This window comes from Ursus arctos, unplaced genomic scaffold, assembly GCF_023065955.2.
Source record: "Ursus arctos isolate Adak ecotype North America unplaced genomic scaffold, UrsArc2.0 scaffold_2, whole genome shotgun sequence".
NCBI lineage: Eukaryota > Metazoa > Chordata > Mammalia > Carnivora > Ursidae > Ursus > Ursus arctos.
Genome location: NW_026622874.1, coordinates 63,001,149 through 63,143,571, shown reverse-complemented (window position 1 = coordinate 63,143,571; position 142,423 = coordinate 63,001,149). Strand labels below are relative to the sequence as shown.

Genomic DNA, 142,423 nt, shown 5'->3' with positions numbered 1-142,423 from the left:
AGGAAACTCCACAATTTCCCATATGTCTCCAGTTCAATGAATTTCCCAAGAAGAGAAAGCCCACATTTGTTTTCAGAAAGTTACCTTCTTAAAGGTTTTCAAAGCCTTGCAATGCTCATTTTCTAATGAGTAATCTCCCTGTTTACAAATGCCCTGTTTTCTAGAAATTTCCTGGAATCCCTGCAGCTCATGGAGGGGCTGGTGCGTTCACACCATACATTTCAGACAATAAAAGCTTTCCAAGCTGTTCCCAGAATTCACAATTCTGAAGATCTTAGTGTTTTCTCCTTTGTTCTTATTTAACTTACACATAAACAGATGGTCTAAGATGAATTAAGACCTGGAAACTGGGCTCTTGTTAAAACAGTCTTTCAGTTCCCTTTTTGTGGCCCCCTCTGCTTCCCTCCTGCCCCCCCCGGGTCACCCCCACATATAGCCCAGGTCAGCAGTCTCCTATTCCGGGCTCACCCTTACACACAGCAGGTGCGCCCAGACCCTTGAATTCTGGGGGCTCCTTTCCTTCCTTTGCACACAATCTTCATTGGACTCTGGGCCCTCATCCTGCCCAAGGAGCCGGACTAGAGTGGCTTCCTCCAGCTCAGACAGGGGCTCTGGGCTGGCCCCTCCTGCACACAGCAGCTGCAGGGCTGCTGGGTCTGCTGGGCATCGCAGGTGGGGTGCCCATCTGCACCCCTGGGTCCCCCAGCCGCTCCCTTATCTCCTCCATCCCTCTCCCCAGGAGGCTCCGGGCTCTCCTGCCCTCCCCCCTGGTAGGGGTTCCCTTCATGCAGCCAGGCAGCCAGGGCTCAGGGTTCCCAGTCCGGCCTCAGCCACCAGCTCCCTTTGTTCCCTCCGCTCACCCCGGGCTCTGAACCAAATGCACGGCGTGTGCTTGGTCATCACAGAGCTGGTTCTCTGGTTCTTCAGTAAAGACCTGAGAGGGCCCAGGGGCTCCTGCCTCCTGCCCACCCAGCGGCCCTCCCTCCCAGGGAGACCGGGCCACTCACTGAGGAGAAGGCTGGTGAATCCCAGGAGCCAGGAGGCTCTGCCCAGGTGGGGGTCTTCTGAGCAGGTGTCCATGGCCGGCGGCCTCTCTGCTGGCTCGGTCTGGGCCTATGAGCTTGCATAGGAAACATCCAGAATGCAGATGTAAGAAGGGAGGAAGGATTCTTTAACCGGAAGAGCCCTAGGCTCCTCCACGCCCCAAGGGTGGGGCTGACTGTTAGTTCCTGGACTCACTGTCCGGTCTAGAGCAAGCCATTCCCATCTCTCCTGTTACCTCGCTCCTGCAGTGAGAACTCGGGAGATAATTGCAGAATAAATGTAGGAACAGCCCCCCTCTAGGAGGCCCAGAGCTGGAGAGACCCCGTCCCCGTGCTCACAACCAGCTGGGTGGTCTCCCCTCCCCAGCCTGCACCCCTAGGACCCCTGACCTGCGTCCCTGGGTCCCACTCAGCCCAGGCCGCCCTGCTCGCCAGCGCCAGCCGATGGACAGCACAGAGTCACGTCCTAGAGCCAAGGATGCAGGGCCTCTCCTGCTTTGGGCCTGTCCTCTGTCTTTACACCATTTCACAAGTCACGTTTCCTTTCTGATTTTCTAGGAACTTCCCTGTCAGTGTCTAAGTGAGAAGCTAGGAGCAGGAGAACACAGCACTCCTGGGAAGTGTCTCCCCCACACCCCAATGCACATGAGGCCATGTCCCTAGTGCTGTTGCCCCAGGGCTCTGTCTGTGGCCTAGGCCGGTCCTGCCCCCACACACAACACCGAGCCCACCCCCACCGGACCAGCGCCACAGCCCCCTTACCGTATGAGGCTCTGCCAGCCCAGGGCCCGCGCTCACACACGGGCAGGGGCTGAGAGGGTCATGAGCCTCTGGCCTCAGGCTCAGCGGCCTCAGACTCACGGCCGCCTACAGAGGCTCAGGCCTGGCCTCTTCTTTCAGGATGGGTTCCCACAACCTCTGAGAACCCTGTCCTCCCGGGGACCCGAGGGGAGCAGCTCCATCACTCACCCCTGGCCGGTGCCCCATTCCCTGCCCCCTGGGCTCCCCCTCAGCTGCTCAGACCCTCAGATGCCAAGGCTGGACCCCAGGACTGGCCCCGCACTCAAGGAGGTCAGCCTGGTGGCTGTTAAACCCACTTTCTGGGTGTGAGACCCGAGTCCTGAGGGTTTGGACCACCCGCAGAGGTCACACAGCAGAGCCAGAGTCAGGGTCTGGACTCCTAACAAGGAGCTCTGAGAAATCCCGCCTCACTGCCGCTGTCCTGTCCCACTGTGCGGCCTCCAGCAAGTCCTCGCGTCCCGTCTGGGCTCCCCCGACCTGCTCTGTGCCCTTCAGATCAGAGAGCACTCAGCACTGCCCTGTTCCCCCGCTCCCAGCCAGTGATGGGAGATCCCTTCCACGGGCCGTCCCGGAGCCTGTGGGTACAAAGTCCTTGGACAGAGTCCTGATCTGGGCACCTCTCCCCTGGTCCCTTCAGGGTGATGGGGACTAAGTCAGCTGTGCCCCTGTCCCTGTCCCTACAGCCCTGGGCGAGTCCTCTCAGGGTGAGGACTGTGCTTGTGGAAACCACAGCTTGGGGTGGGGCGCAGGGCCCAGGAGGGAGCCCCCAGCAGCTGCCGGCCGGGGACCCCGTAGGGTCACTCAGCATACGTTCCATGTTGGGGCAGCCCCTGGGACTCGTTACAGCTCTAGGGCTCCGGTAAAACCAGACCCGAGTCCCTCCCACTTGGAGAAGCCACACTGATGGGAGGGAGGCCAGGCCTGACCCCGGGCAGCCTCTCTCCTTTCTCACACCCCAGGCAGAGGAAACAAGCCTGTGGTTGCAACATTGTAACCTCTGAGGTTCACAGCAGCTCTCTGCTGACCACAGCCTCCCCCCTGCACTGGGTGAGTCACACCCCGGCCAGCTCCTCCAGCCCAGCTCAGGGTAGGGGTGCCTTCTCCCACACTCAGGCTCTTCCTGAGACCTCCATCCTGTCTGCACACAGCTTCCTCGTGGGCAGAGAGCTCATGACCCTGAGCCTGGGGACCCGCGCTGGGCAGCGTGGCTTCTGTGCGGACAGCGGGCTTCGGGCTGGAAACCCTCCTGGAGGTGCAGGCACTCAGTCCGTGGCCGGGGGAGCTGGGCTCTCGGACCAGACACCGTGAGGCTGACTCTCCTCTTCCCCCCCCTTCCCTGCGTGTCCCTGGACACAGGCCCAGACGTCCCCGCGCCCGAGCTCTCAGCACAGCGGGGATGTGGAGCTGCTGCAGGAGTCGCTGGGGGAGTCCCTGGGCCTGTGCGGGGCCGGTGAGGTCACCCATCCCCAGGAGACTCCTGTTGGCTCCAGAACGCCCTTGTCCGAGAGACCTCGTGCACGAGAATGTGCTGGCTCTCCTGCTGGACCAGGTTCCCAGGAGCAGCCCCTCCTGCCTCTCCATTGCCCTCATGTCCTTTCGGAGGAACAGGACTGACTTGGGGACAGGCAGCCCCTGAGGGTAGACGCTCCGTCCCTGAGCCAGCGCCTGTCTGCATTTCCACACAGGAGCCCAAAGCCCCCGTCCAGTGAGGATGCATCAGTGGGAATCAGAACGTCCTTCCCGATATGGACACTGGATTCCTTGCCCCCCAGAGAGCAACGCCGTGAGCCCCGGGAGTCAGTGGGAAGGGAGGCCTCTGTGAGGAAGGGACAGTGGATGGAGGCCTGTAGACTCTGGGGTCCCCGGGAGTTCACTCAGGAGCTGCCACTGGTCCCCACCAGACTGGACCCTCCACATTCTGTGGCACACTTCAGGGGACACTGGTCCCCAGCTCCCTGGGCACCAGCATCTCCTGACCCTCCTGCCCCACTGGCCGCTCCTCCTTGGGCTCCCCACCCTGACTCTGACCATGCCTGTGCCGGGGTTTCTTCCTGGACCCCTTCTCTGTCTACACTGCCTTCCCCTGAACTCTAGACCCGTCTCTGCAATTGCCTGGTGACAGGTCTGCGTGCAGACGCCGTGTGTCTCCTGCCGGATCTCAGCCCGGATCCGACTCCGCTCCTCCCCCGGGAACTCCCCTTCTCAGGAGGGCACCACCACCCTCCACGGTGCCCAGGCCCAATCCTAGAGGCCACCTCGACCTCCCCTCTTCGTGTACCCACATCTGACCCATTAGCAAGGTCTGTTGACTCCGAAATATTTCACGATCCCCCCGTCCCACCCCCTCCTCCGTGTCTCCATTCTACCCATCGAGAACCTGGAGCCCCTCTGGCTACACTGTCCAGGCCCGTGAGGCAGGAGGGGGCAGGGCCGCATTCGAAGCCCAGCGCTTTGGCTCCAGATTGCCCGCTTCTGAGTCGAGGCCGAGCCACCAGCAGCCCCTCCGCCGGGTCCTCTTCAAGGCTGCACCCTCCCCACCCAGCCCTGCCCTGTGTCCTCCACACACGGCCACCTGGGGCTCTCCGCCAGTCTCACGCGCTGCCCCTGCCCCGCTCAGCAACTCTGCGGACCCCCCATCCCTCCTAGATGAACCTGGTGCTCCCGGGGGCTCAGGCCGCCTCCCCCACCCTTCTCCCTGCTGCTCTGCTCACTGCCCTGCAGCCCTGAGCCCGGGGCAGCTCCCCCAGCACTGTGGGCAGGCTCCCAGCTTGGGGCCTTGGTTCACATCACCTCTGCCTGCAACGTCCTTTGACGGACCTGCACGGTACCCACTCACCCCTACTCAGCCTCTGCCACCTCCCCAGACAGACCCATCTAGAACAGCAGCTTCCCTGCCTGACTCTGCTTCTTGTGTTCCTCCCACTGGCCACTGACCTTCTATCTACTTAGTCACTGGCTTATTTCCAGTGTCCCCCCCAAAATACAAGATCTCAAAGGCTGGGGATTGATTTTGCTCCCGTGTGTACCCCCAGCACTGAGCACAATGGTAAGCAATCCATAAACAGGCTATGTTGGTGGGATCGCCTAGTGGCTCAAGCTCGGAGTCTAGAGGCTGACCTGCTATCGGGCCTCAAATCCCAGCTCTGCCCCTACTGGCTTCATGGTCTCACAATCTTCACAAGAGGTATTTGCCTTCATCATCCGTGAAATTGAGACAAACATAGTATCTATTGGATAAATTAGTACTTAATTCTTCCCACCCTAGAAAGGTGACTAGCTGGTAATTAGCGCTGAATAGCTGAAATATTTGTAGACTTATAGATTATAAATACTATAGCTTGAACCAAAAATATGCTTTATGTATGTTAGTTGGAAGAGGGAAGAGAGGAAGAGAGGAAAATCCTCATCTTTCATGATGGAAACTAGTATGTGCCTGAAATTGATCTGGAAATAGTGATATAAGAACATCATTTTTAAAAAAGCACATTTTTTAGAAACACGGAGGTAAATGCCATAAAACATCATTAAGTATTGAAAGTGACTTTCCTGGCACAGAACTGATGGCTCCTGCTCGGCAGGATCCCTTGGGCTCGGTGTCCTCGCTGTGGACATTTCTGAGGTCGGGACACACGTTTGCACTGACGTTGCCTAGCGGTCCATAAAGGACTGATGTATCGACGTCACCCATACAGTGTAGCTCTGAGGAAACCCAGTAGCCACTGTGAACCGCGAGAAAGTAGGACGGGCTCTCCTGGAGCAGAGGGGCCGTGGGACACACAGGTGGAAGGGAAACTTCGATTCTGGAAACTTCTGCTCCAATTTTCAATCCTACGTGTAAACGTGAGCTCCATCCTCAGGAGCTCCCTGCCCGAGAGAACACAGAGCAATTTATTTCCTCTGTGTCGTTAATTTTTTAGACTTTAAGTTAATAAACTTCAGACTACTTTTTTTTTGAAGTAGACTCTACGCCCAATGGGGTCTCGAAGTCACCACCCCCAGATCTAGAATTGCCCACTCTTCTGTCTGAGCCAGCCACGCCCTAGACTAGCTATTTAAATTAGGTATTACTGACTGAGTACATAACGCTAATCACCGATTCATTGGTTTTTCATTTAATCCTGTGAACAGCTTGCTGAGGTCAGTCCCCTCAGCATCCTCACTGAATTCAGCAGAAATCAGAGGCACAGAGAGACTGGGTAACTTGCCCAGGGTCACACAGGCTGGAGGGGGAATCAGGCAGGAGCCACAGCTGTGAGTGCTCCAGGTGGGGACCAGGCGGGAAGCGCCCTCAGGGTGCCCTGCACCCCACCCTTCCCCTCAGAGTGTCTCCACCTGCCTTACACGGTGCCGTCCACTCCCGAGAAAAGAACGCCGCCCAGAGAGGTGAGGAGGCAGTGACAGGGTGACAGACACCTCACTGGGGAGCTGGTGTGCTCTGACTTTTCTCTGTCCTTCGAGGCAGGCTCCACTTCCAGTGTCAAAACATTCTCTCGGGGCCAGGTGTGTCCCCCAGATGACCTGTCACCCCAGCAAACCCTGTCCCATCTCGGCTCCCCGGGGCAATCTGCCTTCACGTCTCAGGGTCTGTCTCAAGGGGTGGGGTGGGGTCCCTCTCTCCTCCTGAGGCTGTTTCACCCCAGACACCTGGATCACGAGCTCGGATCTCAGACTCACGACCCTCAAGGGTTTCCCCATTCCCAACGGTAACCTACCCCATTCTCAGCCCCAAAGAACGCTGACCCAGCCTAATTTCAGTAGTGCATCTCCTGGAGTCTGCACCCCTCCTACATCAGGACCTCGCCCCAGATCACTCACCTGGGCTCTTACCTTCCAGGCTGGGCTCCTAGTCCCTGACTCCTGGCTGCACCATTAGGTCTATAATCTACCCCTGTTGACCTGCCAGCCACTCCCAGGTTCTCTGGCGCTGGCCACCCCGACCTGCCCCTGTGGGGGGTCTGGGAGCAAAGGGAGAGGCTCCGTAGCCCCGCCCCGCTGGGCAGCACCTGTGCCCCCAAACCTCCCTGAGCATCCTCCCTTTCAGGGACTGAGCGCAGGCACCAGCGCCACCTGGTGGCTGAGGACCGAACTGCCGCTAGAGACTTCTGCCAAGAAGCCTTCCCACCTCAGCTCACCTGCACACACAGGTCATGAGCACCTACTGTGTGCAGCAGGGGGAAGCAGAGACAGGACGCTAAGTCGTTGTCCTAGGGAAGCCCACAAGCTGGACGGAGACAGAAGCACAGATCCTTCAGGGAAGGGGGAGGAGCCTCCACGCAGAGGCTCCTGGGCATTTTCTTTCATCCGGGGAACAAGAGCCGCACAAGGGACAGGGAAACACAGCGGGAAGGGGGCTAGGAGCAGGCATGCAGGATGGCCCATCGGGGGGCAGCTGGGGGCACACGGCCACCAGGAAGAGAAGGAGCTGCAGGCAGGCGCAGACAGGTGGCTCAGGCCCCATGGCCGGGTCTCTGCTCCTGACGGAGGCCGCGCAGCTGTAACCAGAGGACGCTGCTCCCGGTGCTGTGGCGTCCTGCCCGCAGTCTGCAGGAGCGAGCTCTGAGCGGGGTCAGCAGGTGGCCAGCAATGGCCTTGACGTTCGCTTCAGTGAGAAAACAGGCTCCTAGTGGGGCGCCTGGGTGGCACAACGGTTAAGCGTCTGCCTTCGGCTCAGGGCGTGATCCTGGCGTTATGGGATCGAGCCCCACATCAGGCTCCTCCGCTATGAGCCTGCTTCTTCCTCTCCCACTCCCCCTGCTTGTGTTCCCTCTCTCGCTGGCTGTCTCTATCTCTGTCGAATAAATAAATAAAATCTTTAAAAAAAAAAAAAAGAAAACAGGCTCCTCGTGCATGAAAGTTTACAGTAGTGACAGCCGGGGGGGAAGGACGGAAGGGGAGGGAGAGAGCCCACCGGTCCTTGTTGTGTCTAGGTCTCTCATTATAGGCCTCCAGGGGGTCAGGGAAGGGGGGGGACCTGGGCATGGGGGAGGGGTATGGACAGGGCAGAGGGGGGAGAGCCCAGTCCCTCTTGTCCCCGTCCAGCTCTCTGATTCAGGCCACAGGGTCCCTGTGCGTGGAGAGATGGCGGGTCACACGGCTAAGCCCTAAGAGGATGTCCTCTGAGGACAGGGGCCCGAAGACCCGGGTGACAGCGGGACTCAGCAGCAGCCAGGTCCTGGTCCGCCATCCACCGAGAACAAGCCCAGAGCCAGGAGGGGAGAAGCCAGCACAGCCCACATGAGGGAGGCAGAGCCGGGCCACGCTGACCGGGGTTAGGGCAGGAGAGCTCGGCCACGGGATGCCAGGAGCATGGGCAGATCCCTGTCCAGGCCACGAGAGCATCATGAACATGCAGAGCAGCCAGGACCAACACCTCGTCCTCCCGACTGTGGGCCCCAGACCGGGGGGGAGGGGGGGAGTCCGGGCCTCCCTAGGAAATCCAGGCCCCTGAGGCCAAGGACAGACCTTCCATCACGTGTCCTCAGACATCACACGGGCCCTTCAGGTAGCGGGAGCAGAACGCACGTTCGCTGGATGTGAGGACGACTCTGCTTCCAGAAGCTTTGGGGTGGAATTGGGGCAATTCTCCCCTGGACACTAAGCTCAGATGTGGGTAACTCACCGCGCCTGAAACAACGTAGGAGTCCTCCCACAGGCGTCACCAAGGACAAAGGGCCTTAGGCTCTGCCCGGACTTTTCCCTGGACGGTGTTCTAGACTCCAGCCCCAGCTCAGAGCCCTGCCTGCTTGAACTCTGTTCCTCGGCCTCCCCCCACCCAGTTCCCAGAGGTCCTGCCAGAGAAGGCTGCCTGCTCCCACCACCCCTGACCTAACCCAGTGAGCCCCTGCTTCACCCCTGCCCAAGCAGGCCCAGGTCCAGAACCCGCAGCAGGCTGGCAGGGACCCCACAGTCCTGGGAGCTGGGCTCAGAGTTCAGCTTCGTCTTCTAGGTGGACATTTCCCAGAGCAGGTGATGATTCAGACCCTAACTTAGCAGGAGCTCCAAAGAGCCTTTGCTCCAAAGAGGAAAGCAGGAGCGTGAATCGGTGGTCCTACATATTGTGACAATCAGATTACAGCATTTACGTGATGTGCCCCTGGAGCAGGGCCGTGAACATCTCAGAAGGGGTCTGGTCTGCAGCATTTCCGTATCTCCTGACCTTTGCCCCCCACCCCTTTATCGAGCAGCATCTCTCACAGCTGATGCTCCGTGGATCCCACTGAGAATGTCTGATGCAGGTAAGTCGGGTGCCAGTGTGAGGACACGGTGAGTGACAGCGGCCGAGCTGTGCTCTGTCCTCCCCACGAGCCCTCCACCGCGTCTCGCTCTCCCCGCAGGGCAGCTCATGGGCCCCGGGCTCCCTTCCCTGAACCCCTATATGGTCACAGTATCACCACCTCATCCACGCCCTGAGTGTGAGCTGCTTAGGGGGGACCCGTCAGCCCCCAACCCAGACCCTCCCCGATGGTGGACTCGCTCCTTCCACAGACAGTGCATGAGCTCCCACTGCGCGCCGGCCCTGCTCCGGGGGCTCACGCACGTGCACAAGCGCACCCAGCACACCCCCTGCCTTCCTCCTGTATTAGGAGGCGAAAGGCAGTGCGCGGGAAGCAGAGCAAACAAGGTGAGCAGGGCTCGGGGTGAAAGAGCAGGCGGGGGGCTCAGCACCTGGGAGTGTGGTTTCGGGGTTACCCCAGGAGCTCAGAGCAGGCTTCCTCAAGAAGGGGACTCCTGAGAAAAGACTGGAAGGAGGTGAGGAGTGACCATGGACATCTGGGGGAAATCCTTTCCTGCCCAGGTGACAGCCTGTGGAATGGTCCTCAGGTGGGACTCTGCCCGGCCTGTTCCAGGAGCAGGAGGTCTGTGTGGCTGGAGCGTACGTGAGCCCAGGTGGCCAGAGGTCGGACGTCATCTGGACCGTGAAGGACACACAGTTCGGGGCGTGAGCACTGCCCATGACCAGGGAAAACAACAGTCCTGTGTTACGGACAGTGTTCCAGCTTCAGAAAGGTGGAGGGTTTATCAGGTCATGAAAGCATAGCTCGGCTTTACCACTCACGTCAGACAAGGAGAATCCCGCACCCAATGCAGGACAACACCTGCTAACCCACGGGTTACAGTCAGTCACACGCAGAGACCTTAACTTCCTAAATTTAATATTAGCAAATAAAATCACAAGATACCTCATGATCGCGTTGCATTTATTATAGGAATACAAGGACCGTGTAACCAGGAAATTCATTAGTGGAATTTACTGCAGCAGCAGAGGGAAGAAGTCGTTCCCGTTTACAGAGCAGGTGCGGACTCCCAGGCACAGCTGCACGGGCTTTCCATCACCTTCTCTAATCCCCAGGAGAACCCACAGAGTCACACGATCCCCTGTGTCAGCAGCGTCGTCCGGGGCGGGATGGACAGCTTTACTGGGAAGGGTCAGACAGTAAACGTTCTTGGTGGCACTGGCCATGTAGTCTCTGTCCAACTGTCCACTTCGGCCACTACAGCGAGAAGACAGCCCAATACCACACCGCAATGACGTGACGTGTTGTGTTCCAATAAAACTTTATTTCTAAAAACACACATGGACTAGATTTGACCAATGACTGTAGTCTGCCAAGCCCTTATCAGGAGGGTATAAAAATTCACATCAGTGGCCCTTCCCCAATCTCACTGCACACGTGACCAGGGGAATTGATCTTCTTAAGCAGCTTCTTTAAAATAACTGAATAAACAGAAAATAATTCAAACATAAACGCAAACGGAATGTGTGTTAGAAAGTGCTAGAAAGCACACGCAGGCATTTAGAAAGCTTCTGCTTTTGGGAATGAATTTGCTCAGCAGTTGGTTTATATGAGTGTTTGTTATGGGCTCTTTTCCACAGGTGAAGGAATGAGTCAGGCTTGAAGAATCAAAACTAGAAAAATTAGATGTGTTTCTGTAGGTTTCCTTTATGCATTGCTGACATCTACCCAGTTGAAGGACTCCTGCTCAGTGCCTGCTGGGAGCCGTGTAGAACGGCCCGCAGGTGCCACAGAGGGCGGGGCCGGGAATGGGGCTGGCAGGTGGAGAGTAGACCACACCCATTCACTCCAGGGCAAGGCCGAGAAAGATGGTCCAGGAAAGGACTGGAAACAGGAGCATTTGTCCACGATGCAGGAGAGGGTGAGACGGGCACCCCCGGGACGCCCCAGCATCCGGGAAGGGGGGAAGAGCTGGCAGCAGGTGCAGTGAAGGGCAGCGCAGGTGGCACAGGGCACGAGGGGACAATGTTGGAAACGCGGCTGGACAGACAGCCAGGGACCAGATCCCGAGCGGGTGAGACTTCTCTCCTGAGTGCCATGGATCCTGTGGGGAGTGGGGGTGGGAGCGGGTTGGCTGTAGGCAGGGAAAGGACAGGAGGGGCCTGCATTTCTGAAAGCTCCACAGAGCAGAAGGTAGCGGGGGATTTAGAGGGGAAGAGCCCGCGCAGGGAAGCCCGTGAGGAGGCCGCCATGGTGCCCGGAACAGGGGACGGATGGGAGAGAGCTCGGGCATGTGGACACTCCAGCCTCTGCTCCTCTCCCCTTTGTCCTGCTCCCCCTGCACTGTCTGCCCGGGTGTCTGCTCCTGGGGGTGGGGGGTCCTTGCTGGCCCGAGAGCTCCAGGAGCCGGGCCTGGGTCTCCTTCTGTGTCCTCCACTTGGTCTAGGACGTGACTGAGTCCCACGGTCCTCCTGGCGGGAGTGCAGGGCAAGTGGTGGAAAGGGTTTTACCCAATGTGGAGTTCTAACCCTCGGTCTCCCTCCTGGGGTTGCTGCTCACTGCTCTGATGTCCGGTTCCTTGCTTGGTTTCTGCCAGCTTTTGGGTCCTTTGAGAGTTTTTAAACTAGTTTTTTTTTTTTTTGGTCTGGTTAAAAACATTTCTGATACAATTTTTTATTTCTAATAATCAGTTTTGTAATAATTTGCAATTAAAGATAGTTTTCTGTTACCTTTTTGGTTGGCTTCCTGCCCCTCCCCCATTTCATGTGCTTTTTATACTTTTTACAACGTTTTAGCTACTTTTTGCTAAGAGGACGTCTTTAAAAGTTTGCTTTTATGGTTAGGGCATCAAAAAAGATGGAAATACTCTTAAGGAAGATTTGGTTTTTTTGAAAACCCATTTAGCCAATTTATATTAGATAAAGCGGTTGTTGGAGTTCCTGACGGGCTCACCTCACCACACACAGAGTCTGAAGACTTCCTTCTGGGATTTTCCTGTGCGAATGTGACGTCTGCTGTATACCATCCACTCATTTCCCCAGTGAGATTCGGGATGCTGAAACCGCCGTCTCCGTCACGGAGAGGCCGCTCCTGGAGTTTTCCTCCAGCTCCTGCCAGTCAGGACCAGTGGCCTCACGCTCCCAGGACACCAGCATCTCTTCTTTCTCAGGCTCAGAACGCTGACCCCACTCCATCTCTCAGCCGTTCGGGTCCAAGGAGAGGGTCAACTACAGCGGGACGGACGCCCCACGGTCCTTTCCAGGGGGCGGGAGGCAGTGGGGTCGAGTGCAATCTGAACGCTTGGTGAGGGAATAGCTACGATGGGGAAGAGAAGGGGACAAGCATGACACTGCTGTAGGACCTGCGGTCCCATTGCATCACGGGCATGTTTGTAAGGGGAGCTGCTCCGTTTCACAGACAAGGAGGCCAAGCTGCAGAGCCTTGCCTAGAGCCCCCACCGCTGGGTCAGGCACCGGTCTGTCACCTCCCAGCCTCGGGCGCTCTTCCCCCCCCCACCCCCCCGCAGCTCACAGCCAGCGTGGACTTTGCTCTAATCCGGGAAAACACTGCAAAATAGGGAAGCTGATAAATAATCACCCGGTTTCCCTTTGTTTGTGTGTGACACGAGGAAACAATTTCAGCTCTCCCCGCTCCGGCCCGTGATCCCCAGCACCCTGTGGCAGGGCGTCTGGCCCCGCCCCTCCGAGGCTGCTTCTGACTAGGTCACTCAGAACCCGAGCGATTACAGATCCAGCGGTCACTGTCGGTGCTGGTTGCGCAGACCTTCTGCTGGCCTGTGCTGTGTGACCCTTGTGTCTTTCATGAGCTCTCCTTGTCTGGTACAGTCTGTGCCCTGTTGGGTCCTCAGCCGGCCTCCTGCCGTCGATGCTGGACGCGCTCGGCGTGGCTGAGGCTGCTGAGGACACAGTGGTGGCCGAGCAGACCGGGTTCCTGTTCTCACGGAGCTCCCAGCCTTGTCCGGGAGCCTGCGCGGGGGGACAGGGACTCCAGGTGAGTTCAGATAATTACGTGTTCCAGGAAGGTCATGGACAGGACGTGGCACAGGTTTCTTATCTGTTGCTCGGCATGTGAACTTCCTTCCCTCATTTGAGGAATTGTCTCCCTCATGAGGCACAGTCACCGTCCCCCCACAGAAGCAGGAAATGCCGGGTCCCCCCTGGCCCCCGCCTCCTTTGCAGCTGAGATAGCCCATGACCGGGGCTCCTGGGGCCAGATACCCCCACCCCAGACTTTCATCCTCGAGCTAGTGATGCGGGAGCAGGGATGACAGGGTCTGTGCCGCTGGCAGTGGCTGTCCCCTCTGGCAGTGGAGGCAGCCGTCCTGGGGCCTGGCAGGTGTCCAACTCCGTGGGACTGGGGTGGGAGCTGTGACGTCTCTGCCACGGGTGACCCCCTGTGATTGGACCAGCTCTGGTGCCATCACTCCCGGTGGAGTTCCTGCAGAGCAGGTCCCGGTCGTCTGGACCCTCACTGTCTGGCACCTCCTGGTGTCCTCTAATACAGACATTCGACTGGTTCTTTCAGTGCCTGTAACCTAACCTGAGTGATACTTGGGATAATGTGACATGATGGACAGATAGACAAGTGGCCGGGCTTCAGGAAAAGCTGGGAGGGAGGGAATTTCCAGAGACCAACCGTGTAGTGTAGACGGAGACTGGAGATCACTCAGCGGGGCAGGTGACGTGCGCACCTGTGGGTCTGCCAGCCACCCCACTCCTGTCTGTCTGTCTGTCTCATATAGAAGCAATTTAGGAAGGGATATCTCACAGACTACAGAAGAGACTCTTCACTCTGAGAAGGAGATGGAGTTCCAGTTACAGGAAGACGGAGAAAAACCACTGGAGAGACGTTGGTGCCACAATCCTTACAGGATCCGTGTTCCTGGCGTTCACGCTCCAAGTGCCCTCCTGGAACTCACAGGACACACGGAAAAGGACCGAATCCGATCCCATGAAAGGCTGGGAAGGGCTCTGCATTCTGGTGGTTTCTGCCAACAGTCCTGTGTCCCGCCTCGAGGACACGTGCAAATATACGTCCACGAGCTTTCCCCTCACAGACTTACAGAGAACTGCACTTAAATATGAGGATGTGATGCCATGTCCTTCGGTTGTTTTCAATATTATACCTTTATTTATTTACATATTTATTTCAAGTGTGCTCCCCACCGAACGTGAGGCTTGAACTCACAACCCAGGAATCCAGACCTGAGATCAAGAATCAGAAGTTTTACCAACTGAGCCCCCAGAAGCCCTAGAAATTATCCTTTGAAATAATTGACAGCAGTAGCTCCGTTAGTTCTGTCAACTTTGACTCTTGATAAAAACGAGTTCATCACGAGCCGGCCCTGCCCAAGTCTGCTGGACTCATGTCGTGTTCCCAGGAAAGAGTCTTATGTGTCAGCGTTGAAGGACAGAAAGGACATCCCTGGGAGAGCCACCTGGCCCCAGCCACGTCCCTGTCCTTCCCCAGCACGGGGGACGCCGGGCAGCCTGGCTGCAGGAGCAGGTAACGTGACGTCCCCGTGGCCGAGGCAGGGACACCTGTCACCTTCTCCGGAGCACATCTGGCCCCCGTGGTTGTGGGCAGCCCAGAGCACACACCTGGGTCTGCTGGGGGCACAGGTGGCTGCCTGGGCCGTCCTCATGCTGCCATGCTCACAGTTCTCTGAGATTGGGGACAGACGCTGTGCGGGCACAACAGGGGCAGAGCTCAGGGGACAGAGGAGCGGCCTGGATGCAGCTGCTTCTCCAAGAAGAACCCCAGCTGGGCTCCCTGCTGGCTCAATCCCCCCCCACAGGCTCTGGGACCCGGGTCAGGAGCCCCAGCATTTGTGGGTACAGCAAGGAAGGAGAGAAAATGTGTCCCTTACGAAGAGGTGACCTTACAGTATTTTTCATGGACTCAGGTGAACGGCTCCCACGTCTCTCGCAACGAAAATATGCACATTTATTTCCTGATTACATAGTTGATACTTGCTTCTGCTTTCCTTCCTGTGGGAGAGGAGCTCCTGCTCTTTCTCACCAGGTCCCGGGTACTACAGAAGGGGAAGTGGGCACTGAGACCACAGGGGGAGAGGGCGGAGGAGGACAGAGGGGCAGGGGTGAGGATGGGGGAGCCTGGCCCCACAGCCCCAAAATTCGGAAAGGAGAGCTGAGGGACATGTGGGCCGCTCTAGGGAACTCTGCCTATTTCCTGTTCAGTAAGTACCGGAAACAAGTAAAGATTCCGGATTTCTTTCTTCCCTCCGAAATTGTGAAAATGAAATCCTGTCACTGCAGCGGAGGTGCTGGGCACGGGGCCTGAGACTTTGGAGGCGCTGTAGTAGCAGCCCTGAGTGGGGAGCAAGGAGTGGGGGGGGCATTTCCTGAGACAAGGAAGCCAGAGATGGTGGAGGACGCAGGTGCTGAGCGCAGGTCAGTGCGGAGTGGGACCCCCCACTCGGGGGCCGGTGGGGCTGGAGGGCAGGGATGGGGCTGAGCAGAAGGCATGGGGCGGGGAGGCTTCCCTGGGCATCAGTGGTGTCACTGGTCACTGAGGCCCAGGGGCAGGGACCCCAGAGAGAGGAGGACACGGGAGATGGGAAGGGTCCTGCCCAAAAGCTCAGAAACCCCACCCTGTGAGCGAAGAACAGCCCTGGGAGGACAGCTGAGGAGTCTGGGAGGGCGACAGGTGGGCGGGGGATCCAGGACAGAGTCAGTCAGGGAACCCGAGGTGACAGGTGGTTGGAGCAGGGAAGGGGAGTCAATGGTGTCACCTGCAGGTCACTGCCAGATGCTCTAGAGGTCCCGGTAAAGTGAGGCCAAGGTGGCGGCTTAGGCGTGGAGCAGGGGCAGCACAGAGACCAGGTGAGGGCTGCAGGGAAGGAGCCAGCAGGGTCAGGGGGAGGAGCCAGAGAGAAGAATGCTGGAGATGACATGTCCCCGAGAAGGGACTGAAGTGTAGGGAATAGTCCTCACTGGGTCCCCGAGGAGCTCAGCGTCCTCCGAGGGCACAGGAGAGAGAGGGAGGCAGGTGTCTGTCAATGCAGTCAGTAAAGCTAACTGTCAGGAGCTAGAAACTTCTGCTTTTTCCTGAGCAATAAGAGGCTGGGCCACGTGCCAACAGGACAGGACAGAAGGGACGTTGCCAGGATGCGGGACAGCCGAGGGTTGGAGAGATAGGTCCTGGAGCTCCCTTCACTGGGCTCAGTCCCGCCTCCTGGGCTCCCAGCTGTGTAGCCTGGAGAATAGGCTTTCTGGCTCCTTCCACTGATCTGTAAAGTGGGCACAAGGATCCCCACCTCACAGAGAGTCCACGAGGACCCTGTGAGTTAGTGAGCAGAACGGTCAGGACAGTGCGAGTCACAGAGTGGCACTCGGCCAGCTCTCACGGTTACGAATTCACAGGGTCTGTAAATAGCTCTCAGCACGGGACTGACCGCTGGGTGGTGTTCAAGACGGTCCAGGCGGGATACTGGGAATTCACCAGGGCTCGTCCCAGGGGCTGCGGGTCTGAAAGGCAGTTGGATGTCGTAGAGACCAGGGGCAGAGCGGGGGCCGTCTGGGGTTGACATGTAGCTGAGGCTGAGCGGTCCTGGAACAGGTTTGTTTACTCAGTTTCCCCCCTTGATCTACCCCTGTGTGTGTCTCATGGTGACCTTGTATGGAACGATTTAGCACAGAAATAACTGATGCTGGATCCATCCATTCCCTGTTCAGAGCCTCAGAGGTGGAGGAGGCAGGACCCGAGCTGCAGGCGTCATGCTCACGAGACAGGTGTCCCCGGAGGGCAGGATTCTTCCGCTTCTTCTCATTAAATCGTAACTGTGGCCTGGCCTGGCCTGCTGACCTCACTGTAGACAGTGGTGAGAGGGTTCTCCTCTTCTAGATCAGGGGCACCCCTACCCTGGAATGCAGACAGAGGGCTCCTGGAACAGCTGAGGGAGAGAGCTGCCCAGAGGGACCCACACAGACCCAGTGCTGCTGACATGACCTCCCCCAGTGTCCAGCACTGCATGGGGCCTGAGGAGAACTTTCTTAGTGAATATCGCGTTGTCTGGAAAGGGTTACCGAGGTATCCAGGCCAGATCCTGCAGATGACTGGGATTGACAGACACACAACCAGGCACAGAGGGACTGGGGAGAACCCAGGCTGCCCCCTCCCCCAGCCTTACCCTGTCCCTCCTGTCTCCAGACTCCCGCTGGCTCAGCTCTGCATAGAGGATGTCACCATCCGGGTCCCTGTGCTCCTCCTGCGATCCTGCACCTGAGTCATGCACAGACGGAGCTGGAGTCTGAGCCTGGAGACCTGGACCCTCCCCTGCCATGACCCCACGGCCATGGCCACAGCAGCCAGCCTCCTGCGGGACATTCCCTGAGCCGCAAAATGCAGGAGAGAGCTAGCTCCAGGAAGAGTGGGGGATGGAGGGGTTTGGGCTCAGGAAGAAGTGCAACCTGCCTCTCCCAGAGTCCACGTTCTTCTTCTCCCCACGTCTCTTCCAAAGGTACAGCCCAGCTCCCAGGATCAGCAGCACGATCGCAACAGCCACCAGGATGCCTGGCAGGGGGTCAGCAGTGGTCTGTCCATGTCGATCTGTTTCTGTCGCACAGAGGGAGTGAGGAAGGTTAAGGCAAGAGAGCAGTGAAGCCGCCCGTGACCGTGCACACAGAGACGTCTGAGGAGACCTGGTCAGAAGCTGAAGAGGGAGGAGCACGGCAGGTGCTTTCCCTCAGCCAGTGAGCGAGCTCCTGCTTCGGGCCGGGGTGCTGAGAGGAACGGGACATGGTGCCCGCCCTTGAGGAGCCCCTCAGCGGGGGGAGGGCTGAGAACAGGCCAGAGGCAGCCATCCAGAGCCATCCCAGGGCACGAGAGCTTTACAGCTTGCATCCAGGTCTTCAGGGAGGGCCTCCTGGAGGAGGTGATGGAGAAACCTGGTCTTCAGGGAGGAGTAGGAAATTACCCCATTATTCAGGGTGGGTGCGGCATTCCAGGAAGGAGAGCCATGAACAGGAATGTCTGTGTCAACTCTCCAGCCCTGGGAGCTGCCAGCACCCACTGGGGCAGAAGGGAGAGGGACCAGGCAGGGGGAGCCGGGTAGGAGGATGAGAGGGAGGCAGGAGCCTCTCTCCAGAGGGTCCAGTGGGTCACTGAGCCATGAGCTTCCTCTGGGATCAGGAATGCTGAGGCACCAGGTTCCCCCGCAGCTGGTGGAGGAGGGGGTGGAGGGACGAGGGGGCAGGCGGGGACCCAGGTCATCATTCATTCAGGGACACACTGACTGTGAGCAGACTACCCGAGGCCGAGGGTGGGACAGGCATGCAAAGGAGAAGCAGACACGGCCCCTACCCTCCAGTGTTCAGGCTGCAGAGGAGACTAATCTCGGCCCAGAGCATCAGCTCTCCGTGTGGGGCCACAGACCGCTCCGTAGAGCAGACGAGGTGTGAGGGCAGGACAGTAGCAGCTCCTGCAGGGCCCTGAGCTATGGAGGCTGAGGAGCCCCTGTGCAAACACACTTAATGCTGGAACTGCACCCAGCAGCCGTCCTGTGGGACTGCAGGGGTCACAGGCCCCGGAGCAGCTGCAGTGAAGGGGTCCCTGTACGGGAATAAGTGGGGGAGTGGAGGACCCTTGACTTGGAGATGCTGAGGGCAGAAGGAGGGGCCTGAGCAGAGGCTGGAAGCTGAGGAGAGCAGGACACACCCTGGAACGCAAGCAAGCAGGTGGGTGTGAAGCATACTCCTGAGGCCAGAATTGGGCAGAGGAGCCCCAAGCCCTGTGTCCTGCAGGGAGTTCCTGGCTCAGATCCCTCCGAGGGCACAGAACGCTGATCACCCCCCAACTCACTCTTCCTGAAAACCACTCTAGACACACGGGATGATGGATGAGGGTGGGAGAGGTACCTGCTGGTGTTGCCTAGACCAGCAGGGGTGAGGGGAGGAGAGCAGCTGGGGAGGGACAAGAAAGGGCAGAAGCACATAAGATGTGCCTGCCGGCGTCTTGGACGGGGTGACCCGGTGGCAGGTGACAACTAAAACATGGTGGGACAGGAGCCGGGAACCCTCACCCACGGCCGCATGAGTTCAGGGAGAGCCCCTACCTCTGGCAGGATGCACTCACCGTGGCCACAGACGTCCCCAAGGACCCTGGTGGCAGTTTTCTGGTCCACCTGGTTGCTGACCACACAGGTGAGGCTGGCGTTGGGCTGGCTCAGGGGCAGGGTCACAGCCAGCGTCCAGGGGTTGGGGGCTGGTCCCGAGGCCGGTCTCTGTTCCTGCTCCCTGGGGAGGCCCTCGCTCTCCCAGGACACGGTCAGGTTCTCCCTGGTTCCCGTGGTGTCACACTCCACGGTGACGTTGCACCAGCCTGGTGTGAGGGACGGAACCGTGGCCCGGATCTGGGGAAGGGGCACGGGCGCTGTGGTGGGAGAGACAAGAGGACAGAGGCTCACGTGAGTGTAGAGCATCACAGCTCCTGCTTTCTCCTGCGGATTCTCCCTGACGCTCTGGCTTCCTCCCCCGAAGGATGGTGACTGCATTTTCCAGATAACTCAGAACAGACCCAAATATACAGCAGGTGCCAAAAAGGAAGGGAGACCCTGACCTGAACTCTATGTGTTTTCAGTAGACTGAACAATTCTTAAAAATCTCCCCTGAAAAAATAAATGCTAGCGCCCCATCCCAATCCCAATTAATTGTAAGAAATGGGCGTCCCCTAGAAGAAGAAGAATTTGGGACTGGATTTGTCCTTGTCCAGGCCCCAGTCCTGCTTCTCCTGCTCGGATGGTGCCTGGGACTGCGCAGCCCATGGAGCAGATGGTCATTGGCCGCTATGGGAGCCCGGATGTGGACCGTGGGCTCCCACCGGGAGAGACTCTGCTGCAGGACACATTGGTGCCCCTACGATTGGCCACCACCAGTGTGGCTGGAACGTGCACTGAACTTGGGGTCTATACAGGAACACAAGGGACAGACCGACAGTCAGTCTGGGGAATCTCGCCGACCTGAGCTGCACAGGCCACTCTCTCTGGAGCAGGATGTCTCCCTGCGCAGGGGGAGTGCGGGGAGAGAGAGCTGCTCACTGAGCTTCTGAGGAAGGGCTGACTGTGAGCGTCTCCTACGTCTGTGGAGGGTTAGAGCCGGACCCGTGAGTCTGAGTGAGCTGCCTTGGGCCGGTGCTGAGAAGGACAGGGGACGGGGTGGGGAGAACCACACGTGGGCTTCCCCATCCTGCTAGATGACAAGTGTCCCCAACCATGGCCACGTGCTGACCCTCAGAACCTGCAAGTGTCTTAGGTTCCATGACAAAGGGAAACTGAGGCTGCTAACCAGCTGACGCTAAACCAGAGAAGGTCTGGATTCCCAGATGGGCCCCATGTGATCACAGGGTCCGCACAAGTGGAGGGGGCAGGAGAGGAGGAGGGAGGGACTCAGGGCCAGAGGCACTCATCCCTCCAGTGCCGGCTGTGAAGGGGGAGGAAGGGCCACGAGCCAGGGGATGCGGGCGCCACTAGAAGGAGGGACAGGAACAGAAATGGATTCTCCCTGGAGCCTCCAGAGAGGAGCAGCCCTGCTGACACCTGGAGTTCATGGCCGAGCCTCTGGGGTCTGAGTCCTGCCCCGCAGCCCAGGAGGACACTCAGGTGGTGGTGCCGTCAGCCCCTGAAGGTCAGTCACCTGTTACAGCAGCACTAGACAGCTGACAGTCACACTGAGCACCCTGAGTCCTATGGGGACAGTGAGTGTTATGGCCAAGTCCCCATTTCTCCCCCCTGCTCCGTGTTCCCCTCCTGAGGCACAGAAGTGATTCATCCCCGGTGAGATCCTCAGCTCTGCCTGCGTTTGTGCTGAACACATGGTATCTACTTCCAGGGGAGAAGATCGAGTCTGATGTCTGCAGTCTGGAAGGGATCCTGCCATCGGGGCGCATGGACACTCTAGGGACAGAGTTAGGTGGTCAGCTATGGGGCTGGGGGAGGGGCCGCCACGTACCATAGACTGTCAGGGGAAAATCCTGGTCAGTTTGTGTTTCCTTACTGTAGCAGACTCGAGCCCGGTACAGCCCGCTGTCCTCAAGGGTCAGGTTGTCAATCCTCAGGGTCGTTGTGTTGAACACATGGACCCTCTTCTCAAACTTGTCCTGGAAGTTGAACCATTTTGGAACATCTGACTCTGGAATGACCTGCAGTATGGCTGTCCAGTTGGACCCTAATGCAATGCCCCAAGACATCTTCTCCAGCTCGACTCCTGGGGGTAATTCCGGACTTGTGATCACATGAAACAACACAGAATCTCCTTGCGTCCTCTTCAGAGAATCAGGGATTCCAGAATCCTCCACTCCGGAACCACGGACTCCAGAGCTCTGGGTCATAGCGCCGCAGACGCCTAGGGCAGAGGACACAGGAAATGTGAGAGGTTTTCATTAGGAATAAAGGAGGAACCCCTAGAACCATCTGCTTCATGAGATCCATCCGTGTGCACCCCGGACTCTTGGAAGGCGGGAGAGAGCTGTGAATGGGAGGCGAGGCTGGGATCCCTCCTGGTCCCAGGGTAGCGTCCCCTTGAACAGGTCCTGCTAACTTGCTCACCTTCGGTGCCCTGACCCCTGACAGCGCGAGCAGAAGTTCAGGAGAGGTCGGAGCAAAAGCACAAGCATGTTTTCGGTCCATACCGAGTGCATTAGTGCAGGAGGCAGCTTCTGACGGGGCTGCAGAGACCCTCCAGCCCACAGGCCGGGCATGCTCTGCCCCTGGAGTGGGGGCCGCCCCCGGGACTGGCCTCTAAGGAGCAGAGTGCTGCTCACATGATGGACGGCCCTCAGGGACAGCAGGTCCTACACGAGGGTGACACCATCTTGCTGTCACCCTGTGTCCTGCTCGCTGTGACGATGCCATCGGCCGTGTTGTGGGTGGCCCTGTGGAGAGGCCCCTATGGGGAGGGATGGATGGCAGGCTCTGGCCAACAGCCCGGGAGGGATGAGGCCCCAACCGGGCCCACACAAGCTGTACAGGGCCGGGCTGGACAACACTGTTACCAGGTCCCTCCTAGCACATCGGGACACAAATGCCATGGGTCCCCCTGGCACGGCGATCCATGCCTCTCATCAGAAATTAAATTGGCCAAAACCTTGATTTTGGTCTCTCAGCCTCCAAAACCGTGAGACAGTGATTCTGTTGTTTAAGGTGCCAGGTACACTGTCTTGTTTCGGCCCCAGGAAACTGAGGCAGGAGGCCAGGGAGTGCAACCCCACCCCTCGTGGACCCGGTGAGGGGTCCTGAGGACCCAGTCCTGGGCTCTTGGCCAGCATGTCCACGAGGCGTGAGCTCTGGGTGACACAGACCCAGGTTCAAGGTCCAGATCCACCCTTTACTGGCTGAACGGCCTTGGGCGACTTCCTAAACTGCCTAAGCCTGGAGCTCCCATGTGGGAACCCCGGGGACGAAGGGTGAGCGTGTCCATGGGGCTCTTGCCAGGATTCAGTGTGACGACACATGAGAAAGCGCCCACAGGAAGTGTCTCCTTCTCGTCATCCTCACTGTGTCAGGGCCTGCGGTGGGCTTTACAGGTAGCGGGACCCACCTGCCGCTCGCTCATCTGAGACCACACGTTCTCATGAACGGGATCCCCACTCCCCACGTGTCAGTGGCTCTGTCAGATTCTGAGCAGGACAACCCACCGAAGCCGGCAGGTGGCAGAGCGTTGTCCCCGTTCCAAGGATGAGAAGCTCTCATTTCAGCCACACTCAGCAGCTTTTAAACTCTCGAATTTTAAGCAGATCGTGCTTTCCAGTAACGGCGGGATGCTGGAGGTGGAAACGCAGCCTCTCCCCAACCTCTGAGCCCTGCTGCCCAGTTGCCCTTCCCACAGGCAGGGGCTCTTCCAGGTTCCTGTGTGTCCCTCCAGAGGGGGTCTCTGCACTGACAAGGGCCCATGTGTGTCTCCTCGTGCACGACCCCACACCGCCCGCTGCTCTGCTCTGCCCTCATCTCTGTGCGGCTCGGGTAGGGCTGCACCTGTGACTGCTCGCGGGGCAGAGCCTCATGGACAGCTGCCCACGGCCCCACGTGGCTCTGGTCCCTCCACGTGTGACGGGCAGTCACGTTGCTCTTGTCGCTGCAAACATGGTCCCGCTTAGCAGCCTGGGGTTGGACGCTCTGAATACACGGATGGACGTCAGTCACACGCGGGGCACATATGTCACACTCGTGCACGGAAGTCACAAGGTGCACATGCATCACACGTGGGGGCACACATGTTATAGGCGGGGACACATAGTCACACGTGGGGCACACACATCACACTCGGGTGTATATCGGTCACATGTGAGTGTGTGTGCATCACACACATGGGTGTAGATGTCGCACACGGGAATATATACAACACAGACAGGTGCATAGGTACCAGGAGTGCGTGTACATGTGTCACACACGGTTCTGTGGACAGCACACATGGTGACTGAAGGTTTCAATCTTTGCAAAAGAATAAGGGAAAATTATATCACGTCATCTTCTAAAGAGCATTTCTCCTGTACATGAGCCCGGTCATCATGTCCTAGGACTGTTGATCCCCTTTTCTGGCCGCTGTGAGCTGTCTGCTCATGTCCTCTCCCCATGATTCTGTTTTTCTTTTTAACATTCAGGAGCTAGACCTATTTTAAGAAAATTAGCCTGTTTTCTATCGCAGTTTATATAAAGAGTTTCCAGTTTGCGTTTCACCATTGTCTTGGACTGATGGCCCTGCTACTGTCCTCATGAAGCTAAACGTACGGATCGTTTAAGGCTTACTGGTTTATCTCTGGCATGAAAAGATCAACCCCCAACATCAAAGTGTGCTCCTAATTCTCTCTCGTTTCCTTCTAGAACCTTCTTGACTTCAGCGTCCTGTGTGAGTCTGACGCACAGGGAACGTGCTTGGGTCTCAGACCGGGAGGTCTAGTGCAGCAGGGCGGTCGGCACCCTGGACGGGAGGGTCCGGGAGGCATGAGACCAGGTCCTCTGTTCCCTTGAGCCCGTGGATGGGAGCAGTGACCTCCCTGCCTCCAGCCTTCCTCTGGGACGGGGACACAGTAGCCGTGCAGCCCTCCCAGAATGCGTGCTAGGATGTCAGGAGAGGAAGGCGTTCCCATCCGTGTGAGCTGCCCTCATGACCACGATGGTGATTCTTGACCGAGCACACCTGGGACCAGCTGGCCTTCCCAGGTGCCAGGATGGAGTCCACATCTCTCCCCAGCTGCCCCTGTCGGGGGCTCCCCCTGGGATCAGGGATGGGCCCCCGGGACACAGACACCCATGGCGCGATCCCATAGGTGGCCACGGGAGTAAAGTCCAGCCGGGGCCTTCCTGAACGAGAGGACACTCCTGGCCGTGTCCACAGCAGCTGGCTTCCGTGGTCCCTGTCACGTCCCCCGTCACCAGGTGGCTGAGACCCCCGAGCTGCTGGGCAGAGTGGTGTCTATCGTGCCCGGGACTCGGTGTGGGCATGTCCGCTCCCCTCGGCGGGTCGTCTCTGGATTGTGAAGTGTTTGTGTCATCCAAAGCTATCCTACGGATTCTGGGGTTGATTCCAGCAGAAGTTCGAGGGGTGCCCCCTCCCAAAATTCAGCACCATGAAGATGTGCATCCTCTCTGTGCGGCCGCAGACACGCTAGACCCGTGCACACACAGGACATCCGCGTAAGTCGATCGGGGTTCCTGGTGGCCTGTGAAGGGTGGACTCTTCCTGCGACTGGGCTTCCTCATGAATTAATGCACAGAACCACAGTGTCCCATCACACCCGCGTCCCCACCACAGTCCTCACAGCCAGGGCTTGTCTCGTGTGGAAATACGCAGAGTCTGGTGCCCACAGGACGCAAACCCGAGTCACAAAAGTGGCCCTTGTTCCAACAGGGGGGACTGTGCCTGGGGCTCCCGAGGGACAGCAGATCCGGCCCCAGGGTGGCCCCTGCCTGCGGGCTGCTCCCCAGGAATTCCGAGCCCACGTTGTCCTTCCTAGTGCCCCCCGCGTGGGTCAGAGGCGTCTGCCCCAGGGAACAGGGTGACAGGAGAGGGCGTTTCTGCGGAGCTCGGGCAGCAGCTGCATGGCCCCGGCCAGGCTGCTCGCCAGCGGCTTCTCGGCAGCTCCCCGCTGCAGCTCGCGGTCCTGAGCGGCCCAGGCAGACCGGGGTCTACACACCGGGGCAGGAGCCGGGGTCCTGCAGCAGGGGCTCTGCAGTCCCAGCTTGGCAGCAGAGACGGAGACCGCAGAGGGCCAGGGCATTGCAGGGGAGCCTTGGAGAGAGCATCTCCTCCTTCCTTGGGGGCCATGGACGTGACAACAGAGAGGCCAGAGCTCTGGGTTCTGAAAGGTCTCCAAACAGGCTCCCCACTGTCCGTCCCTGTCAGGATGCAGGACGAGGACAGGACAGGAGGGAGACACAGAGCAGAGGCCTCGGAGAAGCCATAGGTCTGTCCCATCCAGAAGGAGACCCCCAATATCAGATGTCACAGTTGGAGGGCTTCGAGTGACCTTTCACAGAGAACGGACTCACTCAGGGGGGAACTTGTCATGGGTCACACAGTGCAGAGCCAGACCTGGAGCCAGCTTCCTTCTCCCCCAACCCCGTGCCTCCCCTGCAGGGAGCTGCCCTACAGCTCTCCCCCTACCCTCCCTCTGCCCTGCCCTGCCCTGCCCTGCACAGAGGTCCTCCCTCCCAGTATTGCTGTCTGCTCAGAGGGGTCCAAGCAGTGCTGGGTCTCACGCCCCAGCTCTTGTCCCTGGAGAGGGGACTCAAGTACTCCGCGGGCTTTGGCAGGGACGTGAGGCGAGCTGAGTGTCAACCAGCAACTGCTGGGAAGGGGGGAACCTGGGAGAGAGGAGGCTCAGCCCTCAGGCTGCAGGGGAGGAGCTGCCCAGAAGCTGGATGGTGAGCCTCAGCCTGAGCAAGTGGGAAGCCCACTCAAGATGGGGGAAGGCAGGAGAGCGCTCAGGTCTGCAGAAGGTGCTGAACCCAGAGAAGGACAGAAGAGCAGGGGCGGGGCGGCTGTGAGCAAGAGTCATTGTTTATTTAAATAAGATGAAAGTTAACCTCAACCATCAACATAAATTTTTTTTCCATTTCTCTATCCCTTTCGTCCTCCGCCCTTTCCTCCTCCCTCCCTCCCTCCCTTCCTTCCTTCCTTCCTTCCTTCCTTCCTTCCTTCCTTCCTTCCTTCCTTCCTTCCTTCATCTTCCAACCTAGAGTTGTATGGAGGAAAATGTATGTAATTTCACATATGTCTCCAGTTCAGTAAAATTGAGAAGAGGAGAAGGCCCACATGTTGTTGACAGAAAGTTACCTTGTTAAAAAGTTCTTGCAAAGCTCATTTCTGTTGCGTTATCTCCCTGTTCACAAGTGTCCTGTGATTCCAGAAATTTCCTAGTCCCTGCAGCTCATGGAGGGGCTGGTGCGCTCACACCAAGGATTATAAACAATAAAACCTTTCCAAGCTGTCCCCAGAATTCACAGTTGGAGATCTCACTGTTTTCTCATTTGTTCTTACTTAATTGTAACACATATGCAGATAGTCTCAGATGAAGTAAGAACAAGGAAATCCGACTCTTGTGAAAAGAGTCTTTGAGTTCCCTTTTTGGTGCCCCCTCTGCTTCCCTCCTGCCCCCACCCCACGGGGCACCCCCACATATAGCCCAGGTCAGCAGTCTCCTGTTCGGAGCTCGCCCCTACACACAGCAGGTGGGGCCAGACCCTTGAATTCTGGGGGTTCCTTTCCTTCCTTTGCACACAGATTGTCATTGGACTCCGGGCCCTCATCCTGCCCAAGGAGCCGGACTAGAGTGGCTTCCTCCAGCTCAGACAGGGGTCTGGGCCGGCGCCTCCTGCACACAGCAGCTGCAGATGCTGCCGGGTCCCCTGGGCATTGCAGGCGGGGTGCCTATCCCCACCCCTGGGTCCCCCAGCCGCTCCCTTATCTCCTCCATCCCTCTCCCCAGGAGGCTCTGTGCTCTCCTGGCCTCCCCCCTGGTAGGGGTTCCCTTCATGCAGCCTGGCAGGCAGGGCTCAGGGTTCCCAGCCTGGCCTCAGCCACCAGCTCCCTTTGTTCCCTCCGCTCACCCCGGGCTCTGAACCAAATGCACGGCGTGTGCTCGGTCATCACAGAGCTGGTTCTCTGGTTCTTCAGCAAAGACCTGAGAGGGCCCAGGGGCTCCTGCCTCCCGCCCACCCAGGGGCCCTCCCTCCCAGGGAGCCCGGACCACTCACTGAGGAGAATGCTGGTGAATCCCAGGAGCCAGGAGGCTCTGCCCAGGTGGGGGTCTTCTGAGCAGGTGCCCATGGCTGGCGGCCTCTCTGCTGGCTCAGCCTGAGGTTGCACAGGAAACATCCAGAATACAGATGTAAGAAGGGAGGAAGGATTCTTTAACCGGAAGAGCCCTTAGCTCCTCCATACCCCAAGGGCGGGGCTGTTAGTTCCTGGACTCACTGTCCAGTCTAGAGCAAGCCATTCCCATCTCTCCTGTTACCTCTGCACCTGCTCTGAGGCCTCAGGAAATAATTGCAGAATAAATGTAGGAACAGCCCCCCTCTAGGAGGCCCGGAGCTGGAGAGGCCCCGTCCCTGTGCTCACAACCAGCTGGGTGGTCTCCCCTCCCCAGCCTGCACCCCTAGGAACCCTGACCTGCGTCCCTGGGTCCCACTCAGACCAGGCCGCCCTGCTCGCCAGCGCCAGCCGATGGACAGGCACAGAGTCACATCCTAGAGCCAAGGACACAGGGCCTCTCCTGCTTTGGGCCTGTCCTCTGTCCCTACACCATTTCACGAGTCACGTTTCCTTTCTGATTTTCTAGGAACTTCCCTGTCAGTGTCTAAGTGAGAAGCTAGGAACTCGAGAACACAGCACTCCTGGGAAGTGTCCCCCCCACACCCCAATGCACATGAGGCCATGTCCCTAGTGCTGTTGCCCCAGGGCTCTGTCTGTGGCCTAGGCCGGCCCTGCCCCCACACACAACACCGAGCCCACCCCCACCGGACCAGCGCCACAGCCCCCCTTCCCTGTGAGGCTCTGCCAGCCCTGGACCCGCGCTCACACACAGGCAGGGGTGGAGAGGGACGCGTATCTCTGGCCCCAGGCTCAGTGGCCTCAGACTCATGGCCACCTATGGAGGCTCAGGCCCGGCCTCTTCTTCCCAGATGGGTTCCCACAACCTCTGAGAACCCTGTCCTCCTGGGGACCCGAGGGGAGCAGCTCCATCACTCATCCCCGGCCGGTGCCCCGTTCCCCGCCCCCCTGGGCTCCCCCTCAGCTGCTCAGACCCTCAGATGACAAGGCTGGACCCCAGGACTGGCCCAGGGGCCCCGCACTCAAGGTGGTCAGCCTGGTGGCCATTAAACCCACTTTCTGGATGTGAGACCCAAGTCCTGAGGGTTTGGACCACCCACAGAGGTCACACAGCAGAGCCAGAGTCAGGGTCTGGACTCCTAACAAGGAGCTCTGAGAAATCCCGCCTCACTGCTGCTGTCCCATCCCATTGTGTGGCCTGCAGCAAGTCACCATGTCCCGTCTGGGCTTCCCCGACCTGCTCTGCGCCCCTCAGACCAGAGAGCACTCAGCAGTGCCTTGTTCCCCTGCTCCTAGCCAGTGATGGGAGATCCCTTCCATGGGCCGTCCCTGAGCCTGTGGGTACGAAGTCCTCGGACAGAGTCCTGATCTGGGCAGCTTCTCCCTTGGTCCCTTCAGGGTGATGGGGACCAAGTCAGCTGTGCCCCTGTCCCTGTCCCTACAGCCCTGGGTGAGTCCTCTCAGGGTGAGGACTGTTTGATTGTGGAAACCACAGCTTGGGGTGGGGCTCGGGGCCCAGGAGGGAGCCCCCAGCAGTTGCTGGCCAGGGAACCCGTAGGGTCACCCAGCTCACGTTCCATGCTGGGGCAGCCCCTGGGACTTGTTACACCTGCTGATACTACTCTCTGTCCCCTCCCGCCGTCCTGTGCAGCAAGAGAGCTAAGGTCACCGGGCCTCCGTGTGTCTAGTTCTCTGTGGGTCACAAGCTCTGTCCCTGTGAGGGGCAGCGGGGGCTCAGCATTACCATCAGTTTTCCAGATGAATAAATTCAAGACCATTTAGGTGATTTGATGAGTCCCCGGTCTGGACGCCGGGATGGGGCAGAGCCAGGCCCAGGTCTCAGGCCTCCTAGGTCACTGAGCTTTCCAGATCCAAGTCCCTCCCAGACCTTGAGAAGCCACACTGAGGGGGAGGGAGGCCAGGCCTGACCCCGGGCAGCCTCTCCCCTTTCTCACACCCCAGGCAGAGGAAACAAGCTTGTGGTTGCAATACTGTGACCTCTGAGGTTCACGGCGGCCCTCTGCTGACCACAGTTGCCCCCCTGCACTGGCTGAGTCACACTCGGGCCAGTGCCTTCAGCCCAGCGCAGGGTGGGGGTGGCTTCTCCCACACTCAGGCTCTTCCAGAGACTTCCATCCCGTCTGGGTACAGCTCTGTAGTGGGCAGAGAGCTCATGACCCTGAGCCCGGGGACTCGCGCTGGGCAGCGTGGCTTCTGTGCGGACAGCGGGCTTCAGGCTGGAAACCCTCCTGGAGGTGCAGGGACTCAGTCCGCGGCCGGGGGAGCACGGGCTCTCGGACCAGACACCGTGAGGCTGACTCTCCTCTTCCCCCCCCTTCCCTGCGTGTCCCTGGACACAGGACCAAATGTCCCCGCGCCCGAGCTCTCAGCACAGCGGGATGTGGAGCTGCTGCAGGAGTCGCTGGGGGAGTCCCTGGGCCTGTGCGGGGCCGGTGAGGTCACCCCGCCCCAGGAGACTCCTGTTGGCTCCAGAACGCCCTTGTCCGAGAGACCTTGTGCACGAGAATGTGCTGGCTCTCCTGCTGGACCAGGTTCCCAGGAGCAGCCCCTCCTGCCTCTCCATTGCCCTCATGTCCTTTCGGAGGAACAGGACTGACTTGGGGACAGGCAGCCCCTGAGGGTAGAAGCTCCGTCCGTGAGCCAGCGCCTGTCTGCATTTCCACACAGGAGCCCAAAGCCCCCATCCAGTGAGGACGCGTCAGTGGGAATCAGAACGTCCTTCCCGACGTGGACACTGGATTCCTCATCCCCCCGAAGAGCAACGCCGTGAGCCCCGGGAGTCAGTGATCCTGGCTTGGCCGTCGAATGGGAAGGGACAGGTGAGGAACAAGACATGCACCACTTCCCACGGGCGCTGGAACAAACAGGGGACGACTGGGGGACGTGTGCCCCGAGCTTGCAGCTGCTGGGTAGGGGGATCAGAGGGCCTGTGGGCTCCCCACTGCCTGGCGTCGGACACAGCAAGCCGAGAGCAACCGGAGAAGGAAGGAGACGTCCCACTTGGGGTTGGTGTGGGAGCTGAGCCCTGCCCTTCCCACCATCAGCATTTGGGACAGCAGCTCCGTCCCGGCCCAGGGGCCTCCTCCCTGTGACCCTCAGAGCCCTGGGACCCCACAAGGGATGCTGCCATCTGTGCCCAAACCCTCAAGCCCTCCTTCATGGGGGTGGAAGCCCTCCCTCCCTGAGATGCCGTCCCAGGGGCAGAACCCGTCCTTGAGCTCAGAACTGCCCCTGATTCTCCAGACCTCGGAGAGCTGCTTGGCCCATCCCAGAGCGGTATGGATCCCACTGCTCAGCCCCCCTTTCTCTTTCTGGGCCCGCTGCCTAGGATCCTGTGAGGAGGGGAGGCAGCTCACTGTCCCCATTCTCTGCAGGATGGGTAGATCTCGGGGGACCTGCTTACCAGCATCTGAGTCACAGAGCAGCGCCCCCACCCCGACCTGGGGGAACATGGACCGCTGACGGCTGTGCGGGTGTTGCTGAATGGGGACCTTGCAATAGTACCTTTTCCTTTTCTCACACACCCATCCTTTCACACACCAAATGGCGTTTCCTTTAGTAACGAATATTTTAGCCACTCTCTTTCCTTATGAAGATGATTGTGATGAATTCCCTACCCTCTGTATCCTCCAGATCTACTCAAAACAGTCCCACAAACTGGAGAATAATCTGGCCTGAAGGGCTCAGGTGGCATCTATGCGTGTGGAGAAGAAATCCCTTCCCGATTCCCTGTGCTTGAAACGACCGCCCCACCCGGCACCAAGGAGCACAGCGCGTGTGCAGACCGAACCCGGTCCTGGGCAGATCTAGAACTCCCCGCAGGAATGGCTGCTTCGCGGCCTGAAGCAGGAGTGTCTGAGATGCGCCGGGAGCATCGGGCACCTCGGAGGAGGAGCCCGCGAAAGAGCACCCAGGGGCGACTCTAGGACTCCGCGAGCAGCAGCCTAAGAGAGCTGATTCTGAAGAGTTTTCCTCAGGAAAGAATGCTGTACTTTGTCAAGTGCTTTTCCTGCAACAATCGAGAGGATCACATGGTTCTTGTCTCTTCTCTTAAGATGATCTATTACGTTGATTGATTTCCAAGTGTTGAACCACCCTTGCAGCCCAGGAATAAATCCCACCGGGTTGTGGTGAACCATCCTTTCAATAAATTGGTGGGTCCTGTTGGCTAGGATCTTGGTGAGTGTTTTGGCATCCGTGTTCCTCAGGGATGTTGGTCTGTAATTCTCCTTTTGGTCTTTGTCTGGTTTTGGGATCAGGGTAATCCTGGCCTCAAAGAATGAGTTTGGAAGTTTTCCTTCTATTTTTATTTTTTGAAACAGCTTCAGTAGAACAGGTATTATTTCTTCTTTAAATGTTGGTGGAATTCCCCAGGGAAGCCATCTGGCCCTGGACTCTTGTTTTTTGGGAGGTTTTTGATTCCTGCTTCAATTTCCTTGCTGGTTATTGGTCTGTTCAGATTGTCCATTTCTTCCTGTTTCAGTCTTGGTAGTTTGTAAGTTTCTAGGAACTCATCCTTTTCTTCTAGATTGCTTATTTTGTTGGCATATAGTTGCTGGTAATAATTTCTGATAATTGTTTCTATTTCCTTGGTGTTAGCCATGATCTCTCCCCTTTCATTCATGATTTTATTAATTTGGGTCCTTTTCCTTTTCTTTTGGATAAGTCTGGCCAGAAGTTTATTAACCTTATTAATTCTGTCAAAGAACTATCTTCATCTTTCATTGATCTGTTCTGCTGTTTTTCTGGTTTCTATTTTATTGATTTCTGCTGTAATCTTTATTGTTTCTCTTCTCCTGCTTGGTTCAGGCTTTATTCGTTGTTCTTTCTTTAGGTCCTTTAGGTCTAAGGTTCGCTTGTGCATTTGGGATTTTTCTAATTTTTTGAGAGAGGCTTGGATGGCTATGTATTTCCCTCTTAGGACCACCTTCGCAATATCCCATAGGTTTTGGACCGATGCGTTTTCGTTCTCATTAGTTTCCATGAATTGTGAGGAGGTTTCCTGGTTGACCCAATCAATCTTTAGCAGGATGCTCTTTAACTTCCATGTGTTTGAGTTCCTTCCAAATTTCTTCTTGTAGTTGAGTTCCAGTTTCACAGCATTGTGGTCTGTAAATATGCATGGGATAATCTCAACACTGAAAAAACAAATAATCCAGTCAAGAAATGGACAGAAGACATGAACAGACACTTCTCCAATGAAGACATACAAATGGCCAACAGACACATGAAAAAATGTTCAACATCACTAGCCATCAGGAAAATACAAATCAAAACCACAATGAGATACCACCTTATACCAGTTAACATGGCAAAAATGAATAAGACAGGAAACAACAAGTGTTGGAGAGGATGTGGATAAAGGGGAAGCCTCTTACACTGTTGGTGGGGATGCAAGCTGGTACGGCCACTCTGGAAAACAGTATGGAGGTTCCTCAAGACGTTAAAAATAGATATACCCTACGACCCAGCAATTACACTACAGAGTATTTACCCCAAAGATACAGATGTAGTGAAAAGAAGGGGCACATGCACCCCAATGTTCATAGCAGGAATGTCCACAATAGCGAAACTGTGGAAGGAGCCGAGATGCCCTTCAACAGATGACTGGATAAAGAAGATGTGGTCCATATATACTATGGAATATTACTCAGCCATCAGAAAGGATGAATACTCACGATTTGCATCAACATGGTTGGAACTGGAGGGGATTATGCTAAATGAAATAAGTCAAACAGAGAAAGACAATTATCATATGGTTTCACTCATATGTGGGACATAAGGAATAGCATGGAAGATCACAGGGGAAGGGAGGGAAAGCCGAACGCGAAGAAATCAGAGAGGGAGACAAACCATGAGAGACTCTTGACTCCAGGAAACAAACTGAGGGTTACAGAAGAGAGGGGGTGGGGGGATGGGGCAGCCGGATGATTGGTGTTAAGGAGGGCATGTGTTGTGATGACCCTGGGTTTATACGCAACTAATGAATCATTGATCGCTACATCAAAAACTAATGATGGACTATATGCTGCCTAACTGAACATAAAAAAAAAAAAAGAAAGAAAAGAAACGTGATTGTGGATTGTGACCCAAAGCACAGTATGTATCAATGAGTTCATCCTGGTCCAGATGAATGTGTAAATGCATAAATAGACATGAGACGGTCTCCCAGCGGAGGAATTTGTGACAATGTGTGTAGACAATCCATTGTCAGGAGGCGAAGCATTTGTCCCCACTCCCGAGGTGAGGCTGCACCCAGAGCCTCCCTTCTGCGAGGACAGTGAGGACAGGGAAGGAGTGACTTCACAGTGACAAACACTCCCTTTGGCAGGGGACGGCGGTCAACATCTCCAGGGTCAGTCTTGCGGATGGTGCCGATCACTGATGTGATAAAATGGCTCTGGGGTCTTCTTACCAAAGTCTCCAAACCCCTCTATCCTCAGAGAAACATCAGATAAGTCCCAACTGAGGGACCTCCTACCGAGCACCTGCCGGTCCTCCTCAAAACTGCCATCAAAACAAGGAAGGTCGGAGAGACTGTCCCAGGCGCGGAAAGCCCAAGGAGACACGGCGGCTCCACGGAAGGTGGGGTCCTGCCCGGAGTCCGGAACAGAACGAGGACACCGGGTCAAGCTAAGGACCACAGAATAAGGTGTAGACTATCCTTACGTCATATTAGAACATTGACTGTGACAAATATTGAGTTAACTTGTTAATTAAAGGGTAACTCTGTGAGGACTGGATGGAACTCACTCCACTATCTTCCCAGTATTTTGGAACTCTAAAACTGTTATAAAAATAAAGTGGTGTTTTCTTTTTTATCAAGTGCTACCCTTGTGAGCTCATGTCCCTTCTGGTTATTGGATCGAAAGCAAGACACTCACACGTGTCCAGGCACCATTTCCACAAAGAGCAGCAAGATCTGTGTGTGCCCCTCCCCCACACACCCAGGAACACTTGGTCCCAAATAAAACCCTCTTGCACCTCCGACCCATGACAGAGGATCTGAAATAGTTCCGACTCTGTCCCCAAGCCTGCTTCACAGATGTTCCCCGGGCATTCCCCCAGCAGGTGTTTCCTGGGCCCCTCCCAGTGCCAGGCACAAACCCCGGCCCACGACCCGGGGCCACACATAATCTGTGTCCCAGCCACGTGGAGTCCACGCTAAGCAGGGCGCACACGCTGAACCAGGAAATGCCCGCTCTCCTGCCTGAGACCCCGGGACAGTTACAGAGAAGGGACAGTGCAGGATGCTGGGGGTGCGGCCCTGGGGTCCAGGGAGGCCTCTGTGAGGAAGGGACAGTGGGTGGAGGCCTGCAGACTCTGGGGTCCCCAGGAGGTCACTCAGGAGCTGCCCCTGGTCCCCACCTGACTGGACCCTCCACATTCTGTGGCACACTTTAGGGGACACAGGTCCCCAGCTCCTTGGGCACCAGCATCTCCTGACCCTCCTGCCCCACTGGCCGCTCCTCCTCAGACCCTCCATCCTGACTCTGACCATTCTTGTGCTGGGCTTTCTTCCTGGACCCCTTCTCTGTCTACACCGCCTTCCCCTGAACTCCAGACCTGTCTATGCAATTGCCTGATGACAGTTCTGCATGCAGACGCCATGTGTCTCCTGCCAGATCTCAGCCCGGATCCGACTCCGCTCCTCCCCCAGGGCTCCCCTTCTCAGGAGGGCACCACCACCCTCCACGGTGCCCAGGCCCAATCCTAGAGGCCACCTCGACCTCCCCTCCTCGCATACCCACGTCTCACCCATCAGCAAGGCCTGTCGACTCTAAAGTATTTCACAAATCCCCCCCGTCCCACCCCCTCCTCCATGTCTCCATTCTACCCATCGAGAACCTGAAGCCCCTCTGGCTACACTGCCCAGGCCTGTGAGGCAGGAGGGGGCAGGGCCGCATTTGAAGCCTAAGTTAGGCTCCAGATTCCCCGCTTCTGAGTCGAGGCCAAGCCACCAGCAGCCCCTCCGCGGGTCCTCTTCCAGGCTGCACCCTCCCCCTCCAGCCCTGCCCTGTGTCCTCCACACACGGCCACCTGGGCCTCTCTGCCAGCCTCACGCCCTGCCCCTGCCCCACTCAGCAACTCTGCGGACCCCCCATCCCTCCTAGATGAACCCGGTGCTCCCGGGGGCTCAGGCCGCCTCCCCCACCCCTCTCCCTGCTGCTCCGCTCACTGCCCTGCAGCCCGGAGGCCAGGGCAGCTCCTCCAGCACTGTGGGCAGGCTCCCAGCTCGGGGCCTTGGCTCACTTCACCTCTGCTTGCAATGTCCTTCCATGGACCTGCACGGTTCCCACTCACCCCTACTCAGCCTCTGCCGCCTCCCCAGAGTGACCCATCTGGAACAGCAGCTCCCCTGCCTGACTCTGCTTCTTGTGTTCCTCCCATTGGCCACACCCAACCTTATATCTACTTGGTCACTGGCTTATTTCCAGTGTCCTCCCCAAAATACAAGATCTCGAAGCCAGGGGATTAATTTTGTTCACTGTGTACCCAGCACCGAGCACAACAGTAAGCACTGCCCCTTACTGTCTTTGCAGAGGACTGATGGCTCCTGCTTGGCAGGATCCCTTGGGCTCGGGTGTCCTCACTGTGGACATTTCTGAGGTCAGGACACACATTTGCACTGACATTGCCTAGCGGTCCATAAAGGACTGATGTATCGACGTCACCCATACAGTGTAGCTCTGAGGACACCCAGTAGCCACTGTGAACCGCGAGAAAGTAGGACGGGCTCCCCTGGAGCAGAGGGGCCGTGGGACACACAGGTGGAAGGGGGACTTTGAATCTGGAAACATCTGCTCCAATTTTCAATCCTACATGTACAACATGAGCTCCGTCATCGGGAGCTCCCTGCCAGAGAGAACACAGAGCAATTTATTTCCTCTGTGTGGTTAATTTTTAAAAATGTAAGCCAACAAACTTCTGACTGCTTTTTCTTGAAGTAGACTCTATGCCCAATGGGGGCTCGAACTCACCACCCCCAGATCTAGAATCGCGGTTCCACCGACTGAGTGAGCCAGGTGCCCCAGACTACCTTTGAAATTAGGTATTACTGGTTGAATACGTAACACTAGGATGTTTCGTAATAGGGCAGCAGTGACCTGTCCATGTAGATCTGTTTCTGTCGCAAAGAAGGAGTGAGGAAGGTTAAGGCAAGAGAGCAGTGAAGACACCTGTGGCCGTGCACACGGAGACGTCTGAAGGGACCTGGTCAGAAGCTGAAGAGGGAGGAGCACGGCAGGTGCTTTCCCTCAGCCAGTGCTCGAGCTCCTGCTTGGGGCCAGGGTGCTGAGAGGAACGGGACTTGGTGCCTGCCCTTGAGGAGACCCTCAGTGGGGGGAGGGCTGAGAACATGCCAGAGGCAGCCAGCCAGGGCCATCCCAGGGCACGAGAGTTTTACAGCTTCCACCCAGGTCTTCAGGGAGGGCCGCCTGGAGGAGGTGATGGGGAAACCTGGTCTTGAGGGAGGAGTAGGAGATTACCCATTATTCAGGGTGGGTGCGGCATTCCAGGAAGGAGAGCCATGAACAGGAATGTCTGTGTCAACTCTCCAGCCCTGGGAGCTGCCAGCACCCACTGGGGCAGAAGGGAGAGGAACAAGGCAGGGGGAGCCAGGTAGGAGGATGAGAGGGAGGCAGGAGCCTCTCTCCAGAGGGTCCAGTGGGTCACTGAGCCTTGAGCTTCCTCTGAGATCAGAGATGCTGAGGCACCAGGTTCCCCCTGCAACTGGTGGAGGAGGGGGTGGAGGGACGAGGGGGCACGTGGGGACCCAGGTCATCATTCATCCAGGGACACACTGACTGGAGCAGACTGCCCGAGGCCGAGGGTGGGACAGGCATGCAAAGGAGAAGCAGACACGGCCCCTACCCTCCAGTGTTCAGGCTGCATAGGAGACTAATTCTGGCCCAGAGCATCACTCTCCGTGTGGGGCCACTGACCACTCCATAGAGGAGAAGAGGTGTGAGGGCAGGACAGCGGCAGCTCCTGCAGGGCCCTGAGCCATCAAGGCTGAGGAGCCCCTATGTAAACTCTCTTAATGCTGGAACTGCACCCAACATGCTGCCCTGTGGGACTGCAGGGGTCACAGGCCCCGGAGCAGCTGCAGTGAAGGGGTCCCTGGACGGGAATAAGTGGGGGAGTGGAGGACCCCTGACTTGGAAGTGCTGAGGGCAGAGGGAGGGGCCTGAGCAGAGGCTGGAAACTGAGGAGACCAGGACACATCTGGGAACGCAGGCAAGCGGGTGGGTGTGAAGCGTGTTCGTGAGGCCAGAATTGGGCAGAGGAGCCCCGAGCCCTGCGTCCTGCAGGGAGTAGCTGGCTCAGACCCATCAGAGGGAACAGACTGCTGACACCTCCCAACTCGCTCTTCCTGAAAACCACCCTAGACACACACGGGATGATGGATGAGGGTGGGAGAGGTACCTGCTGGTATTGCCTTGACTTGCAGGGGTGAGGGGAGGAGAGCAGCAGGGGTGGGACACCGAAGAGCAGAAGCAGGTTGGATGTGCCTCCCAGAGTCCTGGACGGGGTGACCAGGTGGCAGATGGTGACATAAACATGGGTGACAAGAGCCGGGATCCCTCACCCAGGGCTGCCTGAGCTCCGGGAGAGCCCCTACTTCTGGCAGGATGCACTCACCGTGGCCACAGACGTCCCCAAGGACCCTGGTGGCAGTTTTCTGGTCCACCTGGTTGCTGACCACACAGGTGAGGCTGGCATTGGGCTGGCTAAGGGGCAGGGTCACAGCCAGCGTCCAGGGGTTGGGGGCTGGTCCCACGGACGGTCTCTATTCCAGCTCCCTGGGGAGGCCCTCGCTCTCCCAGGACACGGTCAGGTTCTCCCTGGTTCCCGTGGTGTCACAATCCACGGTGACATTGCACCAACCTGGTGTGAGGGACGGAACTGTGGCCCGGATCTGGGGAAGGGGCACGGGCTCTGTGGTGGGAGAGACAAGAGGACAGAGGCTCCCGTGAGTGGAGAGCATCACAGCTCCTGCTTTCTCCTGCGGATTCTCCCTGACGCTCTGGCTTCCTCCCCCGAAGGATGATGCCTGCAGTTTACAGATAACTCAGAACAGACCCAAATATACAGCAGGTGCCAAAAAGGCGTGGGAGACGCTGAGTTCAGCTCTATGTGATTTCACTAGACGGAGTAATTCTTAAAAATCTCCCCTGAAAAAATAAATGCCAGCGCCCCATCTCAAACCCAATTAATTGTATGAAATGGGCGTCCCCTAGAAAAAGAAGAATTTGGGACTGGATTTGTCCTTGTCCAGGCCCCAGTCCTGATTCTCCTGCTCGGATGGTGCCTGGGACTGCGCAGCCCATGGAGCAGATGGTCACTGGGCAGCTCTGGGAGCCCGGATGTGGACCGTGGGCTCCCATCGGGAGAGACTCTGCTGCAGGACACTTTGGTGCCCCTACGATTGGCCACCACCAGTGTGGCTGGAACGTGCACTGAACTTGGGGTCTACACAGGAACACAAGGGACAGACCGACAGTCAGTCTGGGGAATCTCGCAGACCTAAGTGGCACAGGCCACTCTCTCTGGAGCAGGACGTCTCCCTGCGCAGGGGGGAGTGCAGGGAGAGAGAGCTGCTCTGCTCACTGAGCTTCTGAGGAAGGGCTGACCTGTGAACGTCTCCTACGTCTGTGGAGGTTTAGAGCCGGACCCGTGAGTCTGAGTGAGCTGCCTCAGGCCGGTGCTGAGAAGGACAGGGGACGGGGTGGGGAGAACCACACGTGGGCTTCCCCATCCTGCTAGGGGACGAGTGTCCCCAACCATGGCCACGTGCTGACCCTCAGAACCTGCAAGTGTCTTAGGTTCCATGACAAAGGGAAACTGAGGCTGCTAACCAGCTGACGCTAAACCAGAGAAGGTCTGGATTCCCAGATGGGCCCCATGTGATCACAGGTCCTCGCAAGTGGAGGGAGGGAGGAGAGGAGGAGGGAGGGACGCAGGGTCAGAGGGACTCATCCCTCCAGTGCCGGCTGTGAAGGGGGAGGAAGGGCCACGAGCCAGGGGACGGACAGGAGCAGAAATGGATTCTCCCCAGAGCCTCCAGAGAGGAGCACCCCTGCCGACACCTGGAGCTCATGGCTGAGCCTCTGGGGTCTGAGTCCTGCCCCGCAGCCCAGGAGGACACTCAGGTGGTGGTGCGGTCCGCCCCTGAGGGTCAGTCACCTGTTACAGCAGCACTAGACAGCTGACAGTCACAATAACACCATGAGTGCTATGGGGACAGTGAGTGTTATGGCCAAGCCCCCATTTCCCCCCGCTCCGTGTTCCCCTCCTGAGGCACAGAAGTGATTCATCCGCGGTGAGAACCTCAGCTCTGCCTGCGTTTGTGCTGAACACACGGCATCTAGTTCCAGGGGAGAAGATCGAGTCTGAAGGCTGCGGTCTGGAAGGGATCCTGCCATTGGGGTGCGTGGACACTCCGGGGACAGAGGAAGGAGGTCAGCTATGGGGCTGGGGAAGGGGCCGCCACGTACCATTGACCGTCAGGTGGAAATCCTCGTCACGTTCTGTTCCAGTACTGTAGAAGATTCGAACCCGGTACAGCCCACTATCCTCAAGGGTCAGGTTGTCTATTGTAAGGGTCATTATATTGGGTACATGGACCCTCGTCTTGAAGTTGTCTTGGAAGTTGACCCATTCTGGAACATTTCTCCCTGGAAGGACATTCAGCATGACTCTGTAGTTTGACCCGGATACAATGCCCCATGAAATCTTCTCCAGCTCGCCTTCTGGGGGTAATTCTGGTTTTCTGATCACATGAAACAAAACAGAACTTCCTCTCATCTTCAGAGAAACAGGGATTCCAGAATCCTCCACTCCAGAACCACGGACTCCAGAGCTCTGGGTCAGAGCGCCGCAGAGGCCTAGGGCACAGGACATAGGAAATGTGAGAGGTTTTCGTTAGGAAAAAAGGAGGAACCCCTAGAACCCATCTGCTTCATGAGATCTGTCCAGTGTGCTCCGCGGACTCTTGGAAGGCAGGGGAGAGCCATGAATGCGAGGCGAGGTTGGGATCCCATGAGCTTCTGCCTCCTGCCCACCCAGCGGCCCTCCCTCCCAGGGAGCCCGGACCACTCACTGAGGAGAAGGCTGGTGAATCCCAGGAGCCAGTAGGCCCTGCCCAGGTGGGGGTCTTCTGAGCATGTGCCCATGGCCGGCCGCCTCTCTGTTGGCTTGGCAGGTTGCACAGGAAACATTCAGAATACAGATGTAAGAATGGAGGAAAGATTCTTTAACCAGAAGAGCCCTTAGCTCCTCCGTACCCCAAGGGCGGGGCTGACTGTTAGTTCCTGGACTCACTGTCCAGTCTAGAGCAAGCCATTCCCATCTCTCCAGTTACCTCTGTACCTGCAGTGAGGCCTCAGGAGATAATTGCAGAATAAATGTAGGAACAGCTCCCCTCTAGGAGGCCCGGAGCTGGAGAGGCCCCGTCCCCGTGCTCACAACCGGCTGAGTGGTCTCCCCTCCCTGGCCTGCACCCCTAGGACCCCTGACCTGGGTCCCTGGGTCCCACTCAGCTCAGGCCGCCCTGCTCACCAGCGCCAGCCAATGGACAGCACAGAGTCACATCCTAGAGCCAAGGACACAGGGCCTCTCCTGCTTTGGGCCTGTCCTCTGTCTTTACACCATTTCACAAGTCATATTTCCTTTCTGATTTTCTAGGAACTTCCCTGTCAGTGTCTAACTGAGAAGCTAGGAGCAGGAGAACAAAGCACTCCTGGGAAGTGTCTCCCCATACCCACCCCACTGCACACGAGGCCATGTCCCTACTGCTCTTGCCCCAGGGCTCTGTCTGTGGCCTAGGCCGGCCCTGCCCCCACACACAGCACTGAGCCCACCCCCACCAGACCAGCACCATAGCCCCCCTTCCTTGTGAGGCTCTGCCAGCCCTGGGCCCGTGCTCACACAGAGGCAGGGGTGGAGAGGGTCACGCGCCTCTGGCCCCAGGCTCAGCGGCCTCAGACTCACGGCCGCCTACGGAGGCTCAGGCCCAGCCTCTTCTTCCAGGATGGGTTCCCACAACCTCTGAGAACCCTGTCCTCCGGGGACCCGAGGGGAGCAGCTCCATCACTCACCCCTGGCCGGTGCCCCGTTCCCTGCCCCCTGGGCTCCCCCTCAGCTGCTCAGACCCTCAAATGCCAAGGCTGGACCCCAGGACTGGCCCAGGGGCCCCGCACTCAAGGAGGTCATCCTGGCTGCTGTTAAATCCACTTTCTGGATGTGAGACCCAAGTCCTGAGGTTTTGGACCACCCGCAGAGGTCACACAGCAGAGCCAGAGTCAGGGTCTGGACTCCTAACAAGGAGCTCTGAGAAATCCCGCCTCACTGCCGCTGTCCCATCCCACTGGGCGGCCTGCAGCAAGTCACCGTGTCCCGTCTGGGCTCACCCGACCTGCTCTGCATCCCTCAGACCAGAGAGCACTCAGCAGTGCCTTGTTCCCCTGCTCCCAGCCAGTGATGGGAGATCCCTTCCACCGGCCATCCCTGAGCCTGTGGGTACAAAGTCCTCGGACAGAGTCCTGATCTGGGCAGCTCCTTCCCTGGTCCCTTCAGGGTGATGAGGACCAAGTCAGCTGTGCCCCTTTCCCCGTCCCTACAGCCCTGGGCGAGTCCTCTCAGGGTGAGGACTGTTTGCTTGTGGAAACCACAGCTTGGGGTGGGGCTTGGGGCCCAGGAGGGAGCCCCCAGCAGCTGCCAGCCGGGGCCCCGGAGGGTCACTCAGCACACGTTCTATGCTGGGGCAGCCCCTGGCACTCGTGACAGCTCTAGGGCTCAGGTAATTCCAGACCCGAGTCCCTCCCACCTGAGGAAGGCATACTGAAGGGAGGGAGCAGGGCCTGACCCCGGACAGCCTCTCTCCTTTCTCACACCCCAGGCAGAGGACACAAGTCTGTGGTTGCAACACTGTAACCTCTGAGGTTCAAAGCGGCCCTCTGCTGACCACAGCCTCCCCCCTGTACTGGCTGAGTCATACTGGGGCCAGCTCCTTCAGCACAGTTCAGGGTTGGTGTGGCTTCTCCCACACTCAGGTACTTTCGGAAACTTCCATCCTGCCTGGGGAGATGGAGCTGTGGGATGCCTACAGCTCCCTGGTGGGCAGAGAGCTCATGACCCTGAGCCCGGAGACCCGAGCTGGGCAGCGTGGCTTCTGTGCGGACAACGGGGCGGGGGGGGTGGTGTGTCCGGGCCTCCCTAGGAAATCCAGGCCCCTGAGGCCAAGGACAGACCTTCCATCACGTGTCCTCAGACGTCACACGGGCCCTTCAGGTAGTGGGAGCAGAACGCATGTTCGCTGGATGTGAGGACGACTCTGATTCCAGAAGCTTTGGGGTGGAATTGGGGCAATTCTCCCCTGGACACTAAGCTCAGGTGTGGGTAACTCACCGCGCCTGAAACAACGTAGGATTCCTCCGCAGGCATCACCAAGGACAAAGGGCCTTAGGCTCTGCCCGGACTTTTCCCTGGACGGTGTTCTAGACTCCAGCCCCAGCTCAGAGCCCTGTCTGCTTGAACTCTGCTCCTCGGCCTCCCCCTGCCAGTTCCCAGAGGTCCTGCCAGAGAAGGCTGCCTGCTCCCACCGCCCCTGACCTAACCCAGTGAGCCCCTGCTTCACCCCTGCCCAAGCAGGCCCAGGCCTAGAACCCGCCGCAGGCTGGCAGGGACCCCACAGTCCTGGGAGCTGGGCTCAGAGTTCAGCTTCATATATTTTTTTTTTATCTTGGATCATATTTTATTTCTTTAAATGTATTTTTAACAACTTCCAATGGGGTAAAGAAGGAGTGTGAAATGAACCACTCTATATTAGTGTATTAGTATCAAGTGTCAAGTTTATATATAGAAATACTTAAAAATTCATTGGAAAGCTTATTCATTATATGACGTTTGGGTATTTTTTAGACCACTTCGTAATATTCCAATATCTTTGGGGTTTTTTTATTCTTTTTAAAATATGTTCAGTTAGCCAGCGTATGCTACGTCATTAGTTTCTAATGTAGTGTCCAATAATTCATTAGTTTGTGTAACACCCAGTGCTCATCACAACACGTGCCCTTCTTGATACCCATCACCTGGCTACCCCATACCCCCACCACCCCCTTCTGTAACCCTCAGTTTGTTTCCCAGAGTCCACAGTCTCTCATGGTTTGTCTCCCTCTCTGATTTCTTCCCATTCAGTTTTCCCTCCCTTCCCCTATGGTCCTCTAGGCTATTCCTTATGTTTCACATATGAGTGAAACCATATGATAATTGTCTTTCTCTGCTTGACTTATTTCACCCTAGAGTTCCATCCATGTTGATGCAAATGGTGGGTATTCATTCTTTCTGATGTCTGAGTAATATTTCATTTTATATATGGACCACATCTTCTCTATCCATTCATCTGTTGTAGGACAACTCTCTCCTTCCACAGTTTGGCTATTGTGGACATTGCTGCTATGAACATTGGGGTGCATGTGCCCCTTCTTTTCACTACATCTGTATCTTTGGGGTATATACCTAGTAGTGCAATTGCTGGGTTATAGGGTAGCTCTATTTTTAAGGTCTTGAGGAATGGCCACGCTGTTTTCCAAAGTGGCTATACCAGCTTGCATTCCCACCAACAGTGTAGGAGGGTTTCCCTTTCTCCACATCCTCACTAACATTTGTCGCTTCCTGTCTTGTTAATTTTGACCATTGTAACTGGTGTAAGGTGGTATATCATTGTGGTTTTGATTTGTATTTCCCTGATGGCTAGTGATGTTGAACATTTTTTCATGTGTCCATTAGCCATTTATATGTCTTTTTTGGAGAAGTGCCTGTTCATGTCTTTTGCCCATATCTTGATTGGATTATTTGTTTTTTTGGGTGTTGTGTTTGAAAATTCTTTATAGATCTTGGATACCAGCCCTTTATCCGTAATGTCATTTGCAAATATCTTCTCCTATTCCGTGGGTTGCCTCTTAGTTTTGTCGACTGTTTCCTTTGCTATGCAGAAGCTTTTTATCTTGATGAAGTCCCAAAAGTTCATTTTTGTTTTTGTTTCCCTTGCCTTTAGGGACATGTCTTGAAAGAAGTTGCTGTTGCCGATGTTGAAGTGGTTACTACCCATGTTTTCCTCTAGGATTTTGATGGATTCCTGTCTCCCATGTAGGTCTTTCATCCAATTTGAGTTTATCTTTGTGTATGGTGTAAGAGAATGGCCCAGTTTCATTCTTCTGAATGTGGCTGTCCTATTTTCCCAGCACCATTTACTGAAGAGAATGTCCTTTTTCCATTGGATGTTCTTTCCTGCTTTGTCAAGGATTACTTGACCATAGAGTTGAGGGTCCATTTCTGGGTTCTCTATTCTGTTCCATTGATCTATGTGTCTGTTTTTGTGCCAGTACCATGCTGTCTTGATGAGCACAGTTTTGTAATAAAGCTTGAAGTCAGGCATCGTGATGCCCCCAGCTTTGGTTTTCTTTCTCAACATTTCCCTGGGACTCAGGATCTTTTCTGGTTCCATACAAATTAAGGATTTTTTTTGTTCCAGTTCTGTGAAAAGTGTCCATGGTATTTTGATAGGAATGGTATTGCAAGTGTAGATTGCTCTGTGCAGCATAGACATTTTAACATTGTTTATTCTTCCAATCCATGAGCATGGAATGTTCCTCCATCTCTTTGTGTCTTCCTCAATTTCTTTTGTAAGTGTTCTATAGTTTTTGGAGTACAGACTCTTTACCTCTTTGGTTAGGTTTATTGCTAGGTAGCTTACAGTTTTTGGTGCTATTGTAAATGGAATTGATTCCTTAATTTCTCTTTCTTCACTTGTATTGTTACTGTATAGAAATGCAACTGATCTCTGATTTTGTAACCTTCCATGTTGCTGAATTGCTGTATGAATTCTAGTAGTTTGTGGGTGAAGTCTTTCACATAAAGTATCATTTCATCTGCAAAGAGAAAGCGTTTGACTTCTTCTTTGCCAATTTGAATGTCTTTTATTTCTTTTTGTTTTCTGATTGCTGAGGTTAGGACTTTAAGTACTGGTTGAACAATAGTGGTGGGAGTGGGCATCTCTGTCGTGTTCCTGACCTTAAGGGAAGAGCTCTCAGTTTTTCCCCACTGAGAATGATATTCACCTTTTGCTTTTCATAGATGGCTTTTATGATATTGAGGTATGTTTCCTCTATCCCTATACTTTGAAGAGTTTTAATTAGGAAAGGATGCTGTATTTTGTCAAATGCCTTTTCTGCATCAGTTGAGAGGATCAAATGGTTCTTGTCTTTTATTTTATTAATGTGCTCTCTCACATTGATTGATTTCCAAATGTTGAACCATGCTTAAAGAATATTTCTTCTTTAAATGTTTGGTAGAATTCCCCTGGAAGACATCTGGCCCTGGACTCTTGTTTTTTGGGAGGTTTTTGATTCCTGCTTCAATTTCCTTGCTGGTTATTGGTCTGTTCAGATTGTCTATTTCTTCCTGTTTCAGTCTTGGTAGTTTACAAGTTTCCAGGAACTCATCCATTTCTTCCAGACTGCCCAATTTGTTGGCATATAGTTGCTGGTAATAATTTTTAATAATTGTTTCTATTTCCTTGGTGTTAATTGTGATCTCTCCCCTGTCATTCATTATTTTATTAATTTGTGTCCTTTTCCTTTTCTTTTGGATAAGTCTGGCCAGAAGTTTATCGATCTTATTAATTCTTTCAAAGAACCAGCTTCTAGTTTCATTGATCTGTTCTACTGTTTTTTGTTTTTTTTTTGGTTTCTATTTCATTGATTTCTGCTGTAATCTTTATTATTTCTCTTCTCCTTGTTGGCTTAGGTTTTATTTGCTGTTTTTTCTCCAGCTCCTTTAGGTTTAAGGTTAGCTTGTGCATTTGGGATTTTTCTAATTTTTTGAGAGAGGCTTGGGTGGCTATGTATTTCCCTCTTAGGACCACCTTTGTAGTATCCCATAGCTTTTGGACTGATGTGTTTTCATTCTCATCAGTTTCCATGAATTGTTTAAGTTCTTCTTTAATTTTCTGGTTGACCCAATCATTCTTTAGCAGGATGCTCTTTAACTTCCATGTGTTCGAGTTCCTACCAAATTTGATCTTGTGGTTGAATTCCAGTTTCACAACATTGTGATCTGAAAAAATACAGGGGATGATCTCAATCTTTTGGTCCCAGTTGAGACCTGATTTGTGACCCAGTATGTGGTCTATTCTGGAGAAGGTTCCATGTGTACCCGAGAAGAATGAGTATTCTCTTGTTTTGGGATGTAATATTCTGTATACATCTTTGAAGTCCATCTGGTCCAATGTGTCCTTCAATGATCTTGTAACTTTGTTGATCTTCTGCTTAGATGATCTGTCCATTGCTGTGAGTGGAGTGTTGAAGTCTCCTACTATTAATGTATTATTTTCAATATGTTTCTTTATTTTGGTTATTAATTGGTTTATATAATTGGCTGCTTCTATGTTGGGGGTGTAGGTATTTACAATTGTTAGATCATCTTGTTGGGTAGACCTTTAAGTATGATATAGTGTCCCTCTACACCTCTTACTATGGTTTTTGGTTTGAAATCTAATTTGTCTGATATGAGGATTGCTACCCTAGCTTTCTTTTGTGGTCCATTAGCATGCTAAATGGTTCTCTATCCCCTCACTTTCAATCTGGAGGTGCCTTTAGGTTCAAAATGAGTCTCTGTAAACAGCATATGGATGGGTCCTGCTTTTTTATCCAGTCCTAAACCCTGTGTCTTTTCATGGGAGCATTAAACCCATTTATATTCAGAGTAACTATTGAAAGATGTGAATTTAGTGGCATTGTATTGCTTGTAAAGTCCCTACTTCTACAGATTTTCTTGGTTTCTTTCTGATCTATGCAACTCTTGGGGTCTCTCTTTGCTTACAGAATCCCCTTTAATATTTCTTTCAGGGCTGGCGTGGTGGTCACATATTCTTTCAGTTTCTGCCTACCCTGAAAGTTCTTCCTCTCTCCATCCATTCTGAATGACACCCTTGCTGGATAAAGTATTCTTGGTTGCACGTTCTTTTTATTTAGTACCCTAAATATGTCTTGCTGGCCCTTTCTGGCTTGCCAGGTTTCTGTCGACAGGTCTGATGTGATTCTGATGTTCCTCCCTCCATATAGAAGGAGCCTCCTCCCCTTGGCTAATCTCAGGATATTCTCTAGCTGTAAAATTTGTAAGCTTCACTATTATATGAAAGGGCGTTGATCTATTTTTATTAATTTTGGGAAGGTTCCTCTCTGCATCTTGGACTTGAATGCTTGTTTTCTTCCTCAGATTAGGGAAATTCTTTGCTATGATTTGCTGAAATATACCTTCTAGCCCTCTCTCTTTCCAGCCCTTCGGGGATCCCAATAATTCTGATATTGGAATGTTTCACGGATCATTAATCTCTCCAAGCCTTTTCTCAAGTGTTACTAACAGGCTATCTCTGTTTTCCTCATCTTCCTTCCTTTCCATCAGCTTGTCTTCTAGATCACTAATTCTATGTTCTGCCTCACTTACCCTGGCTTTTAGAGTATCCAATTTAGACTGCATCTCATTCATAGAATTTTTTAGTTTGGCCTGATTAGATCTAATTTCTTCCCTTAGATATTCTATATTGTAATTAATGTTTTTTTTTTCAAGCTTAGCTATTGGCTTTATGATTACTATCCTGAATTCTGTCTCTGACATCTTGCTTATATCCATACCATTAGTTCTGTGGCAGAGGACATTGTTTCTTTTCTTTGTTGAGGGTTCCTCTTCCTAGTTATTCTGTTGAGGGATTGTTGAGCTGCTGTGATCCCTGATGGCAGGGCAGAGGGGTTGGGGGCAGAGGGTGCTGCTGAGGTGTACTGGGGAGGAGGAGGGATGGGAGGTTGGAGAGCACCCTGGGAGATACCTGGGGACAGGCCAGGGCCAGCAGCCTAGGAGGGAGAGAGAGGTGGCCTCATCCAGGCCTTCACTTCATGGACATCAGGGTGATATGGCTCTCAGCCAGCTGAGAGGAGAGGGTCAGAGCTGGGATTGTGGGAGGAGGTGGAGGCCAGGACAGAGACAGGGATGCCTGACTTGTCTGTCAGGACCAGAGCTGGTGCTCCCAGCCCTGGAGGAAGAGAGAGGAGGAAGGGATGGTGATGGGCTAAGGAGAGGGCACAGACAGCTGGCCCAGCCAAAGCTGAGCCTCCTCCTGCCCCTCCTTCTCCAGGAAGCTCTCCTAGAGGGACCCCTCTCCACCCCCCATCCAGAGCTCCTCATCCTCACAGTGACAGACTCCCTTTCCTTTTCTGGGTGTTGACAGGTGGCTGTGCAAGTGTTCTAAGTACTGGGGTTTCCTGCATGTGTCTTAGGTCTCTCCTGTAGGAAAAAGTTCAGGGCAGGGATCTTGAGACCAGGTCACAAGCCAGTCCTTGGGTTCAGGGTAGGGAGCCATCAGTGCATTTTCATAGCCCAGAATTCTAAGTAAATGGCTCTTGTCTGTCCATCACCACCTGTCTCAACCTGACCTTTGTGTGTGCCCTTCCACTACTTTCTTCTCTGACCCAAGTCAGCAGCTTCTCCCTTCTGTGCCCTGAGCCCCACCCTCCTCCTCCTGGTCCAGACTCAGTCCCGGGAGTGGAATCGTCTTTGCCTCTCTCCTCTGACAGCCAGGATGCAGGCTCACAGGAAGCCCTGACTGCTCTGGGGCTCCAACCCCGGGCACCTTGTTTCATTTCAGGTCAACTGCACCTTCCAGAGGCCGGCGGATGTCAGGCGCTGGTTCATGAAGGATGAGTAAGACAGGGGCAGTTGCCCTGGAGGGAGTCACCACAGGGCAGGTCTGACTGTATTATCCTGGAAGCACAGAGAGCTGTGAGAACGACAGCTACGTGCCCACCTGAGGCCCAAGGAAGGCAGTCTAGGCCAGCGTGTTTGCTCTTCATGGAAGTCTTGACTCACCAGTGACTGCTTGGGTGGCCTTGGACAAGTTTCTCAATTTGTAGACCTTTGTTCATCAGCAACAATATGGGATGATAAAGCCTTGCAGAGTTTTGGGAGGACTAGCCGTAACAATAGGTAACTTTTATTAGGTCTTGTTATGTACCAAAGTCGGTTTAAGTGTTTTATATGTATTGTGTCATTTTATCCTTGCACCTTCTATGAAGTAGGTGACATCATGAAGTTGTGGCAGGTTATGTAGAGTGTCCAAGTTAGCCTTGCCAACCAGGATGGCACCTGGGTTTGATGTAAGACAGCGCTTCATAGTCCAATGCATTCAACTTTATCTTCAATGTTATTGTAGCAGTAGATCATCTTTTTTTGAGCACTGCTATGTGTCAGACTATATGCTGATGCTTTTCTTCCATTTAATCTTTAACACTGTTCTAAATAGGCAGATGCTATTTTAAGATATTATGAGAAAATTGAAGGTCAGAAGATTAAGTAATGCCCAAGATCTTATAGCTTGTTCCCTACAGGTCCAAACTTAAATCTGAATCTATCCAAAATGGGGCCCACCTAGCCCAGAGCTTAATTTTCTAGAAGGCTCAAGTTTGGGAGAAAAGACAGGTTGCTCAGCAGTCACAGGTACCAGAAGTTTCTCTCCTGCCCCTACCTTAGCTCAGCTTTGAGAACGGGGCACACCAAGGGCTCCAAACTGGGGCAGGGAGAGGAGGCCACCACTTCCCAAGGTCACTCACCAGAGAGCAAGAGCATCACGTGCAGCCGCAGGAAGAAGAGCAGGGGAGTTTGCTCTTCTGTGTTGGCAGCAGATTTACCTGATTCTCTGTGTTTCTGCCTCTTCAAAGCCCCAGACCAGGATCTTTGGCTGGGCTGGTGAATGTGGAAGTTATGAAAGATTGAAAGGGAAGACTGTAGCCAATGGTGCTGTCAGGCCCTCTCCCTTGCCACCTCTTCCCCAGCTCTGGCTGTGGAACACAACATTGAGAGAAAGCACAGTCTTGCCAGCCAAAGGTACCAGAGACCAGAGTTCAGGGCTTCCAAGTTTAAAGGAAAAATCTGGATGTGTAAGAATCTAGAGGGATTGAGATCCAAATTCAGAAAGTGAAGTCTCTAAAATCCCTGGTTGGTAGCTCAAGTATACACATGAGAGGGAGACCCTAGGGACCTGGGGGAAAACCAGGTACACAGCAGAGAGAGACCTATTACAGACAGATCCATGAAGAACCCGACCTGTGAGGTGTTTTGTTTGTTTGTTTGTTTGTTTGTTTTTACTGAATTTATTCCCTAACGGTGTGCAGCTTGATGGCAAAAAGCTGAAACCAGACAGGCTTGGAATGTTAAAGAACAGAGTCCAAATCCGGCAGAGCCACTGGCAAAACTAGGGGGATACCTAGAAGCAAGGAAACCACTGAGAGGGCAAAGCCACCGCTGCTCAAATCCTGCTTGGCTGCCAATTTCTCAGACTCAAGTAAGTCCTATAGTCTAAAAAAGCAACAGTGAAAAGTCATAAGAGCAGATACTGGGCAGCTGCATACTGCATGGGAGACAACACTTCCAGTCTCAATTTAAAGCAAATTAAATGCCTACTAGAAGAGCAATCATCTTCAGAAGAACCTGAGAGAATCCAGAAATGCTATGACATATTATTTACAATGACTAGATTTTTTCCCCCAAAATACAACACATGCAAAGAAACAGTAAAGTGTGATACGCATTCAGTGAAAAAAGGTAATCTATAAAAACTGCTTTCAAAAGGGCTCAGATATTTGATTTAGCAGACAAAAATTTTAAATGAGATATTATAAATATATTCAAAGAGTGGAAGGAAGATATGCTATCAATGAATGAACACACAGTTTCTCAATGGAAAAATAGAAATTATAAAAAAAGAATTAAGGTGGAAATTCTGGAATTCAAAAGTACAATAACTGAAATTAAAAATATTTGTTTGATTTGTTTATAAGTATATTAGGTACAACAAGAGAGAGAATTCATTAACTAAAAGATAGATCAATAGAGATTGCTCATCTTAAATGAAAGTGAGAACAAACATTGAATAAAACTGAACAGAACCTCAAGGACCTATGGCACAGTATGAATAAATCCAACATATGTGTAATTGGAATACCAAAAAAAGAGGGATGAAAAGGCAGTGAATATATTTGAAGAAATAAAAAAAGACTCAAACTTGTCCAAAATTCAGTAATGTGGCGGGATACAAAATCAATGCTCAGAAATCAGTTGCATTTCTATACACGAATAATGAGACTGAAGAAAGAGAAATTAGGGAATCCATCCCATTTACAATAGCACCAAAAACCATACATTACCTTGGAATTAACTTAACCAGAGATGTAAAGGATCTATATTCTAGAAACTATAAATCACTCTTGAAAGACACTGAAGAAGACACAAAAAGATGGAAAAATATTCCATGCTCATGGATCAGAAGAATTAACATAGTTAAAATGTCCATGCTACCCAGAGCAATCTACAGTTTCAGTGCTATCCCAATCAAAATACCGATGACATTTTTCAAAGAACTGGAACAAATAGTCCTTAAATTTGTATGGAACCAGAAAAGGCTCCGACTCGCCAAGGAACTGTTGAAAAGGAAAAACAAAGCTGGGGGTATCACAATGCCAGATTTCGAGCTGTACTACAAAGCTGTGATCACAAAGACAGCATGGTACTGGCACAAAAACAGACACATAGACCAATGGAACAGAATAGAGAACCCTGAAATGGACCCTCGGCTCTTTGGGAAACTAATCTTTGATGAAGCAGGAAAAAACATCCGGTGGAAAAAAGACAGTCTCTTCAATAAATGATGCTGGGAAAATTGGACAGCTACATGCAAAAGAATGAAACTTGACCACTCTCTCACACCATACGCAAAAATAACTCCAAATGGATGAAAGACCTCGATGTGAGACAGGAATCCATCAAAATCCTAGAGGAGAACATAGGCAGCAACCTCTACGACATCGGCCAAGGCAACCTTTTTCATGACACATCTCCAAAGGCAAGAGAAACAAAAAATAAAATGAACTTGTGGGACTTCATCAAGATAAAAATCTTCTGCACAGCCAAGGAAACAGTCAAAAAAACTAAGAGGCAGCCCACGGAATGGGAGAATATATTTGCAAATCATACTACAGATAAAAGACTGGTATCCAAGATCTAAAAAGAACTTCTCAAACTCAATACGCGAGAAACAAATAAACAAATCATAAAATGGGCAGAAGATATGAATAGACACTTTTCCAATGATGACATACAAATGGCTAACAGACACATGAAAAAATGTTCAAAATCATTAGCCATCAGGGAAATTCAAATCAAAACCACACTAAGATACCACCTTACGCCAGTTAGAATGGCAAAAATTGACAGGGCAAGAAACAACAATTGCTGGAGAGGATGTGGAGAAAGGGGATCCCTCCTACATTGTTGGTGGGAATGCAAGTTGGTACAGCTACTCTGGAAAACAGTGTGGATGTCTCTTAAAAAGTTAAAAATTGAGCTACCCTATGACCCAGCCATTACACTACTGGGTATTTACCCCAAAGATACAGACATAGTGAAGAGAAGGGCCATATGCACCCCAATGTTCATAGCAGCATTGTCCACAATAGCTAAATCGTGGAAGGAACCGAGATGCCCTTCAACAGATGACTGGATTAATAAGTTGTGGTCCATATATACAATGGAATAATACTCAGCTATCAGAAAGAACGAGTTCTCAACATTTGCTGCAACAGGGACGGCACTGGAAGAGATAATGCTAAATGAAATAAGTCAAGCAGAGAAAGACAATTATCATATGATTTCTCTTATCTATGGAACATAAGAACTAGGAAGATCGGTAGGGGAAGAAAGGGATGAGAAAGGGGGGTGATTAGAAGGGGGAGTGAAGCATGGGAGACTGTGGACTCTGAGGGACAGACTGAGGGCTTCAGAGGGGAGGGGGGTGGGGGAATGGGATAGACTGGTGATGGGTAGTGAGGAGGGCATGTATTGCATGGTGCACTGGGTGTTATATGCAGCTGATGAATCATTGAACTTTGCATCAGGAACCAGGGATGTACTGTATGGTGACTAACATAATATAATAAACATTAAAATAACAAACTTGTCCAAAATTTGATGGAAAATATTAATTTTCAAATCCAGGAAGGTCCAAGAAGATGGCCCCTAGTCACATTATAGTTGAACTGCTGAAAACCAGAGTAAAGAGAAAATGTGGATAGAAGCCATGGGAAAATAACATGGTACCTACAAGGGATCTGTGATAATGGCTGACTTTTCATCAGAAATTATGCATACATGAAGACATTGGAATGATTATTTTAAGTACTGAAGGGGAAAAAAAAGCCAATTGAAATCTAATAAATTTGCTATCTAATGAAGAACTCCTTCAAAAACAAAGAGCTAAAGACATTTTCAGATAAACAAGAACAGAGAAATTTGATGCCAGCATATCTTCACAAGTAATTCCAGAGACTCCATCAGTCTGAGGGAAAATGATCCAAGAGGACAACTCAGCAGCAGGAAGAGCCAAAGACACTGGAAATGGTAAACATGTAAATAAATACAAAAGACTATACATAATTTTGGTTTTCTTCTCCTGGATTTTTAAAAAAGACACGATTATTTAAAGCAAAAACTGTAGCACTATCTTGGAGACTCTGACACATCTTTCCCAGAAATGAATAGAACAATCAGACACTATAAAATTAGTAAGAACATAGGTGATCTGATTGGCATGGCCAACTTCTTAACCTAACTGACATTTATAGAACATGATATCCAACTGCAACAGAGTACATGACCTTCCAAGGGCTCATCCAGATAGACCATATTCTCAGCCATAAAACAAACTGCAATAGTTTTTGAAATATTGAAAGATTACAGAAATGTTTTTTGACCACAACAAAATTAAGTTAGAAGTCAAAAAATACAAAACATCTTTTTAAAAGCCCCCAAATATCTGGAAATTAAACAACACACTTTACAATGACCTAGGGTCAAAGAAGAAATCACCGAGGAAGTAAAAAAATATTTTTGAAGTAAGTAACAATATAAACACAACACATTAAATTTTAATTTTAATATTAAAAATTTGGGGATGTAGCTAAAACAGTCAAGCATTACATGCTAATTTGAGGAAGTAAGAAATTTCTCAATCATCTAAGCTTCCACCTTAACAAGTTAGAAAAATAAGAGCAAACTAGATCCAAAATAAGGAGAATAAAGAAAACAATACAGAGAAGACCAGAAGTCAATGAAATAGAAAGCAGAGAAAAACAGTAGAGGAAAAAATCCACAAAATCAAATACTGATTCTTTAAAAATGTAATAAAAGCCATTCAACATCCAGCTAAACAATAAGGAAAAAACGGAGAGAGGACACAAATTATTAACATCAGATGAGAGAGAACATTACTATAGATACAACACCCATCAAAGTAACAATAAGGAACTTTCACAAACAACTTTATCAATAAGTTTGGTGATGTTGGGGATATAGGCAAGTTCCTTGAAACACACGAATTAGCAAAACTTACAGAGGAAGAAATAGATCATTTGAGTAGTCCTATACCTGTTAAAGAAGTTAAATCTATGGTTAAAAATCTTCACACAAAGAAAATATTAGGCCCATATGGCTTCTTTGGTGAAGTCCGCCCAACACGAAAAGCAGAAATAACCACCAATTCTACAAAAGTGCCTTGGGAAAATAGAAAACTCTTTCTAACTCATTGTATCAGGCTAGTATTATTCAGATACTAAACAAAGACAAAACAAGAAAATAAGGTAGCTGACCAGTATTCCTCATGAACACAGACTCAAATTTCCTTATCAAAATATCAGCAAATTTGGTCCTGCAATATATAAAAAGGATACTGCATTCTGACCAAGTGGGGTTCATGCCAGGAAGGTAGGGTTGGCTGACCACTCAAAATCGTGCAATATAGCTCATCGTATTACCCTTGATCATCTCAATAAGCCCAAAAAAGCAGCTGACAAAATTCAACGCTATGATATAACCTCCCAGGAAACTATGAATAGAACATAACTTACTCAAACCGACAAAGGACATCATGATAAGGGAAGACAGAGCCAGGGAAAATATTTTCAAAACATGTATCTGATGCATGACTTCTATTGAGAACCTACATAGAACTCTCAGAATAAGATGCAGTAGGATGAACAGCGTCTCGAAAATGAGCCAATGACGTGACCAGACACCACAGCTGAGGAGGTTAGACCAATTACAGGAAATGCAGTCTCCATGGACGGAGCCTCCCCCAGGTTCATTTGTCAGGCTGAGGCCACTTCCTATCATTGGTCTGGAGAGAACTCACTGTATTACTTAGGTTGGCAGTCCTGTGAAAACAGCTTTTCACAAAGAATAAAAATCAGAATTACTCTAGAAATACGTTGTGAAAGTCTTCTGCCTCCAAGCGGGGAGTCTGTGAGGCTCCAGAGACTGCGACACAAGTATCAAAAGGTCGACATTGCCTTCGGTAAATGGTTATTACCCCTACGTGAGAGAAACCGGCTCAGCCACGATGGGCCCCAGAGGACCCGAGCTGGCGTCCCCCCGTAGTCCTGAGGGGTGACGGCGCTGGCGGTCTCCAAGTCTGCGCCACGCGATTCGATGATTAGGTCTTGGTGCTTTGGTTTTGGTTTTTGGCTTGTCTTTTGCAAGTAGCCTGTAGCCAGAATGTGCAGAGGCGGGCAGGGTGATGAGGGGCTGGGGCGACAGGTGCTTGTGAGAGGGGCACTGCCTGTGTCCGTCGGGGGCTCAGGGACCTGGAGCTGGGCTTAGAAATGGGCAGTTTGGACTCTCAGGTATTTGCTTGGTGTGCATTTTTCTCAAGCTGCGTCTCTTTCATTTAGCACTTGTCGTGAGGAAATCCTTGCTCCGGTGCTCCATCGTGTGCTTATTACTGCTGGACCTTCTAGAAAATCTTTTTGGTGACACAGCCTGGCTCTGGGGCCCTGACGCCCTGCCTCCTGCACTGGCCATGCAGCCACCATGAGTCCTGCTGTTGGTCACGTGAGCCTTGCACCTGCTGTGTTTCGGTGTCCTGGTGTCCGTGGCCGTTGCAATCCATCCCCGTTGCAATCCGTCCCCACCGCACAGGGTTACTAGCTTTCAAGGGCCTCGTGTGAAGGACAGAAACTGGAGAGCCCTTTCCTTTTGAAGCTGGTGACCTTATGCGTGTGGCCTCCAGCCCCAGTGTGGACCGAGAGTCTGAAGAGTGTCTGGGGGTCCCACCAGCCTTCCCATGAGCAATCTCAGGCCCTCCTTTCCCTCCCACAGGATCCAGCTTACTCCCCTTTCCCGAAAGGAAGCTTTCGCCAACCACTTAAATGTGGGGTTCCTCCTCCCTTGACCCTGACCTTGGACCTAGCTCCCCTGTGCTTGCCTATTTCTGGACCTCTTTAGGGATGTTGCTGGTTTTTGATGGGGGGATACAGACTAGGAGCACAAAATAGGCAAGTGACAAAATTCAAGAACTGTAGCTATAAGCTGAGGTTACAAGCAGCTCAGGGTTTTGGCGAAAACCTCACAGGCAGCTGGCCCTGGGGGAGCTGCCTACGTGACAGAGGGAGGACAGGGTGGGGAGGTTGTGGCCAGGCCCTGGGTGTAGTTTTCCACTGCTGGCAAGAGCTGGGGATGGGGCAGTGCCTGTTCAGCATGAAAGACAGGAATTACCACGACAGAAGCCCTACGTTGGGTTTAGGTTTTCAAAAAAATTCAGAAATCCTTTAATGTCTTTGTGTTTTTGGAAGAGGACGGCGCTCTCGTTCCCTCGACACAGTGGTCTTTCCAGAAGTCTCGTGGCACCGCTGCTCAACGGTTTGCATCGACCGGAGTAACTTTCCAAATCAGCTTTCACATTGACCTGATTGTCTTCTTAGGATTTAAAGAATGTATCTCAACATTTCATCCTTGAAACTACCAACACATCAAGGTTTAATGTTTCTCCTGTGAAAACCAGTGAGCAAGCTCCCCTGATGGGGGGTCTTCTCTTCCGCCGAGCGGGAAGAGGGTGAGGACAGTAAGCTTGGTGGGAGCAAGACCCAAACCCACACCCAAATCCAAGCCCAGACAGCAACAGCAACAAAAGATTTTGGCCCTGAGACTTTTTTTTACATCTCGACAGCAAGAATGTCCCTGGTGACAAGTGGTCTTGGTCAGCAGGGCTGCTGTGTCAGCCGGGGTTCTCAGGAGGAACAGAACCAACAGGCCAGCCGGACCCAGGGACAGAGAGGAGATATGTGGTGAGGGTTGGCTCACTGGGTCAGGGCGGCTGAGGAGCCCCTGTGGGTAGGATGGGGCCACGGAAGCTGGCAGGTGGGGCGGGTCGCAGCCCGAGGACCCAAGAAGCTGGGCGCTGCTGTCCCCCCGGGAGAAGGCAGATGACCGGCTCAGGTAGGGGGTGATCTGCCTTCTCTCCACCATTTTGTTCTGTTGGGGCCTCAACTCATTGGCTGTTGCCATCCGCGGTGGTGACCGTGATTTTTACATAGTCTCCGGATCTGAGCGCTAATTTCTTCTGGAAACGCCCTCGCAGACACACCTGGGAATAATGTTTTATCAGCTGCCCGGGCCTGTCTTCGTTGACAGGTGAAGGTAACCATATGGCTGCCAGCAGGCCGGGGGCTTAAACTACACGCATGCTGTGGAGACACGGTGGAGCTCTGGCTTCATCCCAAAGTACGTGGCGGAGGTAGGGGCCTTCACCTGGCCTCGGGAGTCACAGCCATTCAGCCACCTGTATTTTTTTCATCATTTCTCAACATAGGACTTTATTTAGCCAGTTGATCTTAACATTAACCATAGACAATAAACCAGAAGAAATGTAAACAAATAGACCCTGGGAGGATTACGTGTTTCGGCCCAAAGTCTCAGAGTGTCCATGCAGGTGCACTGGGCGTCCCGAACACTGGATCCCGCCGTCTCCCATCACAGAAGCCCCCAGCCTGAGACTAAGGCTGCCTGGGGTGCAGGCTGGCAACCTTCTGGGACTAGAGCTCTGATGATCTGTCACTGACGGCGTCTCCATTGCATGCGGGGCGGGGGTGCATGGAGGCCGAGCCCCTGCGGAAAGAGCTGTGGGGTCCTGGGTTGCCGCCAGGGGGGAGAGCAAACAACCAGGAGACCTCCGGGTCCCCCGCAGTCCCGTCCCGTCGGCCGGGCTGAGCTCCCGGTGGCCAGGACAGGCCGCCCATCGCAGGGGGCTTGGCCACAGTAGCGTGCTGGCCAGCTCTGCTGAGCTGTGTCTATGCATTACCCAAGGGGGCTGTGGGGTCTCTGCGCCTTAGGGGGAGGAGAGGACGAGGAAACAGCTGCCGTGACAGGAGGTCACACAGTGATAAGGCCGTGAAGCCGCATAAAGGGACAGCGAGCCGGGGCGTGAGGACCAGCGTGCGGGGCGCGGGGCCAGAGCGAGCCTCTCTCCAGAAGCGCCTTCTGGACAGAAACTTGCATGCAGTGCAGCAATGAGCCCTGCACAGCGCTGGGGGAGGAGGACCCAGCAAGGGCACAGCGAGGGCAAAGGCTCCCTGAGAGACAGAACTCCTTCCACTTAAACATGTACACTCTTTCTAGTGCCTAGTCTGAGTCTTGGCACTCCTATGACCACCAGCAGTACCGTCAAGACAGAACATTCCATCGCTGCCCAGAACTCCCCGATCCCCCTTGTGGTGAGCCCAGCAGGCCCGTCCTCCCGATGCTCTGGCCACTGCCGGGCCAGCTGCCCCCGTGGTTCCTCCTTGTAGGAGTTTCGTAAAAGTGGACGTGCGCCGTCCGTGCTTTCTGAAGATGGGTTCTTCCACGCGGCCAGTGCAGGCGAGCTTCAGCCCTGCGGTCGCGGAGACCAGCAGCCGTCTTTCTCTTTAGTGCCCAGTGGGATTCCATTGTATGGAATTTGTCCATTTGATTGACCCGTTTACCAGTCTGGGGAGACTGGCATTGTTTCCAGTTTTTGGAGACAGTCATCGAACTGCTAAAAACACTCATGCCCAGGTTTGGTGTAAATGGTGGTTTTCACGGCCCCGGGGTCAGAGCCCGGGGGACGGCTTGCTGGCTGCTGCAGTGAGTGAGGGCGTGGCTTTATGGGAAACTACCAAACTGAGAAAACGTGTTTTTAAAGGTGTCAATCTTAGTCCTCACCGCAACCCCTTGGGTAGGTGCTGTCCTTACCCCACCCCCCAGGTGAGGGGCTGGGCTGGCGTCAGGTTAGGCAGCTGACCGGAGGGCACAGAGCTGGGACTGGCCAGGTCTCAGGAGTCTGGGCTCCACCCTCTTGCCTGATGTGATGGCTTCCTGCCTGCTGGCCTCTGCCAGGTCCCGTGCTGGCTTCCTCTGCTTTGCCCATCTCTGCCCCTCTTCACGCAGCCTGGCCAGGCACGGCCTTCCTGCGGCCCCTCGTCCATCCGTGCGTTCTCTCCCAGGGTGATGCCGTGTGGGCTCTCCAGGCAGGCTGCTCACCCCTGTGCAGCCTGGGGCTGCCGTGTCCGGAAGCAGGGTGCTGCTCCTGCTGCTGGCGCCCGGCGAAGCCCCCAGCCTCTAGCTGTGGCCCCCAGGGGGCAGGAGGCGGCTCCCCCAGCTTGTTCCTGGCTACTCTACTCCTAGGCCTGGCACCAGCCCAGGGACCCAGTAGCATCCAGCGGTCACTAGTGGTCAGCTTTACCTGGAGTTTTCGCCGTGCGGCAAAAACCCCTCTGACATCTCTCCACGCTGCAGAGACATGTTCTCCTGCAAAGGACTCATGCTCGTGCTTAAGAATTCAAACAGTAGATCAGAGCAGACAACAAAAGGGAAGTTCTCCTTCTTGTTCTTTGAGGTTGGCCCCTGCAATTCACGATTTCTGTTTTTAAACATCTGGTTATCGGCTCACATATATAAAAGTCATGATAACATATGTAAATTATTGATTTATCAACTTTAGAGAGTGTCAATTCACTCCACTGTAGGGAAGAGAAAGAATTTAGTGTTTTATGACCTTCCTTTCTTCCTGCCCCTCTACTTCCTGGTTTTGTAAACTTGTAAAATTACAAGATTTTCGCAGGGTTCGATTTATGCTAAAAAAGAGTGACTTGAACTATTTCTCGATGTATCATCTCAAGACAAAATCTGCTGGTTCTCGACTACAGGAAACGAGGAAATAGTGCGCGTAGACGGGCTCACCGCCTCTGATTTCCGTCGGGCTAGCGTGTTTATCGTATATAAAGACTGAAGCAACTGTCGTTAAGGGTTCCCTGTGTTGGGTTGATTCTGAAAACCGCACTGACACAGCGTGTAAGTCATCACGATGCCATGAACGTGGCCTGCACAGAAGCAAGCACTGGGATGAGGCCCCTGGGGAAGGAAATAAAAGGCCGTGTAGGGAAACCTTGGGCGCTCTGAGGACAAGCGTCCATGGGGGACGGTCTCTTCCTTCCATCATCTGCCCACCACCGCCCCGCGCAGAGCCTGTGTCAGGTTGGAACCACGGATCCCTTATCTGCCTGGTTTCTCCAGGGGTCCTAGTTGCAGTTATGTTTATTGCTGCTGTTCCTGGGGAATCCGAGGTCTCTACCGCATCGTCCGGGACTAAGACCAGCTTAGGATCTTTGAGTTCTAACTCGTGCATCGTCCAAGTGACCTGTTCTCTGCACACCGTCTTCGCAGAGACCCCCGCCTGTCTTCAGACTGCCTTCTACGCTCTGTGGTGGTCACGGAGCCTTTCCCTCCCCGACGGAACGTAACTGTCTTCGGAGCATCTGCGGCGTGCGGTGCCTGGGGCGCTAGCGGTGGCTGGGACTGGCGCTGGGGAGCCCGAATGACGGCCGGAGAGTGCCGATGACGTAATCTCGCGAGGGTAGCGGGTGCGGCGCGGCCTGGAGTGGCCTCTGACGCGATCACCCTTCTGACCCACGCGGGAGTGTGGACGGACCAAACCTCACTGACCGGGAGTGCTCCCAGGAGGCTGCACAGAGGCCGAGTACTGGACACACACACGCACACAGAAACACGCACTAACACACAGAGAAACACACGTATTTAAAATGTTTACTGAATAACTTCAAGGTATTTCAAATATTTTCAAAAATATTCTTGAAGTAAAAAAAATAGTCTTAAAGTAATATCAGATTATTGATTCAATAGTATCAATAATATATAGTTCATATTCTGTTTTCCCTAACTGTCTCCAAAATTTCCCCTGTGGCTTCTTGACCTGGAATCCGATCATGGTTCCCACTAGGCCGTCAGCCCTCCTCTGTCCCTGGCTCCCGCTGCCCTTCTCTGTCTTCACGACTTTCGGAGGCGGCTGTGTCAGAACGGCCCACCCTTGGAATGTGTGTCTCCTCCTGGTGACAGGTGAGAGGACGTCCCTGTGCCTGCATCAGAGGGCGCACGGGAAGGGCTGTGAACCCACTGACTTGGGCAGAGGTGTTGGCCTGTGTGCAGGGAAGAAGCTGTCCTGGTGTCGGGGGCTGACCTTAGCGTCTGAAGCAGATGGGGGCACGGAATGTAGCCCCATGGTGAGGAGGTCCGCAGCCTGCCTGCACCTGTTCGCAGGGCCACATGCTGTCCCACTCGTCCAAGTGCTTTGGTAGCCCCAGCAGGCTGATGACCACTGGGGAAAGCAGCCATGGGGGACAGGTGTCCATGGGGGGCAGGTGTCCATTGAGGGGAAGACAGCTGTCCGTGGGGAGGACATGTGTCCACAGGGGAGGCAGGTGTCTACGGGGAGGACAGGTGTCCTCAGGGGGGCAGATGTCCACAGAAGGGGGCAGGTGTCCGCAGGGAGGACAGGTGTCCGTGGGAGGGCAGGTGTCCACAGGGGACAGATGTCCGTGATGAGGTCTAGGAGCAGGCCCCACTGGGGAGAATTTGGGGTGTATGTGGGAGTGGGACTCAGAGCAGGGACTGTGGCTGAAGCCTGCTGAGGAAGCCAGGGGACAAGATGGCCCTGGGTGGGAGCCACATGTCACTGAACAAAAACCCCACAAGCTCCAGGCTGTCACTTGGGAAAGAGCGGTGTCCTGCTGGGTCCGTGCTCTGGTCACACTGACCGCAGAGGCCACAGGATGGGGCTTGGAGCCATTCAGATCTTCCCACTTCCACGTCCCCAGCCCCAGGATCAGCTTGGGGTGCAGAGGGGTGTGGACTCAGCTGCGAGGAGCCGCGGAGGCTGGGAGGGAGGCCACCTTCACCTGAGAGTAGATGACCGAGGAGCCCTGGGGTCTGGAAGGCCGCTGGCTGGCGGCCGGGCTGTGGGAGGGCAGGTAGGTCCGGAGGAGCCTTAATGCGGAGTTTGAAGCCGCTGTAGGAAGAAGAGCGGCTCTCAGCTGGCAAAGATGGCCCAGCGCTCTCGCCCGGCCCCACGTCCCCACCAGCCCCGTCCCATCCCGGGTCCTCCCCGTGCCCAGGCAGCAGCCTCCCTGTACCGCCAGCACCCTGTCCTGAGACCTCGGCCTCGGGGGGCCCAGCCCCTCCTCAGCATCATTTCCAGCTCCCCAGGTGCCCGGCAGCAGGAATCCACCTCTTCTCCTGTTAGTGCTTTGAGCTCGGACTCCTTGCATGTACTGCGGAGAGCCCGGGCCGGTCACCTGTGCGGCCGCCGGCACGTACTGCCACTTCTCCTGTGCCTGTGACCTCGTCCCTACAGTGGGAGTCGTAACATTGTCCCCCTCTACTGTTACTGTAAACTGATAGGAGTTTGTGTGCATGCGTGTGTGTTTTCCAGCATCCGTCACGTGCACAAGACGCAGTCCTGACTGCTATGAATAAATACACAAGCACACGTAGCACACTTACTTACAGCACCTGGAACTGTACTGGGCACGTAGGATCTTAGCACATGCTGATGGGATGCTAGACGTGGTGATGACTTTTATATACTGTCCTAAATCTGGAACGGGATGTGGCATCCGGCACGCGGCTCTCTCCTCTTGGCTTGGAGGGACCATCTAGGCTTTGTGACTTCAGGCCGGTCACTTAAGGTCCTCGGCCTTAGTTCCCTCATTTATCAGATCGGGGTAATAACAACACTCACCTTGAAGTGGGTTGTGAGTGTGAGCAAGTTCAGGTGTATGACGGGTGAGCCATTGACTGAACCAAGCATGGGCACAAACACAGCTCGTTCGACTTTACACAAGAGGATCAGAAAACCAGAGAGGGAAGCAGAACGGCTAAAATCACACAGCACTCCTTACAGAGCACAGGTGGAAGGGAGTCTGCCCCAAAGGCAGGTCTCCCTTGTGCAGGCAGGAGCCAGGCTGGGGCCCTTCATGGCCGAGCACCCGCCGGGGAGGACGGGCACAGCCAGCCCACCAGCAGAGTCATCCTCAAAGCTGCTGGGACGGCATCCCCAGGTCTGCTTTCTCAACCCTGTGGGTTAGAGTGGGAGGCAGAGTCGTGCCCCTGAGACTCCCGTGTCCCAAGCCCTGAAGCCTGTGAGCGTGTGACCTCACAAGAAGGGACTTTGCGGATGTGATCAAGGTTAAGCACCTTGCAATGGGAGGTTATCCGGGGTTATCCAAGTGAGATTTTAGGGAGAACTTTAAATCAGAGAACTGTCCCAGCTGTGCTCAGAGGGAGACCTGGCTTTGGATGAATGGTCAGAGGGAGGCCACACACCACTGTCCACTCTGAAGACGGAGGAAGGGGCCGTGAGCCATGGGGAGGGGTGTCCTTGAGAAGCCGGAAAGGGCAAGGAAGTACTTTCTCCCTCGGAGCCTCCAGAAAGGAGCGCAGCCCAGGCAACAGCTCGACATGAGCCCGGGAGGCATGTGTCTGGCCTCTGACCTCCAGCACGGTAAGCTAATGCATCGGTGACCTGATGGAAGGAGGACGGGAATGCTGACCCCGTGTCCCATGACAACGGGGAAAGCCGAAGCCCTGACAGGGCACGTGCCCCTCAGGCTCTCCCGAGGCTGTCGGTGAGGGATGGAGAGCGAGGCCTGGACGGTGGGGTGAGGGACCCCAGCAGGGCAGGTGGGCACAAATGAAGAAAGCCAGTGACCCTCGCATGGGTGGCTCTGTGTCTGGTCTGCTCAGACCTGCAGAAGGGGTGGAGGCCGCCGGCACGTCCGAAATCAAGTCCACGGGTCTTACCTGCACGTCTGTTCCCCTGCTGAATCGTCCGAACTTCCGAGTACACCACGTCTCCTCCTTTAGGGTTGACTTGGAAAGAAGGTGCAGCTTAAGAGAACTATAAGGTCCTCGCCTCTCGTCCGAGCTATTTCCCCCTCCCCCAGCCGGACCTTGTTCTCTGCAGGGACAGGGGGCTTGGGGCCTCTGCACAGCCCTGTGGTCTCCTGCCCCACCCCTGCCCGGACCAACCCTGGGGTCCCTGGCCAAGTGTGGGGCCCTTGGTCCTCACCATTGCTGTATACTGGTTGGAGCTCCACCCAGCCTGGCACATTGTAGTAGGTGGGCTCTTGGGGGTCCGCGTCTGAAGGGCTCCTGTGAGACAGAGACAGCCATGTCTCCCAGCGAGCCTGCCGAAGCAGCTGCAATCATCACGCGCTGCCGGCAGGTCTAGCCCAGCGGGTGGCTGCCGAGCCTGGACGCGTAGATGAGCGCATACCCAAGGGTCTGCGGTTAGGAACTGTCACGTTACAGATGACAGTGTTTCCAGACTCATGGGCACCTGCTACATACCAGCACTGCGCTGGACAATACGAGGCTGAGTCTATCATCATCCCTCTTCTATAGATGGAGAAGGTGATGATTCCGAGAGGCAAAGTGACTTGCTCAAGACCACGTGACTACAAAGGGCCAGAGCCAGGATTCGAACTCGTCGAGAGATCAGGATCTCAGAGAAGCCAGTCATGATGAGGGCTCAGGGGAACTCTGCATGCTTTGGACGCTGCTGCCATGGGCTTGCCCAGAGATGGTTTGTGAGCCATGGTGGGGCTCCCAAGCTTAGCCTCTGGGATCCAAGATGGCAGCCCCTTCTTCACAGACACCACCTCCGGTTGGCAGAGTGATCTCTCTGGGCGGCCAGTCGTGTGACTCCATCTTTTTGGCTGTCCCCACAGCAGGTATGACGTTGGTCATGTCCAGAGCTTTGCAGGCTACCAAGTTGAGACTGGCTTAAGACATGGGTGGATTCAGTCTGATAGTGGTCAGTCAGACAACCAAGGCAACAGTGGTCGAGGTTGTAAGTTATGAACGAAGAAGCAGTGAACACCCGAGGCAAGAAGGCGTAGGCAGCTAGGATGGCGGTGAGAAGGTCCTGGCAATTGCCTTGACGTTTGCCAAGGCAAACAGCGACATGAAGATGGCACAACCTATCTGTTCCCAGCAGTGACCAGACCCTGTTCATTTTTATCCCCTGAGGGCATCCCGTTAACCACACGCAACACAGCCCAGGTCTTACCTAGAGGGGTCAGAGGTCATTCTTCCTCCTGCAAAGGAAAGCAGAGGGTCACTGGAGCCAGGAGAAGGAGGCCTTCACAAGGGGCACAGCTGCCAGGGGCTCAGGAGGACCTGCGGGGGGTCACCGGCACTACATGGATCCGACTCTGCGACGCCCAAGGGAGGTGGCCGATGGGGCAAAAACTGGTGACCCTGGCTTGCGGTGGGGCTTAGCGACACCACGAGAGAGCGTTTTGCCAGGCACAATCGTCTAGCTGCCGACGGGAAGCAGACCTGATCGGCTGTGGAAATACTGCACGTTAAACCACCAGTAAGTCATCAGATCCCCTTGGGTTTCTGTCCTCGCTCCCATTCCTTGGAGGCTTGTAAGGGTGGAGAGGGAGACACGCTGAGGTTTATGATGCTGGATAAACTCTGTCTCATCGAGGCATTTTCTGTGCATGAGGGCTGTTTCGGGAACCCTGTGTTTGCAAAGATGAATTCTGGGGGAGCAGACGGAGAAGGTGGGGACTGGGACTGGGCAGGGCGGAGCTGTTGAGAGCTTGGCGGTGCTTACAAAGGCAGCAGGAGCCTGGCGGGGGGCGGGGGGGACGGGGACGGCAGGGACTCAAGCGAAGGTTACCCACCTGCTCTCCTGAGGAGCCGGCAATACAACAGCAGTGCCACGACCACGAGGCCCACCACGCTGAGCAGACCCCCAGCCACGCCTGTGGCAATAGGGCCACTTTTGCTCCCCGTCAGCCCTGGAGGGGAGACCCTGCGCGTGAGCTGGAGGGAGAGGCTCGCGGTCTCGAACTGCTCTGACCCCTGCAGCTGATGCTTGGGGCTGGGAGGGAGGAAGGACCCGGGGCACCAGGACGGGGAGGCTAGGCAGCAGCCCAGGAAACGGCTCCACTCTCCAGGAGGAAGCTCACGCCTGCGGCCGAGGCCAGGCTGGAGGGTCAGGATGGACGGGGCCCACCAGGGAGCATCCAAATCAGTGATCGTCCTTGGTCCCCTGCTCCACTCAAGTACTGTCCCTTCAGAAACGCTTCAGAGGAGGACCATGTGCAGAACTCTCAGGTTTGTGTCCCTGTCCCTGAGAAGCAGGACTCTGGTCACACGGCATGAGGATTCTCAGAATATCCCTGGAGGAGATATTTGTCCACATCTGTGGCCTGGGCACCGGAAACTCACCTGAGACGGAAAGTGGCACCGCCTCGCTGCGCTGGGGCCCCAGGCCATTGTCGGCCTCACAGGAGTAGTTTCCAGAATGTTCTGCGGTCAGAGAGAGGTTGAAGGACGCTCCTCCTCCAGAGGGGGCCGAGCTGCTCCCCAGGGTGACATCCTCGTGATAAAACCAGTACAGGATCGGGGGAGAGCCGCTCTGGGCCTCACAGCGAAGCTCTACCGTGTCCCCAGGGAAGGCCTGGGCCCCAGGCGCTCTGAGGGTGAGGACGGGGCGGGACGCTGGGACTGAGGGAGACACAAAGTTAATACAAGTTTCTACTTCTACCATATTTGTAAACAAGCAGAAATTATAAACAAATGACAGAGGTCAGATCTCAACCTTGGAAACTAGATTGAAACTCACATGACGGACAAAGCTACTGACCTTAATCTGCAGAGGCACGAAAATACCCAACAGAAAAGTGTGCGAAGGGTATGAATTGCGAACAACTTTGAGTAGCCAATAAATAGATAAAGAGATCATTACTTCCATTACTAAGTAAATACATACAAAAAACCACCCATCAGAAGGGCAAAGCCTTGGATCTGTGGACACACAGGCACTTAACGGGTCTAGGTGGGATGGTGGATTTGAGACACTTCCTGGCATGGTAATACTTGCCAAATTGAAAATACACATCAAATTTGACCCCGCAAGTCTACCTCTCAGACTGCTTCCTTCCCAGATACAGAATGTCTCATGTCAGATACGGACATGAGATAGGCAAAAGCATTTGTGCAAGGATTTCTGTGGTAGAATTTTTACAATCGCAAAAAACCGGAGACAACCTAGTTGACCAATGAAATACAAAAGATGTCCAAGATGTATTTTTAAGTGAAAAAGCAAGTTGCATAATTATGTATAACCTGATTCTATTTCTGTGAAAAAAATTTTATACCTTTATGTTTATAATATATTTGAATATTTCTAGAAAAATATCCATGAGTTCTAGCAGTTTTGGGGTGAAGTCTTTTTGGGTTTTCTACGTAGACTATCATGTCTGCGAAGAGTGAAAGTTTGACCTCTTCTTCGCCGATCTGGATGCCTTTTATTTCTTTTAATTGTCTGATTGCTGAGGCCAGGGCTTCCAGAGGGTATTATGCTAAAAGAAATAAGTCAGTCAGAGAAAGACAGATACCATATGATCTCATTCATATGGAATTTAAGAAACAGAACAGATGAAGATAGGGGAAGGGAAGAAATAATTAAGATATAAACAGAGAGGGAGACACATGATAAGATATTCTTAACTCTAGGAAACTAACTGAGGGTTGTTGGAGGGGACGTGGGTGGGGGAAATGGGTAAGTGGGTGACGGGCATTAAGGAGGGCACGTGATGTAATGAGCACTGGGTGTTAAATGCAACTGATGAATTACTAAATTCTACCCCTGAAACTAATACTATATATGTTAACTAAATTAAATTTAAATTTAAAAATTTTAAAAAGAGAGAAAAATGCCCATGAAACCCTTTTCTTTTCTCTTTACTTTTCTTTTCTTTTCCTTTCATTTCTTTTTCCCATGAAACTATTAAGGGTGGTTATATCTTGGAAGTATGTGGACATAAAAGTGTGTGCCTGCCGGGAGAACGAGACCTTCACTTTTCATATTGTGTCTTTTGTACCATTCACGTTTCTTATCATGAAGATTTATGTATTCCTTCCGAATAATGAATTACTAAGAACTCAATAGTTGAATACCCACCATTTGCATCAACATGGATGGGGCTGGAGGGGATTATGCTAAGTGAAATAAGTCAAGCAGAGAAAGACAATTATCGTATGGTTTCACTCATATGTGGAACATAAGGAATAGCCCAGAGGGCCATAGGGGAAGGGAGGGAAAACTGAAAGGGGGGAGGGATCAGAGAGGGAAACAAACCATGAGAGACTATAGACTCCAGGAAACAAACTGAGGGTGTCAGGGGGAGGGGGTGGGGAGATGCGGCAGAAGGGTGATCGGTATTAAGGAGGCCATGTGTTGTGATGAGCACCGGGTGTTATACGCAACTAATGAATCGTTGAACACTACAACAAAAACTAATGATGTACTATATGGTGCCTAACTGAACATAATAAAAAAAAATAAAATAAAATAAAAACTCAAAAGTTGTGCTAAAACAGGTCACAGTGTAGACTTAGGTGAAGACCTGGGTAGGCCCATGCCTCCACCTGGCTTTCCCCTCACCAGCTGTGCGTAAACTAGCTACTTTTTACCTCTGAGCCTCACCTCCCTCCCCTGCAAATTGGGGATAAAGAGGTTTCACCAGTTTATCTTAAAGATGAAATGAGATATTATATGCTAAGTACTAAGCAAAGGGCCCAGCACATGCAAGGACTCAGTGACAATGATGGTAGTGGTGATGGTGGTGGTGATGGTGGTGATGGTGATGGTGATGATGTTGGTAGTGATGATTATGATGATGGTGATGGTAGTGGTGATGATGGTGGTGGAGATGATGGTGATGGTGGTGGTGGAGATGATGGTGATGGTGGTGGTGGAGATGATGGTGATGGTGGTGGTGGAGATGATGGTGATGATGGTGGTGGTGATGAACGTGGTGGAGATGATGGTGATGACAATGGTGATGGTGGTGATGATGATGGTGGAGATGATGGTGATGATGGTGGTGGTGGTGATGGTGATGGTGGTGGTGATGATGGTGATGATGATGATGGTGGTGGTGATGATGGTGGTAGTGATGATTATGATGGTGGTGGTGATGGTGGTTGTAATGATGGTGGTGGTGGTGCTGGTGGTGATGGTGATGACGTTGATGACCAGAACATTCATCTCAACTGCCCTTAGCATACTTTTGCTATACCCCAGTTCTCCCTAAACAGGAGTTTGGGGGTTTGGCCAGCCAGTATGGACCATCAGAACAGGTTCAGAGCTCACAGGAATCAGCTTTCCTTTGGATATAATACTTAATAGTGAGAGGTCAGAGGGCAGCATAGAGAATGGAGGAATTTGGTGGAGGGCTGGCTAATTCCATCCATGCCATCCTGCTTTCTCCTCTCTGTGCTGGTTTCCTGTGCTCCCATTGCTTTAAGAATCACTTTGTAAACAGGATTGGTTGTGTTTCCTGAAAGGCTACACACAGAGTTGATGTTAATATAGAGTTTTTAATATGGAAGTTTGAGGCATATTTATATTCCTGGTAATAAAGGAAGCACAAGAGTAGAGGCTTGCGGGGGTCAAAGAGAGAGAAACCCAGACCAGGAATGGCCAAATCTTTTTTGGAGCAGAGAGACACGTACTCAAAATTTCTTAATTTCCCTTTCAGTAATCGTAATTACAGATCAATATATAGTCTATGGTCTAAAAAGCCTTTGCATTTTTAGTGAAGAGTTTTGGTCCCATATGGGAAGAGGGACTTGGACATGCAGATGGGCTTTCTGCCGGCAGGAATTCCCCGGGGCTGGGCTGTCACACCAGCAGTGGGGGTGCCGGAGCTCCACTCTGGCTGCTGGGGAGAGAAGGCAGGCTTGCCATGCTTGGTTGTGCTGCTTGTGGGCAGGACCAACCCACCTGTGATGCTGAGTGGCACCGCCTTGCTGCGCTGGGGCCCCAGGCCATTGTCAGCCTCACAGGAGTAGTTTCCAGAATGTTCTGCGGTCAGAGAGAGGTTGAAGGACGCTCCTCCTCCAGAGGGGTCTGAGGTGCTCCCCAGGATGACATTCTTGTGATAAAACTGGTACAGGATCGGGGGAGAGCCCCTTTGGACCTCACAGCGAAGTTCCATCATGTCCCCCACCGCGGCCCGGGTCCTGGATGCCTTGAGGGTGAGGACAGGGCGTGACGCTGGGACTGAGGGAGGAAAAATAGTTAACCATCAGTTTCTACTGTTTAAATATGTTCTTCCAAAGGAGAGACCTTTCAAACTGGAAACTGTTTTCCTCAGTTTTTAGTGACCTTGTGACATTACTCAGAACCCAGCTGTAATTTGTTCTGATCTGAAGAAACAGTGACATTGGGGTGGTGCTCTGTGTGGCTCCCAGGCCTTGGGTGTGCAGTGACACGTGTGTTTGGGGAGTCTGAAAACAAACATTAAATTGACTTCTGAGAATTCAAAAGACAATTGGGGGAAAGGAGAAATCGGTGTAATCAAAACTAGGAACAGGAGAGATCCACTATTCATGCAGCCGGGGATGCCACCCAGTGTCTGGGAGGGAGTAAGGTGTTGGTGAGCTGGGGCTCTGCTGGGGTCTGAGAGCAGGGGGGATTGGAACGGCTGAAGGAGCAAGTAGGACAGGAGGCTGTGGTTAGGCTATTGGAGCCACGCATGGACGTGGCAGCGCTGGCTTATGTGGAAGAGACGACAAGCCACGGTGTTGAGTGGCTCAGCCACGTGGACGGTAGAGTCCTGGAACGACGGCAGAACGCAGGGTAGGGAGGAAGGCCATGGGTGAGGTGCCAAGCCTGCACTGAAAGGGGCATGGTGGGGAGGTCAGCCCATCACAGGGGCTGTAGCTGAACGCAACAGGGACATGCCTTTACAATCTCCTTTCTTGCTGATAATTGTTGACAAGGAAGTAGTTTGCGTACTGAAAGCCTGTGCTTCTATGTTAGGGAAATTTGGGGAAATTTTGGTCACAAAATTTGCTTCCAGGAAGTGCATAGCAAGCAAAGGGAAGGTGCAAGTTCCCGAAAATGCAGACTCCAGAGCTCCCGGATGGAGGCTGTGTCTGCAGCAGGCCTGCTGCGATGTCACAGTGCAAAGGGCCCTGTGGGACCACCAATCTCGGCTACTGGGGAAGGTGGGGGCATGGCGGGTCCCCGGTTGTGCTGCAGTCGGAACCATCAACTCACCTGTGACACTGAGTGAGGCCGCCTCACTGCGCTGGGCCCCCAGGCGATTGTCGGCCTCACAGGCATAGTTTCCAGAATGTTCTGCGGTCAGAGAGAGGCTGAAGGACACTCCTCCTCCAGAGGGGGCCGAGCTGCTCCCCAGGATGACATTCTCATGATAAAACCGGTACAGGATCGGGGGAGAGCCCCTCTGGGCCTCACAGTGAAGCTCCATCATGTCCCCCACCATGGCCCGGGTCCTGGGTGTCCTGAGGGTGAGGACAGGGCGCGATGCTGGGACTGAGGGCAAAAATAAATTAGTTGACATCAGTATCTTTTCATAGTTCCTTTATTTTCATTTTTCAGAGATTACCTCTGTAGATTATTTGTGACAGTTTCTAGATCTTTTCTATGTATAAGAACACCCTTTGACACCAACACATAAATAAACATGTAAAAACATACGTGCACACACAGGCATGGGGTCACCATACACGTCCTGGTCTGCAGCCTGGTTTTCCCTTCAGCAACACATCACGAGCCTCTTTCCACGTCATTCTAGAATGTCTATCCCATCCACCTTTAGAGACCAACTTATACTGAACTATAATTTATACACAGCAAATGCAACTCTTTCAAATTTACAGTTCAATAATTTGGGGTGAATACTGCTCGATTATTTTAACAAGTGCAAAGCCTCCCAGTGTATGGGTTCACCATAGGTCACCGAAGGAACCCCATGGCTGGGAACGTCCTGTGCTCCTCCGGCAGATAGCGCCACGGCCAGCAGTCCTGGGTATCCGTCCTGGCCCATCTGTGTGCGCACTACTTAGGATAAATTCTTAGAAGTGGAATTTCTGGGACGAGGAACATGAACATTTAAATACACATATATTCTGCTAGATTGCTCCTCAAACACTTTGGGCCCTTTTGCACTTGCACTAAGGGAATAGAAGAGCCCCTGCTCCCACACTCTCATCAGTGAGAGTCACGGAGGGGGCAGAGGCTTATTTATTATTTCTTCTCTGTCCCCAATCCTACATTCTACAGTTACTCCATCTGAACAAACCACCCGTTGCAGCCTCCGCGACCCTGTGGGCTCTAGTGGGTGTTTCAGGGGCTGCTGGTGAGCTACAATCCGTTAACGAGAAGGTCCTGCCTGTGGACGATTCAGACATTGTTGACAAAACGGAAGATTTGGAAACTGCCGTTCATTTTCAAAATGTATCCAGTCAACTCTTTTTTGTCCTCCACTGCGAAATAAGAATCACGACCACGAGAGAATTGTGGTTTTTTATTTCTTCTCCTCCCTTAGACCAGCCGACTTTCCTTTGTTACATATATATATATTTTTACATTTTTGGCACTTTCTGTAACCATAATTCTCACAGTTGATTAGCCTTTGTTTTCATTTCTGAATCAGTGGTTTTCAGCCCTATCTGTACAATATTCTCACCTAAGGATGTGTTAAAAGATAACGATTGTGGGCCACATCTGAGAGAGTCTAAGTTTAACTGGTCCAGAGAGAGGCATCGTAATGAGCCTGTTTCCGAGCCCCTAAGCGGCTCTCACAGAGATTCAGTGCGTACGCTTTATATTCCAGTGAAGCCATTTTGAGTCCTTTGTATCGATTCCTATTTTGGTTGGCTGGATTTTGTCATCAAGTAATATTTCAAGAACGCTTAACGGATACTAAGTTGCCTGAGTCCCTGCATGTCTGAGCACGGGATTTGGTATAAAATTCTCGGTTCTCTTTCCTCCCTCGAAAGTACACGTCTGGACGTGACTCCTCTCTCTTATCAATGATTTCTGTGGAAAGCCTAAGACCGGTCTAACATTCTTTTTTCTTTCTGAGATGCCTGCACTTATGTACGTACTGCTGTGATCACACTTGCACGCGCACACGCACACGCACACAGATATTTAACCTCGACATCAGTAACCTCCTGAGGCTAAGTCTTTCCATCTATGTATTCAAGTTTTCTTCACTTCAGGAACATTTTTTATTCCATCGTTGAGTTTCATTTCTCTCCTCGGTTTGATTTCCTGACTTAGAGACAGTCCACTGGGCGGTCTTCACTGTCTGACCTCCGTAATTTACATTTTCGTCTTGTTGCCTTTATTTCTACGTTTCTATTTCTACTTTGCATTCTGTATTATTTTCTCAAACCAGTTCTTCATTTGATTAATGGTTTCCAGAAGTATACATTCTAATCTTACTGCTTCAAGTTTGGATTTCATTCTCAAAATAGCTTTGTGGGTTTTTTTTTTTTTTTTTTTTGGTGTTTTTCTGAGCTCTGCTAGGCAACTTTTAAAATCTCTTGTGTTGTCTTATTGTCTCTTCTTTAACCTGTTTATTCCTTTTTGTAGTTTTTTTTTTCCTGGAGCCCATATTTTCTTTAATTGTCTGCACAGTATTCAGAAGCATTTGTAGGGTTTATTTTTGTTTCTATACTAATTCTTCTTTTTAACAATTTTATGTATTATGTGTCCTTTCTTTCGCTTGTATAAGTTGAAACGCATCGATGCAAAGACTCCCATGTTGTGCTTCGTTTTGCTTATAACTTATCCTTTAATGAATAAAGTTATATTCAGAGTCTTGTATTTGCTTGAGAATACTGTGTGTGTGTGTGTGTGTGTGTGTGTGTGTGTGTGTGTGTGTGCGTGCGTGTGTTTTGGTCGCTCAGGGCTGGTGATAGATCAGAGCACATTCCCATGAAATCTCTTTGCCTTTTCTTTGGGGTACATTCCCTCAAGAAAGTAGACTGCTTTCCGAATATCTGCCTGCCTCCCCATGGAGCTTCCCACTCGGCTCACAGACAACTTGCTTGCTAATCTAGGGCTTCTTAACTTCCGCTGACTTGTATGAGCAGATGCAAAGATCGGTGTTCTCTTCCTGCTCTTCTCTTCCTCATCTTACCTCAAAGACTTCTTGTGCATTGAATTGTAAATGCTGACTGAGGGCCTGTCCGGTGCCAGACTCCAACGAGGCACAGGGGTGTCGTGGAAACCCCAGGGGATCTGGCTCCCCTCTCAGGAAGCTTATATCGTGTTTGGAGGGAGGCAGACAAGAAACGGGAAATAAAGAGGTTTTGGGTATAGCCAAATTTGAGAAGAAAATAAAACTTGATAATGGGATGGAGGATGCCTTAGGACCGGGGGCATTCCCAGATAGATTAGGTTCTGGCTTTGGAATCCGGATCTCAGAACACTTAAATTTCTTAAATCGTCTCTTTATATTGGGGAAATGTCTTCTTTCGGTCATTCTTGATTTCCATGATCTAAAACAGGGGTTATCAAGGAACCAGAGATCCTTCAGGTCCTTACGCTCAAAGACCGTCTGTACCCAGACTCACGTGTTCCTAAGACCAGCACATCGCCGGTTTGCACACTCAGCAGCCGCACTCCCACTCTGACTACCCCCCGCTCCCACAGCCCCCAGGGTCCCCACCCAGCTCCCGCGTGAGCACTGCCGAGGCTTCAGCTGGTGGTGCTCTCCCTTGCTGGGGCAGGTAGACAAGCCCGGTGTGACAGCACGCACGCGTTCCCTGGCTGCCTTCTCCGGGGCTTTGGTGCCTCTCACACTCCCCCTCACTTCATTTCTTTCAGAGCTTCATGAATTCCTGGCCTTTGGGTTCCTGTTCCAACTCAAATCACAGAGCTCTGGGGCTGCGAGGGACACTAATTATTCTGTTCTCTAACTCGCAATATAAGGTGAAAGCAGTGAGACAAAGAAAGTTAAAATGTTTTGCCCAAATTACGAACCAGTTATGTTCATAGCCAGAGCTAGAATTCAGGTTTTCTGACTCATAGTCAGATCCGATGACCCAAGCGTTTTTCACGTACACTGGCTCTGTCTAGGAAACCCCAGAGTCTGTGCTGTGCATACAGTTCCCTAAAACAAGCGTTTTCTGAAACAGACTTCGTTATGTGTCATGTTGTCTCCGTACTTTGTTGGGCTAAGGGTGGGCAGTGCGCCACCGTGGCCTGGGGGGTGGCTTGGAGGCGAAGCCGCCTGCCCTGTTAGACCAGCGAGAGCCCCCAGCATTGGCAGACGGGGCAGAGGATAGAACACGGAGCAAGGGGTTACCCCCGGAAGCTGACCAGTCAATGCTGGCTGTTGCAGAAGCTGTGAGTCAAGAGAAGTCATGAGAGAGAGGGAATGGGGTGCAGCGTGGTCAGGAGCAGCAGGGACAGCGTGTGGGGACACGAGAAAACTAGCTGGTGGCCTGTGAATCGAGTGACGGACGCTTCTAGCTCGTCGCGTATCGACATAACTTGCTTTTGAGAAATAAGTTCCATTCTGAGACATCTCTCAGCTCTTCCCAGGGCCTGCAAGTGTTGTCTCTCTTGTTCTTCTCATACCCTAGATGTCCGTGCCCTCCCCCTCTGGGGACACCCCGGGGCTCTGTTTCCTTGTGATGTGGACTGGATCGGTCAAGATCTTTCGCTCATACTTCTGCTTCTCGTGAAGCAGACAAACTGACGAACGACCGGACTTTCACTCTCTAATAAGCGAAGATCCCAGTGTAAACAGAGGCAGCTTCCCTCCAAACACTACACCGTTTTGGTGGTTACATGAGTCACCATGAGCTGTACACCCTGCTTTGTATACTTTTCTGGATGTGTGTCATACTCTCAGACTCCAACACTTAAAAACTGTAAAATAGTAAAATGAAACTTATTTTAATGGATTAGGACAAAGCATCACAGAAAACTCCAGAAAGCCACTCCTCCTCCCCTCATCAATCCTACTGCGAGCTCTTGAACCACTTAGGATGTCCAGAGAAACTGAGGGCTCGCCTGCGACTTGTCCATGTGACTGTGCTTGCGGCGACGTGAGCACACGTGTCAGTGGGGAAAGCAGGAGATGCTTCTGTGCATTGGGTTAAGAAAAACTGTGTTGGGGCCTGAACCTACAGGGCATGAGAAAATATTCTGAGGGAACGCCTTCGTCTGGCAAAAGCTGGGGTGTACGCTGAGCATCTAGGGGTCTGGCTGAGCCAGGGCTGGGTGAGGGCTGAGGTCTGCAGGCCTCTGGTTCTATTGGGACAGGAGCCCCTAGGGACACCAGGTTGGGGGGGCAGGGCCTGGAGGGTACATGCAGACTTCTGAAGGGCTCAGTGTGAGAGGCGAGAACTGAGTCACCTCCCCGAGTTCAGCCACAAAGCGCCGAAAGCAGAAGCAGAAGGATGCGAACAGAAACAGAGTCCCTGGGTGTCCCTGCTGCCTCGCCACTTACCGCGTGGGGCCTCAGTTTCCTCTTCTGTAAAACAGGGACAAAAGAGTCGGAGATGAGTGACCGGCAGGAATCCAGGGCTTACCTGTGACAGACAAGCTCTTGGCATCGCTGCGCTGGGGGCCGAAGCCATTGTCCGCGGTGCAGGAGTAGGTCCCAGAGTGCTCTGCAGTCAGAGTGAGGCTGAAGGACGCCCCTCCCGCAGAGGGGGCCGAGCTGCTCCCCAGGGGGACATCTCCGCGATAAAACTGGTACCGGATGCGGGGCGAACCTCTCTGGGCTTGACAGTGAAAGGTCACCATGTGTCCCTCAACCGCTCGGGCCCCAGGAGGGCTGATGGTGAGGACAGGACGAGACACGGGGACTGAGGGAGAGAAACATCAGTCAGCAGGTGCTCCTGCCCGTTCCCATCACTGGCCGGTCCCACCCAGCCCTTGCCCTCCACGCTGGCCTTTCCCTTCCCCGTCACCCGCTGTCCTTGTTAGGAGACCTTAGTCCTGTGTCCCCGTGTAAGTGACGCTCTTGGGGAAGAAGTTCCTTATTTTGCTGCCTTACCTGTTCCTTCCTCCTGCCTGTGACCCTGGGAGACCTGCCCCTCCGCTGTCCAGGGGGGGTCCTCCTCCTTCCCCCGGGAGCCCAGCTGCCTCTGTCCCAGATGCAGATGCTTGGGCTCCACCGGCCTCTTCCAACTTCCATTTAGATGTGCCTCATCCTCTCCACACGAGCAAATCCACAAAACAAACCCAGCAGATCTGCGTTTACCTTTCCCCATTGTGCCTTCCTCCCTGGTTCTGAGGACGGGTCTGAATGAAGGGGTTACATTTACTGTCTCTGCTTCTTTGCCTCTCGCTTATTTATTTATTTATTTTGTGCGTCGAGACCTGCTTTTTATCCCCATGCAATAAAGTTGATTTTCCACGTTTGTGAGTATAATGATGACACAGCGTTCCTGTGCGTGGGCCTGGTGTGTGTGTGTGTCATATATAATTGTAAGCTCAGGCACGCAGACACTTACTGAATTATCCGTCCTCTGGGGCAGGTGCTATTATCGCCCCCCTTCTACAGAAGCGGAAGCTGAGGCCCCACGCGGTAAGTGGCGACGCAGCAGGCACACCCAGGGACTCTGTTCCCGTTCGCATCCTTCTGCTTCTGCATTCAGTGCTTTGTGGCTGAACTCAGGGGAGGTGACTCAGTTCTCGCCTCTCACCAGCGCTCGGCTCTGCTTTGTCTGAACTGGCCCCTGTCTTCTGCTCAAAGGGGCTCTTCCCTTGGTTTCTGTGGGACACATGGACACGGCGCCTCTCCTGCCAGCCACAGTCCTGGGGGGCCTTCCTCCTCCGCGGGGCTGGCCTGGGGTCCTGACTGGCCTCTCTTCTGGGGCCTCTGCTCTGCTCCTGGCTGCTCTCCAGATGGTCTTTTCTGCCATTCATTCTCACCCACAGCCGGAGTGTGAAACGGTTTGCAGACCCCAGAGCTCCCTTTAGGATGAGGCCCAAGCCCTAGGCGTGGGTCTGAGGCATCCCCAGGTCCTGGTCCTGGACTTTCCCCTCCTTCCCGCGGGCCTTCAGCGTCTGCCTCTGCCTGGACCACAGCCTCTCCCTTGCCTTCCCTGCTTCCCCTGACACGCTGTCCAGCCATCAGCTTGCGTGCAGACTCCCCTAGAATCCTCTCAGGGAACAGCAGAGATCGGGGTGCCCCTTCTGCACCTACATCCTCCAGGAACTCATAGCCCTTGGACTGGTACTTGCGCCATTGCTGGGCCACACCTGCTGCTCGACCCCAGAACTGTGTGCACAGGCCATGCAGGCTAGTCCGAGGCCTCTGTGGACGGAGTGCAGTCGGCACACAGGTCACGCATGCCCTTTATCCTCAGGTGCACAGGGGCACCGTCACACAGAGCCTTACGCAGTGGAGGGCACTCATGGCGATGCCAGTGCCCCATGACTTCGGTCCTCTGGATGTCAGAGCCACAGTGTCTCTGTGTCTTTCATCTGACGCGTCCCACAGGACTCCCGGGTCCATTTCCTTATAACCCTTTGTGCATCAGCTGTGGGAAGGGCTGGATTCTGACTTGTCTCCAGCCTGGTTGTGTTTTTCCTACAGATGAGGAAACTGAGTCTGCTCCAGTCCTGAGCCAGGACTGGACTCCGCAGCAGTATGGGGCCACACCCTGCAGTCTCCCCACCCCCAAACTGTGCCTGAAATCTGTTCTCCGTAGACAGCACAGCACTGAGACTCAAGACTCAACAGCAACAACTTCCACTTCGTAACTTGGACACCCGCCTCGGGGCCTGAAGCCCGTGGGCAGGCAGAGCCATCTCTGCTCCCCAGCCCCCTGCCCTGCCTGCACCCCTGCCCCCCGGGGCCCCGCTGGCCCCACAGCCTGTCAGACCAGACGTGCCTGAGCAGGAGGGGCGTCTGGCGAGGACTTCGCGTCCTGCCTCTGGCTGTGTGTCTTTCGTGGCTCTGGACCGCGTTGATCAACACGTGGTGTTGAAGGGATAAGAAACACCTGTGGGCCCCTGGGGACTGTTCTGTCATTTCTGAGAACACTGGGCATCTGGGGATTCACAGGACAAGTGGTGAGAAGGGGGAAAACATCTGGCTCCTCAGGGGTCAGGGGCCGGGCGGGAGGCCGCTACGCAGACAGCTGTGATGGCACCTGCCCTGCGCCAGTGGCGAGGCCCAGAGAGGTGGACAGCCGTCCCGTGAGCCAGGAGGCTCCAAGGGCATCGGGTCGGCCAAGGAGGAGACAGAGGCCCTGGAAGGTGGGGACACGCTTCCAGATGGCTTGTGGGGAGCGAGTCCAGGGACGGGGGACTGACCGCCGGGGCTCACCGGTGACAGACAGGACCACCGGCTGGCTGCGCTGGACACCCAGGCCGTTGTCCGCGGTGCAGGAGTAGGTCCCAGAGTGCTCTGCAGTCAGAGTGAGGCTGAAGGAAGCCCCTCCCGCAGAGGGGGCCGAGCTGCTCCCCAGGGGGACATCTCCGCGATAAAACTGGTACTGGATGCGGGGTGAACCTCTCTGGGCTTGACAGTGAAAGGTCACCATGTGTCCCTCAACCGCTTGGGCCCCAGGAAGGCTGATGGTGAGGATAGGACGAGACACGGGGACTGAGGGAGAGAAACATCAGTCAGCAGGTCCTCCTGCCCATTCCCATCACTGGCCGGTCCCAGCCCTTGCCCTCCACGCTGGCCTTTCCCTTCCCCGTCACCTGCTGTCCTTGTTAGAAGACCTCAGTCCCGTGTCCCAGTATAAGTGACGCTCTTGGGGAAGAAGTTCCTTATTTTGCTGCCTTACCTGTTCCTTCCTCCTGCCTGTGACCCTGGTCAAGGTGTCTTTCCCTCTGTGCCTGTTTTCTGCTTCTGCACTCACTGGGGCTGGACTCAGGGATCTGCCCTAAACGCTTCTTCCTTCCAGATTCGTACACTCTTCTAGGACCTGACCCCCTCTGTTTCCAGATGAGAGAACGGAGTCAGGAAGAAGCTCAGAGGCCAGTGGGCAGCCACTCAGCAGGCTGTTTCCAGAGCCAGCCAGGACCTCCGCCTGCCTCCTGAGCCCTGATCCCAGGGCTGAATCCCATGTCTTCTTGGGAATGGGCTGGAGTTGGCCCTGAGTACGGGGACGCCTCTGTAGAAGCTGTGACCTCTCACGACCTTGAGCACACTGGTGAAGGAGAGACGGGGTCTGCAGTTCTCTGCACCCCGGCCATATCTTTGGAGTAACCATGATGCTACTACCCATCTCTGTATCCCATCAGGGGGTGTCTATAGGTTATTGTCAACAATTAACTGATAATTGCGAAAGAGACACCTCCCATATCCCTGGGGGAGATAGAGGGAGACAGACAGGAAGGGAGGGAAAGAGAGAGAAAAGGAGAACGAGGGAGGGAGAGAGAGAGGGAGAGGGAAGAAGGGCTGGAGGGAGAGAGAGGGAGAGGAAAAAGGAGGGAGAGGGAGGGAGATATGCTGTAGACACACTGAGGGGTGTGATGGTCCCAGGCTGGGCAAACCATGAGGTCTGCAAAAGACAGACACGTGTTCAAAGATCTGGGAGCCAGTGGAGACATCAGGATGTGTTATCAGCTGAACTCTGTTCCCTGGAAATGCATATGTTGAAGCCGTAACCCCCAGTGTGGGTTATGTGGAGATGGGGTCTTTGAGGGGATCAGTAAGGCTAAAGGAGCCTATAGGGTGGGACCCTAATCTCAATGACTGGAATCCTCGGAGAGGAGGAGGAGCCAGAGGAAGGAGGCTGGGTAAGGACACAGCGGGAAGGTGGCCGCCTGCAGGACAGATGAGCTCTCTTCAGACGCCTCGATCTTGGACCCGTCGCCCCCAGAACTCTGAGAGAATACAGCTCTGTTTTGTAAGCCATGCAGTCTGTGGCGTTTAGGTAAGGCAGCCGAGCGGAGGCGCGCAGGCCACTGGGGGAAGCAGCAGGAAGCAGGGAAAGGGAGAGCTGGGCTGGGTAGCAGGAAGAGGACTGGAGCCAGCGGTGGCGGGGCTTTTATTGATGGACGGGACAATCGAGGGCTGATGGACGGCTCTGCCGGGCTCTTCCCTGCAAATCTCAGCGCCTGCCCGCACTTACTCTGCAAGGATATCTGGAATTTCTGGCTCTCTTTGTGGACACTGGGGGTCACCGTCCATGCCTCGCACCAGTAATACGGTGGGTCTTTGCTCCCCGTAATGGAAGGGATTGAGATTTTCAGCAAGTTCTCCGAGCCTGACACCAAGCACTGGCCATCTCTGAAGAAGCCGAACTGCAGCTGGACGTCTGACTTCTGAGGAGGGAGCTGGGTCTCACAGGTCAGGCTCACTGGGTACCCCGGGGTGGCCGGGGAGGGGTGAGCCTGCAGCACGGGACGTGGAAACAGCTCTAGAGAGAAGAATCACAACAGGCCCCAGAGCTTGAGGCCGAGCTGCTCTGGGGAGAAACACAGCTCTTCTGCCACAGCTGTGAGCAGAGCAGGCAATGGGGGTGACACGACCCCAAGACTCTTCAGCTCAAAGCACTCTTGCACGTTCTCTGATTCTGGCAGGAATGAGCCCTGAGGTTCAGTGATAGCCCAGCCCACCCCTCTCACCCTCGACCACCTCAGGGACCTTCCTTCCCATGAACCCTTCTCACTGCTGATGAAGGCTTTACCTTGGACTTGGATTCTGATTGTGTTTGAAGAAACAGAGCAACAAGTGGCCTCAAATCCAGTACAGCGATATTCTCCATTATCCTTCAGACTTGCATGTTTAATGTGGAAGCTGAAGTTTTTATCAAGGCCCATCAGTGCCTTATTATTCTTGTACAGGGTCCTGGTCAGTGTTATGTTTCTCTTTGTTCGGCACATCAGAGTCACGGAGTCACCTTCAAACACGGAAGGGGGAGCCTGCAGGATCAGTTTAGCTGCAAGAAATGCAAGGCCGGTCATTTGGTCCCCTCCACGGATTCTCCCTTCTTCTCATTAGTATTTCAAACAGATTTTATAGGTTTGGGGGTGGGGGAAAAAAGAATGCATAAAATAATTACAATTCCTTTTTTCCTGATTTCAAAATGAACACATATGCCCTGAGAAAACTTGGAAAGTAGAAAGGTAAGTAAAAAATCTCTTCTCGGGCGTGTACTTTTCTGGTGCTCTTTTCCGTGTGCAAGTTCGTGAGAATGCATGTGTACTGTGTTCTCTTTATGAAATTGGAACAGTATTTATATATTTGATAATTTGCTCTTTCAGTTACTGTGCTATCAACACTTTTCTTTGCCATCAATATAATTATCGAACCTGACTTCTAATGGCCTCCAAGTTTTCCTTCAATGTGACATGATGTAATTTACTTAGTGAGTTTCCTTTCCTTGATCATTCGAGTTCCTTCAGTTTGGGGGTGCATATCTATGATTTCAGTAGATAAATTCTTAGGAAGAGAATTGCCAGTTCAAAGAGGATAAGCATCTTATTTGCTCCTTGTTACAACACTGCTTCCTTGTTCGTGAAAGCAAACAGCATTATAATTGCTTCAAATTCAAAACAGGTGGCTTTTGGGCACAGAAAAAAAGGGAAATGTTTCTTCCTGCTCTCTTGCTTTCTGTATACAGTTGACCCTTGCACAATGTGAGGGTGGGGCATGTATCCTCCAAGCAGTGGAAAATCGGAGTATAACTTTGACTCCCCCAAAACCTAACTACCAATAGGCAGCCGTACTAGAAGCCTTACTGGTAACATGAATAGTCAATTGTATATTCTCTGTATTACAGACTATATTCTTATAACAAAGTAAACTAGAGGGAAATGTTAAGAAAATCATAAGGAAGAGAAAATACATTTTTAGCTCTGTCCTGTAGAAACAACTGCACGTAAGCGGATCTGTACAGTTCATACCCCTGTTGTTCATGGGTCAGCTGTACCTTGATCTGTCTTCCTGTTGGTCTGTCTGTCTGAAAAATTCTCATGTTGCTTATTATTCCAAGTAAATCTTTTTTTTTAAAAAAAGATTTTATTTATTTATGTGAGAGAGAAAAAGAGCACTAGTGGGGCCGGGGGCGGGGCGTAGCTGCAGAGGGAGAGGGAGAAACAGACTCCAGCTGAGCAGGGAGCCCGACACAGGGCTCAATACCAGGACCCTGGGATCATGACCTGAGCTGAAGTCAGATGCTTAACTGACTGAGCCACCCAGGCAGCCCTTCCAAGTAAATCTTATAAGCTTAAAATTATACATAGATTCAGAAACCATTCAAATAAATTACTTCTCAAATTTCCTTTTACCTAAGTCACACACACACCAATGTTTATAGCAGCAATGTCCACAATAGCCATACTATGGAAAGAGCCCAGATGTCCATTGACAGATGAATGGATAAAGAAGATGTGGTCCATATATACAGTGGAATATTACTCAGCCATCAAAAAGAATGAAATCTTGACATTTGCAATGATGGGCTGGGACTAGAGGATATTGTGCTAAATGAAATAAGTCAGTCTGAGAAAGACAAATACCATACGATTTCACTCATATGTAGAAGTTAAGAAACAAAACAGATGAACATAGGGGAAGGGAAGAAAATAAAAATTAAAATGAAAATAGAGAGGGAGGCAAACCATAAGAGTTGCTGAACTCTAGGAAACAAACTGAGGGTTGCTGGACAGGAAAGGAATAATTAGGTGATGGGCATTAAGGAGGGCACTTGATTTCATGAGCACTGGGTGTTATATGCAACTGATGAATCACTAAATTCTACCCCTGAAACCAATAATACTATATATGCCAACTAAATAGAATTTAAGTAAAAAACTTTTAAAAATGTCTTTTTACCTGGGTCCTATCTGTATAGATTTTGATTCAGCAACTATAGGGCAGGTTCTGCGTAACTGTATGGTTCCAAAAGTTTTTATTTCTTTCACTTTTTTCTCACCTGAAGAAAAAGTCAAGCTCACACCATCACTTAGGGGCGAGTTGTGGATCTGGCATCTGTATTCTCCAGAATCACGGACCTGGATGGTGTTTCCTGGGATTTCACGTAGTATTTCTGTCCCAACATACCACCGGTACCATTTTTTGTCCTCTGCTGCATGGAAGTGAGATTCGTGGCAAGTCAGAGTCACTGCTTCTCCTTTGAAGATGATAGTCCATGGAGGATGGAGGGAAATCACGGGTTTGGATGCGGCTGCTGAGGAAGGAAGAGACAGAGTCTGAGATAGAGACCCCTGTGGTCCCCACCACAGCCATCTGTGTGGAACAGACCCAAGGACCAGGCTTTGGAGAACCCCAAGGAAGCCATCTGGGAAGGTCTGTGATTGCTCAAGGCCATTGGTTGACAGGACCCCCCAGGGGAGAATGGTTACTCAGGGATGGCAATGACCGAGATGATTTCAAGAAGGCACTACCAGCACAATTCGCTGCCAAATGCCAGTGGGAGAAATGGCTAGTTAGTCTGGTGTGGATCCTAGAGAAAGCCACCCCTGCCCCACCATTTCATCATGTTCACGAACTCATAAGAACCTCCCAAGGAATTGTGTAAATCACAGGTTTTCACTTTCCTAAAAGGATAAATCATATTTTCTGAAGATTTTGACACTGTGTAAAGCTTGAGAGATTAACTGTTTTAACACTTTAATTTCATAGATGATGATTCAGATGCCCAGAAACTCTCATCATAGCTAATTGTGGAAGAGCAAGGAATGGACCAGTCATTCGCTGGAATCCAGAAGTCACCCAGAGATGGATGAAATCCTAGGTCAGCTGATTTTGGTCAAGGAGAGAGGAGATAGATCTTCCTTGCTATTCATGGGCCATTCTCTGACCCAGAAGAACGGCAATAAGAGTCAGAACTAAGAAAAATGTGTGATACAGATTACATTTCTTCTCCCCCAATCTCTTCTTTTTTACATTTCTTCCTTTAAAGGGCCCAATTTTTGGATGTTCTTCTGTTCTCCACACATTTCCTGGAGGATTTTACTTCTAAAACTACAGAGAATGTAATATTCCTGCTGGTATCCTCACAGTGTGATGTTATGAGAGAAGTTTTTCCAGCTTGCTGATTGGAGAAAACCCTATTCCAAGTCTTCCATGTTGAAGATGTCCTGCCAGGTCAAGGGGGGCGGGGTCCATTGGCAATAGGGATAAGCGCAAGGCCAGGAGCTGCTTGTGCCTTTGTCAGTTCTTCCAAAGAGAGTCAGAGGGTACCCACGTGGCTATCCCAGCCATTGGGTGATGCCAGTAGACCACATAACACTTCCCTTCTGGCCTCAGCAAGAACAGAAGATATTAGAGATCCTCTTACAGCCATTGCAAATACCTCATATTTATTAGGGAGACACTCTTATCCAGGGACACTGAAGAGCAAAAGAAAGGAGAACTCACCAAATTGTCCACTGACAGGACCTGCAAAAAAAAAAAAAAAAAAAAGAAAAGAAAGAAAGAACCAGAGATGAACACAGAGCAAGGATTCTTTGGCTTTTCAAAAGTAATACCTGTTTTTTTTCTATCCAATTATTTCTTCCATTAGAAACTGATTTTTAAAAAATTTAATAGACATTTGTCAGATCTCTCTCTCTATAGTAGTCATTGTGCTTGGACTTCTAAGATGACCAAAAATGGTGTCTGCTGGTAAGCTGACTGAGGGTGGAAGCAGAAACATGAAGCAACATTATATAACTATAATACAGAATGTAAGTGCAATGGAAGTACACATCGGGCAGCTTGTGGGCAGAAGGACCACCCTTGCCACTGTGGGGTGTGTGTGAGTGCGTAGTGAGGGGTCTGGGCTATGACAGGTACCTGAAAGAGTGATGCTTGAGAAAACTGAATGACCACATGGGAGTCAGCCAGGCAAAGGAGTCTGTGCACGGCAAGAGGTAATGGAGAGGGTAACAGAGGCAGAAAGGGCACAGAAGTGAAGAAATTGGACTGGTGTTCAGAGGTTAAGATGGAGTTCTGGAAAGTAGGGAATGAGGGAGAATCAGGTGAGAAAGGTATTCAGGGCTCATGTCATGGGTGGTAAGTAGCTATGGTTTTTATTATAAAAGCTACAGTTTTATTATTATAACCGAGAGGCACAGAAAGTCTTCAAGTAGAGTGACAAAATTAGGATTTGAAACTCAGATGGAGCATTATGACAGTGGGAAGACATCAGTGAGACCAGATGTGAAGCAGAGACACGGATTAGAAGGCAGAACAAAAGATGACAATGTTTAATTTTCTTCAGAGTATTTATCCAAAATTATTTTCTTATTTACTTCATTTACTTTCCCTTCTCTAAAATAGAAGTTCTTTGGGAACAGGAACTTCTTACATTCATCATATGCCACCCCCTCCACTGCACCTGTAACAGTGCCTGGCATATAGGAGATATTCCATAAATATTTATTGAATATTTATTTATTGAGTAACAAATTAAGTAACTAGGTCAGTAAATACAGATAGGAGGATACAGGCTTGAGAAATGGGCAATAGAAAGACAGAGGAGGCAAAATTAGCAAGTTTATAAATTGCTTAGACATTTCAGGTGAGGGACAGTTTTGGTTTATTCAACAGAGATTTTTGAAATGTCATCTATATGCCAGGGACTGGATAGGGCAAAGCAAATCCATCAGTAAGCAAGAGAGATATTGTCCCTCTCGACATGAGGGTGATGGGGAAGTAATCCAAACCTAAGTATTTTACAGAAAACGATGGATTATTTGTCATTACCCAAATACCTTGGTCACCATGGAATTTGTGTTATTTTAAATGTAGCTAAAACTTCTCTGAGTGTTTTCCATGTGGTAGACTTTCACATATATTATTTTATGTAATCTTGTCAATATCCCTATGAAGTAAATTCTATGATTATCCCCATTTACAGGCCATAAACTGGTCTAAGTACCAAGTAGGCAGCAGAATGGAGTTTTGAACCATTTGTTTGAACACATCCTGTTTGGTCCCAGAGCATGTGCTCCTGGCTCATCCTGCCCTTTTGTGTTCGTACCACACGGGGATGTGTTTCCTATCTCTGCAGTGTTTCATGCAGCTTCCATGGGGTCTTTTTTCTTACATTGTGCCCCACTCCATCCCTGTCCCCTCCAGCTCCTAGACGTCCTCTCTTCATGAAGTCATTACCAGCTCCTTGGCATATAGTTTATTCTTTGCTTGCACCATCACTGGTAACTTTGAACAATTATTTAGCTGGGATGTTTCTTGTACACTGGACTGGATGGAAGCCCTTTTATATCGTGAGCTTCCTAAGTACAGAAATGCTGCCTCCCATGCTTTCTCATCATTCTCAGCACCTAGGACAGTGCTGTGCATAAATGTTACTAAAATTTTTCTTAAATAAGTGAATAAATATATGTTATTCTAATAATTTCAACTTTGGTAAAAACAAACCCATTTATATGTATGGATTGATAGAAACTGAAACACACCCACAGGTGCAGTTAGAATGTCAAGTACCAGAAATGACAGGAGCAAGATGATGGAACAGGAGGTCTCCAGCCTGTGTCTCCCACAGAAACACATATTTGGCAGTTAGCCACAGATAAAAGTGGGGAGCTTTAAGACCCAGGTAGGAGATTGCAAAATCCCACTGGAGCCCAAGACCGAGGAGGATCACCTTGAGAAGGCAGGCACACGCCCTGGTAGAAGACTCACTGACTAGGAGCCCACCTGCAGACCTAGAGCTGCCTCATCTTTCTGTGGACTCGAGTCCAATTTGTCCATGGTCTTGCCTCTAGATCCTATTGTCAAAATCCTCCTTCAAAAATGAAGGAGAGATAAAGACTTTCCAAGACAAACAAAAGCTGGGGGAGTTAACCACCATTAGACCTGCCTTACAAGAAAAGCAAAAAGGGGTTCTTCAAGAACACCAATGAAAAGACTCTAATTAGCAACATTAAAACGCACAGAAGTATAAAACTCCCCGGTGAAGGTAAATGTATCGTCAAAGTCAGAATACTCTAAATACAGTGTCTTAGTCCATTCAGTCTGCTATGACAAAAACACCACAGCGAGTGACTTATAAACAACAGAAATTTATTCCTCATGGTTCTGGAGGCTGGAAAGTCCAATATTACAGCACCAGCAGATTCCTTCCTGGTGAGGGCTCACTTCATCACAGACGGACACCTTCTCATGTAACAGGGCAGAAGGATGGGAGAGCTCTCTTTGGCTCCTTTTATAAGGGTACTAATCTTATTGATGAGGGCTTTCCCTGAAGACTTAATCACCTCCCCAAATCCCACCATCTTCTACTACACCCCCTGAAAGGTCAGAATTTTAACATGAATTTGGGGGGACACAGACCATAGAGTACTGTACGGTGGTCTATAATCACTTTTAACAGTTGTGTAAGTGAAAAAAAGACAAAACCATTGAAAGTAACTATAGCTACAATAATTTGTTAATGTATATACAGTATAAAAATATGTAGATTTTGACATTAATAACAAATTGTGGGGAGGAAGAAGTAAAAGTGTAGAGTTTTTATACACGATTGAAATAAATTTCTTAGCTCAAATTGACTGTTATAACCATAAGATGTTTTATATAAGCCTCGTGGTAATCACAAAGGGGGAAAAAACTATAGTATATACACAACAGATAAAAAGAGAGCAATCAAAGCACACTACAAAAAATCATCAAATCACAAAGGAAGACAATAGGAGAGGAGGAAAGGGGGAAAAAAAGGACGGCAAAATAGTCAGAAAACAATAAAATAATGGCAATTGTAGTCCTTACCTATAAATAGCTACTTTTAATTTAAAAGGATTAAATTTTCCAATAAAAAACACAGAATAACTGAATGAATAAAAATAATACAACCATATGCTGCCTACAAGAGTTTCATTTTAGATTTAAGGGCACACACAGGCTCAAAGTAAAAGGATGGAAAATATATTCCATGCATGTGGTAACCTAAAGAGAGCAAGAGTGACTCTACTTTTATCAGACAAAATAGATTTTAAGTAAAAAATTTTAACAAGAGACAAAGAAAGCTATTATACAATGATAAATGGACAATTCACCAAGAGGATCAATCACAAATATACATGCACCTTATAGGAAAGTACCTAAATATATGAAACAAATAGCAGTACTGAAATAAGAAATAAGTAACAATACAATAATAGCAGAGGACTTTAATAACCCACTTTCAACAGTGGATACATCATTCAGACAGAAAATCAATAAAGAAATGGCAGGTTTGTACAACACTCTAGACCAAAGAGTGTTTACATACCTAAATGGAAACCTAATAGAAATATACAGAACATTCTATCCTACAGTAGCAGAATACACATTCTTCTCAAGTGAACATGAAACATTCTCCAGCATAGACTATCTATTAGGTCACAAAACAAGTCCCAAATTTAAGAAGATTGAGCTTTCTGACCATAATGGTATGGAACTAGAAATCATTAACAGGATGAAACTGGAAAATTCACAAATAATGGAAGTGGAGGAACACACTCCTGAACAAGCAATGGGTCAAAGAAGAAATCGAAAGGGAAATCAGAAAACATCTTGAGAGAAACAGAAATGGAAACACAATGTAGTAAAACTTATGGACTATAGCAAAGCAATTCTAAGAGAAAAGTTAATAGTGATTAACACCTACTTTGAGAAAAAGATAAAGCTCCCAAGTAAAAAAAACTAACTTTATACTCAAGAAGCCCAAAGTTGGCAGAAGAAAGGAAATAATAAAAATTAGAGTGGAAATAAGTCCAATAGAAAATAAGAAACAATAGACTAGAACAACAAAATTAAGAACTATTTTTAAAAAAAGGTAAACTAAATTAACAAGCCTTTAGATAGAGCAAGAAAAAAATGAAAGAAGACTGAAATAAAATAGGAAATGAAAAAGGAGACATTAAAACCAACACCACAGAAACATAAACAAAGACTACAATGAACAGTATATATGAATAAATTGAATAACTTAGAAAAAAATCAATAAATTTCTAAAAATATACAACCTACCAAGACTGGATCACAAAGAAATAGAAAATCTGAACAGACTGATAACAAGTAAGGAGATTTAATTGTTAATCAACCTCCCCCCACCAAAACAAGGGGGTGCCTCGGTGGCTCAGTCAGTTAAGCATCCGACTCTTGATTTCTGCTCAGGTCATGATCTCAGGGTCATGAGATGGAGCCCCTTACTGGGCTCCTCACTCAACGGGGTGTCTGCTTGAGATTCTCTCCCTCTTCCTTTGCCTCTACCCCACTCACATTCTCTTTCTCTCTCTCCTTTTCCCTATCTCAAGTAAATAAATCTTAAAAAAACAACAAAGAAAAGCCCAGAATCAGATGACTTCACTGGTGAATTCTACCAAACAACTAAAGAATTAACTCCAACCCTCTCGAACTCTTCCAAAGAAAAGAAGAGGAGAGAACACTTCTAAACACACTTTATGCGGTTAGCCAAACAAGTACACTGCAAGAAAACAAAATTACAGGCCAATATCTCTGATAAGCATAGATTTAAAAAATCTTAAAATGAAATGTTAGCCAACTGAATTCAACAGTATATTAAAAGGATCATGTGGCATTTACCCCTAGGATGACCCAACTTGTGCAAGGCAATAAATGTGATACACTGGTTGACAGAATGAAGGATAAAAATCTAAGGATCATCTCAACAGATGCGTAAAAAGCATTTTACAAAATTCAACATATTTTCATGCTAAAAAAATACCAACAAATTATGTCTAGAAGGGATTTATCTCCCATTATGACAAATCCACGACTAACATCATAGTCAACAGTGAAAAGCTAACAGCTTTTCCTTTCAGATCAGGAACAAGGCAAGAATGCTCACTCTTTCCACTTCTATTCAATACAGTGCGGGAAGTCCTAGCCAGAGTTATTGGGCAAGAAAAAGAAATAAAAGACATCCGAGTCAGAAAGGAAGAAGCAAAATTTTCTGTTTGCAGATGGTATTATCTTATATATAGAAAACCCTAAAGATTCTAACAAAAAACCGTTGGAACTAATAAGCACATTCAGTACAGTTGAAGGACATACAATCAATGTACAAAAATGAGTTATGTTTCCATACACTAGCAAGAAACTATTTGAAAAAGGAAACAGGGAAACAATCCTACTTACAACAGCATCAACAAGAATAAAATATTTAGGAATAAATTTAACCAAGGAAGTGAACAATCTTTTACTGAAAACTACGAAACATTGAAAGAAATTAAAGAAAACACAAATAAATATAAAGACGTCCTGTGTTTATGGCTTGGAACAATTAATAGGTCAACATGTCCCTATTATACAAAGCAATCTATAGAGTCAATGCAATCCCTATCAAAATCCCAATGGCATTTTTTCACAGAACTAGAAAAAAAATCCTAAAATTTAAATGGAGCTGCGAAAGACCCTGACAGTCAAAGTGATACAGAACAAAAACAAAACTGGAGACATCATACTTCTTGACTTCAAACTATAGTAGAAAAGTATAGTAATCCGAAACTGGCATAAAAGTAAACACATAGAGCAATGAGACAGACTCAAGTGCCCAGAAATAAATCCACACATTTACAGTCGTCTGGTCCTCAACAAGAGTGCTAAGAACACACAATGGGGGAAAGAACAGTCTTTTCTCTTTAATGTGCTGGAAAAACTGAATATCTACATGAAGAAAAATAAAACTGGGCCCTTATGGCTCACCATGTACAAGAATGAACTTAAATATATAAATGACTTACATATAAGACCCCGAACTATAAAATTGCCAGAAGAAAACATAGGTAGAAAGCTTCATGGCATTGGTCTTGGACATGATTTTTTGGGTATGACCCTAAAAGCACAGGAACAAAAGAGAAATAGACAAACGGGATTGCATCAGAATAAAAAGCTTATGCACAGCAAAGGAAGTAATCAACACCATGAAGAGGTAACTTGCAGAATGGGAGAAAATACAGCCATGTATCTGATAAGGGGGGTTAATATCTAACATGCATAAAGTACTCGAACAAATCAACAATAAGAAAACAGCCTCGTTAACAAACAGTAAGGACCTGAATGGATATTCTCAATAGAAGATGTACGAATGACCAATAAATACATGAAAGGATGCTCCACATCACTCATCATCAGGGAAATGCAAATCAAAACCACAACGAGACATCACCTCACACCTGTCAGATTGATTATTATCACAAAGACAGAAGATACCAAGTATTGTCTAGGAAGCAGAGAAAAGAAACCCTGTGTGCGGTTGGTGGGAATGTATTTGGAGTAGGTATTATGCAAACCAGTAAGAAGTTTCCTCAAACAATTAAAAATAAAACTACCATAGAATCCCGCAATCCTGCTTCTGGATATCTATCCAAAGGAAATGATATCTTCAAGATATCAAAAATGAGTATCTTCAAGAGACAGCTGCACTCCCGTGTTCACTGCCACATTCCTTACACTGGCCGGTATATGGAAACAATCTAAATGTCTACCAACCAATGGGTAGGTAAAGACACCTGGCACAGACACGCAATGGAGTATTATTCAGCCCCCAAAAAGGAGATCCTGCCATTGTGAGAACCTGGATGAACCCGGAGGACACTACGCTGAGGGAAATTAGCCAGACCCAGGTGAATACTGCATGACCTCACTTTCATGTGGGGCCTAAAAAACTTGAACTTGCAGAAGCAGAGAATAAACTGGTGTTTTCCAGGTGGTGGGGGGACTGGGGAGATGTTGGTCAAAGGAAACAAGCTTTCATTTAGAAGATAAACACGTTCTGCCGATCTAACGCACAGCACGGCCGCTATTGCTAGTAGTAACGTATCCTCGAGATTTGCTAGGAGAGTAGATTCTGAGAGTTCTTACCAAGCACTCACACAAAAGGTGAAGTGAAAAGAGAGAAATGTTAATTAGCTCAATCATGGTACTTAGTTTAACAATATATGTGCATCAAAATGTCACCTTTTACATCTGAAATATGTACAATTTTTATTTGTCAATTATACTTCAATAAGCCTGGGGAAAAAGAATGTCGTGTGCCTCAGGTTTGCCCCGTGCCTTTCCCACCTCCCCTCTGGGTCCCTCCCTTCCCCTGTGTTCTTTATCTCCCCGTCACTGCTGTGGCTTACATTCGAGTATAGGGGGAGGAGACATCTATTGTGTTAGAGACCATGCCCTCCCCTGCCTGGGACCAGGACCTGCTTGTCATACAAGCAATAAGTATATGTCCTTCGCAGAGAGAACAGGAAGGTCTTCTGTGAATAAGACAAGAGGGACAAGCAAACATCATACATTTTCTGGACCTCTTGAAGTAATATTTATTGTAAAAAAACAATGACTAGATCCTTAACTGTTGTGGTCATTGGGCTTCGTCCTCTGTAGGATTGAAGGTTTGTCCCCGCTCTGACCACTCCTTCAGCCTCCAGGGAGAAGCCCCTGAGCTGGATGGTGACTCCCGAGAATATAATGTCCCCACACGGGAAAGAGTGTCCAAGCCCCAAGAAGGGCCGGGCCCAGGGGGAGAGAGAGGCTGTCCCTGCCCCACCCAGGGACCCATCAAGACCCATCAAGCAGTTCTACTCACCCAGGACCAGCACTGACACCCACAGCAGCATGAAGACCTGGCCTGCCCAGGGCTGAGACCAAAAGAGAGGTTTTCTCAGGAGTAACAGGGTTGGTTTTGTTCTTAGAGTAGAACGCCGCTCAGTAGCCCCGAGAAGCACATCTGAGAAATTTCTTTTTCAAAGAGCGGGGTGCCTTAGTGAATTAGAAAAAAGGAAGTGGAAGTTCCCATTTTAACTACTAATCAAAATTTCCTGCCCTGTGATCAAAGTGAGAAGATAATGCTAGGGTTTTAAAAAAGCACATATCCTTGTCCCCACATTTCCAATGCTGAGAAATTACCTTAGGGAAAGTATGTGTGGATTGTCTGAAAGAATGTTTATGGTAGCGCCATTCATGACTGCCCACACACTGCAAGCACATTCCCCCATGTTCGGTTCGGCTCTACGACAGCACGCACGGCAGCCATTAGGGACCAGGCCGGCCCGCACGCATCCGCAGGCAATGGCACCCTGGCTACGGGAAGAGGAAAACGTGAGGAGGAGAGCGATGCATGCGCTGTGGGCCCGGGGGTCCCCGTAAAGAGTGCAATACACGTGTGTATCACGTGATGAGAAGCACACTTTTTTTTTTTCCTGGAAAGTATACCTAAAATAGCAGTTACGTTTAAAGAATTGTGGATGGGAAGGAGAAATATTTGTTTTATGTCTTTCTATACTGTTTGATTTTTTAAAAAATTGCTATGTATGTGTTTTTATAACTTTTTAAGTCAAGTTTCCATCCTGCTCAACAAAGATCCTGAAGACATTAGTACCATGAGGAACGCCGGTTCCTTCCTTTCAAATGTTTCTTACCCCTTTTCTCAAGGCCCATACGTTAGTCTCCCAGGGCGATGGCTCACGTCTACAACTGTGCGTCACCATACGTGTATTATGCTACCTCCCAGCCGCTGTGCTCAGACACAGAAGAGCACATAAGGATGAATAGAGATGAATCCGTCTTAGTCCAGCGAGAGGACTTCAGTGTGAGCAAAGAGCCTTACTTGCTTTTGGATACAAACAGTGCCGCTGTGAACATTCTTGGAAAGTTCTCCTGGAGTGTGTGCACACATTTGTATGGGGTACACGCCTGGGAGTGCAATCCGCAGCTCATAAGGCTTGCATATATTTTTAGAAGGTACCGCTAAATTATTTTCCAAAGTGGTTGTGCTGGGGCGCCTGGGTGGCTCAGCTGTTGCACGTCTGCCCTCGGCTCAGGTCATGATCCCAGGGTCCTGGGATCGAGCCCCACGTCGGGCTCCCTGCTCTGCTGGGAGCCTGCTTCTCCCTCTCCCACCCCCCTTTTGCTTGTGTTCCCTCTCTTGCTGGCTGTCTCTCTCTGTGTCAAATAAATAAAATCTTTAAAAACAAACGAACAAAAACCCAAAACCCCCCAAATGGTCGTGCTAATGCACACACCGTCAACCAGGGTGCATGAGTCCTTGTTGCTCTCAAATCCTTGACGATATGGGTATTATATGCAGTCTGGTAAATTTTAGCCCTTCTGCTGGGATGATCTCAATGTCGTTTCAGTTGTGTCCTGGTGAATTTTGCAACTGAAAACTTTCATATTTCAATTGGCAATTTAATAGTCTTTTTAAATGTGAAATGTCTGTTCAAATCCTTTCCCATTTTTCGATTGTTTTTCAGTCTTTCTCATTGTGTACTGTGGGGTTTTTAAAGCTGGGTATGGGTCCTTTTTCGGATACATACTGCTGTGTCTTCCCCAGTCTGGGGCTGGCCCGTTCCCTCTGTGATAAGGGCTTCAGTGCACCACCACTCCCACTCTGTGCCCCCTTTATCAATCTTTCCCTTTGTGGTTAGAGCTTTTTCTGTCCCTTCCAGGAAACAAGCTCTTGAAACTGTTCTCCCGTCATTGTCTAGAAATATTTATTTTACTTTTATTTTGTCTAAGTATCATTGGACTTGAGTTTTGTGTGTAAGTAAGGGTTTATATTCACTTACAAATGGCCACTTTGCCCGGTTCTCACATTTATTGAAAATGCACAGCACCGTGCAATTTGACCTGTGTCGTAAAACCAGCAGCCATGTGGATCTGCTTCTGGAAACTGTTCTCTTCCGGTCGGTCGGCTGTCCGTTCTCATGCCAGCACCACACTGTTCTAATTACTGTTGCTTTTTATTTTTATTTTTTTGAAGATTTTATTTATTTATTTTGAGAGAGAGAGAGAGAAAGAGCAAGAGAGAGAGTGTGAGCGCACTAACAGAGAGGGAGAAGCAGGCAGAGGAAGCGGGAGAAGCAGACTCCCCGCTGAGCAGGGAGCCTGACTCGGGGCTCGATCCCAGGACCCCGGGATCATGATCTGAGCCAAAGGGAGACTCTTAACCGACTGAGCCACCCAGGTGCCCCTAATATTGTTTTTTAGTTATCTAATAGTTCGTCATGCAATATTGTTCTTCCTCAACAAATCTGTGGCTACTTTGGTTGCTTTATATTTTTCTGTATATTTAAAAATCAACTTGTGAATTCCTACTCCTATCTTCTCAAAAAACAAAATTAAACCAAAAACGCACTGCATTTTTAATACTTGGATTTGCTCTGACTTAGTAAGTCAATTTATATAAATTAACATGGAGTGAATCTTCCAATGCATAAGCATGGAGTATCTCTCCATTTATATAGTCAGCTTGAACTTCTCTCAAGACTTTTCTGTGACTTTCTTGTAGAAGTTACATCTTTCGTTAGGCTTATTCCTAAATATTTGGTATGTACTTTTGATGTCATTGTAAGTGACATTTATATTAAGAGTTTTTTCTAAATATTTATTGTTGGTATATAGCTACATTTTTTTCTGATTTTCTATCAGTTACCGAAAGAATTATGTTAAAGCTTCCCACTAGAATTGTGAATTTATCTGCTTCTTTCATTTCTGTCCATGTTTTCATTTTATATTTTGAAGTTGTTTTATGGGGTGCAAATACATTTAGAATTATTATTTTTTTCGTAGTGGTTTGACATACTTATCACTATTAAATGTCTGTCTTATCTCTGTATGTTTCTTTTAAAATTGTTTAATTTAAATTCAATTTAATTAACAAATACTGTATTATTAGTTTCAGGGGTAGAATTTAGTGGTTCATCAGTTGCACATAAACCCCAGTGCTCATCACTTCAAGTGCCCTCCTTGATGCCCATCACCCAATTACCCCATCCCCCACCCAGCTCCCCTCCAGCCACCCTCAGTTTCTCTAGATGTTTCCAACCTGAGAACCACGTTGACGGGGCTTGTCTACCTTTGGATGTGATTTAGAGGATTGAATTGAATCTGATACTCTGATTGCATAAGTCTTTGGGGGGGTCTCTGGAGGTGGTGGGCCTATTTTTCATATAAGAAGGATGTGAATATTTGTGGCTGGAGGGTGGACTGTCTCCTAAGAGACAACTCTTCTCATAGCTGGATGTGCATGCTGCTCTTCCCATCAGAAAGTTCATTGTATATCCTTGACACTTGAATCCAGCTGGCCTGTGACTAGCCACAGAACATGGCAGAAGTAGAGCTGAGCACATTGGAGCCTGGCCCTTCAGAGTCCGGCAATGCTCGTTTTTATTATCTTGGAGCCATGAACTACTACGTACGATGTCTGAGTGCCCTACTGGAGAGTCCTACCAACTGCAGCTGCTCCAGCCTCCCCAGACAGGGTGCCAGGTGCATGAATGAAGCCATCTCGCGGGGTCCCACCCGGCTGCATTCCTAGGTGAATGCGGCCACCTGAGGGACCGTAGCTGATTCAGGTGCATGGACAAACCACAGCACCATTGCTGTTTTAAGCCACAAGGTTTTGGGGTGGTTTTCTATGCAGCAATAGGTAACTGAGATTGGCTTATTAGGTCTTCCTTAGGAATATTATTTTTATCATTAAGTAATAATTCATGTATCCCTAATAATGCCTTTGTCTTCAAGTTAATTTTTCCAATTAGATCAAGCTTGTCAATCATGTCATTCATATCTGTATTCTTACTAATTTTTAGTCTGCCTCAGCTTCTGCTTTTTTATGCAGGTATGTTTTAATTTTACCTTATTCTTTCCAATTTTTATGTTTTACTTCTCTTGGTCTTTAATCGTTGGCTAGTACTGTATGGCAGACATTTACTGCTCACTGAATAGCCGTATGCTCCACATTTCTCAGCTCCCAAGTGCTGGGGCCTCGTGGGAGTAGATGTGTCTGGTGGGCTGTGAGTGAAGGCGGTTCCCTGCTACTCCCAGGCTGAAACAGACACGAGCAGGTGTGCGTGTCCCAACAGCCCGTGTGTTCAGAGCGCACAGGTATGAAGTGGTGGAACCCAGGTCACCTACCCTTTTGGGGGGATGTCCCGACTCATACTGGATGTGTAACTTGAAATAAAAATTAACTTTTAGAATACAGTAGGGAATATAGTCAACGGTGTTACAAAAATCTAGCTGTGAAACTATCTTGAACTGATGGGTTTTTTTATAAGGTTGTTCTTGGCAATGGTCTAAATTTCTACCATGATAATCTATCTGTTCAGACTTTCTTCCTTATCTCAGGACAACTTTTATTTTTACTTATTTATTTTTCCTGGTTTTTATTTCCTGGTATTTATATCTTTATTTCAAAATAACCAGCTCTTGCTATTTATTACAGTTCTTTTTCCTGTTTTGTAATTTATACCTTTTTGTTTTTCTTAGAGGTATTGTTTTCTTCAAATTATTCAATAAAATGTTTATCTATTTTGATTTTTTTCCTGTTTAGCAATATGAATATTCAAGGCTATGGATTTTTTTTTCTGTGCTTTAGCCATATTTTATAAGTTCTGATACAGTTTTTATTACAGCATGCCCTAAATAGTTTACAATTTCAGTTTTGGTTTTCTCTTTCAAACAGGAATTTTTAGAGTTTTCAAATATGTACATGGTAGATTTTTCTGTTTCTATTTTTCACTATTAATAATGACGTTTTGTTGATCATTCCATTATAGCCAACTGATGAAATATATTAAGTAGATCTTTCGTATTCTCATGTAATACTTCCTTTGGGTTGATTTATAAATTGTAAAATCATGTGATCTGATGGATTGTGATTCATGATCGATCTTGTGTTCCTTGTCATTATATGGTACCCTTCTTTTGGTACAATTAAATTTTTTTTTCTTTTTAGCTTGAATTAGAATTGTTTGGTATTAAAAGAATTCCTTTGATATTATGGCGAAGACAGTATCTGATTTCCCCCCTTTGACTCAGTGGTATGGCTCTACTTCTGGCCGTGCTCTTTGCCAGAATTACTCTTGTCCGTTCGGGGAACCCCGTGCTAGTAACACTCCAGTACCGCTTGTCTTTGGACCAGGCTCAGGCTCTCCTGGCTGTGCCAGCTGAGGAGCCGCATGGGGAAGGAGCAGGGCTGGCAGCCAGGCAGCAGGCAGCTCCCACCCAGCCACGTTGCTGCAGAGCATTTCCTCACCGCCTCCGCCGCGGCCTCTGTGCTGGGGGCAGAGAGGAGGGCTTCCTGGCTTGAAGTGAAGCCCTGTATTTCACGGCATTTCTGGGTGTCGGGGCTGGCACGCCCTGCTCTCCGGCTGACGGCGCTGGCACCTGCAGGGCCGGTACCGCCCACCCTCTCCTGCGTCTGCGGTGCCTTGTTCAGTCCCATCCCACCCCAGCCCCCAAACTCCCCACATCTTGCCTTTTGAGTAAGGGCTCATGTACTGAAGCTTTGGACCCTAATGGTTTTGCCACCAACTGTTGGAGAAGCTGGGGGTCTTCCTAGAGGAGTGTGTAGGGGTCTGTGTTCATGGTCACCTTCTTTCTTATCTTGGTTTGGTTTTAAAGTTGAATTTCACTGGGCTTCAGAACCGTTCTTCCGAGTTTGTGAGTGGGGAATGTGACTTTTCAAAAGTTTCATTGAGGGGCGCCTGGGTGGCACAGCGGTTAGGCGTCTGCCTTCGGCTCAGGCGTGATCCCGGCGTTATGGGATCGAGCCCCACATCGGGCTCCTCCACTGAGAGCCTGCTTCTTCCTCTCCCACTCCCCCTGCTTGTGTTCCCTCTCTCACTGGCTGTCTCTCTCACTGTCAAATAAATAAATAAAATCTTAAAAAAAAAGTTTCATCGAAGATGGAATTTTTCATTCTTCTTGTCATCTGTGGTTGGTCTCAGTCAGTACAACGTGGTAGATAAGCTCTTATTCTGAACTGAACAAGACCCTCATCCTAAGAGTTACCCCGTGTGGCATGCCTACGGCAACACAGCCTCAGACCAGCTACTCTGCTGTCTTCCAGACTGAATCTGTGCATCAGCGCTGAACCATGTCGAACAGAGAATAGGACAGGCAGTGTTCTGTCGGGCAGGCGTTATTATCCTCATTTTACAGAGGAGGAAACCTGAAGCTTGAAGACATTAAGTACCTTAAGTTGACGTAGCTTGTGAACCCAGAGCCTCACGGCTGGTAAGTGATGGAGCCAGGACTGGAACCCACATCTGTCCGAGCAGGAGCCCAGCAAATTCAGGGAAGAGATTCAATGGTCATTGACATCTGAGCAGGGATCTAGATATTACATTGTTAAAGCAGCAGTTTCTATGGTTAAATGATTCTCAAGAGCAATTAAAGGCCTATTCTAAGTCCCTGGTGGCAGGAAATGGAAACCCGGAAACCCCATGTTCTGAATTTATAAATAGGCACCGGACTATTTATATATTCGTGTACCATTGCTCTAGCGCCCTGTGGATCAAAGCCCAACGCTTGTGGAGGACCCCAGAGACAAATTAGTAGGAAGGGGGAATTAGCCATGGTCATCTGATCCTTTCAGGGCTCCGTGAGTCCGTCTGGGGAAGGGGTGGCAGCTCCCACATGCTCATCCGTCATCAAGGAACCCACAGGGAAAGGTCTCACAGAGTGTGGTGACGACAGAACCCACAGGGAAGGGTCTCATGGAGCATAGTGACGATAGAACCCACAGGGAAGGGTCTCATGGAACATAGTGAGAAGGGAGGGCACACAGGTGAGGAGGAAGTCTTTGCAGCAAAAACAAATCTGGACAAAAGGAGAGTTTAATGTCTTAAATGGTACTATGGGTCATTTTCCTGAGGGAAAATCTAACAGGCAATGTTCTGTTGGGAAAGACAGGGGACAGGGATCCGGCTCTGTCCCTGGAGAGACTCAGGGCTCTGCCACTTACCAGCCACATGACCTTAAACAAATTATTAAACTTGATCCCAAGTTGCTTTGTCTTTACAAACAGAGGCAACAACACCCATGCCCTTGGGTTGGTGTGAAAACTTATACTCGGTGAGTTCAAAACCCAGCCAGCTTGCACCGAAGCCTGCTGCCCCCTCAAGCTGCCCTCCCACGTGGTAATGAAGGCCTTTGAAAAACCACCGAGCGGGCGCATGTATACTGAACCACTCCACGGAAGTATAATTTTCAGTGATACAATTCACTTGTCTTATCAGCACCATCTAAGTTGTAAAAATTTCCACCACCCCAAATAGAACCTGGGCACCTGTTTGCACTTTCCATTCCCACCCACAACCACTGGTGGCACATTACTCATTTGCTTTCTTTCTCTGTAGGTTTGCCTTTCTGACTGTGCACACGGGTTCGGATGATAGGTGCTCCCCTCGATCTGCCGTCGTTCACTTGGTATGTGTTTCTGAGGCTCGCCCCCGCGTCAGCATCCGCGTTCGCTGAATGCATGTTTTGTGGTTTGAGTGTTCTTGGCTAGAATGACAAGGTCTGTTAAGAGTCTCCTGGAGGATTTCACAGTTCCCTTTAGGGCAGTGCCCACAGCAGCTAGAGTTGGATACACGAGAGCAAGAGCCAGAACTAACAAAGAAACACGCCCGCCATCTGCCCTCAGACTTTCTGGGGTTCGGAGGCAAACCACCCACGCCTTTGGGTCACTCGCACCCTTGCAGCTACTTCCTGGCCGTGTCCAGATGGGATGTTAGGTCAGGTTAGACCAGCCCTCAACATCATCCTCGAATGCTGCCCCTTCTCTGCGTGCCCCGCTTGTCTGCCTGGCATGGGGCTCTGGGGACAGACGCTCTGCAGACGTCCAGCTGGTGGCCAGTCCTCCAGTCAGCCTGCGTCTCCCACTAATTCAATGAAGGCCCTCGATTAGTCTGTTTACATGGATTTTTGTTTCTCCTTAATTACCAAATTTGCCTGGTTATATTAAGAGAAACTAATGGAGGCAGGCAGCCGGGGACGTGCCAGGTGAGCCTCACCGGAGACCTGGGCACAGAGACCCTCTTCTCCATGTGCTTCTTTCCCAGCTTGGCCGTCTGCACACCCCTTCTGTCTCTTCTGTGGAGACTCAGGTCGCTGGCCAGGGAGGAAGTCTGCTGTGTGGGAGGCCTGTGAGTGCTCGGGCTGGGCAGACATGAAGCTGGAGCCCAAGAGTTTGAGCCCCAATTTCCTCATTTTTAAAGCAGGTGTTACTTATCCTTGCAGCCTAGTCGTCAGGACCGGATCAGACGTTTGCAAAGTCTGTGCCGCCAGCAGGGAGGACAGGCTGTGTGAAAGGCAGGCAGTTCACGAGCCTGCCACCCTGACCTCTGACGTCTGACCTTTCCACTTACAGGGAAGCTGTGTCACCAGGCTGTTCTCGGCCTGGGGCTCGCAGGAGCCAGTGCCTTCTAACCCCAGGACTAACACAATTATAAAGTCCACAGTGGTTCAGGTAGTTACGAAGAATTTAGAAAAAGAGCTAGAATTTGTTTGGGGCCTGTTTGATCCCAGGAGGTCGGTTCCCAGTTGGAGCTGGCTGCTGACCAGAGCCTCACGACGGGAAGCATCGAACTGCAGCTGGGCTGGAGGGCAAGGAGCTGTGCCGTCACGCTCGGCCCTGTGCTCAGGAAGGCCCTGAACTTGGCTGCCATCTTGAAATTCCTGATAATTTTCTCTTTGAACCTGTGGTTTTTTAAAAAAATTTTATTATTTTATTTTTTAAGAGAGGGAGAGGGGTGGGGAGGGGTGGAGAAGGAGGGAGAGGGAGAGAGAGAAGGAGACTCCTCACTGAGCGTGGAGCTTGACATGGGGCTCGATCTCACGACCCTGAGATCATGACCTGAGCTGAAAACAAGAGTCGGATGCTTAACCAACTTGGCCACCCAGGCGCCCCTGGACCTGTGTTTTGCAAATGAAGTCTGATGGGACTGTGGAGTCGACACGTGGGCAGAGGAAATCCCTGCCACACGCGTGCCCGCCTTCCTCGCTGCCCGTCCGCAAACACATTCCCGGGGCCTCAGAACACACAACTCCAGGTGGGCCCACAGGGTGTGTGAGTCAGCGAAGCCCAGAGTGAGAGAAAAGCAAGCGTATTATTACATTGATGACTAACGTCCCTGAGAAGCCAACCAGAACTTGGCTTTGAACACAGTAAGAGACTCGAACAACAAGGAAACCTGCTTGTGCCTCCTTCCGTGGCTTCCCTGTGTTAGCTTATCTCTCAGGCTGGAAATGGCATGGAGGAGAGAGGAAGGCGGAGCCTGTGTGCAGCCCTTTGCCTTCCAGACCTCCCTCCTTCCCAGCTTCCCAAGGGCACGGAGTGTGGGCAGCAGGCGCACATAGGAAGAGATGAATGCAAAATATCGAGGGACTGTTTCCCCGCATTTCCACGGCTCTCATAAGACCAAATGCATGTGCGTGCATCAGCTACGAGATGCAAATCGTCTGACTTCAGTGATTGCACAGATGCAGGAAATGCTCTTATATTTGCAGTTAAAATAGAAAGACGAACAATAAGATTCGCAGTAATGATTTAAAATTTTATTTTTTCTCTTCTTAGAACGACTAAGAATTAAATAGCAAAAACATCATGACAAATCGAGGCAGAGACCATGGGAAAAAGGAAGAAGCTTTATATTTCTGTACTTCGAACAACACTTTTTTCCCTTGCCTTTTGAGCAAGGGGTCTTGCATTTCCCTTTTTCACTGGGCCCCGACAGGTGTATACATCCCTGCCCCGCACCCTGCTCTCTCATCTGTGGTCCTGAGCAGCCCCCGGGGGGAGCACTGGCTTCTTGTGCTCTCGGGGAAGGAGGGCCCCATGCAGGTGAGCTGACTTCCTTTCCTAATGAAAACTCTCATTTTTTAAACCAGACAATAACAGAAGCCAACCAGTTGGAGGCCTTCCCCCACCCTCCAGCTTATGTAAATTTTTGAGGTGTTATTTTTCCATGCCTCTGGGAAGTCCGAAGACCCAACACATTTTTGCATAAACATAAACGATATATTTATCTTGGGGTTCCTCTTTCTGAAACTCTTGAACTGACATTTGGCTGGGGACTGTTTCATATTTCTTCTCCAGTTCAAGTTCAGCCTTTTAGATTTTATTAAACATAATGAGCAAGAAACGGGGATGGAGCTCATGTGAGCTGAAGGCCAATGGTGTGGCCCATGGGGTCACCAGGTACACAGCTGGAAGGGGCGTAGAGATCATCGAGGTGAACTTTCCACCTGGACTCAAGTGGAAAGGCAAGTAAGTGTCAAAAGCACTCAAAATTCTTCAAAAAAAAAAAAAAGTTTAGGCTAGGGTTTGAGAAAGCCAATGTGAATCTCAAAGAAGTTTTTGGGAGAACAAATGTGGAAAATTAAATCCTGGCCTGTGAAATGCAACATGGAGGGGAACCAGAGGGGGCTGTGTGCCGAGCAGGCTGTCCCCATCTGTGGCACAGCGCCCCCCCCCCCCCCGGCTCCCCTGGTTACAGCAGCTTCCCCGGTAGCCAGCCACAGAGGCCCCTTGATGGTGAGTCTGCTGTGTGCCTGTGGGGAGGGGGGGGATTGCTCTCCTGCCCGCCTGCTAGCGGTTTGCCTCTGGGAGCTGCTCGGCCTTAGAGGCTCACTCTGCAGCCTTCCCCTAATGCCTGATATTAAATCCCTCTCCTCGTCCATCAGCTGCGGTGGATTCTGTCGTCTGCCGCTGAACCCTGGCTGATGTAGCAAAGAGCACAAAAGATGGGGTGGCGATGACACACTTGTCTGATTCGAGCCAGTTCCAGACATTCTCAGTGACACAGGTGGGGCCTGCTTGCCTCCTCCGGTCCCGTGATCTGAAGTCCTGGTCAGCCGCGGGGTTCTGATGACCATTCCGGCCTTGCTTGCTCTCCTACGAGCCGTGCCCTCCTGGGGCTCTGCCTCCCCGACCCGTCGGGGTCAGGGAGCCCACTTCCGAAGCAGTATCTTCTCCTCTGTCCCGGGCCTAGTTCTAGGACGCTTTTCAGAGAGGTTTGGATTGTCCTCATGTGTATTTTTCTGCACTGTGTGTGCAAAGCAGTGTCCTCTGGGCCTTCCTGGGAGACGTCGTCAGGTGTACGTGAGTGGGGCGAACACGACAAACCCACTTCCCCAACCTCATCTGCATAAATCCCGAATCCTTGCACTACGTTACACCAAGGGGTTGCTGTTACCCTGACTTCACGGATCCCGGGCCACCGCGGAGTGACAGTAAAGTCTGTCCCACCAACAGAGCAGCCAGTGAGGACCACCGTGCAGGCTCGTCCCCGTGCGGCGAACCCGGACCCTGGCAAGTGTGCCAAATCCTGTTAACTGAGCCCCAGATAAATCATCTTCTCTCTCCCTGGTTTCCCAGCCTCGGCAAAATATCCAGGTTTGGACTGTTACACGTTGGTAAATTCTTTTAATTCTTGGGACATGCAATCCCTCCCCTTCTGGGTTTCGCAGTGCAATTGTCCCCCCCCACCCCGGTGACATGTTGAACACGTCCTTTCACACGCAGGCTGGTGGCTGCTCCCGTTCTCTTCAGAGAGAAGCCCAACCCTGGATAGGCCACTGGCTGTGGGAGGCAATGCATGTCACGTTGGGCTGCCCTGCTCTGACTCCATCACTGGAGAACCCATAAAGCTGCGTGTCTGAGTGGCCCTGGGCAAGCAAGGCGCCTCTCGTCTGTCCCGGCTATAGCACAATCAGTGTGTCTCTGGATTTTATGACCCAGCGTACCCGAAGGGTGCAGACGTGCTGTGGCTGACGGGGATGCTGGCTGAAGTCTGCAGCGAGCCTTCGTGGGGAAGAGCCCTCGATGACCTGAGGATTTTGAAGCAAATTTATGCCCTTTGCAAGTAACTACCGTTTATTTTGAGAAAACTCAAACGGGTCGCACGAGGCCGGGTGGTTGGTGACACAGCAGAGACCTGGGCTGGAGGTCATCTGACCTGCTGACCGAGAGCTGCTATGTGTCCAGGCCGATTCCACGAGCAGGCAGACGCGGTGTCCGGGCGGTCTGGCACCTGCCCCGCTGTCCCGCGCTGCTCTCAGCCAGCAGTGGTGGCCTGGCGGTGAGCTTCCTGTGGCTGGTCGACAAAGAAGTCTCTTGTGGTTTAAATCTACCGGCATCCGCGGGAGAGGTGCGTCCTGGAAGGAGGGTGAAGAAGAGCTCTGTGGGCAGTAGGGCTTCCGGCCGCACACCCCTCAGCCCGCGTTGCCTGCAAGACGACTTACCCAGAGGCCGGTCCGCTCTAACCCGTGAGCAGGGGCCATGTGGTTGCAGGTCGGGAAAGAACACATCGGGATGATTAGGGGCAAGCTGTGCGAACGGGCCCAGAGTAGGAGACCATTTGTGTCCTGTGTGAGAGCTGCCCAGGCCTTGCTGCGGACGGGGGTCTCTAACCTGCCGGGGCTGCGTGTCAGTCCGCCCCTTCCGCTGAGACCCCTGTGTTTGCTCGAGGGTGCACTGCATATGAAGTGGCATTGACGGGGTGCAGAGGTGACGTCCGGGCTCGGTTATAAAACACAGGCTTGCCAAGGCCAGATTGGCCACTGGCAGACACGGGGCCAAACCTGAGCCTTTGATAGCGTGGAAGACCCCTGCGGGGTCAGCTTGCTACGTCCTGGTAGACTGTTTACATCGGATCTCACCCATCACAGGGAGGACAGGATTTTCTTCAATGAACTAGGTCATTTATTCATTAAAAAGTATTTATTAAGCACCTACTGTGTACCAGGCACAATTGTAAGTGCTCGGGCTCTATCAATGAGCAGAAAACACAGAAGGTGTCATCTCTATGAAACTTTCCTTCTGTTACAAGAAGTGTAATAAATAAGTAAATTTTGTAGTATGTTTTGAAGTGACGTGCTATGGGGGAAAAGCGAAGTGGGGTGGATAAGGGGATGAGCAGTGCTGAAGACGGGGAATAACAGTTTCCAAAATACATGTGATTCAGGGTAGGCCTCCAGGCCTTGATGGACATCTGGGGGAAGAGCTCTCCATGCAGGCTCTAGGGGGGCGTTTGCCTGGTGAGAGCAGTGTCTGCAGCTCAGTGATGAGGGGGAGAGAAGCAGGAGACAAGGCCCGGGAGGCCCAGGAGGGAGGTCAGTGGAGCATTGTGGGCACGTTAGGGGAGATGAGAACCCACTGCAAGGGTCTGAGCACGTGACCACGATGCTAGGAATGGGGGGGGTATGGAGGAAAGACACCACAAGGGGACAGCGAACCCCCCGTGTGATAGACGAGGGGGTCTCCACCAGAGTCGGGGTGCTGGCAGTCACGGATTGCGACAGTGTCTGGATATGGATATTTTAGTACTTTATTGTGGAAAACTAAAAACATACAAAAACAGAGACTAGTGCAAAACCCCCTTCCTCCCACAACGTACCTGTCACCCAGCTTCGGAAATGGTGCACACATGGCCAACCCCATTTCATCGCACCCACCCTGTGCCTGCTCAGTTCCTTCAAACATGGTTGTATCATTTAATCCGCAAATACCTTAGCATGAGTTCTTAAAGATGAATACTCTATTTTAAAATAAAACATAACTATAACAGTATCACTTATATCCAAACCATGCAATAACTTCTTAACATTGGTGTACAAATTTCCGTTAGAATTTCCTAAGTGGTATTTTTCTTAACTTGGTTTGAGTCAGGATCCAAACAAGGCCGGCCATCCCTTCGGTTGATGTGCGTCAAGTCTCACTGAGTTTATAGGCTTCCCATCCCCCTTCCCTCCCCCATTTGTTGAAGAAACCGGGTCATTTGTCCTGCGATGCTGCCGCCGTGCGGGTTGGGCGGATGCAGTCCCGTGGTGCTTCTCGCGGCGCTGTGCTGTAGTTCCACGTACTCCCTGCAGGCTGGTGGTTGGGTCTAGAAACATGATGGGATTCAGTTTTGATATTTGGGGCACGAATACTTTGTAGGTGGCACTGGATGCTTGCATCAGGAGGCACAGAATATTGGGCTGTTTGGTTTTTGATGATACTCTAATCAGTAGGTGTCCCAGGAACTACCCAGTCAAAACAGTGGTTTTCTGTTTCTTTCTTTCCTTCTTCATTTATTGGAAGAATTATTTATTCCCACATCAACTATTTGATGGTGGGGAAATAGCATCTGGAGAATACAACCCGTGGAAAGGTGCTCACTGCTCTCAGATTGCTAATTATTTCTGGCCTTTTCAGTGGACAAACCTAGGAAAAAATTTTTTTTTTAAAAAGCAGGGTTTGACATCAGCTTATGCTGATACTTCCACCTCAAATTTAGATTTTTATGGCTGTTAATTTTTTAATTTAATTTTTAAATTTCTTTTCTCTAATGTTAGAAATCTTCGAAATAACATTAACCTAGTTTGCTTTTGGTTTTGGAAGCTCAGCCTAGAGCTTGCTTCTCTTCAGACGACTGTGTAAAGTACCTGACCCTCTTCTCTCTATAAACCACTGCAGTGGATTCTTTAGTCTGCGACTGAATCCCGACAGCATAAACAGCATAAGAAGGAGGGGTGGCTCTGGGCATCGTGTGGGAAGGACGTGGGCACCTCTCATAGTCAAGCCAACAGATACAGATGATCCCCAGTGGGACGGTTGTTGGAGACAACGTTGAGCGGAGACCTGAGTCACTCAGTCATGTCTACGTGCAAATTCCAATTTGCCAAAATTTGTGCTTCTGGTTTTCCAACAGGAGTACTTCTCCCCCCTTCTTCCTTTCCCCTCAGTCAGACCCTCGGGAACACATCAGGTTAGGCTCAGAGCAGGTGTGCAGGGTCTTGTCTCACCCGTGTACTCTGGTCACTTGAGCAAGTACCTCAGTGGCCGCCCCATCACCACTTCAGAGCAGTGCGTTAGGGGTCCCGGACGTGAGTGCACGTGGGCAAGAAGAACTGGCACGCTGGAACTAGCTGGTCAGTCCAGGAACCCCAAGGACAGCACTGAGCTGGGGGCTTTGGATCAGGGACAAGTCATGCAAATTGGACATTTTCATAACCTTCCGTGGCATCTTCATCCTGAGACCTGACCTCTCCAGCCGAGTCCTGTGGGAGCTGTGTCTTCACTGCAGAGTAGACAACTGAGGCATGCTGGGGTGGAAAGGAGATAGAAGAACTGGAAAGAGAGAGGGAGGATGGGGCTGGAGGTAGAAGTGAGAGAGAAAACCGTCAGGGACTGATACTCACTTTGTCTTCTAGAGATGTTCTGGAGCTGCTGGCTATGGAGGGAAAGGGCCTCATTGAACTGTGGGCATCATGACCCGTTCAGAATAGGCTTCATGTTTTCCCCCAGAGGCTGGGAGCCACTGAACATTTTCCACTCGTGGTTATGTTTCCCACACCCTGACCCCCAACGTGTCCTATGGCACATGTGATTTTCTGTTGTACCACTTCTTAGTCCAGCCCTCTGCAAGTTCTTTATAAGCTCCCCTGATCTGTAAGGTCCTTCCTCACTACCACATCAAGAAACCTTGCTCCCTTCCTTTGCCAGATGTTGACATAGAATGTCTCTCTGTTTTAACTTTTGCCTCTCCTAACTTACAGCACCTCCAGCTCACTCCAACCTCAGAGCACCCCCCTGCTTGCTCAGCAAGTTCCATGAGAGCTCTTCACTTGTGTGCCCATGGGAGAACGCTCTCTCACGTTAGTGTGTTCTAGGTCTTAGTTTATTTCCACGGTCTTCTAGAGACAGAGCTCCGTGGGAGGGAAGGTTAGCAGGTGGGATTCACCAGACCCTACATGTTAGAAATGAAGAGTCTCAGGGAACAGGATGGAAACATCAGAGCCACGTAGTGATTTAGGGAGACAGAGCCAAAACGAAAAGATACCTCTGGGATAACTGGGGCTCCTTGCTTTATCACCATATTCTTACCATCAACCTTTCAGGGTTACAGATCTTTTTAATGGTGTGATAGAAGCTCTGTACGCTCTTCCCAGAATGCCAGTCATACACGTGGAGCTTTGCATACGGTTTTAGGGGCTTCACGCAGACCTCAAGGAACTGGGGAGGATATCTGCCTGTAGGTCTTTAATACATAAAGCACCTGAAATGAACTAGTCCTCCCACCACCAGTGTGTTCAGCTTCAATGGTGTTTTGACAAATACATCAAAGAAAGAGTGAGAATAGTAAGTGATCAAGACTCCATAAGATGCGTTCAGTTAACCCAAACAACGTGGAGGCAGTTCTAAGTCTACCATTCAAAGGCTCTCAGTTAGTGGGGACGGCTGACAAGGCAAAGAGACAGACAAAGCAGTGATTCGTGTTGGTCAAATATAGTGATGGGCTCTGTAAGCAGCAACTACAAGACGGAAGACTTGGTCTCAGCTTTGCTTTTCGCGGGCTTCGTGATCGTTGGGAGCAACGATGTTTTACATCACTTGTGGAAGAAGTTCAAGGTCAGGTTACAATTGAAATTTCCACGGGGCACAAAGATATTGGGGATTTTAAATTCCTAAGTGAGGTGCCATAGTTGGAAAAGCAACCTATGAAATGGGAGAACGTATTTGCAAACTACATATCTGATAAGGGGTTAATATCCAAAATATATGAGGAACCCATGCAACTCAATAGCCAAAATACTACTACTACTGACTTGATTAAAAAATTGGCAAAGAATAGACATTTCTCCAAAGACATACAGATGGCCAACAGATATTGAAAAGGTGCTCAACATCACTTATCACTAGGGAAACACAAACAAAAACCACCATGAGATGTGACCTCACACCTGTTAAGATGGCTGTCATTATGTCATACGCAAACAATGAATCATGGAACACTACATCGAAAACTAATGATGTACTGTATGGTGACTAACATAACATAATAAAAAAAATTAAAAAAAAAGACAAGAGATGACAAGTGTTGGTAAGAATGCGGAGGAAAGGGAGCCCTCCTGTGCTGTTGGTGGGAGTGTAAGACAGGGTGGGCCTTTGCAGAAAACCAATATGGAGGGTCCTCGAAAAATTAAAAATAAACTACCGCATGATCCAGCAACCCCACTCCTGGGCATAGACCCAAAGACACTGACGTCAGGATCTTGAAGAGATATCTGTACCCCGTGTTTGCTGCAGCATTATTCACAGTCACCAAGACACGGGAACAACCTAAGAGTCCGTTAACAGATGAATAGAGAAAGAATATGTCACACACACACACACACACACACACACACACACACACACGCGGAGTGGAGCATTACTCAGCCTCAAAAGAAATCCTGACATTTTGACAACGTGGATGGACCCGGGAGATGTTATGCTAAATAAAATAAGCCAGACGCAGAAAAGAAAATACTGTATGTGCTCACTTTGGATGTGGAATCTAAAACAGTCAAGCTCATAGAAACAAACAACAGAACAGTGGTAACCAGGGGCCTGGGGAGGGCGAACGGAAGGAATGGTCAAAGGGTACGAAGTCTGAGTCATGCAAGATGACCAAGTTCTATAGATCCGCCAGATCCACCAGAGAGCTAATGATACTGTATTGTATCCTTAAAATGTGCTAAGACGGTCGATCTTACGTTAAGTGTTGTAACCACGCACACAGATAGTAATAATGGGGGTGGAAGAAAACTTCAGGAGACGATACCTATGCTGTGGCCTCGATGATGCTGATGGCGTCACTGGCATCTACTTATCCTCAAATCACCCACTTGTATATACTAAAAATGTACAGCTTTTTTCCATGTCAGAAAAAGCCGTGAGCTGCCTACAGTATGCTAGACCAGGGAGGAGCTGCAGAACGTTATGTTAAGGGAAAGAAGCCCGACAAAGAGACCACGTTACATCTGATTCTATTTACACAAGACTGTAGAAAAGCAAAGCTCTAGGGACAGAAAGTGGGTCAATGGCAGTCAAGGTAGAGCTGGAAAAGTTATCTGCAACGGGGCAGGAAGGGACTTTCCGGGGTTTTGGAAACATCTTGAAGGTGGTGGTGGGTCTGGGACCGGGCACATTTGTTAACATTAATTAAACTGTGCATTTAAAATCAGCGAATTATACTGTATGTAGGTTATAACTCAATAAATCTGATTAAAGCAATCAATTTGAGGAGAACAGAAACTTGAGTGCATCGCACTAAGGTTAATTATAAAACTTGTGTTTCAGTTACGCATCAGTACTTGTGTGTGTGCGCGTCCACACTGGCTGACAACAAGAAAATATCTGAGAGCCACCAGTCTAGAGGGTTGAGAGCGCTGACTCGCAGCTGGTGGTATTATCAGAACATTGCTGAGGCAGCACGGACCTGAATCCCCAGACGTCCCCATGGACAGATGCGGCCCAGCTTGGACAGAGGACAGGAATGTAGCCAAGGGGGCCTTGTCCAATAGGGCCACGGGTACCAGGGGAACTCCAGCAGCAGGACGCTGGATGTGAGTGATGGGGGGGGTGAGGCCACTGAAGGGCCACAAACACCTGCGGGGATTAGAGATGACCCTCTGTGCCGAAGGAGCGGCAGGCAGAGTGCACCTGCCAGCCAGACAGGTGGACGCCAGCTCGCAAGCACCAGCTGAGCGCGTCCTTCCCCGCTCGGGTCCCCAGCACCCTTCAGGCCAGTGAGGGGAGGCCAGCCACAGAAACAGAGAAGCCAGCTCCATCCTGTCCCCCTGCCCCCGCCAGCGCCCATTCTGAAATCTGCCTGACCGAGTGGCGGGCTAAGCATTCTAGTTGCTGAACTGAGACTGTGACATACAGCGGGACCTGCCGTCCGCTACCTAAGAGATCGGGGAACGTGTTGAAAAGCCTGTGCTGCCAAGATGTCCGTCCCAAGTGCCGGGGAGATCTCCCACAGAGTAAAGTTTCAAGAAACAGTGCGAACCACAGTTGTAATGGGGTCACCGGCCTTACTTGCTCAGTGTCTTGGTTACACGGGGTTGTTTAGATGGACTGATCATCTGTCTATGTGTAAATAGACATTATGTGAACACGTGTCTATAATGTTCTCACCACACAGTAGGTGGCTTGTAAACCTCAACACTGGGATGATCGCTGGGATGGAGTCCCGCATGGGGCTCCCTGCTCAGCGGGGAGTCTGCTTCTCCCTCTGCCCCTCCCCCTCCCGTTCGTGCGTGTTCTCTCTCTCTCTCAAATATATAAATAAACCTTAAAAATTTTCATACACAGACCTTCACAATCATGATACCGATCAGAAGGGTGTTCGGTTTTTGCTCTGATCATCAGCAAAGCTACATGATGCATTTCTTAGCGTCTCTTTCCTTTCCTTAGAACCTGAGCACTGCTGCAGGGGTTTTTGTCTGCCTTGTTCGCTGGCTGCGTCCGCGTCCCTCCCGCAGCACCTGGCCCGTAGCCCATCCTCCCGAAACACGCGCTGAATGAAGGCATAGAGTTTGCCGCCAGAATCTTTCCCAGGGACTTACCTGCCCCTTCTTGTCCTAGCTGAATAACCTGGACCTCGGAATACACCAAGTCTCCCTCTCCGGGGGGCACTGTGAAAGAGAAACCGCACTTTCCAGCCGCCCCCGTCGGAGGAATGTGCTGCCCACGCCTCTTCTAAAGCCTCCTCCCCACGCTTCTCGGACACAGCATGAAGCGGTGCCTTCCTGCGGGTCTGGGTTGGGATACGGTAAGGGGACCAGGCCGTCGCCAGGCCTCGAGCACATTCTCTCTCCCTGGCTCCAGCGGGAGCGGCTTCCCTACGGGGCTCCTCACCGTTGCCGTACAACTGCTGCTTCCCGTACAACTGCGGCAGCTCCACGGAGACAGGGCACCCGGCGCAGGCGGTCTCTCCTGGGCCTGTGGCGGGACGGCTCCTGCGACACAGGGAAACGCATGATCATCCTGAACGGCGACGAGGCACAGCAGTGGGAGGGTCAGAGAGGAAGGGGCATGGGGGATGTCAGCGGGAAGCAGGGGACCAGGGACCCAGGGAGGAAGGGGCATAGCAGGGCAGGGAAGCAGGGAGGGAGGGGTCAGCAGATGGCAGGGGACCAGGACCGGGAATGGTTTAACTGGACCTTCAGTAGGCCCATATAGAGCCAGACTGTTCTATGAGAGCAATCCTAGGACCACGATACAGGCCGGCTGCCGGGGAAGGAGGCTGGCCACTCTCTGACATCTTAGTTACAACCATCTCACTCTCAATTGGTTAAACAACCTCGCCTGACCCCCGGAGCTGGTGACTCCGTGTGGTCACACTGTCCTGCCTGGACAATTCAAGAAGAAACTGGACACAATCTGTGCTCCAGTCACTGGCTACAACCCAAGACTGAGCCACGTAGATCGTCGAGGACCATGTTTTCTAAACCAAAGTTAAAGACACAAAGCTGAGGAGCGTATGTGCAGGTGTGGGGCAGAAGAAAACGATTAGAAACCGAGACTTCCCTGGAAAATCTGGCAGGGTCGTCGTGCATGTAGTTAGGGCAACACGTTGTCTGACGAGAGTGCCAGCTGTGCCAGAAATATGTGTGTCCACCTAGAAAACCTACAATCTTTGGTATCACCCATTTGGATGAATGGATAAATTTCAAATAAGAAATGGATCTAAATACCTGCAAAATCCATGATAGAAACTATTAGAAGGTTCTAGAAGTTGTGATTTTGGTCATTTCAAGGGATGTGAAAATGCGGGCACCTAGCCACAGGGACAGAGAGACACGACTTGACCTAACTGTGTGAACCCACAGTTCTGCATATTCTGTTCTTGGAAGACACAAGGCTGAGGCCTCACCTGGCTGTGTTTCCCAGGAAACCATCTCCTGCAAAACAAAGCAAAGGCACATTTGTGTCAGCAGAGGGAGCTCGTTCTCAAAAAGTTCACACACGGAAACTGCCTTAGAGAGGTCATCAGAAAAAGTCAATTTAAACATGCAGCCAGTCCTAGATTTTTAGGAAAATGATCTGGAGAACAATGGAACAAAGCGTATAACTTGCTGGGGGCAGGGCTGCACATTTCTGGGTCAAACATGCAATCACTTGAGACTTGAGTGAGGGTCAAGGCTGTGATGGCACACCTCAAGAAACACTAAGGAGGACCAGACAGTGTGGCAGGCAGAGCAGTGAGGGGCTGCAGGCGGACTTTGAGCAGCGTCCATGGTCGAGCCCAGAGGAGCCTTGGGCTCCGGCTCCGGCCCGCTGAGAAGGCTCGTCATTCAAGGTCCAGCGCAGCCCATGCAGGGCACAGGGACGGTGCTGAGAACAAGGTGATGGGCTGAGTTGAACCGATTGAAACCAAGAGACAGAGTTGGAGGGTGTGGGTATTTGCTCTCGAGCCGGGACAGCTTCTGTGCCCGTTCCCCACATGAGGCTCTCTGGCACCAGAAACCAGCCTGATCTGGGCCCAGGCAAGAAGCCTTTGGAAGCACGGCTCTCCCCCAGGTAGGGGAGGAGCTGGCAGGCTGGCCCCTGGGGACCCCTGCCCTTGGAGCACAGGATGGCGGGTTCAGGCTTTGGCACCGGGAAGTCTCCGAGGAGGAGGAAAGATTCCGATTAAGCAGCTCCCCTTCTCAGAGCCCGGTGACATGTTGTGACTGCCCATGTATGGAGGAATTAGGATGAGCTGCAGTGTGTAGTTGACCAGTCTGTATGAGCCAAAAAATTGCCCAGGGACACCGTTTGGATTAAGTTTTTAAAACTTTACATAAAAAACTGTACTTCCTTCCTTAGTGAACCCAGCTAGCTCGAGCAGCCGTCAACCGCAGCATCTGTTCAGACCCCCTCCGTGAAGGTGCACGTCTGTGGGTGTTGCGGTGCTGAGGGGGACAACGGTGAGCGTGCTGGTGACCGAGGCGCTTGGCAGGGACAGGGCACGGCCTCTAGAAGAGGGTAAGAGAGAGCACAAACCTGACTTCCGCTGGTGCCGGCGGTAAAGCCACAGGGTCACGGCCAGGAGAAGAGAGCTGAGTAGCCCCCCAGCGGCTCCTGCAGCAATGAGGCCGCCTCTGTTCCTCCAAGTGCCTGAGGGGGAAGAGCCTGCGTGAGCCCCGGGGAGAGGGCCGTGATGCCCTGGCACCCGTCCTCAGCGCGGCTGGGGTCCTGAGCCTGAGTGGCGGGATGAGACTCTGTCTCCGGCAGGACGTGCAGGCTGAGGGTCTGGGGGCCGTGGCAGAGAACGCAGCCAGCTCCCTCCGCGGACCCGCCGACCTCGGTTCAAAAATTAGCATTTGAGGGACTCTCTCTCTCTCCATATGTCCCATAGTCTGGTAATCTGGGCTGTTGGGAATTTCCCCAGGCCACCTGGGAAGATGTGACGACGCTGGTGTGAAGGGTCGGCACTCATGGGACCAGCAGCACCATTAAAAAACCATACTGGGGCGGCACAGGGACACAGCACCATCTCCAACCTCACGGGAGCTCCGAGGGGGACAGAAGCTGCAGGGAGCGACACATTCAGCTCCGGGGTTCCTGATTTCCTGTTGGGTCTGTTCTCCTATCTTCTCATTCAAGAGACTGCATTCGGTTGATCCATCCATTCATTCACTAAGTGGACATTTACTGAGTCCTGCCATGGGCCAGGCCTTGAGGACGGAGCAGTGAACAGGACAGGTTCCTGCTCTCCCCAAGTTCATAGTCCAGGGAGGGCAGGCAGACAAAAAGCACATAAACACATTTGCGAAAAGGCAAACGTGGACTAGAGGGCAGAGAATAGGGGGTGGAGGTGCTTTTCATGCAGATCCTTGGTCCCCAGGGACACCGGATTCAGACATCGGATGCCAGCGCCACAGAATTCCACGGAGAACACTCATGTGTCAGAACACCACCACCACTGATAATTCCCATTGAGGGAACTGGCCGTTGTTGACATTTCTGTCTCCACGCTTCCCCTCCCTGACAAAATCAACAAACCCCATGTCTGACCTATGAGCGGTTCTGCCTGTAGACCACGAGCCCAGCCTCCCCCCCAGGACAGCTGAACCAGAGGAGAGGAGCGCCCAGGACAGATCCACAGACAGAGCAGTTTGGCTGCTGTGTCCTAGAGTGACTCTTTCCCGATTGCCTCTGGGGCAACTACCTATGCAAAATCAGAGTCAGCCACACACAGGGTCCCTGAGCCTCCAGATTCAAGGAACGGAGGACAAATCTTCCCTCTTCCTGGTAACCCTATCTCCTAGGAGAAATGTCTACTCTGGAGAAAGGACTTGAAATTTGTCTTAGTTTGAAAGGTACAGAATGGTTATGCACCAACAAATAAGAGAGTCTGGAAGAAATGGGTACATTCCTAAAAACATACAAACACTAGGACTGAATCGTGAGGATCAGACAGACGAGTGATGAGCAGAAGATTGACTCGGCAATAAGCCCTCCCACCGCAGAAAGCCCAGGCCAGACGGTGTCACTGGTGGGTTCTACCAAACTCTTAAAGAAGGATTAACTCCAATCCCCTCAAAGTCTTCCACAAAACTGAAAAGGAGTGAACATTTCCAAACTCATTTTATGAGGCCGGCATCACCCAAAGTCAGATAAGGACACGTGAGAAAAGTACAGACCAATGTGGCCAATGAATAGAGTTGCAAAGATTTCCAAAGAAGACATCTGAGTGGCCAATGGGCACATGACCAGGGGCTCAGCATCACTGATCGTTGGGGAAATGCAAATCAAAACCACAGCGAGATATCAGCTCACACCTGTTAGAATGGCCATTACCAAAATGACGAGAAGTAACCAGTGTGGCGAGGACTGGAGGAAAGGTAACCCTGTGTGCCGTTGGTGGGATCTTAGGCTGGTGTAGCCACTGTGGAAAACAAGATGGACTTCCTCACAAAGTTAAAAACAGAACTTCTATGTGATCCAGCAATCTCACTTCTGGGGATGTGTTTGAAGAAAATAATCACTACATGGAAGAGACATCTGCCTCCCCATGTTCACTGCGGCGCTATTCCCAGCAGCCGAGACACAGAAACAACCTAAGGGTCCAGCAATGGACACACGGATCAGGAAAGTACGGTGCAGCCTCAGGTCCACATATGATGGGATCTACTCGGCCACGAGAAGGCCAGCCCGCCGTTTGCAACAACATGCCCTTAACTTGAGAACATCGTACTCGGTGAAATCAGTAGGACAGAAAGACAAATACTGTCAGAGCACTTAGACGTGGAGCCTAGAAACACTAAAGTCATAGAAACAGAATGACTGGTGGTTGCCAGGGACTTTGGGGGTGAGGGAAATGGGGGGACATTGGTCGAAGGTCACAAACTTCCAGTTAGGGGAGGAGTAAGTTCTGGCGACATAAGGCACAGCGAGGTGACTGTAGTTAGCAACACTGTGTCCTACCCTTGAAAGGTGCTGAGAGTCGATCGTAAAGGTTCTCACCGCACGCACATGCACACGCGTGTGCACACACATACACACGTGTGTGCACACACTCACACTCGATCACCTGAGGTGACGGCGGGTAACTAACCCTATCGTGGTAATCATTTCTCACAATAGCCATAGAGCAAATCACTAAGCTGTATACCTTGAATTTACCAATGTTGTATGTCAATTATATCCCAACAAAGTAGTTGAGAAAAAAGAGAATAGTGTAGTCTCTAGAACTAGTTTGGCTGGTTAAAATCCCGGATCCTCCACGTCCTAGCTGTGTGGCCAGGGAAAAATACTTAACTCCCTGTGCCTCGGTGTCCTCACCTGTAACAGGGGGAGGACGGTAGCCAAGGTGGCAGGGTGCATGGTGGATTCAGGGAGTTAATGGACGTGAAGGGCGGTGAACCGTTCCTGGCCTGCAGTGCGTGCTGTTTCTATGTATTAGCTCTTCTCTGCTGCCCTCACACTGAGCCCTAAGCCCTCAGGAACGTCATGCTCCCTGCTGATCCGTTCAGGGGACACCCCCACACGGTAGGCCTGCTCCCACACAGCACCACCCCGGCCAACGCTGGCCCATTCTAGGGACCGAATTGTGTCTACCCCCAAATCCATGCACTGCCGCAGCTCTAACCCCCAGTGGCCGGTTTTGGGGATGGGGCCTTTGGAAGGTCAGGTTTCGATGAGGCCCTCCTGATGGGATCAGTGTCCTTGCAAGAAGAGACACCAGACACCTCTCTCTCTCCGCTCTTTGCCGTGTGAGCACAGCCCTGCTGCAGGAAGGCGTGACCAGCGACCAGAGCCTGCCCACACTGATACCCTGATCTCAGACTTCCGGCCCCCAGCGCTGTGAGAAATGAATTTCTGTTGTTAAAACCACAGGAGCTAAGACAGCCCACCTCAGCCTGGTACTCCAGGCTACTGCAGAGTTTCTCTGCTGCTAGAAATTCTCCCATTTCTGAGCACAGAGATTTTGCATGAGGTCCATGAATAAAAAAAATCTAGTGAGAAATTTCCTGCTCTACCATGTGCCAGCGGACTCCCTGACTTCTGCTTAACGTCCGAGATCACCTGTTTCCTTAACAGAGGACGACATCTGCCCTGCAAAGTCGCACAAGCCAGCCCAGTGACGGTGTGAGCAGCCAGCTGGCCGCCCGGAGCATGGGAGGGGGACGCATTCTACTGACCTTTACTCCAAAGGGAAGAGAAACGCCTTCACACTCAGGGGTGCATTTCCAACAGACGCCTCACTGCCCTCTTCAGGGAGTGCAGCCTTGGGCTCCCCAAGGACTCCCTTCCAGTACCCCTTCTCCTTCATGGGGAAGCAGCTCTCCCGCCTTCTGAGCCCCTCTGGGTTTCTGGGCCGGTGCGTCTGGAAGGGGGGTGCCCCCCCGGCAGCTCGGAGCTCTGCTAACCTCTTCTCCCTCTTGAAATGCCATCCACATGACACTGGGCTCGGTCTCCGCCCTTCCGTGCTGGGGATTGCACCCACTCTTGCTGTTCGCTGAGAAATCTCCAGAGTGAGAGGCAGACAGTCCCGTGGCATCCCCTGGTGGGAAGCTGGGCCTGGGGAGGGCCCCCTTGGTCACAGGACTCGCCTCGAGGGAGCTGAGGGGAAAATGGCAGAGCAGCTGGGCCGCCCGTGTAGCAGCCCCTTCCCACGGCTGCTGCCCCGACTATTCAGGGTCACGGCTCTGACAGGGCTCAGCGCTCACAGAGACGGCCCCGTTCTCTGCCTGTTTAGCACGGCGGACGCGGCAACTTGACTGTGCAGATTTCTTCGGAGGACTGACAGAGGTCTCTGTGTCTCTGGACTGAACGTGTGGAGGTTCACACTTTGTGACCGCGTGCATGTCACCAAACTTTCTGAGCTTCATACTGCTTGTCTGTAGATTGGAGATGCCACTGCCTTCTGGGATTTTTACTATGGTCATAAAATGACGTGTGTAAAATTCGCTCATTCAATAGACATTTATTGAATGCCTAATTCGGGCTAAGCCCTAGTTCAGACACCGGGGATCCGATAGTGGTCAAAATAAAGACCTGCCTTCATACGGTGATTATGGGGGGAGTGGGAGGGACACAGACATGGCATGGCAGGGGGGCATAAGTGCTTCAAGGAAGAATCCAGGGGGTTCTGGAGACGGAGTGCAAAGGGCTCCTGTGTTAAACAGGTAAGGTTTGAGAAGGTCTCCCTAAAAAGGGGAGTAGACTCCTGGGGGAGGTGAGAGGCGAGCATGAGGATATCATGAAAGAGCAGTGCAAAGGCCCTGAGGTGGGACCATGACTGGAAGGCTTGAGGAAGAGACGGGGGCCATGGTGGCTAGGGTGGAGGAGGTGAGGGGAAGGAGGAGAGAGCTCAGGTCAGAGCAGCAGGGCCTTGGGGGCCACTGAGGATGATGGCTGTCACTCCGAGGGAGACGGCAAGCCAAGGGAGAAAAGGTTTTGTGCAGAACATGACTTAGAGGTTCCTTCTGATGCTGCCCTGGGAACAGACCGTGGGCAGCAATGGGTGAAGCAGAAGGCCAGTGAGGGTGTCACAGCAGTAACCCGGGGAAGGAACCCTGGTGGCCCGGGTCAGGGGGGTGGCAGTGGAAGTGGGGGAAATGAGTCACATCCTCACTGTATCCTGGAGGTAGAACCAGCAGGAATGGCAGGTGGATTCGATGTAGAAAACAAAATAAGAAGAAGAGTCAAGAACGATGCCCCGAGTTTTGGCCAAACGAGTAGAAGAGTGGGGTTTTACACTTACCCAGGGGATGCTCCAAGCAGGAATGGATTTGGGGTGAAAATCGAGACTTTGGGTTTGGATGAATTACGTTTACGATGGCAATTAGCCATTCCTGTGGAGCAGTTGATTTAAGCGCTTGGATGCAGCGGTTTTGAGTTCAAACTAGAGGTCTGGGCTGTCGGTGGATGTCAGGAGTCCTAAGTACATAGCACTAAGGTGTGCATTTAAAGTCACGAGACAGGATGACACAATGCAGACGGTGGGCACAGACAGGGAGGTCCGAGGACAGAGACCCATGCGCCCCACGTCCAGAGCTGGAGATCTGGGGACGACCTACTGACGGAGCCTGGAAGCCGTGTCTGGGGAATGGGCAGAGGCGCAAGAGTGAGCTGTGTCTGAGAAGTCAGGGAGGAACGTGGTCCAAGAGGCAAGGGAGGGCCAGTGGTGTCCACAGCTGGCGACGGGTCACGTGAAGTGGAAACAGTGCCACTGACGTTAGCATCGTGGAGGACAGGAGATCTTCACCTGACGGACTCTGGCGGCAGGAGGCAAGCCCGGTGCTGACAGCGTTGAGAGGGAACAGAAGCGGAGGGAGCGAGCGGCGGTAACTCTCCTGAGGAGCTCCCTGCAAGGGAGCGCGGGCGGCTGCTTCCCTGGAGCCCCTCAGTGAGAGCTAGCGTTGTCACAGGCCAGGGGTGCGACCGAGCCCTAAGGAGATGGGACTGAAGCTCAACCGAGCCCCAAGGGCTGCATGGGAACCTGGCCTGTGTGGCTTTCTGGGGACAGAGGGAGGGAAAGGCAGAGGCCAGAACCATGCGACCCAGCGGAAAGCTTGTCCCCTCAGCGCAGGCGACTGGGCTCCGTGTCAGCTCCCCGTATCCGTAGGCTTCCTGGCGAGAGGACGGTTTGGGCAGTGAGGCTGTCAGGCCTGCAAGATGGCCGCGTCGGGCTCGCAGGGACGGTGGATGTGCCGTGATGAGTCACGGAAAGGCGCGGACCCTGCAGCACGGTTAACTGGCTAACGCTGCCCTTTGACATCAACACATGAAGGGTCAGAGTACAGACATGTACGGTCATCTCCAGCGTGTGAAAAGGCTCCTGGCCAGCACTCCCTCACTGGCAAACCTCGCTGTAACCTGAGTATTAATATTTGCGCGAAGAAACTGCGAATCGCCATGGAAGGCGGCAAAACGGAGCCAGAAAGAGGAGAATCCCCAGGTGGTCTGGCCATGCCCCCCCGAACCTGAGAACGCTGAGCATGAACAAGGTCCACGGAGACTAAATCTCACCTGTGACAGTGACGTTCAGGGCCCCGCTGCGGGCCAGGCTGTGGCCGTTGTCCGCCGTGCAGTAGTAGCGGCCCGTGTGGCTCCCCCCGACAGCGGGGATCTCCAGCTCTGCTCTCCGGGATCGCTGACGCTTGCTGCCCAGACGCTCCCCCGTGTCCTCTCTGTGCCAGGAGAACGTGGTGTCCCCTGTGCCTTCAGCCACGGAGCAGACGAGGACCAGACGCTCCCCTGCCAGCAGCCGGCCCCCCTGGGGCTGGGTCTCTAGGAGTGCTCCAGACACCGGGACGCCTGCGCGAACATGAGGGGGCAGGTGAGGGCGGGGTGGGTCTCCAGGAGCATTCTAGACTCCAGGACGCCTGCGCGAACAGGAGAGGGCAGGTGAGGGCGGGGTGGGTCTCCAGGAGCATTCCAGACACTGGGACACCCGTGTGAGCACGAGAGGGCCGGTGAGGGTCTATGTGGGGAAGGCAGGGCTGGTATGTTGGACGGGGCCACTTTTTATGTGACTTGAAGATACACTCCAGCAGGGGCTGGCTTTGTAGCCTGTAGACTGTGGAGTTCGGACCTAGAACATCGCCAAATGCAGTAGTTCTATCCTGACACATGGGGCCCCAGGAGAGAAAAACTGGCTCTGCCTGAAGAAGCCTTTGAGTTTTGTCTGATGTCCTAGCTGGCCGTCTGGAGTCTCTGCAGGGACCGGTGGCAGAGAGAGGTCCGGCACCGGGCTGGACGACACCCATTTCCAGGAGCCCTGCTTTGGTACCTGAGACAAGATGATACTTACCGTATTTATCTCTACCTGTGTGTCCTTCTCGTGTGCACTGCACGCAACGGGCACGCCCATTATTTGCTGCTATTGGTTAGGAAGGGGCTGAGGCCTATCTCCTCAATAGTTTGCCCCATGATCTGGCCTTCTAGAAGGTGTCAGCTCAGGGCACTGTGTTTTCTGGGGTTTGTTTGTTTTCCCTAACTGTCATATCTGACTTCACGAACCACCTCTACCATTTCGAGGTGCTGGAGCTTCAAAGGAAGTCTGAGTTTTTAGAAAGATGGTGGTGGAAAGGAGCCCCGTATTTCTTTTGTTATAGTACCTGACTTCTCAGGGCCAGCCTGCGTCCATCAGGATGACAAAATCCATCAGTGCTGGGCAGTCCCTCCCTGCACCGGGCCACAGGGAGCAGTTGGGGAGGGTGCCACCGCCCCGGCTCTCGGCCTGCTCTCCGACACTCACCCTGCACGCGGACCTGCAGCGGGAGGCTGTGTTTGCGGATGCTGGGGACCACTGCTGCGACCACACACCAATACGACCCCGAGTCCTCTCTCCAGATGGCTGTGAGCTGGACTTCTGGGGACCTGCTCCAGTTCGACAGCATGACCCCGGGGTCCCTGAAGAAGATGAAGGACAGCAGAGTGTCCGACCGCTCGAGGCGCAGCTCTGTCTGACAGCTCAGGTTTACAGGGCCGCCCTCCGTAGGCTGGGGCGGTGTGACTTCCAGCTTAGGACGTGAAAATAGTTCTGGAGAGAAGAGGTAAACCACGTTCTCAGAATGCGGTACTTAGAGCCCTGGGACGGGCAGGCCTGACTTCTTGGTCCTAGAGAACTTCAGACAGACACACAGCAAGACAGAGACTCATCGACCCCGCTATCCCTTTGTCCTTCCCCAGGTCCCAGTGAAATGACCCTGCTCGCTGTGTCTGCTGGAGGACCTATGTCTCCCGTTACCCAGAGCTGGGGCATCAACGTACGGATCCCCCATCATGCCCAGCTCCCACCCTGACATGACTCAGCAAATCTATATGAAATGAAGGGTTTACCTTGAATTTTAATAATTCTGTTATTTGACCGATATGTGTAATGATTTCCCTCCAGAAATCCAATGCATTGGTAATTGCCACTGTTGTTCAAACTTGCTTGTGGTATCAAAAGATCCTGGCTGTTGCGAGAGGTAAAGATAACGTTCCCATTCCAGCTGTATTTCACAGCGGCCAGTTTCTCTCTCCCCTTCACCTGGCATCTCAGAGTGAGCGTGTCACCTTCAAACACGGAGTGTGGAGTCTGAAGGATGAGCAAGTCTGGAAAGCACACAGAGACAAGAGCCTGTCAGTGACAGACACCCCCCTCCTCCATGCAGCTCGGCTCACGAGGCTCGACTGGTTCTCTTTTCTCTTGCACAGGATTGAGGCTCCTGCCCCAGGCTCACTCTTCCTGCCAAAACCTTAGGACCTGCTTCACATGCCATTTGTAAGTCAGTCCCAAACCCACCAACCAATGCCTGCTTCACACTCAAGGACGGGTTCGTAGCGTGCGGATTCTAACGTGGGCATAGAGAGCTGAGTGGGATGTGAGGGACACTCCGACATTGTTGAACACGGTTAAAGATCGCCACCAGCCTGCTCACCGGGTCCCAGAGCGGGAGTCACCCTGAGGGAACAGACTAGCAAGTGTCACCACCACGCGCTGGGGCTCGACCTGCAGCCAGGCCTGTCGTCAGACACAGACCCAGGGGCAAGGGACCGGGAATGGGGTCCCGTGCGGACATTCTCCTGCTCTTCAGATCCGCGCGAGAGGTCAGTTCTATCCCCCTGTCCAAGGACTGCCTCTCCCCCAGCGCAGGGCCATGCCGTGGTCCAAACTATTCTCTGCGAAGGAGGCAAAGCAGGACAGGAAGAGAGGGGTGCCCCCGAGGCAGGAAAGTAGGAGTAGAGAAGGGACAGGCGCCAGGACAGGTGGGGACACAGGCCTGATGAGGACACTCCCCTCCTCCGAACTCTTGTCCGAGGCCACTTTTCACACCTGCGTGGTGCTCAGTGCGTTCATATCCATATGCTTTCTCCTGCGGAAGCCGTGCCTGCCCGGAGGGCCGGGGCTAAGGCGGCTTCAGTTTTGAATCCCTGAAAACGAGCTCCTTCCTCCGCTGTGTAAACACCCAGGGAGAGGCCTGCTGATTAACGTTAGATGATGAAACTCTAATGTCAACAGTAGTTTGAAAAACACTGGGACACGAAGCCGACGGAGGTCAAGGGTTAGAGCAGCAGGAAGGACCTCGGGTCTCGCCAACTCCGGGGGGCCTAGGATGCCCTGAACCACTTCTCAGTTGAACTGACTCACCCCCTCGCTCACCTGAAGAGAAGATCAAGCTCACGCCGTCACTTGGGCTCGAGCCCTGGATCTGGCACTTGTATGTTCCAGAGACACGGGCCTTGAGGGTGTTTCCTGGGATCTCACGTAGCGTTTGTGCCCCAAGGTACCACCAGTACCTTTTTATGTTCTCTGCTGCGTGGACGCGAGACGCGTTGCAAGTCAGAGTCACGGCCTCTCCTTTGAAGACGGTGGTCCATGGAGGATGGAGGGAAATCACGGGCTTGGGGAGAGCTGCTGAGGAAGGAAGAGACAGCGTCTGCGACGGAGACCCCTGCGGCCCACACCGCGGTCGTCTGTGTGGGACGGACTGAGGACCCGGAGCCACCTTGGGAGGACTGCGGGCTCTCCAGCGGCATCCGCCTTTCCTGGGAGAGCCGTGGCCACTCCGTGGTCTGTAGGAGAAGGCTGGCCTTGAGGGGACAACCCCAGCAGGCCCCAGTCACCGTGGGAGGGCAGCGTGTGGGCCCGGCCCTCAGGGACATCCCTCCGGACTCCCGCCCCCTGGGCTCGGTCACTGGAGACATCGAGGACATGCCACCGTGGCCTAAAAAATTAGTTTGAGTTGAGGGTGTTCCAGAATAGGGTTCATGTATACATATTGGATTCTGAACGCCCGTACCTGCCGAACAGCAGAGCCTCCCCAAAGGCCCCCAGGATAGGTCACCTCCCCAGGACCCGCCACGAGCCGCTGACCCTTATCACCAGGGACTCGACAGACATTGTCACACACCGCGGCTGCCATTCCTGAAAGTGCCCTCGTCCCAGCCCCTTCCCTGCCCAGATGGTAAGCCCGCCCAAGTGCTAACGCCTCCCTGGCCTGTGGTTCTGTGCCCCGGAGAGAAGGCGACACACATCTCTGCTCATCTAGCCCGTCTGTTTAGTTGGCCGGCCCCAGTGATACACGGAGGAGGACAGACGTGGTTCTTTCCTGAGATGTCACTCCCTGCTGGAAGCGCTCTCCACACCTTGCCCCCTGTCGCCGCCGTCCAGCCCGCCGATGACCCGCGTGTGGACAGGCTGACGGCACGCGCACGGCTGGACGAGGGAACGGGTTTGGAAAGCGCCCCCTGGGATCCTGGCTTAGTGGCCACGGATCCAGTTCTGGGTAAGGGGATGTCAGGGGAACAGAGCCTGGAGGGGCCGGGGCTGCAGGTGCTGCGGGAGGCTTCGCCCCTGCAGTAAAGGAGCAAAGCACGGTGGAGGTGTGGGTGGGGGCTGGGGGAGCTCCCTTACAGTTTCAGGGGCCACCTGCCTCCCCCAGCTTCCTGCCCTGAGCCGTCAGGATGCCTGAGGCTGGGGCAGCTGCCCCATTAAAAAAAAATCAATATTCAGTTCAACGTGTTCTGCAAATTGCCTGTGGTCGTCTAAATTCTGTGAAGCAGAAAATAAGCCAGATTATTTCCATTTGCATTATTTTATTTTTCAAAACTAAAATCTCAATTGTGGGGGTATGTAATTTACCATAAAATTTGAAGTGGAATCCCTTGAGGTGTGTTTCCTCTTTGGTACCTTGATGCTCAGACCGGGAGGATTATCTGCATTTAGGACCTACAAATGATTGCTTTTTTAAAGCTTGAGACTTGAAGTATTCTTACCTTTGTCTGCAAGAATGCCCCACCGATCTTTCAATGACACCCAAATATAAGGAAATGCCCTCCCTGTGTTTGGGGCAGAAGTCGTAGAGTAACCTGAACGCTAGTTCGAGATGAAGCAGCCCAGTGTTCTGTCTGGTCGTGCAAACACCCATGGGTCTCTGCACACTTTCTCCTTCTCTCTTTAGAGGATTGTACAGAATATCCCGTGTTCCCAGTGAGCAGGGAGTCATGTTTCTCCTGGAGAGAATAGAAATCCCACTGTCTGCGTTCCCTGGAAGCATCTGGGATGGGAAGTGGGCACCGGGCTGCAGGTCTCGTGCCCGAGGGAGGAGAAACTTCTGCTGGTGGGGGCAGCCGATTCCTCGCCCAGTCCCCGTAACTGCCCCTGCTGTGTGCTATGAGAAGACGCAGCGTGTCTGGGCCTCGTGAGGCTGGGACAGAGTCCGTGAGCTCCGAGCTTAACCACATCTAGCAGCTGATCTAAGACGCTTTCTGTATTTGATTTCTCCATCCTGGAGAGTTTAGCAAACTCCAGTCAAGTTACAAGCTCTTCCCAGTTGGGCAGTGATTTGTGGGAGATGGTCTGTGTCCACAGGACCGATGGGGGGGGACCGTGGAGCCAGGAGCCGCAGGGAGAGCGCACGCCTGCTGGCTGGGGCTGCAAGACAGCAAGCAGCCCCCAGGATGAACTCGGTGCTCTTGAGCGGATTTTCAGGGATTACCACGGCACCTGGGGACAGCTCCCCCAGAAAGTCCGGCCTTCCTGCTGACCCACAAGGATGGGCGCTCAGACGCAGCGTGATTTGAGCTAATTGCAAGAAAATGTCCACCCAGCATGCTGGAGTTTGGGGTGGAATGGTTGCATGGGGTTGTGCCCCTGCTGGGTTGGGCCAGGGAAGGTGGGGAAGCAGAGCTGTTTGTGCCCCGGGCCCCCACCCTGACCCCACTGTGGTCTCAGCCTATTTCTAGCGTCCCTCTAGGGTCTGTGCGCTCTGTCAGGGTGGCCAGCATCCCACATCAGGTGGGGACACACCCCTCCCTGACCTCCATGACATGCGTCCCAGGCCCCCCAGGTTCACCTGACACAATGGCAGGTTTGGCCCGAGGGTGTGACTCCCCAGCTCCTAGGGTCAGGGTCATAGGACAGGGTGACACTGCCCTGCCTGAAGTCCTCCGGACGAGGACGTGGGGACCAGGCCCCCAGCATTCCGTACAGAGGAAGGTCACTAGAATATCTAGGAACGTAAACGAGAAAAGGAAAAGGGGACTTACTTACCAAGCTGTCCACTGACTGGTGCTGCAAGAGAGGTGAGGGCCGAGGTCAGCACGAGGCATGGAGCCGAGCCCTCCAGCCCAGGGAGCCCACTGCCTGCCCCACCCCATCCGAGGGCAGGAGAGGAGCGCCCAGCTCCGGCACCCCAAGAAGCCAGGGCCACCGAGGCCTGAAGCCGAGCGGTCCAGTGCTGGGCAAGCTATGGAAGTCTCCCAAACCTCCCTCTCCTCATCTGTCACACAGGGACCATAAAAGTGACCTCATAGTCTTATTTCAATGAGTTGGATTAGTAAGTCTTCCATTAATGGCCACTGTCACTATTTGTCAGACACAACCATGCTGTGGATGCTGTTCTGACTTGGCTTGACTGTCTCCTTGCCTGGAACATTAGTTTCCTTCAGTACCAAGAAAAGTCCAGTCATACCCAAGCCCTGACACCCCAAGGAAAGCCACTTCCTCCACGAAGTCTTCCAGGATGCCTCTGGGCTGCAGTGCCCTCACTGTCTGTAGGCTCAGAACACCGAGATCACAGCTTCCTGGGGCTGGAAATTGGACATGCACGACGAACAGCACGGACCCAATGTCACGGGCTGGTTTGCATCCCGACTCTGCCACTACACGGAGCTTAAGGCAAGAGATCGTCTCTGTGCCTTGGCTCCCTTATCTGCAAAATGGGGTTTATAGCAGTTCCAGCTCATGGATTGTTAGAAGGTTGGATAGATCAGTATGTGGGATATTCTTAGAAGACTGTCTAGCATAGTCAGGGCTCAGCAATTAATTATTAATTACTATCAGCAAGAGTGAATAATTATCACACATTATCTTATGATGTACTGTGTAATTTTTTGTGCGTATCTTCAAGTCAAATGCTCTTGCATTTGTACCTTGATTTCTTCATCAGAGGGTCAGCTCTTGGGGGCAGAGACTGTCCTCCACGTCCCTATGTCCTTCCGCTGCCCAGTGCTGTGCCCAGTGTCCCCCTTCATCACCTTTTACTGAGTTCCCATGCTGTGCCAGCCACACTAATAACTCTTCCTTTAGTTAGCGTCTGGACATGCAACTGGGATTGAGACAAACATGCTTAATAAATATTTAGTGTACAACTGACTGACTGGTCTGTTTCCCTAGTTTGAGCTACTAGGAAATCAGTGCCTCACTCGGACAAATATTGACAAACAGTGCAGAAGCAGGGGGAATAATCCAAGGGAAAACATCTTCTTTCTTCTCCTCTCATGCCTTCTGCAATGATCGGAGCCGATCGTGGGATACAGAGAAGGAATAGCTCTTCCCAGCAGAAGCTCATTTCTACGTCAGCTCACATAGGACATTCACACAGACTCAGTTCATCTTTCAGCCTAGTCTTCGTGATCTGTGGTTAAGGAGTAACTGAATCTAACTGTAGATTTTCTTCTTAAGACTTTATTTTTAAGTTATCTCGACACCCACCGTGGGGCTCACACTCACAACCCTCCGATCAAGAGTCAAGCGCTCTACCGACTGAGCCAGCGAGGCAGCCCCGAACTGTGGACTTTTTTACATGGGAAAATAAGCCCACTTCTGCAGGAGGGGGAATTTTTTTGTGGCAATTCAAAGCAAGTGATGGACGCACTTTTGGAAATCAATCCTCCCACCCTACCATTCAACTGATATCTTCCCCTTTGTTCATTCTTTGTGGCTCTGAAATAGCAGAATCCATTTGTTCTGCAGCCCACAGGGGAAGCCCTTTGCTCGTGGAGAGGCCCTGGCGCCTCCTGGCGTGGAGGCTCCCCTTCCAGCACTTACCGAGGACCAGCAGAGACGCCCACAGGAGCATGGGAGCGGGCTCCAGGGTCCCGGGGGGCAGCAGCTGGCGCGGCCGGTCCCAGCGCCCCATAGTGAGCGCGGCAAGGCGCTTCTGAGAACGGCTCGCTGCAGTCATGAAGTGAAAGGGGGAAGTGGAGGAATCTTTCTTAAAATAGCAGCAGCCTGTTACCGGTATCAGGGACTCCAGATGACAAAAGTCACTATTTAACAGAATGCCTGAGGTACCGCTCTGACCTCTTGGTGTGAAAAGCTCCTCAAAGCTCTAGTCACCATATTGGCAGAATCTTCCAGCCGCTGCCTTCCAAGGAAAATGCAATGCATTCTGTCTGCTTCCAGATACCAGGCAAGACTGCAATCCTGCTGAGATTGACATAATCCAAGGATGTACCCGGATCACTCCAGAGCCAGAGAAGTTCGTTCTTTCTTTCTTTCTTTCTTTCTTTCTTTCTTTCTTTCTTTCTTTCTTTCTTTCTTTTTTTCTTTCTTCTTTCTTTCTTTTAAAGATTTTATTTATTTATTGGAGAGAGAACTTGCGCAAGCAGTGGGGGAAGGGGCAGAGGCAGAGGGAGAAGCAGACTCCCCGCTGAGCAGGGAGCCCGACGCGGGGGCTCGATCCCTGAGACCATGATCTGAGCCGAAGGCAGATGCCCGACCGACTGAGCCCCCCAGGAGCCCCGTGAGGTTCTTTTTCAATGCAGAGAGACGCTCCTCCGAGCCCTGAGGCCTCTGCCGGACCACTTCCAGCTGACCATCCGTAGATGATGAAGCTGAACCGTAAGACAGCTCATGCCCTGTCTGACACATATGAGAATATCTTGACTCATTGTCTCTGAGAAAGCTACACACTTTGGTCTCATTAGCAGGTAGACTGCAGAATAAATTAGAGCCCATCTCGCTCTTCCTGGAGGATGGACTGTAACCTTTTTAACTTCGTGTTCTAGAATCCAAAATTTGTTACAAGAATGTCATGACAAATACATACGGATTCTATAACTGTATGTCATGCAAGGGGCCAGGTAAGCAAGACTCAGTAAGCTTTCATTCTCGTGGGGCAGGCAGAAGAGCCAGCCCGGGGTTAAACACAGAGTGGAAAGTGCTCTGATAGTTCAACAGGAGGGAGATCTAACCCAGGTCTGGAGACCCAGGAGAGGCTTTTCAGTGGAAGTGACACTCAAGTTGAGAAGGTATCATTGTGGGACTGAGCGATGAGCGTGGCCACGGGTGAAGGTGGTCACCGTCACCGTCATCCTCACTCTCCAGATACCCATGAGTAAATGACTGATCTTCCCGTGAGCAGAAGACATCAGACAGAGGATGACTTGTGAGCGGTCTGTATTGCTCTGGACGACATGTGTCTGTGCACCTACCGCAGCTTCTTTCTCTAACGAGGGCTTGTGTTGACCATCAGTTATAGTCCAGACAATGTCCAGGACCTTAGAAGTAAAATAAGATGAATAAAATACATTTCTTTCAAAGACTTCTAAAGTGTGGTAAGAGCCACAGCAGCCATAGACATCAGGCACTCTGGGGACATAAAGGATGTCAAGGTGGCATTCGGTCCTTCGTCACCTAGCCCTCTGACAGCTGTGCCGTGTCTGCTACCTGCATTTGTCTCAGGAGGGCTGAGATGAGGTGCGTCCGGATGCAAATCCTGGCTCTGCCTCTAACTAGTGATGTGACCTTGGTCAAATGCCTCATTAGCGTCCTCAGGCCCCACTCTCAGCACTGGTACAAAGGAGGTAAAAACAATATCAACTTAAGGGGGGACGTTGGAACCGATGTAAGTATGAGTGCGATGATGTCGTAGAGCTCGTGGCCCAGAGCCCAGCACGCCACAAACACTCAGTGTCACCATGACTCGTCTAGGGCCATGAACTGGGAAGCACTTTATGACTGATGCAGTTTTCAACCAACAGAAGTGGTTTACAGAAGTGGAGAACTTGAATATTATTGATGGACGAAGGCTTGAGGGGAAGTTAAAGTCCTGTTCTCTGTTCTCTTGTTTCTGGCATCAATTTTGTTGAATGGGTGAATTTCAATTAGCAGATAAAATCTTACGTTCATGACATAAGATGTCCAAGCCCACAAGTCATGTTTACAACCAACTTCCAAAAACTTAAATAGTTTAAATAAGTCAAGTGCTATTTTTTGCTGTTGTGTTTGAGTCACTGAGATGAGCACCTCAGTTACTGGTACCAAAACTGTGGTTTCATTTTGAAATATCAGCCATGGGTTGCGTACACCACAGTTTACCAGGCTGTGGCTTGCTTAATCAGGAACAGCATTTAGAGTTCACGTGAAGGGAGGACAGTAATACTTGTAGTCCTGACCTTTTTCATATACCAAAAAAAAAAAAAAAGAAAAGAAAAGAAAAAGAAAAAAAGCATTTGAAACTCTATACCTCTTAAGAATAAACTTTAAATTGTGAAATGAGTGTAGACTCACAGAAAAGTTGCAAAAGCAGGAGAGAAAGTGCCCATAAATCCCCCGCCCGCCCCGTTCCCTGAAAGTTGTCATCTCACACTACCACGGTTCATTTGTCAATACTAAGAAACCAGGGATAGACCGGTGCTGGGTAGTAAGGAGGGCACGTATTGCATGGTGCACTGGGTGTTATACACAACTAATGAATCATCGAACTTTACATCAGAAACCAGGGATGTACTGTATGGTGACTCACATAATATAATAAAAAACATTAAAAAAAAAAAGAAATGCAAAGGAAAAAAAAATACCAAGAAACCAGGATTGGTGCCTTAGGATTAGTTCCACTCTTTATTCAGATTTCACCAGTCTTTCCATTAATATCCCTTTCCTCTTCTGGCGTCCCATCCAAAATATTGCATTGCAATTGTTTACCTCTCCTTACTCTCCTCCGGTCTGTGACCGTCTCTCGGTCTTTCTGGGTTTTTTGTGACCTTGATGGTATTGAGGAACATGGGTCAAATACTTGGGAATGTCTTCGCTCTGGGTTTGTCTGATGTTTTTCTCATGCAAACATGAGACTGGGGGGATGGGCTTTCAGAAAGAATGCCATAGGAGTTGAGGGTACTTCTTGTCACGTCCTATCAGGGAATCCGTGATCTCGGCATAGCTTATTGCAGGTGCTGCTCGTGGTGCTCACGAGGCTCCGGTGGTGCTCACGTGGCTCCGGTGGTGCTCACGAGGCTCCGGTGGTGCTCACGTGGCTCCGGTGGTGCTCACAAGGCTCCAGTGGTGCTGACCAGGTCTTTTCAACACGAAGATGCTGTTTGTCCCTTTCCACACTCGGTTGTTTGGAAATAAGCCACTAGGTCCCCTCCCTCGGGGGGTGGGACAAGGAAGGGGTTAAGTTCCAGCTCTGTGAGGAAGACTTGTCTCTTCTCCTTCATTTATTTGTTTGTGTGTGTGTTCATTCATTCATTCAATCAATCACTGGTTTCTATCACCACAGACTCGTGTACACTTATTTTGTACATTGGGTAATGATCCAACGCTACCTTATTTATTTCATTGCTCAAAAGTTTCCAGCTTTGGCCACTGGGGACTCTTTCAGATTAGTGCCTGTGTCTCTTTGACGTACCCTCATTCCTTTGCTTTTTTCTGAGCACTTCCGGAACTTTCTGGCACTACAAGATGCTCTGGGCTTGTCTTGTGTTTTCCTGCCCCAGCTCTAGAATCAGTCATTCCTCCAAGGATCCCTGTCTTTTTCTGTGGAAAATGGCATTTAGAAACTAAGATCAGGATGCTGGGTATGTTCCTCATTACTGGGGGGAAATTATGCATTTTTAAGTAAGGGACAGGAAATCTGTCATCTTGAGAGTACTTTATGAGTGGAAAAATACTGAACAGATAAATTTGTTATAAATCTTGTTAATAACAGCATCTGCTCCCAAACCAGCACCCGTGGTTTGTGTAACCATTGTCCTGAGGCTGACTGGCGAGCGATGGAGGAGTAAGTCCTTAGAATCATCAACTTTGACCCTCAGAGAAAAGGCAGCGCATCTGCTGTTACACGTCTTCGGAGGCCAGTGCTATCTCCAAGACTTCCTTCACTTTTCCTCTGTCCAGGTAGGGATACTTCTAGCCTAATGGCAAAAGACACTCCTCTTTGGTATTAGAAAATTTTCCAAGATGGTTACTTGTTCTAAGTCTAGACTCCTCCATGTTTATGAACATACTAGATCTTTTTGTTCAAAAACTGGACCAATGGAGGGGCCTCTGGGTGGCGGAGTTGGTTAAGTGTCCCTCTCTTGGTTTCGGCTCAGGTTGTGATCTCAGGGTTGTGAGATCGAGTCCCACATCAGGCTCTGTGCATAGCTCTGAGTCGGCTTGAGACTCCCTCCCTCTCCCTCTGCACCTCCCCCACGCTCTCTCTCTCTCTCTCAAGTAAATGAAGAAAAAAAATGGGCCATTTGAGAATAGAATCACAGCTCTTTAGTGCCCTCTATTCCAGACTCATGACCCACATTGGTGTGGTGATGGGTGTGGAACAGACATGGGATTTGCAGCCTGAGGCCTGGCTGTGGATTTGCTCCATCACTTGCGAGCTATCCAGGTCAAAGTCAATCCACTTGTGACTTTGAGATTTATTATCTTTTTTAAACAAAACACTAATTTTCCCCTATATTTATTTAAATTTAAAACTTTTAGAAAAATAACAAGAATAACAGAACGAATACTGTCATGTTCTTTACCTAGATTGATCAATTGTTAACATTTTGTCACATTTGCTTATCTTTTTCTGAGGGATGGCCAAGACAACACTGTGCGCAGACTGGCCTGTCTGCACGTACTGTCCTGCGGGGTGGAGCTGGGCGTGGGGAGAAAAGGAGGACACTGCAGGCTTGGGGCCAGTGACCAGAAGCTTACTTTCCTTACATGGTCATGTTCTGGAGGGAATCCCAAGGATCCAAGAATATTCTATTTGAACCTAGACTACCAGGTCATAATAAAGCTATATTTGTCAAGGCAAGAGGATAAAATCTATGTTATTAGTGTACTAGATTGAGCTCTAACTTTTAAACCTCCAGATGTATAGTGTGGAGGCCTCCATTTGTACCATAGTCCTGGGCCAGATGTGGAGGGGGGCAACTAACACTTATTTGGAAGGGGATAGGACATACTGCTTCACCCCACTGATTTCAGCAGGGGGATTAGAATGAGTGGCCTCAAGATGTACTAATCTGGTATGCAGATTATTTCGAGCTGAAAACAGTCAAAGCCCAAAGATTCACAAAGAAATTTTTACCTTCCCCCTTGACTGCCTAAAAGAATTTGGGCAGAGGACCTGCTCCAGGAAGGGAGCTCTCAGCATAGATAACTATGGTATAATATGAACGAGGGGTGGAAGAGGGGGAGGAAATCAGCCAAGTCTGTTGTGAGAATTCCTCTGTGTCCCATTGTTGCTGTCTGGCTCAGCAGACGTTTGTCTACCAAACATTTACTTTTCCGTCTTCCTATGCATTGTTTTCCTTCCCTCTAAGTCCTAGACCCTTAGTTCTCTTTAGTTCAGAATGACACAAATACCTCATTTTGCCCAGCATCTTTGGAATCTCATGCTTGTGTGGATTCCCGATACGGATGTAGTTAAATTGTATTTTCTCCTGCTAATCTGTATCATGTCAGTGTAATTCTTAGACCAGTCAGAATAGTCTTGAAGGGTAGATAAGATTTTTTCCTCTCCAACAGTAGAAACTAACTTTATTATTATTATTATTATTATTATTATTATTATTTCACCTCCACTGGCTAAAACATTTTGAAAAAAAATCAGCAAAATAAAAATTGTTTTAAACTGTAATTTTTAGTTCAATTTTGTGATTTTTCCAAAACTGGCAATTCACTGGAAGTCTGCATATTAAAAAAATTTTAAACTTAGATACCTCTGTGGTACACCTGCAACTAGTATAACATTGTGTGTCAACTATACTCAAATTAAATGAATGAATGAACACATAAATAAATAAAATAAAAAATAAGACAAAATTTAGATACTTGTAGGGGTTGAGGACAGGCTACCCCAAGATGGACCAATCTAGTGTGAAGATTAGTTTGAGCTGCAGACAATCGAGACCCTGTGGGCTCAAGAGAAACATTTGCCCCTCCCTCAACCACACAGAAGAATCTGAATCGGGGGTCTTTCCCAGAATAAGGGTTAAGAGCAGAGATGAATTTTATCTGAGTGACGTATCTACACGGCAGGGCAAACATCTAATTACCAAGCATCTGCTCTTCTCCGCAGTGCCCTGTGAACTACACTCCTTTCCTCTGAAGTCCCAGACCCCTGCCCCCTTCTCCTTAGTTTGGGATGACACAGGTACCTCATTTTGCCTGACGGTCTTTGTGGATTCCCTGTACATACAAACTTAAACTTAATTTTCTCTTGTTAATCTGTCTCACATCAGTTGGACTCTTAGTCCGGCTAGAAGGACCATGAAGGGGACAGGAATTCTTGCTCCCCAACAGCACTAAAGTAAAATCACCCACCCACTGGCAAACAACACTAAACTATGCATTTGGCTTCCAAATTTCATCTGTGACTACCAATTTTTAGCTGGAATGGACATCACAGAAACCTCAACAGAGAGAAGGTTTTAGAGAGGCATAATTTTAAAAACTGCACTGGAGAGTGCTCTCCATTTGATGGAAGTGGGGCAAATTTATATTTTACCGATTTACTCTGGTTTAATTGCTTCTCATAGATTGGCGCCCCAGGCATCTGTTTTACTCTGACTCAGCCTATTTTAAGGGGTGTGAATTCAAAACCTTAGGGTGCTGGCAGGCAGTGTGGAGTGAAGAAAATGAGGTGTGAAAAAAATCAACTGCCAGAATGCAACAAAATTGTAATTGTTTTTACTGAACTATTGGATATGTGTGCCACGTAATATAAACATGGATGCAAATGTAAATATATTACATTCTAAATCCAAATTTGAAAACAACATATTGAAATGTAGACATAATTAAATTATTAGTTTTTCTTTCATTGTTCATTACATTTAAGTTGGGAACTGGAAACCTGATTGATGTCTTTTCTTCGGCATCAAGAAATCAGGACCAGAGCCAGCATGTCGTAGTGTATGTGAAACATAAATTTCAGTTCTGTAAACTTACATGGTGACAAACTTTAGTTTTATTGTTTTATTGCTGTACAAGTTTACATTGCATTTTCCACATTCACTTTCCAGTTCCACGATTTGGGACCATGCATTGCAATCCACACTTTTATTTCTAGAAACTGACTTCAGTGACTAAAATCCCTAATTTGGGGAATTCCTAATGAGTTAGTGTTTAAATGGATTGTATCATCTGCTAAAAGGGCCACGTGTTTGATCTAATCTCTGCTGGGAAGCTGAGGCCAGATGGCTCCTCAGATGATGGGATCAAGTCATTTGTTTCTATTCCCTTTGGTGCTGTGTGACAAGCAAGACTCCTAAACTTCCCGTAGCGATGACCACTGTGCCCTTACTCTCAGGTAAAGAGCTAAACTCTGGCCTGCTCATCTCAGGGGCATGTCTAGTTCATGGCTTTAATTACTGAGTTTGAGACGTGTTCCATTTCTAACTTTTTAGCGCAGACTGATTCCTAGTCAATGACGTAATGTGGGATTTAAGTTTCTATCATTGTGAAACATAGCCAACTTGAGATTAATTCTTTTTCTTTTCTTTTTCTTTCTTTTTTTTTCTTTTCTTTTTCTTTTTTTCTTTTTTTTTTTGAGAGAGAGAGAATGGTGGGGGCAGAGGGAGAGGGAGAATCCTAAGCAGGCTCCACACCCAGGGCGAGCCTGACTGGGGGCTCGATCTCACAACCCTGAAAGCATGACCTGAGCTGAAATCAAGATGAGCCACCAGGTGCTCCTGAGCTTCAATTCCTCGTGAGTGCAGTGTTAGCCGTGATCACCGTAGGGCATATCTACATTCTGTTTACTAAGTTTGTCCAGGGTTAGGGTTAGGGTTAGGGTTAGGGTACCTTCTCACTACTTACAACAGACCACAAATTCTTCCCTTCCCTGCATGAATGACCTTATAATGTGACTCCTCTCATAAAGAGGAAATCTCTCTCTGTACATCTTGAATATGGTCTAGCCTTATGACTTGCTCTGGCCAACAGGAGGGGCAGGGGCAATGCTGTGCAAGTTCTGGGTGCTTGTCTTGAGAGACTTTTCATGCATCTCCCTTCACTGTTTGGCAGACAGTAACTGCCCTGTGACCAAGCCCGGGCTAGCTTGCTGAGGATGAAAGACCGTGGGGAGAGGACCCTGTCCTCCCAGCCACGCCAAGTGAGGCCATCACAACGCACAAAGCCATCCTTCCCCTGACAGCAGAAACACACAAAAGAGTCCTGACAAATCAGGCCAGCACTGCCCAGGTGGTAAGAACTGCCTAGCTGGATCCAGACCATGCTGCCAAACTGCAGAACCATGAGATACATACCTGGCTATTGACTTAAGCCATTAAGTTTTAGGGTGGTTTGTTATACAGAATTAGTATCTGATATGACTTCTCTCCATATGCTGTTGACGCCATGACCAAAGTCCCATCTGAATTCTTAATGATATTGAAATGAATACAGTTACTCCCAGTGGTATTATTTATACCTATAATCTTATAAGTTGTCATAGAAAAATGCCATGAATTAACTAAAATTTTCACAGACTTAGTCTTTCAGTTCTAAGCAGTATTTTCAACTTCCTGAACATCCGCCAATACTCAATTCTCTTCAGGAATCATAGCATTTTTGCTCTCAATAGACATTCTTTTATAGATTTGCCCTCTATGAAACATCCAAGGGTGTTTTCTGAAATTTAAGAAGGGAAATAGGGCTGTGGGCCAGGCAGTCAAATTCTCATGATCAAGTTACTGTCTTTAGCAGATTCTTGTTGATTACTTATTTATCTGATGTCTCGAGTACCACACACCCTTCCCATTGGTTGCCTGATTTCCCTTTAGATGGACTCACCTAAAGTACGGGCATGCTGGGGGGCAGGGTAGCCTCTCATTTGAAAAGCCCAAGGAAGAAGATTCTTCATCCCCCATTGCCTGAGCTGCCTTGGGGTGGTGGGTTTGCGACCCGGGTTCAGCCAATCAGACCTCTACCACGGGACTCTGCTGGTGGCATGGAGCTGTGCAGCCAAGACCATGGAGAGGGCAGTGTGTGGGTCACGTTTCTACAGCAGGACACTTGCTGTGGCTCCTAATGCTTGGGCTTCCAGCTCCCATTTGTGCTCACTCATTTCTAAATCTTTGATATACTTCCAGTAAACTACCTGCCTTTTGAAAAGAGTTCCAGAGTCTTTCTGTTGCCAGGACCTAGGGTTCTGACTGAAATACTGTCAGAAGACTGGATGGGCATAGATGAAGGCATGCAGGATCCTACGTACGTTCTTGAGTTTGGACACCCAGGATGGAGAATATCATGGCAGCAACACGAGTAATATTCACCAGAGACCTCCTGATGAGTAGTTTTTGGAATATCTAAAAGGGACATTACTTCCCATCATAAAAATGGTAGCAATGATCCAACATTAAATTTGCCATTGATGATATGTCTTTTTTGCAACAGGCATTGCTTAGAAGGTCTCATTCGGTCTTCCACCGAGATGGGCAATCACTCCCATCTGCAGGGAAGATGCTGGAGGCTCAGAGAGGACAACAAGATCCCAAGGTCAGACAGTGTGCGTGGTGGTCAGCACTCCTGCCCAGCCCAAACTGTGTCTTCTTCTTGTTCTGCCGTGTCACCTGTCTTCCAGAAACAGAGTGGGGAAGAGACTATTCCCAATGTGCCCTGTGAACTGATGTTGTTATTCTTGAGTCTCTGCAGTGATCTTTCCTATCCACGTGTCAACCAGATATTCTCACACCTCATCTCGTTTTCAGATCTTCCAGGTTTGTAACTTACTCATGGGTGCCTGCCGGGGTCGCCAGCTCCAAATCACAGAGGCCATGCTGCTCTTGTTCAAACATGTCCTCTTCTCTGTTGAACTAGATAGTTCTTTGTGCTTTGTGTCAGTCAGGATTCTCCAGAGAAAAGAGGTTTATTATGAGGGATTGTCTCATGCAATTATGGAAGTATAACTCATACTATGTACTTCTTTGTATGGAGAAGTCCCACGGTCTGCCATCTGCAAGCTGGGGGCCCAGGGAAGCCGCTGGTGCAGTTGCGGTCCAAACCCGCAGGCCCGAGAACCACAGGGCCAGTGGTGTGAGTCCAGGTCCAAGTCCGAAGCCTGAGAACCCGGAGTGTGGATGTGCTTCCTCCAGCCCCTTCCTCACCTCCTTGTTCTATTCTGTCCTGGCAGCATGGATGGAGCCCGTGCACACCAGTGAGGGCGACCTTCTCTGCCCAGCCTGCGGTTCCCATGCTGATGTCTTCAGAGACGCCCTCACAGACCGGCCGGAATAAATGTCTTCCCAGCTACCTGGGCACCCCGAGCCGAGTTATGTTGACATGTAAAATTCACCACCATGTCTCAATTTCACCCCAGCTACTTTGTCAGATTTTCCCTCCTTCTTCTATTTATTTTTCCCCATCTTGCCTGTCAATGATATTTTTTATTATTTCTGCAGCACCCAGGAATTGATGGGTCACATTGTTCCTCTTTTTTAGAATTTATTTTCCCCTGCTTTTAATTGAGAATTATATATCTCGTCTACTTGGCCTCAACAAGTTTCTGGAAACATTTCAAGGATTTTAATTTTTCCTGCAATCCAGGAGGCTGATGGTGTATACGTGGGAAGTGGGGGGAGGTAAGGGGAGGAGAGACAGTCTGTGCTATTTGGGGAACCAGGGACTCTGCAAAATTAGGCGTAAAAGGAAAAGAGAAGCTGGTCTCTGCTTTAGGAACCGTTGCAGTGAATTATCCTGTAAATGCAGATTCATATTTGTCTCAATTATTTGTATTCCTTGATATGAAAACTTTATTTCATACCTGTTTGAAATTTCTAGGACTTGGGATTGAATTGATGTGATATTAAGGCTGACTGTGTGTAAAAAAATTCTAGAAAGAATATTCATGCTCAAATTGCCAAGAGAGTCAAGTGGTTTTCCTTTAAACTGATGTGAAGTTAATCTAGAAACGGTATGAAGAATTCATTTGTTTCTTAGGAGTGGGAAGTAGACGGCGCAGAGTGAGGAGGGGAATCCGTTAGCCAGAACTTATTGGCTTGAAGGTAGTTCTTCACATGATTAAGTTACGCGGTACGATGTCGTCCGCGTGCTCCACCGTCGCGTAGGAATGCGAGTCTCCCTTGGCGGAGGGGGCATTGCACGCGGTTGCTGTCACACTGCTGTTCTCTCGGCGACAATCTACGCTACGTTATTAGGTTCGGTGTATTCATTTACGCGGGCCTCATGAGACGGATGATGGAAATACGGATGACAATCAAGAGTCAAACGTCAAGATTTAAATCACACCGGAAGGTCCTGCCCATGTGCTCAAGTGGCCGAAAGCCCAGGTTTTGGTCTTCCTGTGACCAAGGCGAAGAGCTGTTGCCGAGTCTTGTTCTGACGCGGTGACTCACCGTGACGGACAGGGACACCGGTTTTGCCCCGAGTGGCGGAGTCCACGTGTCCTCCCACGGCTTACCCAGCTGAGGCCCTCTGTCACCACCAAACCCAAGGACCGTGGCAGCATGTCCCCCAGGGGCTCTGCTATGCCAGCTGTGGGCTGGCCCAGGCCCCTGTCACTGTGTGCGGGCGCTGACTCTGCACACCGGCCCTCGTGGGCTTGTGCCCCCCAGCTCCTACTCACCCAGGTCCCCTCGGCCTATGTCCCTTCTGTGCCCTGGCTGTCCTGGCTGAGGGCGCCTGGGGCAGGGCTGGCTTCACCTCATGGTTGCAGGAGGGATAGCCGTGGGCGAGCAGATGGAGAGAACCGGGAGGGTAGCTCAGCCGGGCGAGCCCTGGTCCCTGAAGGTCTGGGTCTGGGTCATGAGCAGGTCAGGGACTGGAGAGTCTCAGAACCTTCTCTGGCATCCTCACGGGCACTTCTGAGTCGCTGGCCCCCTCGGCAGCCCCCTGGTGCATATTTCCCCTTTTCCTCGAAGCAGCAGCCGAGGACCCCAGGGAGGGAGGCACACGGGCATCCTGGTTGGCACCTGGAGACCCTGACGACTGCGTCAAGATTAAGACACACCCGCAGGACATTCCTCACTTACTGTA

The 142,423-nt window shown here is 51.2% G+C and overlaps 2 protein-coding genes across 5 annotated transcripts; both read right to left on the bottom strand.

Annotated features, from left to right (window-relative positions):
- Positions 1-38,197: 38,197 nt before the first annotated feature.
- On the bottom strand, positions 38,198-94,117 carry FCRL5 (Fc receptor like 5). The gene is made up of 17 exons (XM_057315104.1): positions 93,988-94,117; positions 84,370-84,624; positions 82,120-82,371; positions 81,562-81,849; positions 79,803-80,081; positions 77,050-77,328; positions 71,747-72,025; positions 70,466-70,744; positions 66,901-67,179; positions 66,351-66,467; positions 65,726-65,753; positions 64,724-64,806; positions 64,456-64,524; positions 62,553-62,662; positions 59,842-59,923; positions 39,906-40,295; positions 38,198-38,346 (listed from the first exon to the last, which is right to left on the bottom strand). Exons 1-17 carry the CDS (start codon positions 94,016-94,018, stop codon positions 38,198-38,200), a joined length of 3,249 nt encoding a protein of 1,082 aa, XP_057171087.1. The 5' UTR covers positions 94,019-94,117.
- Positions 94,118-107,499: 13,382 nt separating this feature from the next.
- FCRL4 (Fc receptor like 4) lies at positions 107,500-130,396 on the bottom strand. Of its 4 annotated transcripts, none has more exons than XM_026487426.4 (11): positions 130,262-130,396; positions 128,483-128,503; positions 125,591-125,845; positions 124,285-124,542; positions 123,701-123,985; positions 122,470-122,757; positions 115,993-116,106; positions 114,881-114,908; positions 113,863-113,963; positions 113,571-113,639; positions 107,500-109,330 (listed from the first exon to the last, which is right to left on the bottom strand). In XM_026487426.4, exons 1-11 carry the CDS (start codon positions 130,350-130,352, stop codon positions 109,164-109,166), a joined length of 1,677 nt encoding a protein of 558 aa, XP_026343211.4. In that variant the 5' UTR covers positions 130,353-130,396; the 3' UTR covers positions 107,500-109,163. The 4 variants fall into 4 exon arrangements, with proteins under 4 accessions (XP_026343211.4, XP_057171447.1, XP_048081327.2 ...); XM_057315464.1 differs by having other exon boundaries at positions 125,591-125,842; positions 130,262-130,382; XM_048225370.2 differs by lacking the exon at positions 128,483-128,503.
- Positions 130,397-142,423: the final 12,027 nt, after the last annotated feature.

Coding starts and splice junctions, on each gene's coding strand:
- FCRL5 (XM_057315104.1), bottom strand. CDS start 94,018: ATGCTGCTGTGGGTGTCAGTGCTGGTCCTGG. Junction 77,329..79,802: donor GGTGGTCCTGTCTGTCACCG/GTGAGCCCCGGC, acceptor TCTCTCCCTCAG/TCCCCGTGTCTCGTCCTGTC. Junction 64,525..64,723: donor CCAACCAGTATACAGCAATG/GTGAGGACCAAG, acceptor CTTCTTTCCAAG/TCAACCCTAAAGGAGGAGAC.
- FCRL4 (XM_026487426.4), bottom strand. CDS start 130,352: ATGGGGCGCTGGGACCGGCCGCGCCAGCTGCTGCCCCCCGGGACCCTG. Junction 116,107..122,469: donor CCTGAACGTCACTGTCACAG/GTGAGATTTAGT, acceptor CTTCCCCCTCAG/GCACTTGGAGGAACAGAGGC. Junction 109,331..113,570: donor GCTAGGACAAGAAGGGGCAG/GTAAGTCCCTGG, acceptor TTCTACCTCCAG/CCCCATCCTCCCTCTCTCTT.